Source organism: Carettochelys insculpta, chromosome 29, assembly GCF_033958435.1.
Source record: "Carettochelys insculpta isolate YL-2023 chromosome 29, ASM3395843v1, whole genome shotgun sequence".
Taxonomy (NCBI): Eukaryota; Metazoa; Chordata; order Testudines; family Carettochelyidae; genus Carettochelys; species Carettochelys insculpta.
In genome coordinates this window covers 15,655,485-15,790,222 of record NC_134165.1, presented here as the reverse complement: position 1 = coordinate 15,790,222, position 134,738 = coordinate 15,655,485, and the positions used below count along the sequence as shown (strand labels likewise).

The 134,738-nt window shown below is 66.0% G+C and overlaps 4 protein-coding genes across 18 annotated transcripts; 3 read left to right on the top strand and 1 right to left on the bottom strand.

The window, feature by feature from the left end:
• Nucleotides 1-245: 245 nt before the first annotated feature.
• On the top strand, nt 246-23,120 carry NR4A1 (nuclear receptor subfamily 4 group A member 1). 2 transcript variants are annotated; one of them, XM_074979733.1, is made up of 7 exons: nt 246-365; nt 16,816-17,591; nt 18,844-18,973; nt 19,470-19,621; nt 20,383-20,585; nt 21,257-21,435; nt 22,002-23,120. In XM_074979733.1, exons 2-7 carry the CDS (start codon nt 16,818-16,820, stop codon nt 22,256-22,258), a joined length of 1,695 nt encoding a protein of 564 aa, XP_074835834.1. In that variant the 5' UTR covers nt 246-365; nt 16,816-16,817; the 3' UTR covers nt 22,259-23,120. The 2 variants fall into 2 exon arrangements, with proteins under 2 accessions (XP_074835834.1, XP_074835833.1); XM_074979732.1 differs by lacking the exon at nt 246-365 and adding an exon at nt 10,602-10,740.
• An 18,209-nt stretch (nt 23,121-41,329) lies between these two features.
• On the top strand, nt 41,330-47,971 carry ATG101 (autophagy related 101). Of its 4 annotated transcripts, none has more exons than XM_074980205.1 (4): nt 41,330-41,368; nt 42,911-42,991; nt 43,826-44,144; nt 46,407-47,971. In XM_074980205.1, the coding sequence occupies exons 3-4, from the start codon at nt 43,893-43,895 to the stop codon at nt 46,809-46,811; spliced, it is 657 nt and encodes a 218-aa protein (XP_074836306.1). In that variant the 5' UTR covers nt 41,330-41,368; nt 42,911-42,991; nt 43,826-43,892; the 3' UTR covers nt 46,812-47,971. The 4 variants fall into 4 exon arrangements, with proteins under 4 accessions (XP_074836306.1, XP_074836307.1, XP_074836305.1 ...); XM_074980206.1 differs by lacking the exon at nt 41,330-41,368 and adding an exon at nt 41,764-42,276; XM_074980204.1 differs by lacking the exon at nt 41,330-41,368 and adding an exon at nt 41,764-42,334.
• A 10,400-nt stretch (nt 47,972-58,371) lies between these two features.
• On the top strand, nt 58,372-85,235 carry PRPF40B (pre-mRNA processing factor 40 homolog B). 4 transcript variants are annotated; one of them, XM_074979521.1, is made up of 26 exons: nt 58,372-59,173; nt 59,612-59,755; nt 63,161-63,235; nt 63,538-63,565; nt 67,149-67,174; nt 68,500-68,577; nt 69,165-69,275; nt 69,552-69,672; nt 70,477-70,501; nt 70,850-71,017; nt 71,431-71,551; nt 71,656-71,720; nt 71,859-72,023; nt 73,562-73,670; nt 75,577-75,727; nt 78,144-78,277; nt 81,007-81,121; nt 81,807-81,898; nt 82,430-82,546; nt 83,004-83,141; nt 83,447-83,542; nt 83,943-84,023; nt 84,108-84,210; nt 84,295-84,356; nt 84,492-84,600; nt 84,826-85,235. In XM_074979521.1, exons 1-25 carry the CDS (start codon nt 59,156-59,158, stop codon nt 84,555-84,557), a joined length of 2,409 nt encoding a protein of 802 aa, XP_074835622.1. In that variant the 5' UTR covers nt 58,372-59,155; the 3' UTR covers nt 84,558-84,600; nt 84,826-85,235. The 4 variants fall into 4 exon arrangements, with proteins under 4 accessions (XP_074835622.1, XP_074835620.1, XP_074835621.1 ...); XM_074979519.1 differs by having other exon boundaries at nt 58,373-59,173; nt 84,487-84,600; XM_074979520.1 differs by having other exon boundaries at nt 58,373-59,173; nt 84,108-84,356.
• A 424-nt stretch (nt 85,236-85,659) lies between these two features.
• On the bottom strand, nt 85,660-131,926 carry FMNL3 (formin like 3). Of its 8 annotated transcripts, XM_074979753.1 has the most exons (27): nt 131,743-131,926; nt 114,540-114,623; nt 113,887-113,967; nt 111,208-111,284; nt 106,049-106,132; nt 105,161-105,313; nt 103,760-103,868; nt 103,127-103,203; nt 102,040-102,133; nt 100,945-101,019; nt 100,654-100,764; nt 99,989-100,138; nt 98,813-98,914; nt 98,218-98,482; nt 98,068-98,136; nt 97,181-97,305; nt 96,544-96,746; nt 95,640-95,874; nt 94,065-94,133; nt 93,601-93,681; nt 90,390-90,519; nt 89,965-90,125; nt 89,185-89,286; nt 88,730-88,819; nt 87,863-87,974; nt 87,584-87,702; nt 86,530-86,666 (listed from the first exon to the last, which is right to left on the bottom strand). In XM_074979753.1, exons 1-26 carry the CDS (start codon nt 131,860-131,862, stop codon nt 87,611-87,613), a joined length of 3,051 nt encoding a protein of 1,016 aa, XP_074835854.1. In that variant the 5' UTR covers nt 131,863-131,926; the 3' UTR covers nt 86,530-86,666; nt 87,584-87,610. The 8 variants fall into 8 exon arrangements, with proteins under 8 accessions (XP_074835848.1, XP_074835846.1, XP_074835850.1 ...); XM_074979747.1 differs by lacking the exon at nt 87,584-87,702 and having other exon boundaries at nt 85,660-86,666; XM_074979746.1 differs by having other exon boundaries at nt 98,068-98,482.
• Between the last annotated feature and the right edge of the window lie 2,812 nt (nt 131,927-134,738).

The following is a 134,738-nucleotide window of genomic DNA, read 5'->3' as shown; positions in this document are numbered from 1 at the left end:
GGAGCCCCCAGTGGGCGCGGGGGGGGGCTGGCCCCCAACCCCCTGGCGGCGAAGGGGCGGCGGGCCGGGCCCTGCCGCGGGGCCCCCCAGGTCGGGGCTTCCCCGGGATCGGGCCCGGCGGGGCGGGGGCGGGCGCGCGCTGCGCCGCGGTTATTTCGGGCGCCGAGTCTATTTTTAGCCCCGACAGACGCGGGGATTCCGGCGACGTCAGCAGAGTCTGAGCTGACGTCACGGGGCCCCCGCTTCGCGCCGCCGGGCCGGGCCGGGCCCAGCAGCTGCAGCTGCGGCGGCGGCGGATGGAGCGCGCGGGGCGGGCGCCCGGGGGTCCCCCCACGCCAGGCCGGGCGCGCCGGAGGCGGGAGCAGGTGAGCGCGGGGGGCGGCCCCCCATGTGCGCCTGCAGGTGGAGGGAAGCCGGGGAGACCCGGGTCTGTAAGGGCGGGGCGGGATCTCTGCCCCCCGGGAGCGGCTGCTGGTGCCCCTGTGCCGGGGCAGATCCCGTAGGGCAGAAAGTCTCCCGCCCCGGGCCCTGCTGCCTGGGCTGCTCCCTCCCCTCCCCCGCGGCCCCGCTGGACTCGGTCTAAGGGCCCCGGGTTTGCCCGTGCAAAGTTCAGCTGCGGCGGGCGGGGCCGGAGCCGGAGCTTCCCCGCGTGGCACCTTGGCCTGCGCCCCCGGGGTGCAACGCTCCTGGCTTGTGCCGCCTGCATGGCATGAGCTCAGCCCGGTCCCTGCCTGGAGGGAGCCCCCGCAGAGCGGCCGGTGCAGCCCACCCCCCTCCTGCTGCTGAGCAGTGGGTCCCGGGAGGCTGAACTCCCCTGTCATCCCTTGGGGAGGGGCAGCGATCTGCGGGCGTTTCTAGTGCAGCTACCGCCTGCCCTGCCCGGGAATCCTGGGGACCCCCCTCTTCCGCTGCCAGCCAGCCCGCTCTGCCCAGCCTTGGGCTGTTTCTCCCTCTGGGTCACAGGCACTGAGTGCTGGGGGCTGCCCCGGCCCCAGGAATAGTCCCCACCCAGTGCTCTGCACCAGCAGGACTCTCGAAGCTGCGAAGGACCTGCAGGATCAGTGCCTGGGGCAGCAGGTGAACCCTGGCGTCTCTGCTGCTGTGCTGCAGGGGGGAGGAGGAGGGAGGGGGATGTGATGTGATTGGCAGCCCCCCAGGAGTGACAAGACAGGGGTCTTCTGCAGTGCCAGAGGAGGGGCTAGACCCTGCTGCCGGAGGTGGAGAGAGAGCCCAGTATGGGCCCGCGTTGTGAGCTCAGTCCCTGAGGGGGCTGTTTAGGGGCCTGGGGCAAAATAGGGACAAAAAACAAAAAAGGAGGGTGCTTGGCCCTGCCAAGAGGGCAGGTGCTGGACTCATGACCTCCGGAGGTCCCTTCCGGCTCTATGAGAGGTGCGTGTAGTGGGTGAACGCCTTGCCCAGGCTGCCCTTAGGGAGAATGGACCCTGGGCGTATTTTCATTCGGTGCCCCTAGCCCCCATAGCTCACTGCACCTCCCTCCCTGGACTATGCCTCCTGTGCTCCTTCCTCTGCACTCTGCCCCGTACTCCTACCTCCTGCACTCTCTGCAACCCCGTGGGGAGGCTGACCCATGAAGATGCCTCCACCCACAGCAGCTGGCATTGCTGCTCAGGCTGGTGCTGGATGGCAGCCCTGGGGTGCCCAGGGAAAGGGAGGAGAGACCTGAGTGTTGGGAGCCCTAGGCTTGTGCTGGGCAGGGGGAGGGGCTGTTCCAAGTCATGTTTATGTGGCTTTAAAATGACATCTCCACTTACAAGTCGGGCGGGGGCCTGGCCTGGCCTTGGAGTCATTCTGGGCACGACCAAAAGTTACACAAACCTGCCGGTGTCAGGTTGGCTGGGCAGACTAGCTGCGTCTACACGTGCACGCTACTTCGAAGTAGCGGCACCAACTTCGAAATAGCGCCCGTCGCGTCTACATGCGTTGGGCGCTATTTCGAAGTTGACTTCGACATTAGGCGGCGAGACGTCGAAGTCGCTAACCTCATGAGGAGATAGGAATAGCGCCCTACTTCGACGTTCAACGTCGAAGTAGGGACCGTGTAGACGATCCGCGTCCCGCAACGTCGAAATTGCTGGGTCCTCCATGGCGGCCATCAGCTGGGGGGTTGAGAGATGCTCTCTCTCCAGCCCGTGCGGGGCTCTATGGTCACCGTGTGCAGCAGCCCTTAGCCCAGGGCTTCTGGCTGCTTCTGCGGCAGCTGGGGATCTATGCTGCAGGCACAGGGTCTGCAACCAGTTGTCAGCTCTGTGTATCTTGTGTTGTTTAGTGCAACTGTGTCTGGGAGGGGCCCTTTAAGGGAGCGGCTTGCTGTTGAGTCCGCCCTGTGACCCTGTCTGCAGCTGTGCCTGGCATCCCTATTTCGATGTGTGCTACTTTGACGTGTAGACGTTCCCTCGCTGCGACTATTTCGATGTTGGGCTGAGCAACGTTGAAGTTGAACATCGACGTTGCCGGCCCTGGAGGACGTGTAGACGTTATTCATTGAAATAGACTATTTCGATGTCGCAACATCGAAATAAGCTATTTCGATGTTGGCTGCACGTGTAGACGTAGCCACTGTGTCCAGTGTCAAACCCAGCCTGCGCCGAATGGCCCTATGCAAGGTCTGCAGGTTGGTTCAGGTGCTTGCTCCACACCCCCCGCCCCCCCCAGCGCCCTACAGCCTGGTCCATCAAATGCCTCAGGTGGAACTGGCTACCGGTGAAATTCCCAGGCCCAGTCTGGGCACTGTCCAGAGACCACACCCTGGCATCAGGTTCCAGGTGGTGCACCGTTCAGGGGGCTGGCCCAGAGTTAGCGAGGGTCAGCCAGCGTGTCCTGAACCTGGCTGCAGAGGGAGGTTGTCCCTGCCTGGCTATCAGGTCAGTCTTTCCCAAGCACTGTGCCTGGCAGCTCACAGAATGCAAATGGCTGGGACCTAGTGGCCAGAGTGATGGGAAGCCAGGATTCCTGGGCTCTGTACTCCGCTCTGGGAGGCGAGTGGGGTCTAGTGGGTACAGCCGGGGCTTGCTGGGGCTAGAACTCCTGTGTTCCAGCCATGGCTATGGGAACAGGGGAAGGGAATGGAATTGGTATGGTTGGGGCTGGTAATCTCTCCTCTCTGCGGTCCGGGCATGAGACTTCCCAGAGGTAGGGGTGTGTGTGTGTGTGATGCCCCCTGCCCCCCTCCCCATCTCCTGAGCTAGGGAGAAGCACAAGGCCCCTGCCCCATTGTGCCTATATATGGCTGTTGGCTGGTTCCTGTAGGGCCGGCTGACGCAAGCACGCACCATCAGAGCGCTGACGTCCAGCGCCGGGAGGAACCCCCCCCACCCAATGTGCAGATGCCTGACAATGCCTCCGGGGCCCCGGCCCTGCCTGCCAAGCTCCCAGCTGTCTCCTGGCCCAGCCCTGTGTGATTGGAACCAGCTGTGCTGCTCGGCCCCAGAGCCGGGGTGGCAGCGTGCCAGGCAGCTCTCCGCTGCTCTCACTGCATCCAGCGTGCCAGGGGCCTCTCCAGGGGGACAGATGCTCCCACCCGCCCTGAGCCATGGCACGCTGCCCCTCAGCTGGCTGGCTCCTGCGTGCCCACCCAGCTGTGTTGCCAGGCTCACTCCTAGCCTGCTGGAGCTGCAGCAGGCTGGGCTCACCCGTGCCCTGGCCCTGGGCAATCGGCACAATCGCAGCACAGATGGGAGAGGGCAGATACCTCATAGCCTGTGCACCAAGCAGCCAGGGGCTCAGGCAGGGGATTGGTTCTGTTCTGGGCTCTGCCCCCACTGCGTTGCTGCCTCTGCCTCAGTTTCCCCATCTGTGAAATGGGGAGAATGAAGTGAGTTGCTGGGATTGCAGTTAGGGTTTGCCATGCCCCAGGCTGCCTTCTCTAGCCACTTGGCACTGCTCCCGTCCCAGAGCTGCAGCCAGGAGAACTAGTTCTTGCCAAGCCATTGGACACAGCTGGCACCACAGCAGGAGATGGAGCCTGGGCTGCTCCCTGCCTTCTACTGGGCTGGCCAGTGGGCACCCCCATAAGCTGCAGCCGCCTGCCGGTTGAAGCCAGTGGTGGCTTTTCCACTGATGTCGTGAGGGCCGGGAATGGGTCTCTGCTGTCGGTGCACAGAGGGGGTGATACTGCGAAGATGGGAGCTGGGTGGAACAGCTGCCTTGCTCACCACCCTTCTGCCCAGCGGATCCTGCTGTGTGTGGCCACCCCAGGAGGCACAGACCCCCACGATGGACAGAGTCTTCTCCCCGCGGCAAACTCGTTCAGGCCCACTTGCAGCCCAGGAAATGCAGGCTGGCTTCTTTTCTCCACTACCAGCCAAGCAGCCCCTCCTGCAGAAAGTGCCCTGGCCACGGGCATCTTCTCAGGATATGCAGCGAAGCAGGGCCTGAAATCTTCCTGTGCCTGTGGCCGGTGTTAGCGACGGGTTCTCGCTGGCTGTGGAGTCTGTCTCAGGTGTTCAAGATGCACCATTCTGCAGGAGCAGGCTGCGCTCTCATGCAGGCCCCGTCCTGAGACCTTGCAGCCTTGGCTTGTTCGGCGTGGGTGCTTCCCCCCCAGGCTCCTGGCGGTAAAAAAGGCTGGCAGCGGCACTCCGCTGCCTTCACCGTGAGCTCCTGGGCCTTGTTGGCATGCTGTAGCCATGCCGTGCCTGGCACCATAGGGCCCCAGTCTCCTCCAGCCACCCCTGGGTGTTACTCTGATGCAGCTGGCCCTATGGAACTTGGCCAAATGGCTTCTCAGGTGTGGAGTGGGTTCCCCACTCTCTCGTGCTGGTGAGTCCGTGGGCCCAGAGTAGGAACACGTGGCTGACCACAGCAGAGAGCTGGCAAGCGCTCCCCTTCAGCTGTCACTGGGGAGGTACCGGCTTGGAGGGAGCAGCTCCAGGTATGCAGCGGCAGAAGCACCTTTGTCTGATGGTGCCAATGGGAACTGCCCCTTTGGGCTCTGCAGGCCTGATTCTCGCAGGTGCTGAGCACCCTCATCTGCCGGTGGACTCCCCAGTGGGAGCTCAGCATTGCAGGGCTCTCCTGGTGGACTCCCCAGACCGGTGAGAGAGGCCGGACTAGAATGCAGAGATCCTCTGGGTCCCTTCTGCGTGCTTGCTGTGTCAGCTCCCCCGTCCTCCTCACTCATCAGCGCTAACGAGGATGGCGCAAAATGAACACGCGGCCGAGATCCTCTTTCCCTTTGTTTTTCTGGCGGAGGCGACGCAGCTCTGGGGTGGCTGCCAGCAGACACGAATGTTTCCATTTCCCCAGCCAGGGTCCTCCTTGCTCGGAGGAAGCTCTGTGGGGACCACCTGATGCATCATGCACAGATTATTCCTGCTTGAGCCGGAAGTAGGCTTGGCTCCTCCACTCACACTCCCCAGCTTGCTTGGAGGAGCTGTGACGCGACTGGACTCCCTGACCTGCTGCTGGCCAGGCACATGCTGGGTCGCATGTGAAGGGAGCAGGAAATCCGCTGTGATGTCACAGTGTGCCTGGTGTGGCATCCCTCCCATGCCTGCCTTCCCTGCTTGTGCAGAGGACTCGGACCCAGGCTGGCAGCTGCCCATTCTGCCTGAGTGGGTGCTTTCACGCCAGGAACCACGGGCTGAATGCAGCGTTGGTCGCAAGCAGGGGAGAGAAGCAGGGCCTGACACCCTCTTTTTCCCTGGCTCTTCCTGGGCTGCAGATGAGCTCCTGGCTATGCAGCTTTCCCTGGTGACTGATTATCCTCCCATGTACCTCATGCTGTGCAGTCATCAGTCCCAGAGACAGGATCCCCCTGGCTTGACCCTCAGAGACCATCCCTCTGGGCCATCCGTGTGCAGTTCCAGAAGCAATGGGCTTTGGGTTCCATGCGTCACTTTGTGCCTGGCATCTCTGAGCAGCAAGACACTCCCAGAGCGCGACTGCCCGTCGGGCTCGAGCCCTGACGTGCTTGCCTTCCCGTCCAGGGACTGCATCTCCAGACAAGTGAAATGACAGCCTCTTTCAAAAACCGGACCTGATCCCAGCTGCTCTGGGCACAGAACCTCACCTCCTTGCACTGCGCGGGCTGGGCACAGGGGTGTTCACCTCCTGGTGTTGCATGACTCTCATTCCACGGAACAGCCCTTCTTCCAGGAAGCCCCAGATGGCCATCGTCCTACCAGGCCGTGGGCCAGCTTGGAACTGGCACTTGGCAGTGACGAGTTTAGTCCTTGTCACTTCATCCCCTGGGCCACTTGGCTCTTAGCATCCGAATTTCCAACACACACACCGTAAATTAAAACCTGCTTTTGAGAACAGCACCTGACAGACAAACTCCCCAAGCACTTGGTTCCTGGCCGTAGGGTCTTTGGATACGTCGACTTTTTGCAGCACATTTGTCAACTGTCCATTGCAGAGCCAGTCGTGATTGGCTTCAAATCCCATATCCTCCCCAGTGAGATGGGTTAGTATTGACCCCCATTTTAGAGACAGGAACACTGCCGAGCAGAGAGGCAGAGGCAGTCACTCGGTTCAGTTTCCATGTGTTCTGTGCAGAGTCCTCAGAGATCCTGCCTGTTTAAATTCTCCCCTGGATTGGCATCTCCCTTTACTCAGCTGTTGTCCTCAGCAGAAGTGACAGCTGTAGCTGCTCAGTGGGTGTAGCTTCCCAACCCCTGTTCTCCAGGTGGGGGTGTGCGGCACAGGGGCCAAAGGTGATGAGGCCAAGAGGCTATGGCAGAACTGGGGTGGAAAGGCAGGTCTCCTGGGCCCCAGGGCCTACCCTCTCTCCCTGTCCCCTGCTCCACAGAAAAGGCTGAGTGGTCTGTTTGTGAGATGTCCCACGCATCAGGTGTGGGACAGTTCCTTGATGTTCAGAATAAGCACCATGACCTACGTACTTGCTGAGGGTTAAATTCTGCCCTCTTTAAAGCCACCCAACCTCTGGCCATGGGCGTGTATTTAGCAGCTGGTATTGGAAAGGCTTGTCCATGTAACAACACTGCCCCCCCACATGCAGTTCCTCCTTTTTGTCTTTTCCTTATTTATGGAGAACATGATTTATCTACCCAGCGTAAGGCATGCTCGAGCCAGTGGACTAGAACCGCTGGAAGGATCGCCCAGCGACCCAGCCTGTAGACATTCCCCAGCCCAGCCGCCCTGGGAGGCCTGCCAGGAACTCAGCACAACATGCAATAAAAACGCATCTCGTTACGCAGTTGCTTTTATAAACGTGAGCATTTAAACAAATCCAGAGCTTGTGCTAAAAATATTTTAACAATAGGAAAATGCATAAATCTTTCCAGCCGCTGACATACCAAGCTATGAAATCCCCTCTTCTGTCTGCTGGACTGGTGCTGCCTAGCAAAAGAGCAGTCGGCTGCACCAGGTGAGGTGCTTGGGCAGGGAGAAGTGACCCTATGGAGTTAGACTTCACAGGGATTGATCCTGCAAGGTGCTGTGTGGTTTCTGCTAGGGCAGTGGGAGCTGAGGGCTTTTGGTAACTCAAAGCCATCTCCTCCTAGACGTGATTCTGCTTTGTGGCCTTGTCTGTACATTGAGCTGCAAGCCATTGTGCGCATGCTCTTATCGTGCTTCAAAACTGGCTATTGTCAACTTCTGTCTACCAGTATGAACAGGGTTTGAACCGCATTAAGAACACCCACACTAGGGCTTGCACCCAGTCTCGCTAAACTGAAATTGAACACACCTTTCTTTGGTGGGGCAGGTTTGTGTGTGGAGTCAACGGGGGGGCTGGGATTCTCTGAGGGAGTCGAGGGGCCGGACCCCTGAAATGTCCAGGTGTGGGGGCTCCCAGAACTCCTGTGAAGAGGAAGCCAGGCTGGTCCCCATGGGGACTCGTATCGCCAGCTCACCCAGTGGTTGGGGAGTAAGGCCTGGGGGAATGTAGCTGCCGGGATTAGCATGAGCAAAACACTTTGGAACTGGAGACCTCGTATCTGTGGGCAGAGCTGGTTTGGATCAGGAGCAAAACATGAAGGGGGTGTCGGTGTTTGCACAGCTCACTGTCTGAGAAAGGCCCCACCGCTGCTAGCCAGAGCTGCTGGGTGCTCCCAGAGTACAAACCGGTGACAAGAAGTGCTGGGTTGGGGCCAGTGGGCTGGCCAAATCTGCTCCATGCTCTAGATTCGGAGGCCTGGAGCTGGTGTTCCGGTTCTCCCAACAATTGGCCGAAGTCTTGACTTGGGCAAAGGCGACTGCTCTGGTTCATTTGCCTTCCAGGGCTTTTACCGCCTGCCCTTCTGGGAGGAGGGAGCCTCTTTCTGCTGACTTGTGAGGTTGCTTTCTGCTCTCATTAGCTTGTCACTGGATTTAGCCCCTCCAGACAGGGGGGACCCAGACCCTGCTCTGTTTGGCTCTCACCAGCCAAGCTGGTTTTCTGTCCAGGCTTCCAGCTCTATGGGGCTGGATTAATGTTTTCTCTGGGCTGTGCTGAAGCAGCTAAAGTGCAGGAAACGGCTAGGGTCTGTTCACTTTTGCTGAGGCCTTCGCTTGGCTACATGTCCCAGCTTCTTGACCCTTCACAGCAGCAGCTGGCATAGAATTTGGCTCCTCCCATTCCACAAAACCTAGCCCCAGCCTCCTCTGCAAGAGGGAGACTCCCCCTTTGCAGTGTGGAGACAGTGACACCTGGAAGCGGTTTTTATTCCATCCAGCAGAGGACACTGACCAGTTGTCATTTGCCATCATTTGCATTGGACAGGCTGATTGTTTTGTCTCGTTGGAGAAGTGAGCTGCCACCCAAGCTAGCTGGAGGCAAGAGTAGGGCAGACCCTGGGCTCCTCCCTGCCCCATAAAACAGGGGCTGGGGTGGGGGAAGGGGAGAGGTCACAGGGACACCCTGAGGAGGGTGGTGACTTCAGGCACAGGCCAGCCTAGAAAGGAGGTGACAGCCAGCAGGATACTTGTGTGCTGAGACTCCTCCCGCTGCTCTTGGGTGTCCGGGGGCGTGGCTCCAGCCAGGGCACTATTTCCTGTGTGACTTCAAAAGGGAGAAAAGAATTGCCCATTAATTCTGGGCCACGACAGGTGCAGGAGGCCACATGCTCCGTGCTGACCTAGTTTTTCAGACTCCTCTGTAACCCACATCCCTAATTTCCCCCACTCCTTTGAGTGAGCTCGCAGGGCTTCCACTGCACAACACATCCCCAGAGTCTGATGCTTGGGTGGCTGGTGAGTTTTGCTGCTGTCTGTGCCCTGGGAAGTGCCAGCAGGTCAGAGCTACAGAGGGCACGTGGCCAAGAGGGAACAGGCAATTCTTTCTGCCCAGCAGGGCTGCCCCTTTCTCCTGGCCGGGGCCGAGAACTCGCTGTTTAATGCTGCTGGGCTACCTTGTCTGGGTGAGGACAGCCCCGTAGGCCCTCAACTGTTGTGCTAGGCAGGGTATGCATGTTTAACCAAACCTGGGCCCTGCCTCAAAGCTGGTCTGACAGCTCATGCACGCTGAGGGGCAGCTTTAGCAAACTACAGGCAGTTAGAAGCAAGTGCAGGTTTGCAGAATATCCCACGGGTGTTTCAGAGGGGCAGGAAAGTGGGAATTAACCCAGCTTTACAAATGTGCGGGGGGAGGATAGTAAATGAATATTTTGCACAATGGGAATCTCTCTTCAGTGACCCCATTCTGCAGCATGCTTGCATGTGAGTGAGTGCAAACCCACCTGAGCTTACAAAGCTGCTCTGTAATGATAAACCAGCTTAGGCCTAATCCTGCACTAATGCCAAGTCTCCCCTGTAAGAAATGGAATCCCTCTGCAGTTAATGCTCACAGGTGGCCATGTTTGCAGGACACATTTTGAATGAACCTTCCCTGTAAATCACAGCGTCAAAGGCCCCCAAGGGACGGTTGGAAGAACCAGGTGCCAGGTTTGTGCACCTGTCAGCAGTCCTAGAACATGTGTAGGGGCCACATCTGTCTGTGCACAGGTATCGTTTTGCAACCAATTCACCTCTAATCACCCTGGGCCCCTCTGCAGGGCAGGTAGGGAGCCCTGCTCACTGCCGAGCAGCAGGCCTTTGGGGGAGGGGGCTGATCCCCTGCATCCCTCTGCTCTGCCATGGCCCTTGGGAAGGTCAAACAATTGCTTGTGCCTCACGCCTCTCTCATTTGCCCTGATCCAAAGTAGCTGTTTAGCAGCCCCCGCCACCACCAGTGCTCTCCATTTACACCCCTTCCCCCTGCAGTCCCCCCTCCACACCGTTTACCCCTGCAGCCCCCCAACACTCTCCATGTACACCTGCAGCCCCACTGACACCCCTTCCCCCTGCAGCCCCCCCAGCTCTCTCCATTTACACCCCTTCCCCCTGCAGCGCCCCTCCTCTACTCCTGGCCCTGGCCCCCCCAGCCCCGCCCCGCGGGCTATTTTTAGCCGGGGGCAGCGCCGGCCTATTTATAGATCAAACAATTCCAGGGCCTGCGTCAATGGAACCCCGCGTGCGTCACCCGCCCCGCCGTTCCAGGCCGCCCGCCGCTCCGCCCCGCCCCGCCGGGACCGGAACACGCCGCCCCTTCGCGCCTTGTATGGCCCGGGCTGCGGCCGCCCTTGCGTCAGCGGGTCCCCCCCCTCGGGCCCCGCCCCCGGGCCGTGCGTCACAGAGGGCTTAAGAGGATCTCCGCGCGCAGCGCTGGGGAGCCCCAGTGCAACGGCGAGCCCCGGGCCGGCGGGGGGCGGCTCGGTTCGGTTCGGCTCGGCCCGGCTCGGCCCGGCCGGGCATGTGGATTACTGCGTCCCGGAGCGCTGCGGAGCGTGGCGGTGCCAGGTGGGGGTGCGGCGCGGGCTGGGTGCGGGGTGTTTCGCTGACAAGGGGGCGCACTGTGCGGACCGGACCGGACCGGGGTAGGGGGCTGCATCCCTACAGGGGGGTGTTACACTGCAGGTGGGGGCTGCACCCCTATGGGGGGGTGTTTCCCTGCCGGGGGGGCTGCACTGTACAGGTGGGGGGTGCTGCCTGGGTAGGAGGCTCACTATGCGGGCCAGGACTGGTAGGCAGGCAGGACTGTACAGGTGGGGGCTGCACCCCACGGTGGGGGTGTTCCCCTGCCGGGTGGGAGCTGCACTGTAAGGGGGGGGTTCTCTGCCGGGGGGGCCACACTGTACAGGTGTGGGGTGCTGGCTGCGTAGGGGGCTGCACTGTGCAGGCCAGGCTCAGAGATTCCAGAGCACCAGGGGCAAGTGGGTGCTTTGTTGCCTGGTGAGTTTTGCTGCTGTCTGTGCCCTGGGGTGTGCCAGTGGTGCAGGGCTGCAGCGGGCATGTGGCAAAGTCACAGGAGTGTCAGCAGCTCTGCAGATGCCCACCTGGCTGTGCCCAGAGGGGCCCTTTTCCCAGTCCTCTGGGTGTGCAAGGAGGTGCCGACCTGGCTCCATTAAAAAGTTTTACAGTGGACCCGAGTCCACTTCTAGTGTTGTTTTTGCACAGCTGCAGTGCCTGGATTAAGTTAACCCCTCTGTTCCCCGCTCTTTCAGGCCACTTTAAGTGTAGATTGTACCTGATTTTTCTAGGCTCGGGTGCTATTGCAGCAGAAGCTCCCAGCTCTGAAATCTCCTGTCTGTAACTCAGCACTTGGCAGGGGCGCGTTCAGCAGACAGGCAGTTAATCGGTTTGGCAAGCATTAGTTTGCATTGGCAATTCTGGGGTGCAAACAGGGACCCTCCCTTGACCTGTCTGAAGAGCTGCTGTGGAACTGCAAACAGAGTCACTTTCTGCTGTGGCTGGGCTGGGCTCAGCTCAGCTCAGCTCAGCACAGAATAGCTGTGTGGGGGTTTTAATAAAAGGAAAATCCCTCTGAACTTTGACTTGCAAAACAGCAGGGTGAAGGGGAGCAAATCCGGAAAGGCCTCTGCTTGTGCCCCCTAACACAGCTGCTGAGCCAGACCCTGCTATTTAGGGGCAGAGCAGGGGAATGTGGTTTCTACCTGGACTCAAGCAAGAGGCAGTGCATGGCCTTCAGACACCTGGCATCCAGATTCATCACCCAGACACTTCCCAGCTTGCTGCACCAGACCTGCAAGGCTGGCAAAGTCAGTCATTGCCACCAGGGTGGCTCTTGTGCTTTGGCTAAAGACTTGTGAACACATTGGTGCCTCCCCCTTGTACAAAAGTATCCAATCACATTTTTCAGGCTACCATGAGGAGAGGGGCACCTTACTGTTTCAAAAATTAACAGGCCTGGTTGTGAGCTGTTTTCAGCAGCACCTCCCTTGGTCAGACCACACACTAAAATCATAGCAGAGTGGTTAGAGAGAGGGAAACCGATTCTGCTCTCATTCACGCTGCTGGAAATCCAGAGTGGCTCCTGATTTAGAGCCTTGCAACAAGGTGCTCAAGTGGCTGGTGGTTTGAAGTGCTATCTGGCAGACTGCAGCAGGTGCACAGGAGGGATTTTTAATATTGCTTTAAAACAACCTTGTAGTCTCGCTACAGACTGTTTTGAAAGGAGGAAGGAAAGATACCCTGGAGTAAGCAGGCAGTGCCTGTGGAAGCCCACAGTGACCTTTGATCATCTCAGAAACCAGCTTTCCCTGTGGCCCAACCCCTTCGAAATGAGCACAACACCAGCTGTGAAAGGGAGAGAATATGGACAAACCCGGGAGGAGGTTCAATCAAAGCAGGCTGAAGTGCAACTGTTGGTCACTTTGCGTTTACAATTGCTCCCCTGGCCCCCCCAGCAAAGTTTCAGGGGTGTTTAGCGTTGTTGAGTTGCTATAGCAACCCACACTTACGCAGTTCTTTCTGGTGATGGCAGAGCAGACCTAGGGAACAGGTGTAGAAGGCGGTAAACTGTGTTTGGGGGGGGGGGAGTGTCCCTCTGCTGCTGAGAAATAGAATGACCCAACTGTGTGTCATAAACCCTATACTGAAAACAGAGGATGGAGCTGGAGCTTGGCGGTATGGAGTGCACGTACCTGAAGTTCTCACTTTGTTGCTGCCCATGAATCCCGAGCGGGTCTGTTACACAGCGTAGTGACTGCTGTGCGTGTGATGCATGTGTACGTGGTGTCTGTCCTCCATAATGGAGGAACATACGAGCCGGAAGGCTAGTGCGAGAGGGGCTGGCAGTGCCTGTTGTTACTGTGTGAGCACTCTGCATGCACACGTTCCCTGTGCTCTCAGCTGGCACAGCTCTGCTACCAGTGAGAAAAGACAGCTGAGCGCGCTGGGACTCCTGCCCCAGAGCTCCAGGCCTGGACACTCAGCTGGTGTAAACCAGCCTTACATGGACTTATTTCACTGGTGTTAGACTGATGTCCGTGGGTCCAGGACCTGGCCATGCGCACTTCAGAACTTAAGACCTTCTCTGGAGATGCTGCTAAGGATGGCCTGGGTGCATCTGTGACAGGCTTTGGCTATGCTAAATCCCATCTGAGAGCCAAGCATGAGTGGTCTGCACATCTAGGTGGGGATAGGAGATTGCACGGGAACTTGATGGTTCTTCTGCTTTGTTCCTTGCAGAATAAACTGACTTCCTCTCCTTTTGTATGGGAGGAGAAGTCTCCCATGAGCCCCCTCTTTCTTCATGTATATTCATTTGTATTCCACCAGCGGCTGTAGAACCCACCTGAGTTCTGGGCCCAGCTGGGCCCGGCTCACCACAAACACAGAAAGAGACATTCTCTGCCCCCAAAATCTTACACCCAGAATAGAATTGTTGTTCTCCCAATTCTGCACCTGGGGAAGCCAGGACCAGCGTGTCCCACTGGAGATGTGGGAACCAAGCAGGGATCTCCTGGGGGGTCAGGGATCTGACTTGCTAATGGGAGCCCAGGCTGAGCTTCTGAGCAGAGAATGTTGTTAAACCAGACAGGAGCAAATGGGTCTCCGTCGAGCCACGTGGGAAGGTGGCTTTGGCTTTCGCCTTGACTCGTGAGCGAGGACAGTGGGCCACTGATGCTGTTAGGTCTGTGGGAATCGGTCTTTTCAAAGAACCGGGCCAGGGTCTGAAGTCTGGGAGGTTTGCCAGAGTAAGGTGCAGCCGGCCCTGGGAGAGCCGTGTCACCTTGCTCAGATGGTGCAACCGTGTCAACGTTGCTCAGAATTCTTGTCTCAACATTCCACCCTCTTTGGCGGGCCGCTGAGGACGCTCCTTGGCTAGCCAGGGGATGACCTTTAAAGGTCTGTGATATGAATTACATTATCATCTTGCTGCACGGGTTACTTCGGTCTTGGCTGTCAACTCGCCCAAGGACTCTTGTTACGTCTCTCCTCTATATGGCCCTGTCGGCTGCTCCAGCCCTGCTGTTCCCTGGGCTGAGCTGGAGGCCAGCGTGCATCCGACAGGAAAGCGAGCTGGCCAAGCTGCACGGGCCAGTTACCAAACCCCTCTGCTGCCGGCCGCTGAGCTCTGCAGAGGAAGGTGGCTCTCCAGAGCTGGGGGCAGTGGGGAGGCTGTGTGGTTCTAATGCAAAACGCCGAGTGTTCAGCTGTAGTTTCCAGCCTTTGCTGCGGCCATTGGCTGGGTTATGGGCACGAAAGGGGCCGTGTGCTGAATGCGAAGGGGAGCCCAACCTGAGAAGCGGCGCCTGGGGGGAGTCGGGGGCGTGCCAGGCCAAAGGAGGGACAAGAGCAGGACATGGAACAGGCCTGCTGGGGCACCGCTCCTTGAGCCCAACAAGCCCCACGCTGGTCCTTCCAGCAGATCCCTCTGATGCCCTGTGATGGGCCCATGCCACTGCTCAGGTGGCCTTGTGAAGGGAGCAGGTCACTGGCTGCACTCAGACAGGCCTGGGGTATCAGGGTGATGAGCATGTGGGGACTCTGCAGGGTGTGTCTTGTGGCAGTGGGGCAGGGCCCAAACTGATGGGCCACCGGCCTGCAGCTGGGCCTGCTGGACTTCTGAAGGGCTTTGGACGCAGGGCTTGCTGGGCTGGGGGGCTGGATGCCCACGTAACCTGGCCTATGACGTGGCCCTGAGCAAACACCCTCTGCCTGCCCTGCACTTCCCCTCCATCTTGGCCTTGCTGACAGAGACTGGTGCACCTTTGGGGCAGGGGCAGGCTCTCGCTGTGCCCAGTGCCACCAGCAGGCACGATGCAGCGAGCTGCCTGTGGGCTGTGGGTTGGGGTGCCGCTGGGCGTTCTCGCTGGCCGTCCGATGGGAGCCCCTTGCTTCGCAGAGCTCCGTGGCCTGTTCCTGTCCGACAGGGCCCTGGCAGCGGTGGGAGGGGAGCCAGCAGAGATGCACCCCGCTCTGCAGTGTGGGCGCACACACTGTGCTGGGAACCTGGGCTGCACTTGGCTCTGAGCGCTCCTGAAGTCAGGCCCGGGCTCTGTATTCCCAGGATCGACCTTGCACCCGACACTCCCACCAGGAGGTTTGGAGCTCAGAGTTTCAGCCAAGCCTGGGGCTGCTGGGTCCCTGGGGCAGCTCTGAGAGTTCTTCCGTTTGTGGTGATGTGTTCTAGGCAATGGCCATTCTGCTGCTGGGGCCAGCTGGGGCCAACCCCCCCCCCCCCCCGACAGCCACAGGGCCACTGCCTGGACCGATGGCCCAGCCCCGTGGCTTTGCCTTCTGCCTGCCCAGCCCTGGCCGGTTCTCTAGGCTGGCTCAGCTCCTGGAGCGCCTCATTGACAGCCTTGGTTTACAGTGCTCCATGGCTGCAGAGGAGGTGGGGGTGATGGGCGATACCCCCGCGGCCCTGACCTGCGATTCCGTCTCAGGCCAAGGTCAGCCTTGGTCACTGGGGGCAGAGCAGGGACAGGCTTTGTACTGCAGTTCACGCCGCCTCTGCCACTGGCCTGAGTGGAGTTACCTCTGATTTACACCGCAGAGATCACCATCAATGAGCCCTGGGTTTAGTTCTTCCTGCCCCCTCCCCTGGGGCCAGGCCTTCAGAAGCCCCACGTGGTGCTCGGACCAGACGCTGACTTCGAGGGGCAGTGGGGACCTCTCTGCTCCAGCCAGCCCCTGGTTTGTTGGCCATGGCCCCCGAGGGCCGGGGCCGGGCCAGGGCCAGGGAACCAGCTAATGTCTAGCCAGGGTGGAATTCCCTTCTCCTCCTTGTGGCCTGGCCAGCCCAGAACTCCCCTGAGCCCCGGCCACCTCCTTTTGGGACCAGGGCCGGTTGGTATTGGCCAGCAGGGATGGTGATGGGTACTCAGCCCTATGATTTTAGGCCTATCACTCGGTTATCAGGCAGATTTCGGTAGCACCCATTGGCTTAGGGGCTGGGGAGACTGTTCCCCTCACCCCTGTAACTCTCCTGGTGTCAACACAGGTCTGGGAGGGGAGGGGAGGCGAGGCGGGGGCTCTCAGCCCAGGGAACGTGCATCCCTGAGGTGCACACAGGTCTCCCAGGAGCACCTCAGCTCATTTAGATATGTGCCTGCAGAAGCACTCGGGGCGTCCCTGCAAACTAACCCTTCCCACAGCCGATGACTCTCTAGCCCAGAGGCTGAGGCCTGAGGCCAGTGTTTACACTCCAGGTGACGGCCTTGCTAAAGACAGGGTAAAAATGAGCCTGGCTGAGCCCAGCAGCAGCCACCTGCTTTGTATTTGGGAGCTGGGCTTTTGTCGGTGAGCCGCTCTTCGGTGGGGTGCGGGGACAAGGCAGGCTACTGCAGGGGTACAGGATTCTGGAAGGGCGAGAGCCCTGGCTCAAGGCGCCTGAGCTGGAAATTGGAGGCAGGTCTCCTGGTTCCCAGTCCGCTGCCTGGTCATGGATTGCTCAGCACCCTTGATCAGAGGCAGCGCTGGGGCTCCCTGGAGCCCACGGCAAAGGCTGTGCCGGACTGGTGTGCTGTAGAGCCCTTCTTCCCCAGGGCCAGTGCCCCAGGTGAGCTGTCAGTCTCCTGCTGCTCGGGCTGATTCCTCTGCCCTTCCTTTTGTCCCCTCGGCCAGAGATGCCCTGTATCCGAATGCAGCATGGGACCGTGCCCCAGAGCGGAGGGCCCTGTGAGCGCACCCCGGCCGACTTCCTGACTCCCGAGCTCGGCAAGCTGGCCATGGACCTGGTGAGCCCCGAGGTGGCAGCCCCCGCCTGTCTGCCCAGCTTCAGCACCTTCATGGAGAACTACACCGGCGAGTTCGATGCCTTCCTCTGCCAGCTCCCGGCCTCCAGCCAGGCCGCCGCCTTCAAGCTGGAGGACTTCCAGGTGTACGGCTGCTACCCCGGCTCCTTCAGCAGCCAGCTGGACGAGACCATGTCCTCCAGTGGCTCGGACTATTACGGCAGCCCCTGCTCCATCCCATCCCCATCCACCCCGAGCTTCCAGCCCCCGCCAGCCCCAGCCTGGGAGAGCTCCTTCGGGGCCTACTCACCCCCTCCTGGCTACGAGGGCCTGAGGCCCTGGGCAGAGCAGAAGAGCAGCTCCTCTCAGCCGGCCTTCTTCTCCTTCAGCCCCTCGGCGCCCAGTCCCGGGGTCCCCCTGAGTCCCCACCGGCTGGACACCGAGGCCTTTGCACTGTCCCAGGGCTCCCCAGTGGGCTTCTCCAGCCTGCCTCTGGGCCAGGTCTCCCCGCTCCTGGAGAGCCCCACCCTGCTGGACGGCCCCCTCTCGCCAGCCAAGACACGCAGCCCCGGGGCCAGCGAGGGGCACTGCGCCGTGTGTGGGGACAACGCCTCCTGCCAGCACTACGGCGTCCGCACCTGCGAGGGCTGCAAGGGCTTCTTCAAGGTAGGGGACCATGGGAGCCCACAGCACCCAGCGCCTCCCTGCCCAGCAGGCCTGGCGCCCCCTCACCCCATCGCCATGGCACGACCAGCCTCGCTCCGAGGTGGGCCCCGGGGCTTTGCGACCAGTGCAGAGGATTCTGGGAGGGCGGGGGGGGGCCTGGCTGTGACTGAGGGGGGTCTCCTCTGGCCCCTGTGCGTGGGGAGAGCCCCAGCCAGGCTCTGCATGTGGGCAGTGCCCCCAGCTCCTTGGGGGAGGGCTGGGTGGAGCTGTCATGGGGGCTGCCTCTGTGCTAGCTCTGGGGGCCCAGGGCATGGCCGGTCACCCCCCGCCAGCTGTGCACGGGGTCTGGAGGTCCCTCAGGCAGCCCTGCTGGGCTGGGAGCTGGCACACTGGGGGTACCTGCAGATGATGCCCTGGGGACTGATGGGGCCATGCCCTGTGGCTGCCCGTGCTGCGCCCCCTTGTGGGGGAGTGAGGAGTGTCGCCTCTTCCCACCAGACCCCGAGATCCTAGTGGAGACAAGACTCTGGCGTCACGGGTGCCCGAGCCTTGGGAATTTCTGGCAGGGAGGGGAGGTGCTGCATTGAGAGCAGTTGCCAAGGGCCCCATTCCATGCCCAGCTCTGGGGGGGCGGGGAAGCCAGCCATGTAAAAAGATGGTGGTTTCCCTCCCTAGCCCGTTAGGCCTTGTAACCATGTGCTAAGGCGGGGGGCATGGGCTTGGCCCACTTCCATAGGGGGTGGAGCTGGGGAATGAGCCGTGTGGCCCAGCGTGTCCTAAGCAGCTAGTACCTCTGGCCCAGCTCAGGGGGACCTCAGGTTGTGCCAAGACCCAGGGGCTCCTACGGGGAGCAGCTGCTCAGTCCCCCGCCTTGTGCCTCTCCAGCCCCTCTGGCGTGCTGAGTTGCAGGGAAGGATGGTGCTGGGTCCCCAGGGAGGCGGCGGGGTAGGGAAACCCATGCCAGGGCCAGGACGGGGCGACCGCCCAGACCGAGAGCAGGCTGTAGTCTCCCCTGCTTCCTGCACGCATCTGTGTGTGGCTGGCTGTCCGGGCACCCCCCCTTGCTGGGAGAGCAACGTGTTCCCCTCCTCCTCTCGTGTCCTTGGAACACAAGCTGGGGGCCGGGGCGAGGCCACTGTTATGAAAATCCTGGGGGGGACAGAGGGGCTTTTGTTCTGCTCCGGACACCCGGATCTCGCGCTCCCTCTTTGCCGGAGGCTGATGTGCCGCCTCGTGTCCCTCCTCCCTGCAGCGCACGGTGCAGAAGAACGCCAAGTACATCTGCCTGGCCAACAAAGACTGCCCTGTGGACAAGAGGCGGCGGAACCGGTGCCAGTTCTGCCGTTTCCAGAAGTGCCTGGCGGTGGGCATGGTGAAGGAAGGTACTGCGTGGCTCAGTGGCGCTCCAGGGGCAGCAGGGCCTCCTGCACGGCCTGGGCGGCAGCCCCTTCCCGGGGGGCGCTAGCGGGACTAGGGCTGGGGATGCCCACAGTACAGGGCTGGGCCCTGCTGACGGCTGAGGCCCGACTCCTGCTTTCTGCACCGCAGAGCCTGCTGAGCGCACGGCTCGCTGGGCTCTGCTGGGCCAGCCGGCTCTCCAAAGGCGCTCGCCTCTGCGTGGCTTTGGCCCCGGGGAGACGGGCCGCAGCTGCCATTGCGAGGCTTGGACCCAAGTGGCTGGAGACTGCACCAGACCCGTGGGATCCTCCTGTCACGTGACTGGGGGGGGGTCAGGTTATCTGGGGGCTGCTTAGTGCCCCGACGCAGGGCCGGGCTCTGCCGTGAGGGTAACGTCCAGCCCCTGCTGCGCTGGGCCAGGCACGTGCCAGGACTCAGCACCACGTTCCCGCCTGAGCCGTGTTCTCGTTCTCTCCCCAGTGGTGCGAACGGACAGCCTGAAGGGGCGCCGAGGCCGGCTCCCATCCAAGCCCAAGCAGGCCCCGGATGCCTCCCCCGTCAGCCTCATGACATCGCTCGTCCGGGCGCACATCGATTCCGTACCCAGCGCCACCAAGCTGGACTATTCCAAGGTACCCGCTGCTGGCAGCCAGGACTCCCAGCGCTGGGGCTCTCGGAGCAATGCCCCCGAGGGCTGGCTACCGGCTGGGCCGCCGGGCACTGCTGCAGCCCATTTCTGCAGCAGCCCTAGGAACCGGGGGCAGCCAGACGAGATCCTGCAGCCCTTGCAAGCTGCACAAGAACACAAGCTCTAGCGCTGTACGAGCGCAGCAGCACAGATGGCTGGCTAGTGCCCGGGGCGTGCCAGGTGCGCTTCCAGCTCTGTGACAGCAGTGTCACCCAGTGGCTAGCACGCTGGGGTAGGAGCCTGCGCCGTGTGTGGGGCTTTTGCATGCCTGGTTCTGGGCTCGGCAGCGAAATGCCAGCTGCCCAGGAGGTGCTGGGCTGCAGTCGAGCTCTGGGACCTCCAGAAACACTGAACAGGAAACCCTCCCATTGCCCTAGTGAGTTAGGGGCTCTCCCCATTTTGCAGGGGAAACTGAGGCATGAATGGCCCACTGCCAAAGTCAGTCCGCAGCAGGCCACCTTGGAGCTCTGACTCCTTGTCCGTCCCCCTTTAACCTCGAGGCACACTCCTTCCTTTAGCTCAGACAGGAACCCAAGAGTCCTGCTGCCAGTGCAGGACACTGGCTGGTGCCCATGGCCGGGTTTTTAACCAGCAGGACGTACAATGGCTTTGAGAGGTGCAGCTCCGGGCGCGTGGACGGGACTGGCAATGTGCGGCCGCGCTGTGAAGTGCTGCTGGGACACTAACCCCACCCCTCCCCTGCAGTTCCAGGAGTCTGTCTGCTACCCGATGGAAAAGGAGGACTGCGTGGACGTGCAGCAGTTCTACGACCTGCTCACCGGCTCCATGGACGTGATCCGCAAGTGGGCAGAGAAGATCCAGGGCTTTCCTGAGCTCCCCAAGGAGGACCAGGACTTGCTGCTGGAATCTGCCTTCCTGGAGCTCTTCATCCTTCGCCTGGCCTACAGGTGATGCCCCCCTCTGCTTCATGGCCCCCCGGCCTGGCCAGAGCCGGGAGAGTTGCAAGCTCCTGGGGAGATGCAGGGTGGGGATGTGGCAGCCTGGGTGGGTGCCAGGGGCACGAGGATCAGGACCCCGGGTTCTGCCCTGGGCTCTGCCGGAGGCTGTTGCAGAGTCAGCCCCTTGTCCGTGTGTCTGGCGCACAGGACAGCCGCCCTGCTGGGGCGGAACCTGGGGCCCCAGAGAGTCTATGCACATGAGCTCTGCAGCTTGCTTCTTGGCACCCGCTTCGCATAGCGCCCTAGTGCCCGCGCGATGGGCCAGGAGCCCAGCTGTTCTCCCTGCTGCACCATTCATCTCCAGCTCCTCCTCTGGTCTTCTCTCTCATGCCCGCTCCTGAGCTCCCAGCCACTGTTCCCTGGAAGCTGAGCACTTGTCTCTCCGCTCAGGAGAAATCCCAATGCCGCCCAGCTGGTTAACAGAGCGCCTGCAGCTGGCAGCGCCTGTCCAGTGGTGGTCCACATCTGCACATGCTTTGCACTGAAGAAAATTTATTCTGCACATGGCTGGAAAAACTGAGCGGGAACGTCTCTCCTGGCTCCTTCCAGTCTACTGCTGACAGAGCTCTCGGCCGGCCTGCCTCGTGCTGACCGCCTGCTGCTCTGTCCGTCCCTCACAGGTCCAAGCCGGAGGAAGGCAAGCTGATCTTTTGTAACGGGGTGGTGCTGCATCGGATGCAGTGTGTGCGGGGCTTCGGGGAGTGGATCGACTCCATCCTCGAGTTCTCCCAGAGCCTGCACCGCATGAGCATCGACGTCCCCTCCTTCTCCTGTCTGGCCGCTCTTGTCATCATCACAGGTGGGGGCCAGGGGGAGGGGGTGGGGCAGGTCAGGCCCCTGGAGGGGAGCCAGAGGGTCTGATCCCAGCTCGGACGCTGGGGGAGCCTTCTGCAAGTGGTGGGTAGGCGCAGCTGCGGCAGAGGGCGCAGGAAGCGTCAGCAGGCTGGGTCCCCTGAGGGTGCTGTACCCCATGCTCCAAGAACCAGGCCTGGGAAGCTCTCTGGGCATGGGCACCCCAAATCTCTGGGCCTGTCTGGATCCCAGCAGCCCCCAGAGCAGACTGAGGCCATCAGGAGGTGCAGGTCTTTGTTAACCTGGCTCCGTCAGCAAGGGACACCCCCACCAGCCTGTACAGACCTTGGCCCTTTTCCCAGCATGCCTTGCCATAGCCTCGAATTCCCACGGGCCTGCTGAGAACTTCGGATCCCAGAATGCCTTGCGGCTCGGGCAGCAGCTCCCTGGGGCTGGGCAATCGGGTGGAGGAGACAAAGTGGGGCTGGGGCAGTTCAGGAAGCAGCAGCAGCAGGAGCATGCGCCCCTTGTGCATGCTGCGCTGGGAGTGACCTCTGCTCTCCTCCCTTGCAGACCGGCACGGGCTGAAGGACCCCAAGAGAGTGGAGGATCTCCAGAACCGCATCGTCGGCTGCCTTAAGGACCATGTGACGTCCACCACGAGCGAGCAGACCCGGCCCAACTGCCTGTCCAAGCTGCTGGGCAAGCTGCCGGAGCTGCGCACCCTCTGCACCCAGGGCCTGCAGCGCATCTTCTACCTGAAGCTGGAGGACCTGGTGCCACCTCCCCCCATTGTGGACAAAATCTTCATGGACACGTTGCCCTTCTGAGGGGAGCAGCCCCCAGGACCTGGAGCCTCTGCCTGGGGCTCACCCGCTTTACCAAAGGGGGCCTTGGACGGACACGTCCCCCAAGCCCAGAGAGGGGGCTGGCCATCCCCAGAGATGGGGCACGCAGGGACTCATGGGGACAGCCCTCTGCACCTCCTGCTCCCTGCAGCCCAGTGGCTCGGCCGCTGCCTACCGTCTCACCTACCAAACCCGAGGATCACGCTGCGTTGCTCTGCAGAGAGCCCCAATGTGCCTTGAAGGTGATGCACTCTGACGCACACTAGCCCTGGGCCCACGGCCCCCTGCCCAGCCCTGGCGCTCTGCTCCCTGCTTGCACCAGCTGTGTGTCACTGAGGGGGTAGGGGCACACGGGGGCTGCATTCCCACCCCTCGTCAGCTGGGGGCATTGGGCATTCCCTGGCCAGCTGCATCCTGCAGCCAGGCAGGGAGGGTCTCCATCCGCAGCCACCAGAACCAAGCCCTTTCCAGACCTTGCCTGTGGCTTCTGGGCTCGCTCGCGCCGCTGACCGCACCATGGCCATGTGGCCTGGGGGCTGCTTGGCGCCAGTCGCTGTACGTACCAGCTGTAAAGAGGGAGTTAGCGCGTGTACGTACAGAGGAGAGCCATGCAGGGAAGGCGGGGCGGGAGATATGCCTGTTTTGGTCCATTGGCTGACGACCCCTTGGCTGGCTGTGCCTGGGAAGGCTCTGCCTCCCGCGTGGGCCTTTCCCTGTGTATAAACTTGTATGTAAAACAAAAACAAAACATTTATATTTGTGTATGTGGGGGGATTCGCCATATGTGACTTTTCTGATTTAATATATATTTAATATATTGAAATAAACCCCCTGGTTGCTGTAACTCTTGCGCCGTAGCCCTCCGGCTGGCGGGGCGGGGTGGGGCGTGGCGGGGTGCAGCCCCCTTGCACTCGGCCCCCTACGAACGGCATCCAGGAGATGGAACCTCCTGTGACAGAGCCAAAGCTGGCCTCTCTTTGAGGGCAGGGTGAGACCTTGTGGGGAGTACCAAGGCAGGCACGTCTGCAGCTGGGGGGCGAGTCCCCCTTTCTCCGCAACCGCTTGGGGGTAAATGCGGTGGGGGCCTGGCCCCTTGTGCAGCTTGTTCAGCCTGGGCCTGGCAGGGCGGTGCCACCCCTAGCCAGGCTCGCCCATGTGCCTTGCACCTCCCCTGCTGGGGCCAGCTTAGGATTCAGCCCTCGCCCACACTGGGCCCCCTGCCGTGGAGGCCAAGACACCCCAGAGCAGTGACAGGCGAGCTGGCCCGGGTTTGCACTGGCTCCCAGCTCGCTGCCAGGTATGAAGCTGCCTCATCCACAGGCTGGGCTTGTCCTGGGCTGGGTAGGATCAGCAGCTCTCCCGCTGCCCTGGCTGGGGAGGCTGCAGCAATGGTGTGGCCTGGCTCCCCTGCAGCAGCTGAACCAGTGGCGTGCGGCTGTGTGCACCAGAACGGAGCTGTGCCAGGCCTCCCGGCAGGGCCGCTTCCATGCACTCCAGTGCTGTCCCTACCGCTCCCAGCCCGGCTCCTATTGCAGCTCTGGCCGTGCCACTGGGACAGCACAGACCGTGGGCGTTTTCCTCGGGCAGTAACGGAGCCCCTCACAGCTCGCACCTGTCTTGCTGCTGATTCATTTGCCCAGAAATAGACGGGAGCCGTGCTCTCCCCACTCGCTCTGGCAGGGGCTCAAAGGCTCCTGCTGGGCTGTGCCGGACCACTCCGCAGTGGGCAGACGCCAGCGCCCGGCGGCAGGCAAGGAGTGCGCTGGCTCTGTCCTGCAGCTGGGGGCACAGAGCGGTCCAGGCCCAAAGCAGGAGGTGCTGTGGCGCCTGCCCCCCAGCATTAGCTGCTGTAGGCACCCACTAGCCATGCCCAGGCTGCAGACAGGTGGAGCTCACCCAGCGGGGACCCTGGCCCAGAAATCGGAGCTCCAGCCCTTTCCAGGGATGATGGATGGGCACCGCGTGAGCGCAAGTCCCAGGGAGCAGCTGAGCCCAGGCTGAGGCCCCCCCCGACAGCCACTTCACCAGCAGGGGCCTTTGCAGGGCTTTTCTTCAGAAGCTGCTGGTGTGCGCTGTGATGGGGCTATAACATGTCCAGAGCCGGGCTGGGGGGTGCTCTGCTGGCAAGCTGACTGAGCCTTTGTGTGGTACCTGCCTGCTGCACCCCTAGCGTCACGCACAGGCCCCTTCTCACCCCACAGGTGTGGCTGCCCAGCCCCCTTGCTGCCCTGGACGTGCTGGGTTGTGGGGTACAGGGGCTGTTGAAGTTCCACCCTAGACGAGCGGGTCCCTTGTCCTGTTGCTGTGGGATGGTTGAACAGCTGCCATGCTCCACCCCAGAGGAGGTGTCTCGTGCCAGTAAAGGCTGCCCCCGCCCCACCCCCTGTGATGGGGTTCAGGGGTCCCCCTGCACTGCACCCCGTCTGCTGGCAGGATTGACTCTCACTCAGCAGGTACAACAGAAGGTTTATTAGGCAACAGATGTCCAGTTTCTCACAGAAGCGACAGTACAGCAGCCAGAGACAGTCCTTCCAACCTGTCCTGGGGAGAAGACCGCGAGGGGTGCCCCTCTGGGGTGTAGCTTTCCCCCTCCTCAGGCTGGCTGCCTTCCAGCTCCTCTTTCCCCAGCTTCCTAACTGCCACCCCCGATTCAAAAACCAGCTCGGCTCCTCCCCCCTCTTTGTTCAGGGCAGAGGTGTTACCTGCCAGTTGTAGCCCCAGGGTCATCCTTAGCCACTGGGAGCAGCTCTGCTTGTCTCTCACATCCAGCCTGACTCACACATGCACCCCCCCCACTCCATCACACCCCCACAAGTTGGTTGGGAGCCTTGGGCCTGCAGAGTGCTGAACCCACAGCCGCACATCGCTGGCGGCCCTGCAGCTCTCACAGGATAATGGCCCCCTTTGAGGGGAGGCCTGGGACGTGGGGCACACGCTGCTGCTCCTCAGTGCATGGAATTTTCCACCCGCAGCCCGGCCTGCTGACGCCACCGAGCCTTGAGCAGAGGGGCTGAGGTAACCCAGCCTCACCCTCCTCCCACCCATGCAGGCCTGTGGGCGGCTCCTTCCCTGGGTGCTGCTGGCCCTGGGCCCTGGCGTCCTTAGCGAGAAGCAGGCAGAGAGCGACAGCAGTGGCTGCAGCAGGCAGAGCAGGACACCTGGGCTCTCATCCCTGAGCTGAGACAGGAGCCGGGCTGGTGACCCAGCCAGGGCACTAGGAGTCCATGCTCTGTGGTCTAGGCCTGGCTCTGTGAGGGCAGTGGGGCGCAGTGGGTGGACTAGGGCTGGGTGCCAGGATGCCGGGGTTCTATTTTGAGCCTTACGATACATTTTTGCTGTCGCTTTGGTTCAGTCTCTGTGCCTCGGTTTCCCCAAGCGGCGGAGGCTGTACCCCTTCTGCCCCCCAGACTGGAAGTGCATTGAGGTCACTGGGTGAGAGTGGGGCAGCCCTGAGCCTCAGGGTGAAGCGGTGGTGGTGTGGCCTGTGGCAGCCCGGCAGGGCACTGGTGAGAGAAGAGCTGTGACGTTACCAGACTCCAGCGTGTGCTGTCTGTCCAACTGGGGGCCAGCCTGTGGGTGGGAGCGGGATTTACACCTGCGCTCAGAGGTCTGTCCCTGCCCCCACCCCCACCCCAGGCCAGGACCTTTTACCCTTCTTCCATGGGGATCTCAAAGCCCGAGCTGACCCCTGCTCTCACTACAGCAGGGGAAAGCCCGGATACTGGGCAGGCTGCAAGGGCCTTACTGCAGTGCACCACCAGTGCCCTGGGAGCAGCCGCAGGCCCATGTGGCCAGGGGCATCGTAACGAGCAGCGTTGTGCTCCATTCCAGGAGCTTTGCACCGAGGCCGCCGCATGTTGTGGGTTTGTGCAGCAGGCACCACGGTAGTGCCTAGGAGAGGGGGCCCTGGGCACCACCATCCCCCAGCTGGGAATGCACGCCTGTGTCGCACCTCCGCAGCGGTGCTGGGGGTGGAACTAGGAGTCTTGTCGTCCAGGCCCTGGGCCCTTTTGCTGGGTGGTGCTGAAGCAGCTCGCCAAGGGCCACGTGCTGGTCTCCAGCACACCAGCGTCAGTTCGGAGCAGCGCTTTTGGGCTCCGCAGGGGTGCTCTGACTTGGGAGCAGTCAGCAAGGGGCACAATGCCGCAGGGATGTTACCACGCCTCCATGTGGGCGTAAAACCCTGGAGCGCAGGCTGCAAGCACGAGGGGTGAACTACGCAGAGCTGCCACCCTCACCCCGCTGGAGAAACCGCAGAGAAAAGTGCTCCACAGCATAAATGCTGGCGCAGGGCCTGCTTGGTTCCCACTGGGTTCTGAGCCCCGGAAAGCCCATTTTCAAGATTCTCTTTGCAAGCCTGAGGCTGGAAATGTTCCCTCTGTAGGAATGAGCACGGAGACGGTCAGCTAATCCCCTGACTTCGGGCGCTAGGGCTGCAGGCGAAGAGCCAATCTTGCACAGCTCACAAGAGGGTGCCCAGGGAAATCAGCACAGTGGTATCATGCGTAGATGCACAGCTCAGAAAGGTGCACCTGTGAAAACAGCATGGCGGTATGGCACAAAGGACCCACACTCACAAGGGTGTGCCCTGGAAAATCAGCACAGTGGTATGGTGCGAAGGGCACATGGCTCACAAGGACATGCCCTGGGCGATCACTGTGGCGGTATGGTGCATGACTCACAAGGGCATGCCCTCAAAAATGAGTGCAGTGGTATGGTGCAAAGGGCACACAGCTCCATGGGCATGTCCTGGGAAATCAGCGTGGCGGTATGGTGCATAGGACACATGGCTCACATGGGCATGCCCTGGGAAATCAGCGTGGCGGTATGGTGCATAGGACACATGGCTCACATGGGCGTGCCCTGGGAAATCAGCATGGCGGTGTGGTGCATAGGACACAGCTCACACGGGCATGTCCTGGGAAATCAGCGTGGCGGTGTGGTGCAAAGGGCACACGGCTCACACAAGCATGCTCTGGAAAATCAGCGTGGCAGTATGGTGCGTAGGACACATGGCTCACACGGGCGTGCCCTGGGAAATCAGCATGGCGGTGTGGTGCAAAAGGCACACAGCTCACACGAGCATGTCCTGGGAAATCGGTGTGGCGGTGTGGTGCAAAGGGCACACAGCTCACACGAGCGTGCCCTGGGAAATCAGCATGGCGGTGTGGTGCAAAAGGCACACAGCTCACACGAGCGTGCCCTGGGAAATCAGCATGGCGGTGTGGTGCAAAGGGCACACAGCTCACACGAGCGTGCCCTGGGAAATCAGCATGGTGGTAGGTGCATAGGGTACATGACTTGGGTCCAAGTGTGGGGAATCTTTTTTCGTGCTGGGATTTTTATCCCGTGCCTGCCCCGCCCCCGGCCCCACCTCCCTGTCACGGGCTGACACCAGACACGTGGTGGTACCCGACTGACTCAGCTACAGTGTCATGTGGGCCGGTATTCCGAGGGGCTCCTCTCTGCCCCAACGAGGCCCCTATGCTGCTGGAGGAGAGAACAACCCTGATCCCTCACAGCCCGCCCGGGCCAGCCCCACACCAAGGCCCAGCCCACAGGCTGTGCAAGAGGGTGAATCCCTCCCTGGGCCTGGTAGTGGGGAGGGAGTCCCGGCCATGTCCAAAGGGTGAGTCTCAGTCCCCACAGCCGTGCTTGGCTGGCACAGCACAAAAGGGGTCTCAGTCATTTCTCTTCAGGTGTCTCAGCGCAGCCCGGGGAGCCCAGGCCAGGCCAGGGCCCTCGTGCAAAGTGCCATCCCAGCCCGGAGCAGCAAGCCCCACTTCCCAGCTGCGCTGAGGCCCAGGGGGACGGCCACGGCAGTGAGGCCAGGCTAGCTGACAGCCTTGGCCGGTGCTTGGAGGCCCAGGGCCCCGGAGAGGCGGCGTGTGAGCTGCGTGGCTGTCGGTGGGGCGCATGTGTGTCGCTGGCTGCAGGGAGGATGAGCCGGCTTGTGCCGAGCAGAGCACGTGTTGGGTGCCTGCTCCTGGCCCGTTGGCCTGAGGCCTCCACCCTGGGCCCCTTGCAGAGCTGCCCAAGCCCCTGGCGAGGTACAAAAGCCAGCTGCCCCCCCACCCCTCCATGTGGCGAGGGGAATAACTGGCCCATAGAACAAATGTTAATGAACCCGCCACAGCCTGGCACCAAACAACAGGGGCATTGAGCTGGCCTGGGATAAACAGCCGGCCTCTCACTGGCCCCGGGACAATGGCGGGTCTGTTGGGCCGCAAACGTTAACTTCCCAAGTGACAATAGTCAAAGGGGATGTGACGTAACCGCTGCGGCGGAATCCCAGTGTCTCCTCTCCAGCGCCGAATGCCGGGCGTGCTTGGCTGTGGGGGCTTCAGAAAACCTCGTTCGCCAGGAACACAAGGGCCCCTTGCTGGTGCTGCGCAGCCCGTCAGAGTTCCCATTGCGTCGGGGCTGCGGCCCCTCTGGCGCCGGCTCCCTGCTCCCGCCAGCAGCGCACTCTGCTCCGTGCCACGCACCCAGCGCCGCGCCAGCCGAGCCTCAGGGGACCACGCGCCCAGCCGCCCCCTGCTGGCAACTGGGGTGCAGCCGCCATGCCACTGTCACTGCCCCAGGCGCTGGGCTGCGGGGCGCTCGCTGGCCTTCCTCTAGCCCAGCCTGGCAGGCCCCCGAACCCCTGCGAGAGTGGGGCCAAGGGCTCAGCCAAAGGCTGCCAAGGAGGGGGAGGGCTTGCACAGGGCTGTGCGCACGGAAGGGTTGGGGGGCCCGAGGACTAAGGTTCACACGGGGCTGCAAGCACAGAAGGGCCGGGGGGAGCGGGGACTAAGGGCTCGCACGAGGCTGAGGGCACAGAAGGGCCGGGGGGAGCGGGGACTAAGGGCTCGCACGAGGCTGAGGGCACAGAAGGGCTGGGGGGAGCGGGGACTAAGGGCTCGCACGAGGCTGAGGGCACAGAAGGGCCGGGGAGAGGCGGGGACTAAGGCTCGCACGAGGCTGAGGGCACAGAAGGGCAGGGGGGAGCAGGGACTAGGGCTCGCACGAGGCTGAGGGCACAGAAGGTGGGGGGAACAGGGAGTAAGGCTCGCACAAGGCTGAGGGCACAGAAGGGCGGGGGGGAGCAGGGACTAGGGCTCGCACGAGGCTGAGGGCACAGAAGGGCGGGGGGAGCGGGGACTACAACTCGCACGAGGCTGAGGGCACAGAAGGGTGGGGGAAGCAGGGACTAGGGCTCGCACGAGGCTGAGGGCACAGAAGGGCGGGGGGAGCAGGGACTAGGGCTCGCACGAGGCTGAGGGCACAGAAGGGCCGGGGGAGCAGGGACTAGGGCTCGCACAAGGCTGAGGGCACAGAAGTGGGGGGGAGCAGGGACTAGGGCTCGCACAAGGCTGAGGGCACAGAAGGGCGGGGGGAGCGGGGGCTCGCACGAGGCTGAGGGCACAGAAGGGCAGGGGGAGCAGGGACTAGGGCTCGCACGAGGCTGAGGGCACAGAAGGGCCGGGGGAGCAGGGACTAGGGCTCGCACGAGGCTGAGGGCACAGAAAGGCTGGGGGAGCGGGGACTACAGCTCGCACGAGGCTGAGGGCACAGAAGGGCTGGGGGGGGAGCAAGGGCTTGCACGAGGCTGAGGGCACAGAAGTTGGGGGGAGCAGGGACTAGGGCTCGCACGAGGCTGAGGGCACAGAAGGGCAGGGGGAGCAGGGACTAAGGCTCGCACGAGGCTGAGGGCACAGAAGGGCGGAGGGGAGCAGGGACTAGGGCTCGCACGAGGCTGAGGGCACAGAAGGGTGGGGGGACCAGGGACTAGGGCTCACACGAGGCTGAGGGCACAGAAGTGGGGGGGAGCAGGGACTAGGGCTCGCACGAGGCTGAGGGCACAGAAGGGCTGGCGGGGGGAGCAAGGGCTCGCACGAGGCTGAGGGCACAGAAGGGCGGGGGGGAGCAGGGACTAGGGCTCGCACGAGGCTGAGGGCACAGAAAGGCTGGGGGAGCGGGGACTACAGCTCGCACGAGGCTGAGGGCACAGAAGGGCTGGGGGGGGGGAGCAAGGGCTCACACGAGGCTGAGGGCACAGAAGGGCGGGGGGGGAGCAGGGACTAGGGCTCGCACGAGGCTGAGGGCACAGAAGGGCGGGGGGAAGCAGGGACTAGGGCTCGCACGAGGCTGAGGGCACAGAAGGGCTGGGGGAGCAGGGACTAGGGCTCGCACGAGGCTGTGGGCACAGAAGGGCGGGGAGAGCAGGGACTAGGGCTCGCACGAGGCTGAGGGCACAGAAGGGCCGGGGGAGCGGGGACTAGGGCTCGCACGAGGCTGAGGGCACAGAAGGGCCGGGGGAGCGGGGACTAGAGCTCGCACGAGGCTGAGGGCACAGAAGGGCGGGGGGAGCGGGGACTACAGCTCGCACGAGGCTGAGGGCACAGAAGGGCTGGGGGGGGGAGCAAGGGCTCACACGAGGCTGAGGGCACAGAAGGGCGGGGAGAGCAGGGACTAGGGCTCGCACGAGGCTGAGGGCACAGAAGGGCCGGGGGAGCGGGGACTAGAGCTCGCACGAGGCTGAGGGCACAGAAAGGCTGGGGGAGCAGGGACTAGGGCTCGCACGAGGCTGAGGGCACAGAAGGGCGGGGAGAGCAGGGACTAGGGCTCGCACGAGGCTGAGGGCACAGAAGGGCCGGGGGAGCGGGGACTAGGGCTCGCACGAGGCTGAGGGCACAGAAGGGCCGGGGGAGCGGGGACTAGAGCTCGCACGAGGCTGTGGGCACAGAAGGGCAGGGGGAGCGGGGACTAGGGCTCACACGAGGCTGAGGGCACAGAAGGGCGGGGGGAGCAGGGACTAGGGCTCGCACGAGGCTGAGGGCACAGAAGGGCGGGGGGAAGCAGGGACTAGGGCTCGCACGAGGCTGAGGGCACAGAAGGGCTGGGGGAGCAGGGACTAGGGCTCGCACGAGGCTGTGGGCACAGAAGGGCGGGGAGAGCAGGGACTAGGGCTCGCACGAGGCTGAGGGCACAGAAGGGCCGGGGGAGCGGGGACTACAGCTCGCACGAGGCTGAGGGCACAGAAGGGCGGGGGGGAGCAGGGACTAGGGCTCGCACGAGGCTGAGGGCACAGAAGGGCCGGGGGAGCGGGGACTAGAGCTCGCACGAGGCTGAGGGCACAGAAGGGCGGGGGGAGCGGGGGCTCGCACGAGGCTGAGGGCACAGAAGGGCTGGGGGGGAGCAGGGACTAGGGCTTGCACGAGGCTGAGGGCACAGAAGGGCGGGGGGAGCAGGGACTAGGGCTCGCACGAGGCTGAGGGCACAGAAGGGCCGGGAGAGCGGGGACTACAGCTCGCACGAGGCTGAGGGCACAGAAGGGCAGGGGGAGCGGGGACTAGGGCTCGCACGAGGCTGAGGGCACAGAAGGGCCGGGGGAGCAGGGACTAGGGCTCGCACGAGGCTGAGGGCACAGAAGGGCCGGGGGAGCGGGGACTACAGCTCGCATGAGGCTGAGGGCACAGAAGGGCGGGGGGGCGGGGAGCAAGGGCTCGCATGAGGCTGAGGGCACAGAAGGGCGGGGGGGGGAGCAAGGGTTCGCACAAGGCTGAGGGCACAGAAGAGGGCGGGGGGGGCTCGCACGAGGCTGTGGGCACAGAAGAGTCACCCCCCCCCCCCCCGGCCAGGTGAGGTTGGACTCCACAGAGCAAGGGCCGCTCCTGCTCCAGTGCACCCCCGAGGGAATGGGGCCTGGGACGCGCCAGTGGGCGAATGCCAAGAAAAGGGCCTGGTCGGGTGACCTGCCCGTGTGACCCGCCACTGCGCCCACGTTCCCCATCCCAGGCAGGCAGGGACAGCGGAATTCCCTCCACATGGGCAAAGGGGTAAAGGGCCCTGAGGCGGCTCCGTTGGCTCTTCCGTCTCTATCTTCAGTGTGTCACAGTGAGCCCCGCTTGCCGCCGCGGGAGCATCTCCCCCCCGAGCCGAGCCCGGGAGCGGCCCAGCGAAGGACAGGCCCCAGAGCTGCTCGTCCATCTGCCGCAGCCTGTGCAAGGCTGTGATGGGGTTCAGGGGTCCCCCTGCACTGCACCCCGTCCGCTGGCAGGAGAGACTCTCACTCAGCAGGTACAACAGCAGGTTTATTAGGCAACAGATGTCCAGTTTCTCACAGAAGCAACAGCATAGCAGCCAGAGACAGTCCTTCCAACCTGTCCTGGGGGAAGACCCCGAGGGGGGCCCCTCTGGGGTGTAGCTTCCCCCTCCTCAGGCTGGCTGCCTTCCAGCTCTCCCTTTTCCTAGGCTCTAACTGCCGACCCTGATTCAAAACCCAGCTCAGCTCCTCCCTGCTCTTTGTTCAGGCAGAGGTGTTACCTGCCAGTTGTAGCCCCAGGGTCATCCTTAGCCACTGGGAGCTGCTGCTTGCCTCGGACATCCAGCCTGACTCACACATGCACTCCCCCCACTCCATCACACAGGCCTTTGTGACTGATGAGTGTCATTCGATTGCTTTAACCCGGCTCTTTCTTCCCTGTTATCAATAAGCCCAGGGCTCTTCTGTACAAAACCAGGAGCCGGAGCGCTGCTCACCTCCCGCTCGGGGTGCTGCGGGCTGGGGCTCCTGCTCCAGCGCTGTGCTGCTGCTGCTGGGCTCATGGGGGCTCTGGTTCCCAGCTCTGCTCTAACACACGGCTCGGGGGCTCCGGCTCCTGGCCCTGCTCTGCTGAAGGGGGTGGGGGCTCTGGCTCCCGGCCCCACACAGCTGTGGCGCCAGCGGGGGCTCCAGCAGCCCCGGTTGCTGGGAGCTGGCTGGGGGAAGCTTGGTGCAGAGGTGCCGGTAGGTGGTACCAGCACGTACTGCCACAAGCAAGCCCTGCAGGAACCTGTAGCTGTTAGGTGCTAAGGGACGGGCCCCACGCACTCTTGGGTAAGATCTACATAGACCCTGGCCTGGGCGACTGGTTTACATACGTCTCATCTGTGTAAGGAGGGGACCAGGGACGCTGGGGAACCTGTGGGATTCGCTTGTGTGGCTGGCTGGCCGGGGGGCCACTGGGATGGAGTCGGGGGGTGTGTGTGAGACTCAGGCTGGATGTGTGTGACAGGCAGAGCAGCTCCCAGCAGCTAAGGATGACCCTGGGGATGTACCCTGGGCTGGCAGGTAACACCTCTGCCCTGAGCACAGAGCAGGGAGGAGCTGAGCTGGGTTTGAATCAGGGTCCTCGGTTAGAAGCTGGGGGAGAGGGAGCTGGAAGGCGGCCAACCTGGCGACGGGGGGAGAACACCCCACCCACCCTTGGGCTCCTCTCCCCAGGACGCGCTGGAATGACTGTCTCTGCCGGCTGCACTGACCCCTCTGTGCTGAGCTGGGCTCTGTCGCCTCATAAACTCCCTGTTCTACCTGCTGGGTGAGTCGCTCCTGCCTGCGGCCAGGGGGCAGCGCTGGGGGACCCCTGAGCCCCATCGCAGCCACTGAGGTGGTTTAGTGCCTCACAGTGGAGGACCCCTGGGCTGGGCTGCAAGCGGCCGGTTTGAAGCAATCTGCCTGGGCGTGGCTCGCTCAGCTGTGCCCGGGAACCCTCCTATACTACAGGTGCTCCAAGCAGTTCCCAAGCAGGTAACTAAGCCCCCCCAGGGAGCAGAGGTGCCAGTCATTTACCCTGTCAACCAGCAGGGCAAGAGGAGCTGCAGGGTTTGCTCTGCGCAGGAAGGAGATAGGGGCGTTCAAAGCCCCAGTGGCCCTGCTGGTTCCTCAGGCTCCTGCCCTGGGCACTGGCCTGGGCCCCACTTCCCGGGGCTCCCTGGTAACTCACAACTGATTCCTCCCTGGGGCAGGAGCAGAGCTCAGTGCACGCTGGCACTAAAGCCCATCCCGGCCTTCCCACATCACAAGATCTGCAACAGCTGCAGGGCTTGAATTTCTGCAGCCATCTCAACATGCTGGGCACTGTGCAGCCCTGCCCCTGCCACTCTCATCCTCACACTCGCTCGCTTTCCTCGTGCACAGCTTGTCACTTACTTGTAGCTCACTAATGAGGGTTGTCTCATGAGTGCTGGGGGGCAGCTCTTCCATAGCCCACCCCTTGGCAGCCACTCACACCCGGACACGGTGGGTGTGAAATGCTGCCAAAGACGGGGGCGGGGGCGGGGGTGGGGGCGGGGGGGAGGGGAGTGCTCGGTGCTCGTGCAAATGTTTGCACCAAGCTGTGACCTGTGCCAGAGACAGTGGCTCAAGGCACCCAGCCCACAGAGGAAAGAAGCTGCCAAAGGTCAGGCATGGGGGATTCTATTCCTGCCACTGACCTGCTGGCTGACCTCAGTCAGTCACCAAGGGTCAGATTTTTAAAGGTATCAGTGCTTTCCTGGGGGTGGGGGGCTCTGTCCTTGCTGCCTGGCGAGACAGGCAGTGCGGGAGAGGCGCGTTTCATGCCCCAACACGTGGCAGGGATTTGAGGACACCAGCTAGGCAGCACTCAGGGCTCAGGGGGAATTAATGGGGGCCAGCGCCCCCCTCAAACCTTTGGGGGTGCTCGGCGGTGATGTTACTTCCAGCTTCCTGCACCTACATCAGGGACAAGCACATGCCAACAGCCATGCCCTGGCCTCAGCCTGGCACTACTCCTTAGCCAACAAGCTCCAAGAAGGGCCACTCAGCAGAGTCATGGTTGCTGCTGCTGAGGATATATTTAGCTCTGCCTCGGCTATAAATTAATTTGCAAACCGTGACTTTAACGAATAAAGCAGCTGCAGGGACAAGCGAGGGAGCGGAGTGAGGGAGCCCACTGCTCCTGGGCAGACGGGGCAGATGAGTGTCCTTTTTCTGTACATGCTGTCCTGGAAAAAATACCTGCTCCCAGCCTGAGCCAGCAAGGCTGGCATTACAGGGCTATGCCTGGAGATTTACTTACGCTCATGTACATCAGGAGCTGCTTGGACCTTCTGGAACCAGAAAACTACAGGCCTCCAGCTGAAGGAGACTCCCGATGTGCTGATAGCAGTACAGGGCTTATGACACACAGTAAGATAGCCCAACTGCACCCAGCAGGCAGCAGTCACCAGTTCATTGCACTGTTACCGCCGAAATGGGCGCTACGTCTACAGGCAAAGAGAGCGTGCACCTTCCCGCATTGTGCGAGGGTTCTGGGGCTCCGCCCTGCTGGGTCGGGCTGCTCAGCTCATGGAGGGCACCGGGGGCAGCCCTGCAGGAGGGGCTGGTGCTGGGTCTTGGGTGGCCCCGGGACAGGGCAGCGCCTGCCCCTCGCTGACCTCATCCTGCAGTGAAAAGAGCCGCCTGCTGGCAAGCTGTGTCAGATGCCCAGCCAGGCAGGACCACGCTCCAGCGCTAGGCAGCCTGGTGCCACGGGAGCAGCTGTGCGGGGTGGGGGGCACTTGCCGCCTTGGGCCAGAGCGGAACAGAGGGTTCAGGGACGTCTGCTGCGTTTAATTAAAATCACGTCTGTCCACGCATGTGCCCTGTGTCTGTCTGTCTGTCCATCCATGCACATGCCTTGTGTCTGTCTGTCCATCCGTACATCTGCGCACGTGCCCTGTGTCTGTCTGTCTGCGCACGTACCATGTCTGTCTGTCCGTCCGTCCGTCCGTGCACGTGCCCTGCGTCTGTCTGTCCGTCCATGCACGTACCGTGTCTGTCTGTCTGTCTGCCGCGTACACTGTGTCTCTGTCTGTCCGTGCATGTACCCTGTCTGTCTGTCTGTCTGCACACCTACCACGTGTCTGTGTACACACGTACCATGTCTCTGTCTGTCCCTCACACTTACCATGTGTCTCTCTGTCTGTCCGCGCACGTACCCTGTGTCTGTCTGTGCACAAACACTGTGTCTCTGTCTGTCCACATACATACCCTGTGTGTCTGTCTGTCCCATGTACCCGTGTCCATCCACCTCCCATACTCCATGTCCATCCGTCTGTCTCCCACATATACCCTGTTTGTCTCTCTCTGTCTTCCCCACATGCCCCATGTCTGTCTGTCCCCTGTGTGTGTGTGTCCATCTGTCCCGATGTCCGTCACTCCCATGTGTGCCCCTGCGTCTGTCTGTCTGGCCCAGTGTCTGTCTGTCCCCTATGTATTTCTCTGCCTGTCTGTCTGCCTGGCCTCACACGCCCATGTCCCCCTGTCTCTCCCCTGGAGCACCTCTCAGGCTCCACACGGCCCCTGGGCTGGTTGCCTGACACCCCAGGGCAGACTGGCCATGCACCGAGGTGGGTTCTGCAGCTCCTTGCCATCCAACCATTGAGAGCCGGGGCCAGGGGTGGCCCAGGGAGCCGGGGGGAGGCAGTGCAGCTGGGTGGGCAGGGCTGAGTCCTCGTCTGAGCTGCTGGATTGCCAGGCCTCACCCCTGCAGCATCTGGCCAGTGGCTCCCTGGCCCCCGAGGGATCGACCTCACCCAGCCCCAGGTGAGCTGAGGGGGTGGCGCCCGGCACAGGCAGTGCATGTCTGGCTGCTCACTGAAGGCCATGAGCCCCCACCCCTCTGGTTCCCCAGGGCTCGATTTATGGGAGATTGGCCCGTGTTCCCCCACGCCGGAGGCTGCAAGAGTTCAGGGTGCAGGCAGAGCCGTGGGCTGCAGACATGCCCGTGCACCTGCGCCTGCACCTTGCTGGGCCTGGCTCGCTCCAGCTGTGCCACAGCATGCCAATCACTATGGGCCAGCCCTCCCCCAAGGGCCTGATCCTGCACCCTCTGCAGCTCCTGGCCACCAAGGCAGTGCAGGGCCCTGGCTTGCAGTGGTAGCCACAGGCTGCCTGGCTCAGGGCTGCACTTCCAGTGTCCTCCCAGGGGCAGGTCATGTGAAAATGATGCAATCAGCAGGTTGGTATTTTGGTCTGTGCTCCTGCCGCTACAATCAATCACCGGGCTCTGGCTATGGCCGGCATGCGGGAGGCAGGACAGCTGTAGCCCAGGTCGGTACTGTTGGAAAATACTTTCAGAAGCAAACAGGAGCCATTTTTATCCCGCCCGGCTGCAGCGTGAGGGGCCTTTCCTGTCTGCCTCCAGAACGCTCCAGGAGCTGGGGAGCGACAGCTGTTCCGGGTCTCCTGGGAGCAGCACTGAGGCCACAGCAGGACTTGCACAGGGTAGCGAGGTGCGGGCCAGCGCCCCACTGTGTGCCCAGTCCTGCTGCAGGCCGCTCGGCCCCATGCGCTCACTAGCCAAGGGTCCCAGAAATGTGCTCAGGGCGGGCCCCAAACCCAGGGCGTGCAGGGTGTCCTGGCCCAGCTGAGACCTGGAAACACTGCCCTCTGGGAATGCCAGGCCTTCTCCAACCCAGTGCGGCACTGCAGGGAGGGTGCTGGTGCGTTGAGCCCCAGACCAGGATCAGGGCCCACTGTGCCAGGGACTGTACCAGCTGGTAACACAGTGAGGACGTTTGACATGTGGGCAATAGCTGTGTTATGCCCCAGGAGCATTCTAGTCCACCTCTGACAATGGCGTCTCATTCCGTACCCTTAGATGACCCCACAGACCTCAGTTTCCCCAACTGTAAAATGGGGCTAATAGTGATGCAGCTTGCAGGGAGTAACCGGCTATGCACTTGTGTGCGGGGCCTGGTGGTGGAACTGTGACCACCCGCCATGCCTAGATGGGGCGCGCCAACAGGCCAGCTGGGAAGTTTGCCCTGGGGCGTTGGGTGGCTACGGAGAGGCTTGCTCACTAGTAGCTCTGCACTGGGGGTGGGGGGCCCGGCCTGGCTGCTCTTTCACCCCAGCTCAGGGCCTGTCCCTATCGCAGCTGGGGCAGCTCTCCCTGTGATGACGGCGCTATGATTCCTTTGCCCTTGGCAGTGCCCCAGTGAAATCCATCCCCCGGCACTCTTGTTAGAGCTGGGCTCCCCTCACCCCCGGCTATTTATACGGGCCAGCATTCTTGCAGGGGCGCTTGGCTGCACACTGGCCGGGCCCTCCTGGCAGGCTGACCTCGGCTGTTAGAACTTCTCCTTCCAGAGACCGCAAAGAACCCAACAGCCTGGCAGGTTCCAAACCCGGCCCCACCGCTGCACTGCCAGGGCCAAGCCACCGCTGGCCCCCAGGCAGCAAGGGTGTGCCGGGGGCCGCTGAACAGGTGTCCGGGGCTGGGAGAGGTGGGGGTGACAGCTACGCACACAGCTGGCCTCCCCCTCGCCTGGCACGTACCCGAGTTCACTGGTGCCCGTGAGGGGCTGGCAGAGCAGACACCGGAGCATTGGCAGCGTCTGTGCAAGGCAGAGGAGACAGCTTTGCCATAGCGAACGCCAGCGGAGCCTGGGCTGAGGCTGCCGCATGCCGCACCCGGGGCTCTCGCCTGGGCACCAGTTCACAGCCTGTGTGGTTCCTTCAGTCCGATGGGCTCCCCAGCTTGACCCACAGGTGTCCCTCCCAGGCCGTGTCTACACGAGCCCCAAACTTCGAAATGGCCACGCAAATGGCCATTTCGAAGTTTACTAATGAAGCGCTGAAATGCACATTCAGCGCTTCATTAGCATGCGGGCAGCCGCGGCACTTCGAAATTGACGCGCCTCAGCGCCGCGCGGCTCGTCCAGCCGGAGCTCCTTTTCGAAAGGACCCCGCCTACTTCAAAGTCCCCTTATTGGGGGGACTTGGGAATAAGGGGACTTCGAAGTAGGCGGGGGCCTTTCGAAAAGGAGCTCCGGCTGGACGAGACGTGCGGCGGCACCGAGGCGCGTCAATTTCGAAGTGCCGCAGCCGCCCGCATGCTAATGAAGCGCTGAATGTGCATTTCAGCACTTCATTAGTAAACTTCGAAATGGCCATTTGCGTGGCCATTTCGAAGTTTGGGGCTCGTGTAGATGTAGCCCCAGGGACCCCACCTGTTCTCTGATCCACAGGTGTCCCTCCCAGGGACCCCACCTGTTCTCTGATCCACAGGTGTCCATCCCAGGGACCCCACCTGTTCTCTGATCCAAGGGTGTTCATCCCAGGGACTCCCACCTGTTATCTGATCTACAGGTGTCCCTTCCAGGTACCCCACCTGTTCTCTGATCCACAGATGTCCATCCCAGGGACCCCACCTGTTCTCTGACCCACAGGTGTCCATCCCAGGGACCCCCACCTGTTCTCTGACCCACAGGTGTCCATCCCATGGGGCCTTGGCTGCTCTGTGTCCCTGTGAGAGCTGTGTCTGAAGTGTGTTTATATGTACTCCAGCCAAGTTCTTCCTTGCTGCTGCAGCGCCGATGGCAGCATGCAGGAAGTGCTGGTGCTATAAGACCGGCCCCTGCACGTTGCCCCCTTTGAGACCAGCTCCTTCCACTGAATGATCTTCACACTCTTCAGAAATACCCCCACCATTATTTCCTGCCCTGGGGGCAGCTGAAGCATGGAGCCACAAAAGCATTTGCCAAAGGCCCTGCCAGCGGTGGGCAAGGCAGAACATGCACTGGGAGCGCTGTGATTGGAACCCAGGAGATTTGACTCCTGGGCTGCTCTTTATCCACAGGATCGACCTTTCTCCCCCACATATCTGAAAAGGGAAGGCGGGTGCAATGGTGCAGCAGCAGGGGAGGAAGAAGGACTGTGAGGCCTTCCTCCAATCACTCCCTCAGAAACAGACTCTGGGCAGCACCCACGGGAATGACATCATGGCTGGGCAGCCCAGGGCCTGGTGCTAGGAATAGCCCCTTCGGGCCCCACATATAAATAGCCCGGCAGGACAGGGATAGCATCAGCTCTGGCCAGTGTTATCTGCCCAGCCGAGCCAGCGAGAGCTAACACTCATTGTTAGGTGCTAGGCAGAATATTTGACACAATACCAGGGATGTCCTGGCTCAGATGCCTCCAGAAGCCCCGTGGCCAGGGGAGAGAGCTGGGCTCTCAGACAAAGCCCCTGCTGATTTTGGCAGGACTCTTGCTGGAACAAGGCCTCCACTGTGCAGCCCAGGCAGAAACTCGCTTTCCCCATTCTCCTGAGGGCTGCCTTTACAAAAGCCTGGCTTGGATGCAAACCTAGGAGTTTGCACCTCTTCTGTAGTGTGAGGGACCAGGACTATGCCCCTTTTAAGCTGTAGTGAACCTCTTGTGGCGTTGTGTTGTTGAAACCACCAAAAACCTAGCCAGAGCAGAAGTGCCGATGGGGCTGGGAGTGACAGGGCTTGGGATCCTGGTGCTTGGGAGGACGGTGGCAGTGTGCTTCCTTCACGGTGCTGGCTAGAGAGGGGACACAACTTCTCTCTCTGAAACGCAAGCTGCCCTGTATTTTTCAGTGGGTCTGTGCTCTCTGTGCTTGGAGCACGTGGCCTGAGGCCTGGACGATGGAAAGGGCTGTTCATCGGGGTGAGGTTTAGTGTGTTCCCTACAGTCCCTGGACTCAGGAGACTTTGGGACGACAGTGGCTGTTTCCCAAGCCCGTGTCTGGGCGGAGTGATGGCAGGACATGAGCCAGGCGGGCAGGAAACTGGGTGCTGGGAATAGGAGCCCCAGGAAAAGAAACCCAACATCGGTGTTCCCTGCAAGCTGGGCGCTTGGGCGGCCGCCCCGGGGAGACGGAGCTGCGCAGCTGTGGGCCTGCAGCCGCCGGGTGCGCTTCTACCGCTGGTGCATGCGCCTCCGGCACAGAGCAGATCTACTCTGCAGCGGGTGGAACTAACTAGGGGACACACGGCCTAAGCTCCTCGAGCGAAGCCACCTGAGGGCAGCCCTCTTCGTCTGCATCTGCAAAAACCACCAGCAGTCCTGGGGCACCCTGGAGACTACAGCTGCAGCACCACCTCCAGGGGAGTCCGCCAAGCTAGGGGGCAGCCGAGCGCAAGCACCGCCTCCAGCCCGCCCCCGGAAGTGGGACGGTCTCTGGCACACGCAGCGCTAGCTCGGTGGTTGCGCCCTGTTTGTTTTTTTCCAGAAAGAACCAAGTCAGAATCGGGGGGGGGTTCGGTAAAAAGTTTGTTTGTTTGAGGGGGTCCGAAAATCAGGAAAAAGAAGTAAAAATAAACCAAATTTCTGCGATCGTTGAAGGGATCGTGCGTGCAAATGAGGGCTCGGGGGGGTGTAGAGACTGGGGGATGGCCTACCCCCCGTCGCAGATGGTCTATTCCACTCTCCCTGTTCCCCGCGATGGGCTATTCCTCGGTCTCCACTTCCCCCCTGTGCCGGCGGGCGTGGTTCATTCCGGCGGGGGGCGGGGCTGCGGCTCTCTTCGGAAGCCGGTGAGTGCGGGGGGGCCTGGGGCTCCCTCGGTCCGGAGGAGGCGGGGGGGGGGGGGGCGGAGCGTGCGCTGGGGCCGGGCCCCCAAACCCCCCCGAGACCCCCCCGATCCGGCCGGTCCCCTCCGAGACCTCCCCCCCGCTCCGGCTGGGCCCCCCCGAGATTCCACTGCCCCCCGGTTCCGGCCGGCCCCGCCAAGACCCCCCCGATCCGGCCGGGCCCCCGAAACACCCCTGCTCCGGCCTGGCCCCCCGAGACCACCCCGCTGCCCCCCACCGCTCCATCCGGGCCCCCGAACCCCCCGCCGACTGTGTCCAGGCCCCCCCCAAGCCCCTGTCGTAGGGTCGCGTCGCTTTCCTTGCTGCGTAGGTGCTGAGCAGCCCCCCCCGCTCCCCCCCCGGAAAGGGGGCGCAGTTTCCTCTCCATGAGGGCGGCTGTAAACCGACTTTCCCAAGCCCGGCAGCCCCCTCCGCTCGCAGGCGGCAGGAACGAGTGATCTGCGTTTCCCACCCTGGGCTTTCTAGAGCCCCCCCAGATCTGAGCGGGGGGCGGGTGCCCCTTCCAGAGCACTCGCTGGGAAGACGTAGCTGTCGTTCAGGGAGTCCTGCTTTGACTGGCCCCAGCAGAAACAGGCTTCCTGTCCCAGTGCCCGGCTCCCCTGCAGAGCTGGCCTGGGCCGCCTGCGGAGCAACGTTGGGAAGGCTCGGAAGAGGCTCAGGCTGCGCGATCGAAGGACGGGGATGGCTATTCCTTATCCGGGTCCATTGTCATTCCCTTAGCCCCATGTCCTGCGAGATTACGATACGTTCTGCCCTTGATAGAAATGTGCTTTGCTGAGAATAACCACAGAAATACAGTCAGCGGCCGCCCTGGGGTGGTGTCATCACAGCTCGAGCAAGAGCGCTGCTCTGTGAGCCTGAGTGTACCGCTGCTCTGTGCCTCAGTTTCCCCATCTGAGAAATGGGGAGGTTGGTAATTGCCTAGTACGCTGCGGGGTGGGGAGGCGTACAGGTGTGCAGAGCCAGCCGAGGTGCTGGTGGCCTGCCGTTCAGGTGTGCAGAGCCAGCCGAGGTGCTGGTGGCCTGCCGTTCAGGTGTGCAGAGCCAGCCGAGGTGCTGGTGGCCTGCCGTTCAGGTGTGCAGAGCCAGCCGAGGTGCTGGTGGCCTGCCGTTCAGGTGTGCAGAGCCAGCCGAGGTGCTGGTGGCCTGCCGTTCAGGTGTGCAGAGCCAGCCGAGGTGCTGGTGGCCTGCCGTTCAGGTGTGCAGAGCCAGCCGAGGTGCTGTTGGCCTGCCGTTCAGGTGTGCAGAGCCAGCCGAGGTGCTGGTGGCCTGCCGTTCAGGTGTGCAGAGCCAGCCGAGGTGCTGGTGGCCTGCCGTTCAGGGCTTTATCAATAGGTTGTAACCAAAGGCGAAACGCTGCAGCACTTCCATCAAGTGGCGGCATGGGCATGCGCTGCCTGGCAGAGGGCAGGTGGGTGAGGGTCCGAGCAGGAGAGGTGCTGGAGTGGGGCTTAGCGGTACCTTCTGACACTTGCCTCCCCCCAGGGGTGCGTACTGCCAAGAGGCCCAGAGACCGATAATCGAACCAGGGCTGTCGAGGGCGTTCCGGAGTGCTGTGTGGAGAAGGTATTGGATTTGGAGCTGACGTGCGAGTGCGTGCGTGAGTTCACAAGGGTACGGATTAGCCTCCCCACCTCAGGGCAGCCGCTGACTTCCACTGAGGGTGGGCATGGCTTGAGCGCCCAGTCAGCCTGCTCAGCCAGCCACCTTGTGGGATGGCAAACTGGTCACTGGCCGTGGGGCACTGTCCCCCCATCCCCGCTGTACGGGGGCAGGGGAGGGAGCACAGCCCATGTATCTGGCATGCTCAGGCCAAGGAGTGGCCTGTGATGGTCCTGTGCCCAGCCCAACAGCTTCCTTTGTCCGTGCATCAGTGACTCAGTGGCATGGCGCAAGGCTGGCCTCACTGGAGCCCCTCGAGCGCTGGGCCCCCATAACAAGCTGAGGCTTCGCCTCCCTGAGCTCTGTACATGCTAAGGAGAGCTCCGGGCAGCCTGGGGGGTGCTGGTTCCCAGTGCAGTGCAGTGACCAGAGGAACCAGGAGGCCGGGCCGGGCTGGGCCAGTGGGCACCAGGAAGTCTGTGTCCGAGTCCTGGACTGTACCAGCAGTTGCCACACCCTCCTTGTGAGCAAACGACGGAGCCTGGCAGTTCTGCTCTGGGGACAGTCTGTGTCGTGGCGGTGCCCAGGCTGCCCCACGGAGACCTGCCAGTCTGTACATCAGCACACTGAGAACCCCCCCGCCTACGGGCGGGAAGACAGGCCGGCTCTCTCTCACAGCTGGGGCGGTGAGTGCGGGGTGGCGGAGTGACTTGGCCAAGGTCCCATAGTCAGTGGCGGAGCTGAGAACATGAGGCCAGTTCCGCTGACCGAGTGTGCTGCCTTCTGGCTCGGTTGCAGGGGGAGCTCCGCTTTGCCCTCCCCCGCTGGCAAGGCTGGCCGCGCGTGCCTGCAGGCACAGGCTGCCATGAACTGCCGCTCGGAGGTGCTGGAGGTGTCGGTGGAAGGCCGCCAGATCGAGGAGGCCATGCTTGCCGTGCTGCACACCATCCTCCTCCACCGCAGCACCGGCAAGTTCCACTACAAGAAGGAGGGGACCTACTCCATCGGGACGGTGGGGACGCAGGACGTGGACTGCGACTTCATCGACTTCACCTACGCCAGGGTCTCCTCCGAGGAGCTGGACCGAGCGCTGAGAAAGGCTGTCGGGGAGTTCAAGGTAGCGAGTCTGGCCCGGTGGCTGGCAGGCGGCAGGGGATGCCGGGCTCTCAGCCGAGCCTACAGGCCAAGGGTCCTGGTGCATGGCAGTCAGGCGCGAGCTGAGTCTGGCAACGCTGTTCTCTCCTGCCCAGTGGCCAGAGCACGGGTAGGGCCCTGCAGCCCCCAGGCTGGAGGATGGCCTCTGAATTCAGGTGTCCCACTGGGAGGCCCTGTGGGCCTGGCTCTCTCAGGATGTGAGGCCGAGAAATCCCAGCAGGGCTTGGTGGGAGCTGCAAGCTCTTAGCCCTGCTGTGAACTGGGCCCAAGGCATCAAACCGCAGGCACTCAGCATGAGAGGTCTTGGCCGTACCCTCCCAGGGTGCCTCTTCACCCCAGTTAATCCAGGCTCTCCCTGCCTTTAACCCAGCTGCCTGCCAGCCCCCAGGAGCGCCTCTGCCCCAGAGGTTTTAAGCCTGGGCCAGCAGCCCTGGCTGGAGCTGGAGTAAGGACACAGGCTGACTACTTCGGGGGCTGGTAATCCTCCAGCACCCATCCCACAGTTCCCGCCCAAAGGACGGCCAAGGCCTCACTCCCTTGGGCTGGAATGGAACCCGGCATCTCGGCACAGGGAGCCCTGAGACAGCCCCCAGCGGGGCCAAAACGCAAACAGGAGGTTGCGTGGGGCTGCTCGCGCCTGGACCAGGCAGCGCTAGAGTAAGAAAGGGCCTTGGGGTGCTGCACTTCTCTGTAAATCCACAAGGGCAGGAGCCTGAGCTCCCAGGAAGCTGCGCAGCCGCCTATTTACCGCCGTGCAGGTGCTGACAGAAGCTGCGCAGAGCCGCGATCTGTGGCAGCCATGGGAGGGCCACCCTAGCCCCAACCTACTCCTCCCTCCAGCCTGCTGGGCTCTGGCCCAGCCCCACCATGGTGGCCCCAGCTCCAGCACTCAGGGCAGCCCAGCCCTGGGCCCCCTCTAACCCCAGCAGCCCAACCCCAGTCGAAGCTGCCACAGTGGGGTGAGGTCCCCCCAGCCCAGGCGCTGCTTGCGGGGGAGCAAGCGAGGGAGGTCCTTTCTCATTGCAATAGCTCCAGAGCATTCTCCTTCCCCTCCCAGCCTTCCCTAACCCTGTCCCAGCCCACAGCCAGCACCTCCAGCTGGAGCCCTGACCCCACGTCCCTGATTCCAGCCTTCTGTCCCAGCTCTGAGCTGCTCACCCTGCCCCCAGAGCCCTCACAGACTCACATCCTAACCCTCCCCCCAGGCCTGAGCCCTCTCCTACATGCCGAACCCCTTGGCCCCGCCCCACCCCCACCACACCAGTCGCCTCCGTCTTGCACTTCACCTCCACACTGGTGCGCGTAGCAGGGTTCCTCACGCTCGGGGAGTCTCTGGGGGAGAGTCGTCGGGGAGCGCGGTGCTCCCTTGCAAAGGGCTGGGAATGAGCCCCCACACAGCCCCCTTCGTAGTGAGCAGCGCAGGAGTCGTCGCAGAGTGGACAGGAGAACGCGGTACTTAAATGGAGAGGCAGCAGCTCTGGGGCTGGATGAGCCCAGGGAGTTAGTGGCAGGAGACATGAGGACCAGGTAGGTCAGCACCAGGTGAGCTTAGAGCCGCACATCTCTGCACGTGGCAGTGCTCCCTGCCTGGGGCCGTGCCCTGCGCTCTCTGGGTGTACCACGAATAACGCACCCGGCTTAAAGCACACGCGCAGGGTGTAACGCAGCAGGGCTGAGGTCTGTCCCTGTCTCTCCTAACGCCCAGTCAGAGTGTTCTGTGCCCAGCTCGTTCTGCGGCCGCAACAGGCATGGTCAGATTGGGACAGTTTCTGGGGCATTAAGTCCCTGACATATGTTGCAGTGATGTTGCATCAGGGAGATTACGGGAACAAGCCCTCCCTTGGATTCCTGCGTTCTGACCCGGCGTGGCCTAGCTCCTGCTGGAAAGGCCAGGGGAAACCCTGCTTTCTGGGCTGTGGAAGACTGGGTTGCTGTGCACAGACTTCATCTGCTGTGTGGTGTGCAGAAGGGCAGCCCCAGAGCTGGGACCGTAACAGCCCTCCTTAATGAGGACTGGAGCAGGGTGCTTCCAGACTGCATGGTCCCCTGCCCTCTCTGCCTTACCCCGGCAGGGAGAGGCTGCCCAGGCCCGCTGGCTTGCGCTGCAGTGGCGTGACTGTTTGTCAGGGCCAGAGCTAGGTATGTCTGTCGCAGTCTGGCTGCTGCCCCTGTGCCAGTGTCCCTCTGCCCCGGCGCTCAGCTGTGCCGGCTGCTCTCTCCGCAGGACGCCCTCCGGAACTCTGGCAGCGAGGGCGTCGGGCAGATCTGCCTGGAGTTCTACCAGAAGAAGAAGTCACGCTGGCCCTTCTCAGACGAGTGCATCCCCTGGGAGGTGTGGACCATCAAGGTCAATGTGGTGAACCTGGCCAACGAGCAGGAGCGGCAGATCTGCCGGGAGAAGGTCGGCGAGAAGCTCTGCGAGAAGCTGATCAACATTGTGGAGGTGATGAACAGGCACGAGTACCTGCCCAAGATGCCCACCCAGTCGGAGGTGGACAACGTCTTCGACACGGGCCTGAAGGACGTGCAGCCCTACCTCTACAAGGTCTCCTACCAGATCACAGACTCCCTGGGCTCCTCTGTCACCACCACCATGCGGCGGCTTATCAAAGACACGCTGGCTCTGTAGGGCCGGGCGCTTCTCAGGGGTCCAGCACTTTTCTGCTCCCGTCAGACGGGCTGAGACAGGCGTCCTGGCAAGTGGTCGTCTCCGAGCGTTTGCCTGGGCAGGCCTCTGCTCAGACCCCTCTCTGCCATCTGGACTCCTCAGGTGGAAGCTTTCTGCGGGCGGGACTTGGTCCAGCCCCTAACCGTGCATCTCTCTGTGTGGGGCTCACCTGAGGCTGCATCTGAAATGACAGCAAAGCTGCACCTTCCGCCCCCTCGCCTGTGTCGCAGCTGGCTCCCTACCCCACTCTTCCTACCCTCCGCCAGCTCCCTCCTGGGGCTTCATCTGTGCACAGCCTAGCACAGCTGAGTGGGGCAGTGAATTTCTGCACGGGCCCCTCCCTCTAGTAGGGGAGGGGCCCACGCAGGCCCTGATGTCACACGGTAACCTCTGGCCAGCTGTCGAGACAGGGACTGTATTTCTCATCCTTTAATGCTGTCGTTTGGCAGCCATGGGGAAAAATGGCCCTCAGCAGAGCAGCGATTAGAACAGCAGAGGCGAGTCTCCATGGGTGCCCTTCTCTGCCTCTCCCTCCAGCCACCCAAAGGGCCATTACAGACATACTAGCTCATAGGGTTTCACAGCCCCTTCCGTAAAGTACGGGGGTGCAGCTGGGCACTGGCACAGCCACTTCACCCTATCTCCCTGGCCAAGCACCTGAACCCAGCTGTGTGGTCAGCAGGCACGTGTGGGGCTTCCTTCTGGCAGGGAGGCAGCGCAGCGACGGAGCCCCTGTTGCTTCTGGCCTCGCCTGCGTCCATCACAGGGGTCAGGATCTCCGTGTACTTGGGCCCAGCGGAGTTCCTGCCTGTGTGTGTGGCCAGTGACCGCCCAGTGGTGGCAGCGTTTCCCAGCAGGTGGGAATATCAGAAATCCGCTTGGTTCCCCCGGACCACCCGGGGAAAGGGAAGCGGCGGGAGTGAGCCCTCCAGCCTCTCTCTCTTCAGTGCCTACAGCCCATCCCATCCCTCTCGAGCGTGGGCTGGGCACCAGCGTGGGCCGGGCACCGGCGTGGGCTGGGTACCAGCGTGGGCCGGGCGCCAACGTGCTGCGCTAGGAGACCCACTGGCTGTAGATCTTCTGCTTGGGCGTAATAAACGCTGCTCTGGCCCTCCTGCTCACTCGGCCTCTTGTCCCTTGGGTTCCTCTCCCTGCCAGCCAGCTCCGGCTTTGCCGTCTGCCCAGCGCCTCCTGCTGGTCACTCAGGGAATTAGCTCCGTCCGGCCTCCAGGGCACCAGCTTCTGGCAGTGTCTCTGCTGCTCCTTTTAGGTTCTTTGGTTGTACAGACTGGCAGGCCACGGTGCCCTGCCTTCCAGGTACTGCCCCGTGGCAGTGGCAGTGCCCCACACTCTGGGGTCCTCCCCTCCTAGGGAACCCCATGCCCACTTGCCATCTACCCCTTACCTTGGGGGAAGCTGCAGTCTGAAACAGCCTCTTCCAACTGGCAGGGACTGTGGACTTGCTGTCCTCCCCTGCCCTGGCTGCTCCTCTGCAGCCCTAGGACTTCCCAGGGTCCCTGTCGCAGGGCCTCAGCCAGGGGTCTATTGAGGCCTGAGCTCCCCTGCCTCCCCCCAGCACTGCCTTGTCCAAGGTGCCCGGCTCACAGGCAGCCAGGTCCCCTCCCTCCACAGCTGGAGCCAGACTGACCTCCTCCTGCCCAGCCATCCTTCGTATACAGCCCTGCTGAGCCCTGATTGGTTGCCACCAGCCCTTTCCTCGGGCTCCTGGAGGCGAACCGCTGCACAGACAGGGTCAAGGGAGACCATAGAGCCAGTTATTACAGTGGGAATAACATGGACTTCAGCTACCCAGTCGTGGGTGAGGCAGATGCCCCAGGGCATTAGGAAGCAACTTCTTAGCACCGTAAGCAATTGCTTGTGGTTGGTGGTGGCTGAACCACGGAGCAGCCACGGTAGCAACAGATTTTTGCCACTGTTGCGAAAAAATCAAACATCGTTCTGGGGTGTATTTGCAGGAGTGTTGTAGGCAAGATACAGCGTGTAATTCTGCTCTGCTCAGAGCCCATTAGGCCTCAGTTGGAGTATTGGATCCAGTTCCAGGCGCCCCATGTCAGGAACAATGTGGACTAATTGGAGACGGTCCAGAGAAGAGCAACAAACATTAAAGGTTTAGAAAACGTGTCTTAAGAGGGAAGACAAAAAAACTGGGTTTGTTTAGTCTGGAAAAGAGACGACCGAGGTGGGACGTGATCTCGGCTTTCACGTACCCCCGAGGTTGTTATAAAAAGAAGGAAGAAAAATCGTTCTCTCGCTCTCTGAGGGTAGGACCAGGAGCGATGGGCTTGAACAGTGATGGGGGGTTGGCTGGACATTGGGAGAAGCTTCCTGGCAGGGTCATGAAACACTGGAATAAGTTGCCCAGGGCAGTTGTGGAGTCCATCGCTGGAGAGCTTGAAGAGAAGGTTAGACAAACGCCTGTCGGGGATGGTCTAGCTGGTGCTGGGTCCTGCTGGGAGGGCAGGGACTGGACTCAGTGATCTCTCGAGGTCCCTTCCCGTTCTCGTGTTGCATGAGTCCATAGGTGGGAGCTCAGCTGTGCAGAGCCTGGACGTGGTGGCCGTTGGGGAATTTCAGCCGAAGACCTGCCCGTTCAAGCCAACATGGAGGCTGCTTCTGCTGGCAGCAGGGCAGAGGAAAGAAAATCGCAGCCGCAGCAGCTGTTTGCAGAGCGCAGCTGTACTCATGGACACGTCAAGGCAGGAAGTGAAGGGTGCGACCCCAGCTGCTGCTGCAGAGCCTTGGGAGGCAGAGGGGATTTATTCCCGGGGGTTGGGTCAGGGGAGGAGGATTAACAGGCCGGCTGATGAGAAACACTCTGGCTCCTTAATGACCCACAGGGAGTTGTTGTGTGGCTGCAGGTCATGGTGCCAAGCTGCCCATGGGGGTCAGGCTGTGCCAGCGCTGCCACCAGCTGTATTGCCCGGGAATGTCCCATCAAAGCCAAACTTCAGTCACGACGGGACAGTTTTGAAACATTCCTGCTTGATGCCCCCTGGCCGGCCAAGTTCAACTCCACTTCAGCCACGTTTCTGCTACCTGCACTGAGACCCAGCTGTAATCCCTGGCCACAGGAAAGGGACCCCCACGCCCAGCCCCCGGCTCCACTCTCCTGCCTCAGGGCCCACAAGGACAAGGGCTGCTGTGAGGTGGCGAGAGGCCCGGGTGCAGCACAGGCAGCTGGGCCTGGGGCGCTGCAGGTGGTTACTGGAGTGCCTGGTGGCTGGGGTAGGGCACCGCAGGGCAGGGGTGGCCTACACAGAGTTCAGGAGTGGGAGCAGCTGGGCCTGGGGCGCTGCAGGTGGTTACTGGAGTGCCTGGTGGCTGGGGTAGGGCACCGCAGGGCAGGGGTGGCCTACGCAGACCAGGAGTCAGAGTTCAGGAGTGGGAGCAGCTGGGCCTGGGGCGCTGCAGGTGGTTACTGGAGTGCCTGGTGGCTGGGGTAGGGCACCGCAGGGCAGGGGTGGCCTACGCAGACCAGGAGTCAGAGTTCAGGAGTGGGAGCAGCTGCTGCGGGTGAGCCCTGGGCCCTCTGAAGTCAGGGAGCTTTGCTATGGACTCCTTGGAGTCTGGCTATCGTCCCCTGGTGCTGCAGGACCAAGGCCTCGGCCCTGCCCCCTCCAAAGAGCCAGCCTGAGAGCCCAGAGCAGAGCCAGTGGCCAGGCCTGGCTGAGGGTCCTGGGGTGGGTGTGTTCTGGCTGGGCTGGGGGACATCTGCCTCACACCTCAGCTGGGTGTAAAGGGGAACCAGCCCTGGCCCTCAATCTAGACAGCAGCTGCAGCTTCTCCGGGACTGGTGTCCAGTGCCTGCCCGCCTCTCGGGTGTGAGAAGGACCAGGGCCATCACCATCCTTAGGGCTAGTGGGCCCTACAGTACTGTCCATTGCTCTTTGGGGTGTAGGGTATTTGGTTTGGCTCATGGGAGAAAAGGGAGGCTGTTCCTGGAGAGAGGGGTCTCCCCAGGTTTATGGGGGTGCATTGCTCTTGGGGTGCAGGATGGAGGTTCACTGGAGAAGTGGAGAGAAGCTGTTTTCCCATGTTTATGGGGGTGCACTGCCCCCGGGGCACAGGGGGCCTGGTTCCCTGGAGGAGGGGAGGTGTGCCCCCAGGGGGAGGGATACCCCAGCTGTGGGGGTGCACTGGTGCGCAGGGGGCCTGGTTCCCCGGAGGAGGGGAGGTGTGCCCCCAGGGGGAGGGATACCCCAGCTGTGGGGGTGCACTGGTGCGCAGGGGGCCTGGTTCCCTGGAGGAGGTTGGGGGTGTGCCCCCAGGGGGAGGGATGCCCCAGCTGTGGGGGTGCACTGGTGCGCAGGGGGGCTGGTTCCCTGGAGGAGGGGGGCTGTGCCCCCAGGGGGAGGGATACCCCAGCTGTGGGGGTGCATTGGTGCGCAGGGGGGCTGGTTCCCTGGAGGAGGGGGGCTGTGCCCCCAGGGGGAGGGATGCCCCAGCTGTGGGGGTGCATTGGTGCGCAGGGGGGCTGGTTCCCTGGAGGAGGGTGGGGGTGTGCCCCCAGGGGGAGGGATACCCCAGCTGTGGGGGTGCAGGAGATCAGTCATTCAGAGCTGCGGGGCCGAAGGAGCCCGTCTGACATCACTCAAACACTCCCCATCTGTCACTGAGCTGCAGCCGCAGCGCGGGCGGCCCGGCCCGGCCCGACCCGGCCCGGCCCAGCCGCGGGGGGTGGGGGGGAGGGCGGCCGGCGGGGGATTTGCACAGGATCCCCGAGGAGCGGCCGAGCGGAGAGCGGGACGCGGCCCTGCGGAGCCCCACGTCCGGGGAGATGAACGGCACCTCCGCGAGCCCCACCGGGGCAGCCGCCCGCACCGCCGCCTCGGTGCTGAGCGTGCTCTGCCTCACCGTCGCCTTCGGCGTCTTCGCGCTGGGCTGCGACCTGCTGCTGCGCTCGGGCAGTTTGCTGCGCCTGCCGCGGAGGGAGCGCGGGCCCTCGCAGGAGGCGGAAGCCGGGCCCGCCGGCCCCTAGGGCCCCGCCGCCGGCCTGGAAGGGCGGCTCCCGCCGGCTGCAGCGCCCCAGGCCGCGCGCGGAGACAAGCGGATCCGCCACGACTAGGCCTCGCCGCGGGTGCCCGGCGGGCTGCGCCCCCGCTCCGCTCCCGGCCCGGGGAGGCAGCGCTGGCTCCGCTCCTGCTCCGATCCCGGGTCCGCCCCGTCGCTGTGCTCCGACCTGGACTTCGCGGGAGGGCGGGCGCGGTACCAGCTCGGACCTGCCGCCCCACAAGGCGCCCGGGTTCGGGGGCGGAGGCCCGTGACGCGATCGGCGCTGGCGTGGGGCAGGCGGCTGGAGACTGCCTGGGCCGGCTGCCCTTGGTCATGTCACTTCACCTGCCTGCCCGGGCGGCTGGGCTCGAACCACCCCCGCACTAGCACGTTCTTGTCTGCGGAGCAGAAACTCCTGGGCCGCGCCTCGCCTGGGGGCTGTAGCCGGCCGAGAATACACGTGGCCCCCCGTGGCGCAGACCCTGGCCCGGCTCTCTGCTCCTGGCGCGTCGCTCCCACGCGGAGAGCAAAGGCTCCCGCCGGGGCGCGGAGCATCTTCCATGGCTGCCCCGCCGGTGCAGGGAACACGCCTGTGCCCAGGACCTGATCCTGGCGCGCTGAAAGGCCCGATTCCGGCAGGGCTGCAGCCGAGGGCTTGGCACGGCACGGCGCGCGACTGGGCCCCAAAGGCGGAGGCGCTGGCCTCGGGGGAGTGAGGCGGCTGGTAGCTAAAGCAGTGACCGGGGGCAGGACTCCTGGGTTCCGTTTCTGGCGGGGAAGGAAGTGGTGCCTGGAGGTGACAGCAGGGAGCTGGGGCGCCTGGGTTGTTCCCAGCTTCAAGGGGAGAGAGGACTGAGCGAGGCGGCGGCGGGGTAGTAGCCAGGACACCTGGGTTCTCTCCCCTGCTCCGGGGGGGGGGGGGTGAGAGCAGGGGGGAGCCAGGACTCCCGGGGTGACGTTCCCTGCGGGCTGTCAGTAGGAGCACAGCCCCGAGCAGACGGGCTCTTTGCGCTGTGCGCGCCCGGGGGAGCAGCCCCGGAACAAGCCGGCCTCCTGGCGCTCTGTGCGGAGTGATCAGCCTCCTGCAGCGTCCTTCCCTGCCCGGGAGCCACGGGCCCCGGCCCCCGGCCTGCGCAGAGCAGGGAAGGAGCCAGGCCGGCAGAGACTCGTCCGTGTCCGCCCCGGCCCCTGCCCCTGCCCCGTGGCGCCGAGGGAGACCGGGCCCGGGGTCCTGCTGCCGCCGCGGGCGCTCTCGCTGTGCTGCCCTGCGGCTGCAGCTCGCCCGCTGCCGGAGAGGCGCACGCGTGAGGGGCCGCAGCTCCGGGTGCTGTGAGGGGGCGGCTGTGGGGCCAGCAGCCCCGGCCTGATTCAGCGCAGCTCTGGACTCCCCGCCCCGGGACCTCCCCTGCACCGCTCCAGGCCGCCTGCGGGTGCCAACCAGCCGCCCCCGAGCCGGAGCAGCGGCGCCCTGCGCAGCCCGAGGTGAGCTCCAGCCACGCGGGCCAGGGCCCCGAGCGGTCGGGCTGGAGCTCGGAGAGCCGGGGCTGCGCGGGGAGCAGGGCCCCGCTTTCAGCACGCAGGGGGGTAGCCCTGCCCCGCTCCCGCAGCCCCACCGCCCGGGCCCCTTCGGGCCAGCCTCTGCCAGCGCAGCGCCTGCCCCCTCGGGCCGCGGGGAGGCCGGGCGGAGCGCACCGGCCAGGCGTCCTCGGGGGGGGCTCGAGGCGGGGGAGAGCAGCGCCCGCGCCTTCCCAGCCAGCCTGTGGCAGGGTCCCGCCCCGGCGGCTCCCGAAGAGGGGAGCGAGAAAGGGCCGGGAGGCGCCCCCGGGGCGGGGCCGAGCGAGCGGGCAGGGCCGGAGAGCGCGCAGCGAGGCCGCCGGGCGCCGCTACCAAGCGGCTGGACGATATCCCGCTGCCTCTGCCCGGGGGGGGCTCGGGAAGGGCCGCGAACCGGGCGGCGCCCCCGAGCGCAGAGGAAAAGCCGGGCCCGGCCCGGCCCGTGAAACCCGCCTGGGGCGGAGAAAGTGACCGGTTCGCGCTGTTCTCCCCGTTCCCGAGGTCGGCGAGGCCAGAGCCCAGGAGTCCTGGCTCCAGGCGCCTCGGGGCACCGGGCTGGCGAGCTCCAACTCGAACGCCGAGAGACGGGGCGCGCCTGGCGCCCCAGGGACCTACCGCCGGGCGGGCGGCCTTTGCTCCCTGCGGGCTGCGGGCGGGCGGGGCGGCGGGATCAGGCCCTGAGCTGGCGGGGGTGGGGGGAGTGGGGTCGGTGGAGCCGGACGGGGCGGGGGACCCAGCTGCCCCCCATGAGCGTCACAGTCCGAGCCCCTGCCGCCCCGGGGTCCCCCCCGCCCCTGCCGCTCCGCCCGCCCCGGGATCCCCCGGGATCCCCCCCGCCTCTGCTGCCCCGCCCACCCCGGGGTCCCCCCGGGATCCCCCCCGCCCCTGCTGCCCCGCCCGCCCCGAGCCGGGGTACCCAGGAGTCCGGGCCGGCAGCGAAGGGGTGCAGCCTCGCCTCGCCTCGCCCCGCCCCCGCGCGGCCGCCAATAGCAGCGCCGCTTACTGCGAGGTGGGCGCACGGGCCCAGCTGACCGAGCCTCCGGCATGGTAACGTCCTGCGCTGTGGGGCCCGGCCCGGCCCCCCCCTCCCGGCTCGGCCCGGCCCCGCCCCACCCCCCCCGCCAGCGAGTCCCGCCAGCCCCCCCCCCCCCGGCCCGGCCCGGCCCCCCCCCGCCAGCCCCCCCACGAGCCCCCCCCCGGCCCGCGAGCTCTCTCGCGCACAACCTGAGCCCCCCCATCGCCACCTCCCCGCGCGTGGGCTGAGCCCCCCCAGAGCCCCCCCACCGGCTGCCTCCTCCCGCGCGTGGGCTGAGCCCCCCTATGCCGTGAGTTCCCCTCCCCCACTCCAGCATGGACTGAGCCCCGCTGCTGGGTGGGGGCGGGGGGGCCTGGATACAGACACCCCCCAGCACCCCCCAGGCAGCTCCTGCTCGCCCCAGCCGCGCCCAGACTGAGCCCCCGCCAGAGCCCCCCGGCTCCCCTCTGCTGCCCGTACGGGGGCGGTCAGCTCCAGGCACTGCTGTGTCAGAGCCCCGCCGGGCCCTGCCCCACGCGCCTCCCTCTGCCCTGGGAGCCCCCGGCTGCCCTGCCCGCTGCGGGCCGCCCACGTGTCCCTGTGCTGAGGCCGCCCACGGCGCGGGCGGGAGAGCTGCCCCGGTGGCCGGCGAGGGGGGGTCCGGGCGTGAGAGCTCAGGCCTCGGCTCGCCGCCCCCAGGCTCACAAGCGATCCGATCCGCGCCGCCGCTGCTGGCCTGGGTCCGCCTCGGGCCGGGCACCCGCGGGCCAGGGGTGCCGGCGAGTCGAAAACACGGAGCGACTGGTCGAGTCGCTGCCAGGCGGGCCCATTGCCCCTCCCCACCCGCGCCCTCGACCCAGCCGCCCGCCCGTCCGTCCCTCCCCACCCCCGCCTTCGACCCAGCCGCCCGCCCGTCCATCCCTCCCGTCCATCCCTCCCCACCCCCACCTTCGACCCAGCCGCCCGCCTGTCCGTCCGCCTGTCCGTCCGCCCCTCCCCACCCCCGCCCTCTACCCAGCCCCCCGCCCGTCCGTCCCTCCCCACCCCCACCCTCGACCCAGCCGCCCGCCCGTCCATCCCTCCCGTCCGTCCCTCCCCACCCCCACCTTCGACCCAGCCGCCCGCCCGTCCGTCCCTCCCCACCCCCACCTTCGACCCAGCCGCCCGCCCGTCCGTCCCTCCCCACCCCCGCCCTCGACCCAGCCGCCCGCCTGTCCGTCCGCCTGTCCGTCCGCCCCTCCCCACCCCCGCCCTCTACCCAGCCGCCCGCCCGTCCATCCCTCCCCACCCCCGCCCTCGACCCAGCCGCCGCCCGTCCATCCCTCCCCACCCCCACCTTCGACCCAGCCGCCCGCCCGTCCATCCCTCCCGTCCATCCCTCCCCACCCCCACCTTCGACCCAGCCGCCCGCCTGTCCGTCCATCCCGCCCTCTACCCAGCCGCCCGCCCGCCTGCCCATCCATCCCCCCTCAGCCGCCCGCCCGCCCGCCCATCTGTCTGTCCGTCCGTCCATCCATCCCTCCCCACCCGCGCCCTCGACCCAGCCGCCCGCCCGTCCATCCCTCCCCACCCCCACCCTCGACCCAGCCGCCCGCCCGTCCATCCCTCCCCACCCCCACCTTCGACCCAGCCGCCGCCCGTCCATCCCTCCCGTCCATCCCTCCCCACCCGCGCCCTCGACCCAGCCGCCCGCCCGTCCATCCCTCCCCACCCCCACCTTCGACCCAGCCGCCCGCCTGTCCGTCCGCCCCTCCCCACCCCCGCCCTCTACCCAGTCCCCCGCCCGTCCATCCCTCCCCACCCCCACCTTCGACCCAGCCGCCGCCCGTCCATCCCTCCTGTCCATCCCTCCCCACCCCCACCTTCGACCCAGCCGCCGCCCGTCCATCCCTCCCCACCCCCACCTTCGACCCAGCCGCCCGCCCGTCCATCCCTCCCGTCCATCCCTCCCCACCCCCACCTTCGACCCAGCCGCCCGCCTGTCCGTCCATCCCGCCCTCTACCCAGCCGCCCGCCCGCCTGCCCATCCATCCCCCCTCAGCCGCCCGCCCGCCCGCCCATCTGTCTGTCCGTCCGTCCGTCCGTCCATCCATCCCTCCCCACCCGCGCCCTCGACCCAGCCGCCCGCCCGTCCATCCCTCCCCACCCCCACCCTCGACCCAGCCGCCCGCCCGTCCGTCCCTCCCCACCCCCACCTTCGACCCAGCCGCCGCCCGTCCATCCCTCCCGTCCATCCCTCCCCACCCGCGCCCTCGACCCAGCCGCCCGCCCGTCCATCCCTCCCCACCCCCACCTTCGACCCAGCCGCCCGCCTGTCCGTCCGCCCCTCCCCACCCCCGCCCTCTACCCAGTCCCCCGCCCGTCCATCCCTCCCCACCCCCACCTTCGACCCAGCCGCCGCCCGTCCATCCCTCCCCACCCCCACCTTCGACCCAGCCGCCCGCCCGTCCATCCCTCCCCACCCCCACCTTCGACCCAGCCGCCCGCCTGTCCGTCCATCCCGCCCTCTACCCAGCCGCCCGCCCACCTGCCCATCCATCCCCCCTCAGCCGCCCGCCCGCCCGCCCATCTGTCTGTCCGTCCGTCCGTCCATCCATCCCTCCCCACCCCCGCCCTCGACCCAGCCGCCCGCCTGTCTATCAGCCTGTCCGTCCATCCCTCCCCACCCCCACCTTCGACCCAGCCGCCCACCTGTCCGTCCATCCCGCCCTCTACCCAGCCGCCCGCCCACCTGCCCATCCATCCCCCCTCAGCCGCCCGCCCATCTGTCTGTCCGTCCGTCCATCCCTCCCCACCCCCGCCCTCGACCCAGCCGCCCGCCCGCCCGCCTGTCCGTCCATCCCTCCCCACCCCCGCCCTCGACCCAGCCGCCCGCCTGTCCGTCCATCCTTCCCCACCCCCGCCCTTGACCCAGCCGCCCGCCCGCCCGCCTGTCCGTCCATCCCTCCCCACCCCCACCTTCGACCCAGCCGCCCGCCCGCCCGCCTGTCCGTCCATCCCTCCCCACCCCCGCTCTCGACCCAGCCGCCCGCCCGCCCGCCTGTCCGTCCATCCCTCCCCACCCCCGCCCTCGACCCAGCTGCCCGCCCGCCCGCCTGTCCGTCCATCCCTCCCCACCCCCGCCCTCGACCCAGCCGCCCGCCCGCCCGCCTGTCCGTCCATCCCTCTCCACCCCTGCCCTCGACCCAGCCGCCCGCCTGTCCGTCCATCCCGCCCTCTACCCAGCCGCCCGCCTGTCCGTCCGTCCTTCCCCACCCCCGCCCTTGACCCAGCCGCCCGCCCGCCCGCCTGTCCGTCCATCCCTCCCCACCCCCGCCCTCGACCCAGCCGCCTGCCCGCCCATCTGTCCGTCCATCCCGCCCTCTACCCAGCCGCCCGCCCGCCCGTCTGTCCGTCCATCCCGCCCTCTACCCAGCCGCCCGCCCGTCCATCCCTCCCCACCCCCACCTTCGACCCAGCCACCCGCCCGCCCGCCTGTCCGTCCATCCCGCCCTCTACCCAGCCACCCGCCCGCCCGTCCATCCCTCCCCACCCCTCAGCCGCCCGCCCACCCGTCTGTCCGTCCATCCCTCCCCACCCCCGCCCTCTACCCAGCCGCCCGCCCATCTGTCCGTCCATCCCGCCCTCTACCCAGCCGCCCGCCTGTCCGTCCATCCCTCCGCGCCTTCGACCCAGCCGCCCGCCCGCCCGTCTGTCCGTCCATCCCTCCCCACCCCTGCCCTCTACCCAGCCGCCTGCCTCTCTTTCTGTCCATCCATCCCTCCCCACCCCCGCCCGTCCGTCTGTCCATCCAACGCTCCCCACTGTCTACCCAGCTGCCCACCCGTCCGTCTGTCTGTCCATGCCCACCCCTGCCCTCTACCCAGCCGCCCGCCCATCCATCCATCTGTCCGTCCTTCCCTCCCCCACTCTCTATCCATTTATCCATCCACCAATCCCTACACCCATCCATCCCTGCACCCTCCCTCCCTCCAGCCTCCCCATTCGCACCCTGTAGCAATCCCCCCGCATGCACTCCAGCCCTCTCTCTGTCCATACACACCCTCCGTCCACTCTCCCTTCCATTCTGTGTGCGCCGGCTGTCCCCGGCCGGCTGGGCTGTCGCGAGCCCCAGGGGCTCTGTGCTGGAGCGTGGCCCACAGCTGCCCGTACTGGCCTGGGGGCCGCCGCTGCTCTGCACGCACTGCCTGCTGGAGCAGCGCAGGGGTTCCAGGCCCGAGGGCCCCCGGTGACCAGCTCGTCTCGCCTGCCCCGGCTGGCTCAGCCATTGGCTCCCGCCTGGCAGCTGGGGGATCCGACATCTGTTCCACACTCTGCACCCCCCACCTTACCTTACTGGGGCACCTCTCAGGGTCACGGGCGTCTGCAGCCTGCCAGGGTGGAGCACCAGCCCGGGGTCCTTGGCAGGGCTGCAGGCGGCTGGGGAAGGCACAGCTTCTCCTCGGCCCGCGGTTCCGGCCTTCGCTTGGCTTGTGTTCCCTTGTCTGCTTCAGTGTAAACCAGCTGTGGCTCAGCAACTGCGTGAGGCGGCTCTGGGCAGTGTGCTGCAGGGCTGGGCCCGGAACCCAGGAGTCCTGCGCCCGGCCCCCGCTCTCAGCGCAAGGCCGTCCCTTCCTACCGGCTGGCGCCTGCATTCCTCCTCTTCTCTTGCTGTTGACAGTCAGCTCCGGACTCCAGCAGTGGCCCCACGGGGCAGCCGGCCCCCTTTCCCACCGCCCCCCCGATGATGCCGCCACCCTTTGTAAGTTACCTGCCACGCCAGCCTGTCCCAGCGCACGGCAACCTGGCTGTGTGGGATAAATACACCCAGTGCAACATGCTGGTCATGTGTGCGTGTCCGTGTCTAAGGTCATGCGTGTGCGTGTCGATGTGTAGCGTGGGTGCAAGGCTGTGAGCATGCCAGGGTGTGTGTTCACGGGCAAGGGTGTGGGGTGTGCATGTTCACATGGAAGGGGAGACGTGTGCGCGTGTGCAACGCACGCTTGTTGCTTTCTGGTGCCCTGTTAGCAGGCAGGGCGGCTGTGGCCATGCAAAGCCCCTGTGCTGACTCGGGTGGTGCCACGGTGAAGAGGAGGAGCTGAGCCTGTGCCCGTCACTTGCTGCAGTAGCCAGGGCCAGTCCCTGCGGCAGGAGGCTGGGCTGGCAGCAAGGTGCAGCGCCTGTCTTTTCTTGCTCCTAGATGCCTCCTCCTGGAATCCCTCCCCCCTTCCCCCCAATGGGACTCCCGCCTATCGGGCAGAGACCACCAGCGATGCCCCCTCTGCCCCCTGGCATGATGCCACCTCTGCTCCCGCCCATGGCAGGCCCCCCACCCATAGGACAGGTAAAGCCGGTCCCTTCGCCTGCGTGGCATCTGTCTGACCCCGAGGGTGGAGTGTCAGTGCAGCAGCAGGACATCAAATACAGGGGAGCCGTTGGCTGGGCGGGAACTAGGGGCCAGGACTCCTGGGTTCTATCCCTGGCTCCAGGGTGGGAGCGGGGTGTCGGGTGATTCAGAGCAGGGGGGCTGGGAGCCAGGACTCCTGGGTTCCATCCTGGCTTGGGGAGGGGAGCCGGGCCTGGTGGTTCGGAGTGGGGGAGGCTGGGAGCCAAGACTCCTGGGTGCCATTCTGTCTTGGGGAGGGGAGCCAGGCCTGGCGGTTCAGAGTCGGGGGCTGGGAGCCAGGACTCCTGGGTTCCATCCTGGCTTGGGGAGGGGAGCCGGGCCTGGCAGTTCGGAGTGGGGGAGGCTGGGAGCCAGGACTCCTGGGTTCTCTCCCAGCACTGGTTCCCACGTGCCTGTGGCCACAGGCCACTGACTCCGTCCAGGCCGGGGGAAGCAGGGGACATGGTTGAGCAGCATAACGGGGGGGGCTGTGATGAGTGCTGGGCTGGGGCTCAGCCCCCCAAAGGCTCCTATTGAACATTGATACCAAAGAGGCTGGGAAAAGCCCAGCGCGATGCTGGTTCCGTGGCCAGTTTGCCCTGCTGGTGTGCTGGAGCTGGGCTCCCGCAGGCAGGGTCTGAGCGGGGGTCGCTGCTGTGCTGGAGCTGGGTTCCCGCAGGCAGGGTCTGAGCGGGGGTCGCTGCTGTGCTGGAGCTGGGCTCCCGCAGGCAGGGTCTGAGCGGGGGTCGCTGGCGTGCTGGAGCTGGGTTCCCGCAGGCAGGGTCTGAGCGGGGGTCGCTGCTGTGCTGGAGCTGGGCTCCCGCAGGCAGGGTCTGAGCGGGGGTCGCTGCTGTGCTGGAGCTGGGCTCCCGCAGGCAGGGTCTGAGCGGGGGTCGCTGGTGTGCTGGAGCTGGGTTCCCGCAGGCAGGGTCTGAGCGGGGGTCGCTGCTGTGCTGGAGCTGGGCTCCCGCAGGCAGGGTCTGAGCGGGGGTCGCTGCTGTGCTGGAGCTGGGCTCCCGCAGGCAGGGTCTGAGCGGGGGTCGCTGCTGTGCTGGAGCTGGGCTCCCGCAGGCAGGGTCTGAGCGGGGGTCGCTGCTGTGCTGGAGCTGGGCTCCCGCAGGCAGGGTCTGAGCGGGGGTCGCTGGCGTGCTGGAGCTGGGCTCCCGCAGGCAGGGTCTGAGCGGGGGTCGCTGCTGTGCTGGAGCTGGGCTCCCGCAGGCAGGGTCTGAGCGGGGGTCGCTGCTGTGCTGGAGCTGGGTTCCCGCAGGCAGGGTCTGAGCGGGGGTCGCTGCTGTGCTGGAGCTGGGCTCCCGCAGGCAGGGACTGAGCGGGGGTCGCTGCTGTGCTGGAGCTGGGCTCCCGCAGGCAGGGTCTGAGCGGGGGTCGCTGCTGTGCTGGAGCTGGGTTCCCGCAGGCAGGGACTGAGCGGGGGTCGCTGCTGTGCTGGAGCTGGGCTCCCGCAGGCAGGGTCTGAGCGGGGGTCGCTGCTGTGCTGGAGCTGGGCTCCCGCAGGCAGGGTCTGAGCGGGGGTCGCTGCTGTGCTGGAGCTGGGCTCCCGCAGGCAGGGTCTGAGCGGGGGTCGCTGGTGTGCTGGAGCTGGGCTCCCGCAGGCAGGGTCTGAGCGGGGGTCGCTGCTGTGCTGGAGCTGGGTTCCCGCAGGCAGGGTCTGAGCGGGGGTCGCTGCTGTGCTGGAGCTGGGCTCCCGCAGGCAGGGTCTGAGCGGGGGTCGCTGGCGTGCTGGAGCTGGGTTCCCGCAGGCAGGGTCTGAGCGGGGGTCGCTGGTGTGCTGGAGCTGGGTTCCCGCAGGCAGGGTCTGAGCGGGGGTCGCTGGCGTGCTGGAGCTGGGCTCCCGCAGGCAGGGTCTGAGCGGGGGTCGCTGGTGTGCTGGAGCTGGGCTCCCGCAGGCAGGGTCTGAGCGGGGGTCGCTGGCGTGCTGGAGCTGGGCTCCCGCAGGCAGGGTCTGAGCGGGGGTCGCTGCTGTGCTGGAGCTGGGCTCCCGCAGGCAGGGTCTGAGCGGGGGTCGCTGCTGTGCTGGAGCTGGGTTCCCGCAGGCAGGGTCTGAGCGGGGGTCGCTGGCGTGCTGGAGCTGGGCTCCCGCAGGCAGGGTCTGAGCGGGGGTCGCTGCTGTGCTGGAGCTGGGCTCCCGCAGGCAGGGTCTGAGCGGGGGTCGCTGCTGTGCTGGAGCTGGGCTCCCGCAGGCAGGGTCTGAGCGGGGGTCGCTGCTGTGCTGGAGCTGGGTTCCCGCAGGCAGGGTCTGAGCGGGGGTCGCTGCTGTGCTGGAGCTGGGCTCCCGCAGGCAGGGACTGAGCGGGGGTCGCTGGCGTGCTGGAGCTGGGCTCCCGCAGGCAGGGTCTGAGCGGGGGTCGCTGCTGTGCTGGAGCTGGGCTCCCGCAGGCAGGGACTGAGCGGGGGTCGCTGCTGTGCTGGAGCTGGGCTCCCGCAGGCAGGGTCTGAGCGGGGGTCGCTGCTGTGCTGGAGCTGGGTTCCCGCAGGCAGGGTCTGAGCGGGGGTCGCTGCTGTGCTGGAGCTGGGCTCCCGCAGGCAGGGTCTGAGCGGGGGTCGCTGCTGTGCTGGAGCTGGGCTCCCGCAGGCAGGGTCTGAGCGGGGGTCGCTGCTGTGCTGGAGCTGGGCTCCCGCAGGCAGGGTCTGAGCGGGGGTCGCTGCTGTGCTGGAGCTGGGCTCCCGCAGGCAGGGTCTGAGCGGGGGTCGCTGGCGTGCTGGAGCTGGGTTCCCGCAGGCAGGGTCTGAGCGGGGGTCGCTGCTGTGCTGGAGCTGGGCTCCCGCAGGCAGGGTCTGAGCGGGGGTCGCTGCTGTGCTGGAGCTGGGCTCCCGCAGGCAGGGTCTGAGCGGGGGTCGCTGGCGTGCTGGAGCTGGGTTCCCGCAGGCAGGGTCTGAGCGGGGGTCGCTGCTGTGCTGGAGCTGGGCTCCCGCAGGCAGGGTCTGAGCGGGGGTCGCTGCTGTGCTGGAGCTGGGTTCCCGCAGGCAGGGTCTGAGCGGGGGTCGCTGGCGTGCTGGAGCTGGGCTCCCGCAGGCAGGGTCTGAGCGGGGGTCGCTGCTGTGCTGGAGCTGGGTTCCCGCAGGCAGGGTCTGAGCGGGGGTCGCTGCTGTGCTGGAGCTGGGTTCCCGCAGGCAGGGACTGAGCGGGGGTCGCTGCTGTGCTGGAGCTGGGTTCCCGCAGGCAGGGTCTGAGCGGGGGTCGCTGGCGTGCTGGAGCTGGGCTCCCGCAGGCAGGGTCTGAGCGGGGGTCGCTGCTGTGCTGGAGCTGGGCTCCCGCAGGCAGGGTCTGAGCGGGAGTCGCTGGCCGGTTCTCTAGGTTGGTTGGCCCCTCTCTACCATCCGCCCTGCCACCTGTCTGTCCCCTAGATGCCGCCTATGGTGCCTCCCATGATGCCAGGCTTGCTGATGCCGGGGGTGCCAGCTGGTCCTGTCCCTGCAGTGGTGAGCATCCCTGCCCCCTCCCTTTTTCAGCCAGCCGTGCCTGATGGGGCCTGGCTTGGGGCAGAACGTAGTGGGGGCCTTCTGCCCCCTGTCCTGGGGCTCTGGTGTGGGCCAGGTGCCTGGACTCCTGGGTTCCTTTTCGAGCACCGCCACCGACATGCCAGCTGCGACATTGGCAGCACCTGACCTTGTGCCTCAGTTTCCTCCCTACAGGGGAGGCTGGCCCTGCAGGCCCACGGGCCCTTGGTGCAGGGTCTGGCTGGGTCCAAGCAGTACCTCATGGCCCATTTCTCTTTCGGCAGGCAGCTCCCGGGACAGACCCCATTGGCGGTGAGTGCCAGGGTCCAGGGCAGGGGTGCTCCATGGGGGAGCAGAGGAGAGGGGGCAGGTCCGGCATAGCAGGGAGAGGGAGTGTCTGGACTTTCTGCCACCCCCACCGGCTCAGAGAAGGACTAAAACCATTGCTGCACCTCAGGGGAGCACCTGAGGCCATGCCAGTCCCAAGGGGGGCCCTGCCCCGTCCTGCGCGAGAGGCCGGGTCCCAGCCCTGACCCCAAGGGGGCCCTGCCCCGTCCTGCGCGAGATGCCGGGTCCCAGCCCTGACCCCAAGGGGGCCCTGAGATGCCGGGTCCCAGCCCTGACCCCAAGGGGGCCCTGCCCCGTCCTGCGCGAGATGCCGGGTCCCAGCCCTGACCCCAAGGGGGCCCTGAGATGCCGGGTCCCAGCCCTGACCCCAAGGGGGCCCTGCCCTATCCTGCGTGAGATGCCGGGTCCCAGCCCTGACCCCAAGGGGGCCCTGCCCCGTCCTGCGCGAGATGCCGGGTCCCAGCCCTGACCCCAAGTGGGCCCTGCCCCATCCTGCGCGAGATGCCGGGACCCAGCCCTGACCCCAAGGGGGCCCTGCCCCGTCCTGCGCGAGATGCCGGGTCCCAGCCCTGACCCCAAGTGGGCCCTGCCCCGTCCTGCGCGAGATGCTGGGTCCCAGCCCTGACCCCAAGTGGGCCCTGCCCCATCCTGCACGAGATGCCGGGTCCCAGCCCTGACCCCAAGTGGGCCCTGCCCCGTCCTGCGCGAGATGCCGGGTCCCAGCCCTGACCCCAAGGGGGCCCTGCCCCATCCTGTGTGAGATGCCGGGTCCCAGCCCTGACCCCAAGGGGGCCCTGCCCCGTCCTGCGTGAGATGCCGGGTCCCAGCCCTGACCCCAAGGGGGCCCTGCCCCATCCTGCGCGAGATGCTGGGACCCAGCCCTGACCCCTAGGGGGGCCCTGCCCCATCCTGCGTGAGATGCCGGGTCCCAGCCCTGACCCCAAGGGGGCCCTGCCCCGTCCTGCGCGAGATGCCGGGACCCAGCCCTGACCCCAAGGGGGCCCTGCCCCGTCCTGCGCGAGATGCCGGGTCCCAGCCCTGACCCCAAGGGGGGCCCTGCCCCATCCTGCGCGAGAGGCCGGGTCCCAGCCCTGACCCCAAGTGGGCCCTGCCCCATCCTGCGCGAGATGCTGGGTCCCAGCCCTGACCCCAAGTGGGCCCTGCCCCATCCTGCGCGAGATGCTGGGACCCAGCCCTGACCCCAAGGGGGCCCTGCCCCCTCCTGCGCGAGAGGCCGGGACCCAGCCCTGACCCCAAGGGGGCCCTGCCCCGTCCTGCGCGAGATGCCGGGACCCAGCCCTGACCCCAAGGGGGCCCTGCCCCGTCCTGCGTGAGATGCCGGGACCCAGCCCTGACCCCAAGGTGGCCCTGCCCCGTCCTGCGCGAGATGCCGGCTCCCAGCCCTGACCCCAAGTGGGGCCCTGCTCCATCCTGCGTGAGATGCCGGGACCCAGCCCTGACCCCAAGTGGGGCCCTGCTCCATCCTGCGTGAGATGCCGGGACCCAGCCCTGACCCCAAGGGGGCCGTGCCCCATCCTGCGCGAGATGCCGGGTCCCAGCCCTGACCCCAAGTGGGGCCCTGCTCCATCCTGCGTGAGATGCCGGGACCCAGCCCTGACCCCAAGGTGGCCCTGCCCCGTCCTGCGCGAGATGCCGGCTCCCAGCCCTGACCCCAAGTGGGGCCCTGCTCCATCCTGCGCGAGATGCCGGGTCCCAGCCCTGACCCCAAGGGGGCCGTGCCCCATCCTGCGCGAGATGCCGGGTCCCAGCCCTGACCCCAAGGGGGCCCTTCCCCGTCCTGCGTGAGATGCCGGGACCCAGTCCTGACCCCAAGGGGGGCCCTGCCCCATCCTGCGCGAGATGCCGGGTCCCAGCCCTGACCCCAAGGGGGCCCTGCCCCATCCTGCGCGAGATGCCGGGTCCCAGCCCTGACCCCAAGTGGGCCCTGCCCCATCCTGCGCGAGATGCTGGGACCCAGCCCTGACCCCAAGGGGGCCCTGCCCCCTCCTGCGCGAGAGGCCGGGACCCAGCCCTGACCCCAAGGGGGCCCTGCCCCGTCCTGCGCGAGATGCTGGGACCCAGCCCTGACCCCAAGGGGGCCCTGCCCCGTCCTGCGTGAGATGCCGGGACCCAGCCCTGACCCCAAGGTGGCCCTGCCCCGTCCTGCGCGAGATGCCGGCTCCCAGCCCTGACCCCAAGTGGGGCCCTGCTCCATCCTGCATGAGATGCCGGGACCCAGCCCTGACCCCAAGGGGGCCGTGCCCCATCCTGCGCGAGATGCCGGGTCCCAGCCCTGACCCCAAGTGGGGCCCTGCTCCATCCTGCGTGAGATGCCGGGACCCAGCCCTGACCCCAAGGTGGCCCTGCCCCGTCCTGCGCGAGATGCCGGCTCCCAGCCCTGACCCCAAGTGGGGCCCTGCTCCATCCTGCGCGAGATGCCGGGTCCCAGCCCTGACCCCAAGGGGGCCCTTCCCCGTCCTGCGTGAGATGCCGGGTCCCAGCCCTGACCCCAAGGGGGGCCCTGCCCCATCCTGCGCGAGATGCCGGGTCCCAGCCCTGCCCCGTCCTGCACGAGATGCCGGGTCCCAGCCCTGACCCCAAGGGGGCCCTGTCCCATCCTGCACGAGATGCTGGGACCCAGCCCTGATCCCAAGGCGGGGCCCTGCCCCCTCCTGCGCGAGATGCCTGGACCCAGCCCTGACCTCAAGGGGGCCCTGCCCCGTCCTGCGTGAGATGCCGGGTCCCAGCCCTGACCCCAAGGGGGCCCTGCCCCGTCCTGCGCGAGATGCTGGGACCCAGCCCTGATCCCAAGGCGGGGCCCTGCCCCCTCCTGCGCGAGATGCCGGGACCCAGCCCTGACCTCAAGGGGGCCCTGCCCCGTCCTGCGCGAGATGCCGGGTCCCAGCCCTGACCCCAAGGGGGCCCTGCCCCATCCTGCGCGAGATGCTGGGACCCAGCCCTGACCCCAAGGGGGCCCTGCTCCGTCCTGCGTGAGATGCCGGGACCCAGCCCTAACCCCAAGGGGGGCCCTGCCCCATCCTGCGCGAGATGCCGGGTCCCAGCCCTGACCCCAAGGGGGCCCTGCCCCATCCTGCGCGAGATGCCGGGTCCCAGCCCTGACCCCAAGGGGGCCCTGCTCCATCCTGCACGAGATGCTGGGACCCAGCCCTGACCCTGAGGGGGCCCTGCCCCGTCCTGCGCGAGATGCCGGGACCCAGCCCTGACCCCAAGGTGGCCCTGCCCCGTCCTGCGCGAGATGCCGGGACCCAGCCCTGACCCCAAGGGGGCCCTGCCCCATCCTGCGCGAGATGCCGGGACCCAGCCCTGACCCCAAGGGGGCCCTGCCCCATCCTGCGCGAGATGCCGGGTCCCAGCCCTGACCCCAAGGCGGGGCCCTGCCCCATCCTGTGTGAGATGCCGGGACCCAGCCCCCCGTCCTGCGCGAGATGCCTGGACCCTGCCCTGCTGGGGTCTCTTGGGAACCTGCAGCTCCCAGAGTGATAGCAGCACCCAGCACCCCCAGTAACACACGGCTCTTGTTTTCTAGCTCCTCCAGTCCACCCAGCACCCACAGTGAGTAGCCCCCTCTTGCCCCAGAGCTCAGCTCGGAGGCAGTGCAGGCGCTCTCCCCTTTAAGGGATTCCTCCCAGCTCTTTGGCCTCAGAAATAGCAGGGGCTGAGGCTGGGCAGGCAGTGTTGTGGGCTGGGAGTGAGGGGCCCTGGCTGGGTGGGAAGGGCAGGGCTGGGCTGTTGGGAGCCGTGGGTCAGAAGTGGGGCACCAACAGGGCTGGGCTGTCGGGAGCCATGGGTGGGGTGTGAGGCACCGGCACAGCTGGGGGGCAGGGCAGGGCTGGGCCGTTGGGAGCTGTGGGTCGGGAGTGGGGCACCGGCAGGGCTGGGCTGTCGGGAGCTGTGGGTCGGGAGTGGGGCACCGGCAGGGCTGGGCTGTCGGGAGCTGTGGGTCGGGACTGGGGCACCGGCAGGGCTGGGCCGTTGGGAGCTGTGGGTCGGGACTGGGGCACCGGCAGGGCTGGGCTGTCGGGAGCTGTGGGTCGGGAGTGGGGCACCAGCAGGGCTGGGCTGTCGGGAGCCGTGGGTAGGGAGTGGGGCACCGGCACGGCTGGGGGGCAGGGCTGGGCTGTCGGGAGCCGTGGGTCGGGAGTGGGGCACCGGCACGGCTGGGGGGCAGGGCTGGGCTGTCGGGAGTGGGGCACCGGCAGGGCTGGGGGGCAGGGCTGGGCTGTCGGGAGTGGGGCACCGGCAGGGCTGGGCTGTCGGGAGCTGTGGGTCGGGAGTGGGGCACCGGCACGGCTGGGGGGCAGGGCTGGGCTGTCGGGAGTGGGGCACCGGCAGGGCTGGGCTGTCGGGAGCCGTGGGTCGGGAGTGGGGCACCGGCAGGGCTGGGCTGTTGGGAGCTGTGGGTCGGGAGTGGGGCACTGGCACAGCTGGGGGGCAGGGCTGGGCTGTCGGGAGCAATGGGAGGCGTGTGAGGCACCGGCACGGCTGGGGGGCAGGGCAGGGCTGTCGGGAGTGGGGCACCGGCAGGGCTGGGCTGTCGGGAGCAATGGGAGGGGTGTGAGGCACCGGCACGGCTGGGGGGCAGGGCTGGGCTGTCGGGAGCCTTGGGTTGGGACTGGGGCACCGGCAGGGCTGGGCTGTCGGGAGCTGTGGGTCGGGAGTGGGGCACCGGCAGGGCTGGGGGGCAGGGCTGGGCTGTCGGGAGCTGTGGGTCGGGAGTGGGGCACCGGCACAGCTGGGGGGCAGGGCTGGGCTGTCGGGAGCCGTGGGTTGGGACTGGGGCACCGGCAGGGCTGGGCTGTCGGGAGCTGTGGGTCGGGAGTGGGGCACCGGCGGAGTCTGCAGCAGGAAATGACTCTTGTCCCTCTCCTGCCCGTTAGCTCCCGTCCCCCTTGGTGGCCCCCGTCCGGCAGAGCCTGATGGGCAGCATCCCCCCTGCGCAGGACGCCCCCCGAAAGGTACCGTGTGGCGCCAGCCCCCCTTGCCTGTAGCTGTGGAGTGGTCGCTGGCTCGGCTCTGGTGGTCGGGGGGCATGTCCGGAGACAGAGAAATGCCCTGGAAGTGGGGAGCTTGGCCCCCCGTCCCGACACACCGGGGGTGCAGCCAGATCACGGGTGACCCCTTGCTGGGGGACTGGGGCCAAGAGCCAAGCTGCTGAGCGTGGGGAAGCTCCTCATGGGGGCTGCAAACTGCCCTCGTGCCAGCGAGCTGAGTCACGCCAGCGCTTCCGCCCCGCAGCCCGGCTGGAGCCATCTGGAGTTTGGCGGGTCGTCTGCTGTGGCAGGAGGATCGGGTCCTGCTCTAGAGGGAGGAGGTGGGGCTGGGTCCCTGCTGAGCGGTGCTGGGGGGCCGGGGGCTGTTTCCCTGCTGAGCAGCATGGGCCCTGGGGGGGTGAGCTGGTCCCTGCTGAGCGGTGGGGTCGGGGTGGGACTGTGCTGAGCAGTGTGGCCCAGGGGTGGCGGGGGGTCTCCCTGTTAAGCAGTGTGGTGGGGGCTGGGGGAGGCTGGTTGGCTGTTCCTGACCCCGCTCTGGCTTGTGGTGCCAGAAGCCCCCCTGGAGCGAGCACAGGGCCCCCGACGGGCGCACTTACTACTACAACTGCAACTCCAAGCAATCCACGTGGGAGAAGCCGGATGAGCTGAAGTCCAAAGCAGAGGTGAGTTCCTTCGGAGCCCTTCACCCAGCCCTGAGATGCAGCCACCTCTGGGAAGGGACCCCACAGCTCAGCGACAGCTGCGCAGCAGCCCTGGAGAGCGGCTGGAAGCAGGCACCTGTAGCCAGGCCGAACGGAACAGAACACGAGGGTTTAGGTCTCCGCTCTCGCCAGCCGCCCCTCAGGGCGGGATGGAGCCCAGGCGTCCTGCCTCCCGGCTCCCTGGTGCTAACCCCTCCTCCTGCGCGGCTCAAGGCTCCCTGCTCTGCCCCGTTGCAGCTGCTGCTGTCCCAGTGCCCCTGGCGAGAGTACAAGTCGGACACGGGCAAGTCGTACTACTACAACTCCCAGAGCAAGGAGTCGCGCTGGACCAAGCCGCGGGACCTGGACGAGCTGGAGGGTAAAGGGGCTGGGAGCCCAGGGAGCTGGGGGCCAGGGCAGCCACGCTGCTGGGAGCACAGGCGCAATCCCCGTGGGCCAGGCTGGCTCAGCCCTGTGGGTCTCAGTGTGCCCTGAGCACCGTGTCTCCCCTGAGTTCGACCCAGCGAGTGCCACCGCACCAGACTCCTGCCCTGAGCTCAGGGGCAGCTGCCACACCTGTCTTCCCTCTGCTTTTCCATCCATGTGCTGAATAACTGTTGTTCTGTGCACTGAGGCACCACCCATAGAAATGCACTGGCGGCTGGGGGCCTCTGCCAGTCACCTGGGCGGCCCCGGACCTCTCCTGGGCGGCCGCCCCAACGCTCAGCTGGCAGGGACCACCGCGTCCCGCCCCGCCCCAGCAGCCTGTTGGGAACAGAGGGTTGTTGGCGTGCGCATGGCCCTGGCATTCTGGGCGCGGCACAAGGAGCGGAGCACACGCCGGAGTGGAGGCCGGCCGGCGCCGCACACCACTGGCCAGATGCCGCGGACTGGCCCTTCTCCGTCAGCCTGGGTCTTGGAGCCCGGCCTCGGCACGTTCGGTCGGGCCCCTGTGGAGCTGGCGTTAGGCTGGACCCCAGGTCTCCCAGGGCCTTCCCGGAGCCTCGGTCGAACCTTGTCGGCTCAGCCAGTCCTTAGCCGACCAGTCGGCCCAGTGACGGGCCCCGCCCTGGGGCAGCCTTCACACTTGGCAGAGCCCCTCGAAATGACGCCCCCACGTTGGCCACCGGGCGCTGCCCCGGCCCCGAGTAACGGCCGGGCTCTCTGTTTTCCCCCTTTGCAGCGCTGATCGCCGAGGAGGAGGCAGGGTGAGTGGCTGGCGTCTGCCCCCGGGGCTCGGACCCAGGGCGGTAAGAGCAGGGTGACGCCGCTCCCAGGAGCCAGAGGGGCCAGACCCTCAGCAAGGCCCCCGGGGCAGGCGGGGGTGCTGGCAGGGACCCCGTCTGCTTGGCTTATGGGTTTCAAGGGCAGGTACCTCCCTTGCTGGGGTCATGGGGAGGGCAAAGCAGACACCCCTGGCGAGGGACCTAGGGGGCCAGGCAGCCCATGGGTGGTGGCCCCACTGCACTGCGAGCCCAGGGGTCTGGCACCCAGGAGCTGCGTGGGCTCCACTCCGTCCCACCAGACCCAGGCTCCAGCCTTCTCTGCTGTCCCAGGAAGCAGCCGGAGACACCCTCCGCCCCCTCCAGCCCCAGCCCGTCCTCAGCTGCCAGCGAGGCGGACCCAGATGTGCCAGGTGGGGAGGAGCAGGAGACGCCGGTGCTGGGGGACGCGGCCGAAGGCCCAGAGGAGGTGGCCCGGCAGCCGGAGGACCTGGCCAGCAGGTGATGGGGATGGCACCACAGCAGGGTCCCTCCAGGGACCGGGGGCATTGGCTCTGTGGGTCCAGCCCTTCCGCGGGTGCTGGGCATTGGCCAGCTCTCCCCAGCAAGTCTGGGATCCCTGGCCATGGGCCCTGGCCCCCAGCTCGCACAGGTGCCGGGCTCTGCTCCTGAGCATGTGAGCAGGAGATGTGGGAGGGAGAGAGCCCAGCTGTTCCCTGGGGGTGATTCCAGCCGATTCCGCCCCCCCGCCCCTTGGGGTTGCTCCCATGGCCTTCCCTCCCCCCGCCCCAGCTGTGGCTGAGCCGAGCAGGATGCCCCCAGCCTGTGGCCCTCTCCCGCTTCGCCTGGGCCCCCTGGGGCACGGCCCCACCCTTCCTGCCGTGACCCCATGTGTGCGTCCCGTCCCGGTGCAGCGCCGAGCCCAGCCGGCGGGAGGAGGAGGAGGAGGAGCCGGGGGCTGGGGAGCGGAGCGCCTGCCCCTGGAGCACCAAGGATGAGGCCAAGCTGGCCTTTAAGGAGCTGCTGAAGGACAAGGTACTGCGTGGGGCAGGGGCCGGGGGCTCTGCGTGTGTGGGGAGGAGGGCTGGCCAGGGCAGGGAGCCTGGCACCTCCAGCTGAGTCCTCGCATCTGGCTGCAGGGCGTCCCCTCCAACACGTCGTGGGAGCTGGCTATGAAGATGATCATGGATGACCCACGATACAGGTAGGGGCCAGGCCCACCCTGCTCCCCACAGTGCACCCCGCGGAAGAGGCTGGGGCTGGAGGAGCTGCGCTCCCACCCTGGAGCTGCAGCCTGCGAGGGAGCCCCTCACCCAGCCCTGCCCTGCCCTGCCCTGCCCAGCGCCCTGCCCAAGCTGAGTGAGAAGAAGCAGGCCTTCAACGCCTACAAGGCCCAGAGGGAGAAGGAAGAGAAGGAGGATGCTCGGCTGCGAGCCAAGGAGGCCAAAGAGGAGCTGCAGCGCTTCCTAGAGCAGCACGAGCGCATGAGTTCCATCACCCGCTACCGGTGGGTGGGGGCAGAGCCTGGTGGGGCCGAGCGGCCACGCTCGGGGGGGGGGGCAGAGCCTGGGGGGGGCGAGCGGCCGCGCTCGGCGGGGGGGGGAGCCTGGTGGGGCCGAGCGGCCGCGCTCGGGGGGGGCAGAGCCGGGGGGGGGCGAGCGGCCGCGCTCGGGGGGGGGGTGGGGGCAGAGCCTGGTGGGGGCGAGTGTTCGTGCTCGGGGGGGGGCAGAGCCTGGGGGGGGCGAGTGTTCGTGCTCGGGCGGGGGGGGAGAGCCTGGTGGGGACGAGCGGCCGCGCTCGGGGGGGGGCAGAGCTGGTGGGGGTGAGTGTTCGTGCTCGGGGGGGGGGCAGAGCCTGGGGGGGGCGAGCGGCCACGCTCGGGGGGGGCAGAGCCGGGGGGGGGCGAGCGGCCGCGCTCGGGGGGGGGTGGGGGCAGAGCCTGGTGGGGGCGAGTGTTCGTGCTCGGGGGGGGGCAGAGCCTGGGGGGGGCGAGTGTTCGTGCTCGGGCGGGGGGGGAGAGCCTGGTGGGGACGAGCGGCCGCGCTCGGGGGGGGGCAGAGCTGGTGGGGGTGAGTGTTCGTGCTCGGGGGGGGGGCAGAGCCTGGGGGGGGCGAGCGGCCACGCTCGGGGTGAGGGCAGAGCCTGGGGGGGGCCGAGCCTGGTGGGGGTGAGCGGCCGTGCTCGGGGGGGGCAGAGCCTGGTGGTGGCGAGTGGCCGCGCTCAGGGTGAGGGCAGAGCCTGGCGGGGGCAGAGCCTGGTGGGGCCGAGCGGCTGCGCTCGGGGGGGGGCAGAGCCTGGTGGGGCCGAGCGGCCGCGCTCGGGGGGTTAGTGGGGGCAGAGCCTGGGGGGGGCGAGCGGCCGCGCTCGGGGTGGGGGCAGAACCTGGGGGGGGCGAGCGGCCGCGCTCGGGGGGGGGCAGAGCCTGGGGGGGGCGAGCGGCCGCGCTCGGGGTAGGGGCAGAGCCTGGGGGAGGCAGAGCCGGGGGAGAGGAGCATCTGGGCTTGGGGGTTGTGTCCCGCTAGGGGAGGGGATCCAAGTGGTTTTGGGGCCCAGCCTTAGGGTGCTGGACGGAGGGTCCCTGAACGGGGCACTGCTTAGGGTGGTGCACACGGCTGTTAACAATCAGGATCCAACCGACCCTGAGTGCCTCCCACCCCCAGGCTGGAGAGAACCAAGGAGTCCTGGCGCCCTGCGCTGTAGCCCCAGGGCCCCCTTCCCTGGCAGAGGAGCTGTCAGTACATTGCGGGGGCTGTTCTGCGGGATCTGGGCAGGTTGGGGGCCCCCAGCCAGATGGCGCGAGGGGTTCGGCCTCACTGGGTGCAGTGGGGCTGAGCTGCTGAGGAAGCAATATGCGGGGAGGTGGTGAAGCCACGGCTAACACCAGGAATCCCTGACTGTGTCACCCCCTCCGGGCGCCCTGCTGGCCTCTGCCCCTGCCCTGTCAGAGCGCTCAGCCCGCTCTGGGTCTCTCTCTCTGGGAGACATGTCTCGCCGGGCCTGGGGCTCAGTGCTGAGCACGCCCCAGTAGCTGCCTCGTCCCTTCAGGAAAGCGGAGCAGATGTTCGGGGGGCAGGAGGTCTGGGCTGTGGTCCCGGAGCGCGACCGCAAGGAGCTTTACGACGATGTGCTCTTCTTCCTGGCCAAGAAAGAGAAGGTAAGGATGGGTCCCAGCTGCGGTGCTGGGCAGTGCTGGGCCCGGTGGGACCTGCCCGGTGTTGCAGCAGAGCTGGGCTGCCATAACAGTGCCGGAGCCAGTGGGACCTGCCCAGTGTCGCAGCAGAGCCGAGCTGTCCCATAATGGTGCCAGAGCCGGTGGGACCTGCCCAGTGTTGCGGCAGAGCCGAGCTGTCCCATAATGGGGCCAGTGGGACCTGCCCGGTGTCACGGCAGAGCCGAGCTGTCCCATAACAGTGCTCGGGCAGGTGTGACTCAGCCGGTGTCGTGGCAGAGCTGGGCTGTCCCATAATGGTGCTCGGGCAGGTGTGACTCAGCCGGTGTCATGGCAGAGCCGGGCTGTCCCATAACAGTGCTCGGGCAGGTGTGACTCAGCCGGTGTCGTGGCAGAGCCGGGCTGTCCCATAATGGTGCTCGGGCAGGTGTGACTCAGCCGGTGTCGTGGCAGAGCTGGGCTGTCCCATAATGGTGCTCGGGCAGGTGTGACTCAGCCGGTGTCATGGCAGAGCCGGGCCGTCCCATAACGGTGCTCGGGCAGGTGTGACTCAGCCGGTGTCGTGGCAGAGCCGGGCTGTCCCATAACAGTGCTCGGGCAGGTGTGACTCAGCCGGTGTCGTGGCAGAGCCGGGCCGTCCCATAATGGTGCTCGGGCAGGTGTGACTCAGGCGGTGTCGTGGCAGAGCCGGGCCGTCCCATAACGGTGCTCGGGCAGGTGTGACTCAGCCGGTGTCGTGGCAGAGCCGGGCAGTCCCATAACGGTGCTCGGGCAGGTGTGACTCAGCCGGTGTCGTGGCAGAGCCAGGCCATCCCATAACGGTGCTCGGGCAGGTGTGACTCAGGCGGTGTCCTGGCAGAGCCGGGCCGTCCCATAACGGTGCTCGGACAGGTGTGACTCAGGCGGTGTCGTGGCAGAGCCGGGCCGTCCCATAACGGTGCTCGGGCAGGTGTGACTCAGGCGGTGTCGTGGCAGAGCTGGGCTGTCCCATAATGGTGCTCGGGCAGGTGTGACTCAGCCGGTGTCATGGCAGAGCCGGGCCGTCCCATAACGGTGCTCGGGCAGGTGTGACTCAGCCGGTGTCGTGGCAGAGCCGGGCTGTCCCATAACAGTGCTCGGGCAGGTGTGACTCAGCCGGTGTCGTGGCAGAGCCGGGCCATCCCATAACGGTGCTCGGGCAGGTGTGACTCAGGCGGTGTCGTGGCAGAGCCGGGCCGTCCCATAACGGTGCTCGGGCAGGTGTGACTCAGCCGGTGTCGTGGCAGAGCCGGGCAGTCCCATAACGGTGCTCGGGCAGGTGTGACTCAGCCGGTGTCGTGGCAGAGCCAGGCCGTCCCATAACGGTGCTCGGGCAGGTGTGACTCAGGCGGTGTCCTGGCAGAGCCGGGCCGTCCCATAACGGTGCTCGGACAGGTGTGACTCAGGCGGTGTCCTGGCAGAGCCGGGCCGTCCCATAACGGTGCTCGGGCAGGTGTCACTCAGGCGGTGTCCTGGCAGAGCCGGGCCGTCCCATAACGGTGCTCGGGCAGGTGTCACTCAGGCGGTGTCCTGGCAGAGCCGGGCTGTCCCATAATGGTGCTCGGGCAGGTGTGACTCAGCCGGTGTCGCGGTGTTGAGGGGACAGAGCCCTGGAGGGGGAGGGGGGCTTTAGGCTGGAATCATGTTTTCAGCACCCGGGGCCTGTCGTGCCGCGGACCTGCAGAGCTACAGCTGCGGTGCCAGCTGGCTTAGGAGCATCACCTGTGGAGGGAGGGCGCCATGGCCACCGGTGCTGTTGGTTTGTACCACAGTAGCCACTGCCCTGGGAGAGCCCGTGGGTGGCTGCTGCAGCAGATGGGAGCCGGGGGTCCCTGGTGCCGTGGCGGGTCTGATGCGGCCCATCTCTGCACAGGAACATGCCAAACAGCTGCGCAAGCGGAACATCCAAGCCCTGAAGAACATCCTGGACAACATGAGTAACGTCAGCTTCCAGACCACCTGGTCCGAGGCCCAGCAGTACCTGATGGACAACCCCACCTTCGCCGAGGACGAGGACCTGCAGAGTGAGGGCAGCCCCGCCCCCGGCCCCTGGCCCCAAGATAAGTGGTACAGGCTAGCCACGCCCCCAAATAAACGGCAAGCAGTCCTGTGCCACCTCCGAGACTAGCGCATGTATTAGGTCGTGAGCTTGGTTGGTGAGACCCACTTCCTCAGCTGGCGATGGAGAGGAAAAGCGGAATCCAGGGTTATATCGCAGGGAGCAGGCGGGGGAGAGTGAATGGAAGTTACCTGTCCCGAGTACAAATCAAGAGGTGGCCGTGTTAGTCTGCAGTCCTGCCACCCTTTAAAGACTAACAAAATAGCTTATTAGGTGAAGAGCTCTTGTGGGCAGACCCACTTCCTCGGCTCTGGAGACAGAGCTGTCCTGGAAATAGTCACTAGTAGAGTTAATGGAGTCGATTAACTTGGCTGTGTCTCACTTCTGCGAACCTCCAAGGGGGAAATTGCCCTTGTAATGCACAAGCCAGTTGAGATTTCTGTTTGGGCATCAGATTTGCAGATGAATTCCAATGCAGATGCCTCCCTCTCTCTCCTTGTGGTAAAAACCCTCTGGGAGAAGGATGGCCCCTTTCCAGCCCTTCACTACGCGGCCAGGGAGGGTAAAGTGGCCCCTGCGGGTGAGTGTGATGCTGGGTTTGTGTCGCAGAGGCTGGCCCTGGCGAGGCACTGCCAGCCCTCCCTGGTGTAGATCACATTGGGGCTGTGCAGGTGGGGGAGCTGCAGATGGTGCGGCTGCTGTGCTTAGGCCGAGTGACAGTGTCTGTGCAGACAGAGCTGCTGACGGAGTTTGCTGCAGGGATAGGTCCCCGGGTCGGTGTTTCTGTGGGAGGTGTGTGGCTGCTGGGAGGGGGGTGTCTGCTTGAGGCTGTCACCCCAAGCCTGTGAGCATGGCAAAATAAAGGGATTCCCCCACCCCAGGATCACATGGAACTGGCCAGCAATTTTCCTCACCCCAAAATAAATGGCACAGACTAGCTGCACCCCTCCCCCCCCCAATAAATGGTGCAGGCCAAACCTCTCCTGCCGAGATACATGGTACAGGCCAGCCTGGCTTTAAATGGCACAGACCGCACCCCCCTCCACCCCCCAACCCTTTAACAGTGCTGTCCTGCCCCTGGGATGAGTGGAGCACATGTCCCAGGCCCTGCGCTTCTGGGGCCCCGCCGCAGCCATGCCAATGTCCTGTGGGCGGGACCTGTGGGATTGCTGGGGGCCTGGTGCACCAGCCGCAGGGGTCATGTGCCCCCCACACAGGTGGGGGGAGTGGCCCAGCCACCTGCTCTGCCCCTCCCAGCCCACTGCACTGAGTCCCAGCGCACTCCCCTTCCTTCTGCCCACGTGGAGAGCTGGCGGGGGGCAACCTCTGCTGCTGGGTGACGTGCCCCCACAATCCCCTGGGGCCACATTGCTTGGGGAGGAGGTCGGCTTGTGGCAAGAAGGGAAGGGTTGTCCTGGGCCCCACTCCTGTGGCACTGTGGGGAGGTGTAACACCCCCCCCCGCCCCGGGACCAGCCCTGGTTCCAAGCACACCGGCCTGGCTCCCCAAAACAGTACATGCCAAGGAGACTGAGAGTTGGGATTTCTGCACCCAGTGCTCTAATCATCCCCCTCCCAGCACTAGCCATAGACCCCAGGAGTCCTGGTGCCCCTCCCCCCAACCCCTTGCTCAAACCCACCAGGTCTCAGCCGCCTCCCAGAACTGGGGAGAGAACCCAGGAGCCCTGGCGCCCATCCCCCCTGCTCTGACCAACCAGATCTCACCCACGTCCCAGAGCTGGGGAGAGAACCCAGGAGTCCTGGAGCCCATCCCCCCTGCTCAAGCCCACCAGGTTTCAGCCACCTCCCGGAGCTGGGGAGAGAACCCAGGAGTCCTGGCGCCCATCCCTACTTTATAATCATGGGGCATCCCTCTAGATGAGGGGCAAACGGTTGTTATATGCCACCCATCCCCCCTGCTCTAAGCCACCAGGTCTTGCCCACCTGGCTGAGCTGGGGAGAGAACCCAGGAGTCCTGGCGCCCATCCCCCCTGCTCTAACCCACCAGATCTCACCCACCTCCTGGAGCTGGGGAGAGAACCCAGGAGTCCTGGCGCCCACCCCCGCTGCTCTAACCCACCAGATCTCACCCACCTCCCGGAGCTGGGGAGAGAACCCAGGAGTCCTGGCGCCCATCCCCCCTGCTCTAACCCACCAGATCTCACCCACCTCCCGGAGCTGGGGAGAGAACCCAGGAGTCCTGGCGCCCATCCCTACTTTATAATCATGGGGCATCCCTCAGACGACGGGCAAAGGGTTGTTATGTGCCACCAGCTCCCCCAGCCCAGGCCTCTGCTGGCCCAGCTCCTTCCTGCCCTGTTCTGCCCTGCCCCCTCCCCCCCGGTGTCGCCTGCCCCCAGCTCACCCCTGCGCCGCCTGCAGACATGGACAAGGAGGACGCACTGATCTGCTTCGAGGAGCACATCCGCACGCTGGAGAAGGAGGAGGAGGAGGAGAAGGAGAAGACGAGGCTGCGGGAGAGGCGCCAGCAGCGCAAGAATCGAGAGGCCTTCCAGGTAGCTGCGCACGGGGGCCCCAGCAAGGCAGAAGGCTCAGGGCCTGGGTTCAGTCAGGTAGGGCAGCCTGGTGCTCTAGTGTGAGGCTGCCCAGCCCTTTGGAGAGGCTTTGAGGGGGTCAGGGCTGGGCCCGGAGGAGGCTGTATCTGGAGGGAGCTCGTCACTATTAGGCATAATTCCCCCGGCCCTGGCAGTGCCCGTCAGGAGGGTTTAATGAGCCCAGCCCTGAGGCCTGGACTGCCTCCTCCTGGAGCTCTGGCCTGGGCCGTGTCTCCTCATGCTGCTGCACCCCCAGTTCTGCTGCCACAGCTGGGCGGGTCGCCCAGGGCTCAGTTCTGCAGCTTCGCCGTCAGGCAGTCGGCGGGTGGCTCAGTCTTTCCCTCCCTGGGCCCGAGCGAACGCCGCTGACCCTGCTCGCACGGTGATGCTCACACCCTGCCGACATCCGAGAGCCCTTCGCTCTCCTCCGCCGCGGGCACAACTGCTGCCGGCTCAGAGCAGGGGCTGTCGGCTGTGCTCCTGAGGGTGCTGTGGGGAACTTTGTCCTTGGGCATGGAGTGAAGGCTGGGATGTTGGCCCAGACGTGACCGAGCACCGAGTGGAGGAAAATGCCCCCTAGAGCCGGCATTAGGCCGACAGGAGCCTGGCTGTGGCAGTGCTAGGCCAGCTGGAGCACTCGTCCCTCAATTGTATTTCCACCTGCCACCTGGCCAGAGTCGCTGCAGCACCAGGCCCCTCTGCCCTGGCTGCAGCCAGAGTGGCAGCTGCAGCGCAGGGAGCCCCAGGGCGCCTGTCCTGAGGCAGCTGGAGGCAGAGCAGGACTTGACGTTGTCCGCTTGGCGGTTAGTTTCAAGTGCAGCACCCCAAGGATTGGTTCTGAGGCTGGTTTTATTAAGGACCTGGAGGAGGGGATGGGTTGCACCCTCTGCAAATATGCAGCTGACGCTAAGCTGTGGGGTCAGGGAGATGCATTGGAGAGCAGGGACAGGGTCCAGAGTGACCTAGGCAAATAGGAGGATTGCACCCAATGAAATCTGATGCAGTTCAACAAGGAGAAGTGCAGAGTCCTGCACTTGGAATGGAAGAATCCCAAGTGTTGTTACAGGCTGGGGACCGACTGGCTCAGTAGCAGTGCAGCAGGAAAGGACCTGGGGATTACAGTGGATGAGAGGCTGGATGTGAGTCAACAGCGTGCCCTTGTAGCCAAGAAGGCCAATGGCTTATTGGGGTGCATTGGCAGGAGCATTTCCAGCAACGCTAGAGAAGTTGTTATTCCCCTCTACTCGGCACTGGTGAGGCTACATCTGGAGTCTTGTGTCCAGTTCTGGGCCCCCCAGTGTAGAAAGGATGTGGATGCATTGGAGAGGGTTCAGTGGAGGGCAATAGAAATGACGAGGGGCTGGAGCACATGACCTATGAGGAGAGGCTGAGGGACTTGGGCCTGTTTAGTTTGCAGAAGAGCAGAAGGAGGGGCGACTTGATAGCAGCCTTCACCTTCCTGAAGGGGCCCTAAGGAGGACGGAGAGAGGCTGTTCTCAGCGGTGGCAGACGGCAGAACAAGAAGCCATGGGCGGAAGTGACAGAGGGGGAGGTGCAGGTTGGATATTAGGAAAGGCTCTTTCCCAGGCAGGTGGGGAAGCTCTGGAATGTGTTACCCAGAGAGGTGGTGGGATCTCCATCCCTGGAGGTTTTTAAGTCGCGGCTGGACCAAGCCCAGGCTCAGAGGATTTAGTCGGGGCCGGGGGGGGGGACATTCATCCTGCTTTGGGCAGGAGGTTGGACGCAATGACCTCCCAAGCTGCCGTCCAGCACTAGGAGTCTATGATTCGAACCCAGCCTCCCTCCTGGCTCCTGGCCTGTCTCACCAGCCTGGCAGCGACCTGGCCCTGCTGGCAGGCCGGCTGCCTGCCGATAACGGTCCCCCGAGAGCCCAGCAGGCGCCTAAGCCCACTGCCCCCCGCCCCAGCCTGTGCCGCCTGCACTGGCCAGCAGGGGGCAGCAGCTACTTGAGACCCACCTCAAGGCAAAGCCACCCAGCTGGTGCTGAGTGGGGCGCACGATCCAGTGTGGTGGTGAACACAGGATGGGGCCCGGGCCCACTCCCTGGGGCGGTGCGGACGGATGGGGCCCGGGGCCCAGGGCCCGCTCCCTGGGGCGGTGCTGACGGACGGGGCCCGGGGCTCAGCTCCCTGGGGTGGTGCTGACAGATGGGCCCAGGGCTCAGCTCCCAGGGGTGGTGCAGATGGATGGGGCCCGGGGCTCAGCTCCCAGGGGCGGTGCAGACGGACGGGGCCCGGGGCTCAGCTCCCAGGGGCGGTGCAGATGGATGGGCCCGGGGCTCAGCTCCCAGGGGTGGTGCAGACGGATGGGCCCGGGGCTCAGCTTCCAGGGGCGGTGCAGACGGACGGGGCCCGGGGCTCAGCTCCCAGGGGTGGTGCAGATGGATGGGGCCCGGGGTTCAGCTCCCAGGGGCGGTGCAGACGGACGGGGCCCGGGGCTCAGCTCCCAGGGGCGGTGCAGACGGATGGGGCCTGGGGCTCAGCTCGCTCTCCCCAGTGCACAGGGGGGCCTGAGGGCCCTGCTGCTCCTCCAAGCCGCCAGCTCTTGGGCGGGGCTGCCAGGAGCGGGGCGCTGGTGTCCCCTGGGCCATGCCGGCCTTCAGGGGAGGGGGCTGATCTCCGAGGTCTCTCTCGCTCTATCGTAGAATAACCAGGCTGCTTCTTGCCCAGGCCTTTCTCGATGAGCTGCACGACAAGGGGCAGCTGCACTCCATGTCCACCTGGATGGAGCTGTACCCGGCGCTCAGCGCCGACGCCCGCTTTGCCAACATGCTGGGCCAGCCCGGTAAGGAATGGCGGGGTGGGGGCGGGGTCTGTCCGTCCTGGCGGGGGGCCAGAAGCCGGCCTGGAGCCGGGGGCGCATTAAAGGGCCGGCCATGACTGCAGCAAGGGCCCGAAAGCCCAGGGCGCGGGCTCCGCTGGGGGCCTCCTGCTCCTGGTTGGAGCTGGGAGGGCCTAGTGAGGCAGGTTCCCACGGATGGACTGCATGGCCCCACCCCTCCATTACAGCACAGAGAGGCCCTAGGTTCCAATCCACCTCCCTGGCCAAGTCCCCTTCTGTGTCTTCCCTCCCACCAGGCCTTGGGCCTGGCGCTAGGGAGCAGGCGCTCGCCTTCAGGGCCTGGGTCTACAGCGCTGAGTGAGGCTCATCAAGTGCTCTGTGAGGGGCCTGGAGAACAGCCCAGGGCCGAGCAGTGGGCTGGGAGCCAGGACTCCTGCGCTCTGCTCTCAAGAGCTGTGTCGGCTCCGAGCAAAGCAGCAGCTTTGGAGCTGGGCCTCCTGGGTGCTGTGCCTGCCCCGGGAGGAGAGCCAGGACTCTGGGTTCTGTCACTCGCCTGCTGCAAGTGCCTGCCCATGGCAGGGTGCGAACAAGTATGGGGTGCCGGGGGGCTCTCGCGGAGCCCGACGCGCCCCCCCCCCACCCTGCCAGGTGTCCCGGCTGGGCCCGTAACGCCGCCCCCTCTGCTCAGGCTCCACCCCCTTGGACTTGTTTAAGTTCTACGTGGAAGATCTCAAGGCTCGTTTCCATGACGAGAAGAAGATCATCAAGGACATCTTAAAGGTGAGGGCATGCAGCTGCCTCTGCCCTTGGGGGTGGGGTCCTGTCTGACCAACCCCACGTGTCCTGCTGTGTGGAGGGGGCCTTGGACTGGCCCACTCCCTCTGCCCGGCCTCGTGAGCCCCAGCAGCCAGGCCCACGTTCTCTCTGCAGCTGCGTTCCCCTCGTGGCTGATGCCCGCTGCCAGCACCCCAGGTAGAGCTCACCCAGGTGTCCAGCCGCAGGCCAGCTCTGCTCTTTTCACGCCATCAGAAACTCCCATGCTCTGCCCTGGATGGGGGCTTGGTCTTTGCCTCCTGTCCTAGACAGCTGCCATGCTCCCCCCAGAGACAGCTGCATTACCAGGCTAGGGAGAGGCGAGCCCACCCTGTACTGCACTTTACGTGCAGGGCAGCGGGGCCTTCACCTCTGAGCTCCTGCCTCCACCTGACTGGCTGCCCCTGCCCGCTTCTGGACACGGCTGCTGGAGGGGGCACTGCTGGCCCTGGGGGACGGGGGGACACGACCTGGGTGACGCTGCCTGTGTCCTGGCAGGATCGCGGCTTCAGTGTGGAGGTGAAGACGACCTTCGAGGACTTTGCCCACGTCATCAGCTTCGACAAAAGGGCAGCCACGCTGGATGCTGGCAACATCAAGCTGACGTTCAACAGCGTAGGTCGTCGTCCTGTGTCCGGCTCCGGGCTCGCGTGTGGGGAGAGGGGCTGCGGGGGGGGGGACCTGAGCTGGGGGAGGGCGGCTGAGCAGGGACACCGCAGCGGCTTTCCCGCACTGCAGCGAGGGCAGGAGGAGGAGGGAGATGAACTGGCCCCTCGGCCTCCGGGCTGGGCAAGGCGCGACGGGCGCCAAGTGCCGCCAGGGAGAGCGCGGCTGGGACTGCCAGGGTGGCAGCGGGACAGGGGCAGGCCCGGGGCATTGGCGTCATCTCCATGGCTGGAGCGATTTGCAGGCCGGTCGGCCGGCGCCTCGCAGGGATGGGCTGGCTGGTGGGAGGGCTGGGACTGGAGCTGATGACCGCGAGGTCCCTCCCCGTTCTCGTGTGGTATAACTGTGTGGGGCAGGGGCTGCCCCCTCCCCCAGTGCCCTGACCCCCACCGCGTCTGCCCCCCAGCTGCTGGAGAAGGCCGAGGCGCGGGAGCGGGAGCGGGAGAAGGAGGAGGCGCGCAAGCTGCGCCGGCGCGAAGCTGCTTTCAAGAGCATGCTGAGGCAGGCGGCGCCACCCCTGGAGCCCGGCGCCTCCTGGGATGAGGTAGGGGAGCCCCTGCCCTGTGGCACCCGGCCCCTGGCAACGCCCCGGCGCCCCCTCCCTTGCTCCCCCTGGCCCCTGGCAATGCCCAGGGGCCCCCTCCCCTGCTCCTGGCAATGCCCATGTGCCCCCTTCCCTGCTCCCCGGCCCCCGGCAATGCCCCGGTGCCCAGGCACACCCCCCACCACCACCCCCAGGCTCCTGCCCAGCCCCAGCCACGCCCCAGTGCCTGTGCTGGGGGGCAGGCAGTGGAGGGGAGGGGCAGGGCGGGGAGCGGCCAGGCCATGCCCAGCCACCTGTCTGCACAGGTGCGGGAGCGCTTCCTGGGTGACCTGGCCTTTGAGCAGATCACACTGGAGTCCGAGCGGATCCGGCTCTTCCGGGAATTCCTCCAGGTGGTGGAGGTGAGGATGGGGAGGGGCCATGAGCCACGGTGGAGGGGGGGGGCGCAGGGGGCGGGGCTGTGGAGGGGAGGGCTGTGAGCCATGGGGGGGGTGCGTGGGCGGGGCTGTGGAGGGGAGGGGCTGTGAGCCATGGGGGGGGTGCAGGGGGCGGGGCTGTGGAGGGGAGGGCTGTGAGCCATGGGGGGGGTGCAGGGGGCGGGGCTGTGGAGGGGAGGGCTGTGAGCCATGGGGGGGGGGTGCGTGGGACGGGGCTGTGGAGGGGGAGGGGCTGTGAAACACGGGGTGGGGGGGCAGGGCTGCAGGGGTGGACCCTGGGTCCCATGTGGCATACCTGGGTTCTCCCTCCCATGGTGTGGGGCCAGGCCGGGCTGGGCCTGACAGCCCTGGGCTGTCCCCCCAGAACGAGTGCCAGCACTCCCACGCCAAGGCCAAGAAACACGCCAAGAGAAGTAGGAAGCACCACCGGAAGCACTCGCTGTCGGTGAGCCAGCCGTGGGAGCGGGCCGGGCGTGTGCCAGGGCGGGGGGACCAGTGGGGCCCTGCTAACCCCTCGCCTGCCCCCCAGGGCTCAGAGTCAGAGCTGGAGTCCCATCCCCAGCGGCCCCTGAAGCGGAAGAAGCGGAATCGCTCGGAGTCCGGCTCCGAACTCTCGTCCTCGCCCGACTCAGGTGGGAGCTGGGGCTGCCTGGGGCGGGGGCCTGGGCAGGGGCCAAGCCCCCGGCCGCGTCCGCCTGATGCTCCCTCTGCCGCAGACCTCGGCACTCGCAAGTCACGCAAGCAGAAGAAGAAAAGCAAGAAGAGGCGGCACAAATCGGTGAGTGCGCAGGACTGGGGCTGGGGTGGGACTAGCAGCCCCCCTCCCTCCCCCCCGCCCTATGGCTGGCACCCCCCACTTCCCCTCCCCCCCCCGGCCGGCGCCATGCTGAGCCCCGGCCCTCTTGCAGAGCAGCCCCCCAAGCGAGGCCGAGCGAGGAAAGGAGACAGGCCGGAAGGTGAAGGAGCCAGAACGGGCTGAGGGCCGGCGCCGCTCTCCCCCGCGCAGCCTTAAGAGGGAGAAGGTAAGCGGGGGGGGCACCGGCCAGCTGGGACGCTCCCTACCAAGTGACACAGCGAGCCCAGGGCAGCTGCGGGGCAGGAGGGGAGGGGGCAGCTCGCTAGCCAGAGGCTGGAGCGTCAGGATCTGGCTTGCACGAGGGGCAGCTGGAGCACCAGGACGCTGGCTGCAGGAGTGGGGTGGGGGCAGCCGCTCACTGCCCCCCCAATCTCTCCCTGTCCCCATGCAGAACGTCTGGGACACGTCGGAGAGTGAGCCCAGCGAGGGAGAGCTGGAGAAGCGGCGTCGGACGCTGCTGCAGCAGCTGGATGATGATCAGTAGCTGGGCTGGCTGGACTGTGGCTGCAGTGGGGGCCTGCTGGGCCAGCGGCTCAGGGAGCAGTGTCGGGGCACCCAGCCCTGTGGCCCCACAGTGCCCAAGGACTCGTCACTCCCGCCTGCTGCAGCCACCTGAGCTTTGTGGGGGCCGGGGCCCTGGACTGCAGAGGCGAGTTGGGCTGGGAGCCGTGGTGGCAGGGGGTTGCCTTATCCCCCAGCCCCAAGGAGCAGGGCAGGCAGGGCTCCCCAAGGGCGAGCGCTGCTGAGAGGCCGGGGCGCTGCTCAGCCACTGGGAATTAAAGGGGTTTTCTAAATAAGATTTCTAACGGGGGTCTGGCCCCACCGGCTCATGGTGCATTGCAGCCAAGGGGGCAGCAGGGGCTCTGCTGTGAGGCTGCCCCCACCCCACCCCACCCGCACACCCAAGCCAGGGCCTGTGGCCCAGCACAAGGTGCTGAGCCTGGTCTGCTCCCAGCAGCAGCCCAGGGCAGAGCACTGGGGGAGGAGGGGAGCTGCCCAGGGCTGGCACAGCCAAGCAGGGGCAGGAGGGAGGGGTCACTAGGTGTGGATGTGCAAGGGCTGGTGTGGCTCACCTGTGGGGCCCAGCCACTCCCCCCGTGTGCCAGAACTGGGCCAGGCCTGGGCGTGTGGCCCCCACGCCAGGGAGGGGAGGGGTAATGCACCCTAGTGGCGTCAGGCTGTGGCTGGGGAGAGAGGGAGGGGGCCAGGCACGGTGCACAGGAGCCGGGGTCCAACAGCGGTGTATTTCCCACGCACACACACACACCGCGCACCCACGGAGTGATGAGCTTGTAAACAATGGCGGCAGCGGCCCCCCGCCTGGGCCCTTTCCTGACACTAGTGTTAGTGGCCTGGGGGGGGGCGCGGGCGTGCAGTTGGGTGCAGGTCTGGGCCCAACGGCTGCTGGGGGGCTGGAGCACGGACACGTCGCCCAGCATGGAGCGGTGTGAGAGCCCTGCTGCACCTGCGGGTTTCGGTTTGTCCTCACCCCAGCAAGCGCCCGGTGGCAGGACCCCAGGCCAGGCCCTCCAGCAGCATTACAGCCCTGGGCCGGGACTGGCGGGGGGCCACTGGTACTGCTGCCTGGGCTGGGGGCAGGGGTAAGTCAGGCACAGGGTGACCTTGGCTTCCGCTCACCCCTGCAGCCCTGTGGCTCGAGCCCAGCCTGCGTGGAAGGGGCTGGAAGGGCCTAAGACTGCCTGGGGCTGGCCTCAGCAGGGCCCAGGCAGAACAGCACCCCCCAAACCGCCTGCCTGGGGGCACTGACCCCACTGGCAGGGGCAGGGGCAGCCGCAGGGGGCTGACTCAAGCTGTGGGGCCAGGGCCGGAGCAGGCCATGGCTGGGGGCTGATAACAGTGGGCCGGAGGATGGGAGCCATTGGCTCAGCCCCCCACACCCCAGGACACAGCCCCAGGGCCGCCGCTGCTGCTGCTGCACCCCCAGACTCCGAGGCCGGCCCTGCACATGGCCAGGCAGGGGAGGAGGGGGCAGACGCTGCTCCGGCTGGTCCTGTCCCCCGCAGGCACAGGCACTGGCTGGCACAGGCTACCCCTGGCGCTATAAGGCGCGTCTCAGAGCCCAGGGCTGGCCTCGCCCACGGTCCAGTTGGTCCTTCACTGCCGAGTCTGAGCCGGGGGCAGGGCAGAGGCCCCCGGGGAGAGTCCCAGATGCAGGCGGGTCCAGGCTGGGGCCAGTGACGTTGGGCCACCTGAGCGGCCGCGAGCGAAGGTCTGGCCGGGGAGAGAGGGCGTTAGGGGGCTGGGGCCAGGGCCAGGCCAGAGCCCTCAGGCAGAAGCTGCTGCTCGCAGGGGGGATGCTGCAGCTACTGGCCTCGCTCCCCGTGGCACCTGCCTGGTGAGCCCAGCACACTCCGGCTGGCACCAGCGAGGTGCTTCCTGAGCCCGGGGCACACCAGGCTGGGGCTGGCGCTCCCCTGCCGGTGGCTCACGGGGGGCCTAGCGGGAGAGCTGCAGGCAGCACGCAGGGCTGGTGGAACCGGGGCTGACAGGCAGGAGCGGGGGGGTCAGAGCGGAGGTGTGGGCGTCTCTCCCCCGCCTTGTGTAGGCGCTTGGGGTGCACGCCCCAGTCCAGAGCGGGGAGGCCCCCCAGGCCTGGCCCGGGCCGGCCACGGGGGATGCCAGTTTGGCTGCCTTGGGGGGGTGGGGTTTGCGATGCTGTTTTGCCCCCCGCAGAGCATGGCCCTTTCCCACACTCACGGAGGAGTGACGCGCTGCTGGCTGCAGCAGGCTGCCATGAACTGGACTGAGGCCCTGCAAACTCACCCCACCCGGGCAGGGAGAGCCGGGAGCAGCTGCTGAGCAGATTTCCAGCCACTGCTCTGCAGGCCTGCATCCCCATAGCGCCCGTATCAGCACCTGCCTGCACAACCCACGTGTCCCCTCCCTGCAGAGCAGCCAGTGCTGCCTGGAGCCCCTGTCCCACCCCCAGGCAGGCCCCAACCCCTGCGGGCAGCTTTAGCAAACTGTGCTACTGCATTGGCATGGAGGGGGCCTGCAGTGCCAGTGCGGCAGTCAGGGGACCCCTGCCAGCCCAGGGCGTGACGGTGCGTCTGCACACAGTGCCGGGGGCAGGGCCCGGAGCGCCCCGGGGACAGTGCATGCAGGACGGGGTGCGCCGGGAGCGATACCTTGGCAGGGCATTACAGTGCCCAGGGCTAACAGTTAGACTCATCGTGGTGGGCCGGGTCGCAGAAGAACCTCGAGCCCCGTTTGGCGGTTCGGGCCGTGAAGGGGACGCTCTTCAGCACTGCAGACGTTCGACAGAGACACACGTCAGCCCCTGCCCTGGCAGCGCCCCTGGCTGGGGCCCAGCCCTGCATGCACTGGCTCCTGCTCCGTGCCAGCTGCCTGCCAGCCAGCCCCCAGCAGGGCTACGGCCTGGGGCTCCCCAGCACTCGGGCACCTACCGGTGATGATGTCCTCGATGGTGCCGTCCTTGCCCTCGTAGACCGGCCGGTGCTCCTTGGCCTGGCGCCGGCGCAGCTCTGCGAGCAGCTCCTGCTGCTGCCACTTATTCCGCTGCAACCAGCACGGGCAGGGGGTGAAGGGGGGAAAGAGACCTACCCCCTGGGGCAGAGATACCAGCCAGTCCCCCGCCCCAGGGCACAGCCTACCCAGCTGGTCCCCCACCTCTCTGGGGCAGATCCCCCCCGGCCTGTCCCCCGTCCCAGGGCACAGCCCACCCAGCCAGTCCCCCACCTCTCTGGGGCAGAGACTCCAGCCTGTGCCCCGTCCCAGGGCACAGCCCACCCAGCCGGTCCCCTGCCTCTCTGGGGCAGATCCCCCCGGCCTGTCCCCCGCCCCAGGGCACAGCCCACCCAGCCAGTCCCCCACCTCTCTGGGCAGAGACTCCAGCCTGTCCCCCGGCCCCAGCCCACCCAGTCAGTCCCCTGCCTCTCTGGGGCAGACCCCACCTGGCCTGGCCTGCCACCCCAGGGCACAGCCCACCCAGCCAATCCCCCGCTCCAGGGCACAGCCCACCCAGCCAGTCCCCCACCTCTCTGGGGCAGAGACTCCAGCCTGTCCCCTGGCCCCAGGGCACAGCCCACCCAGCCAGTCCCCCGCCTCTCTGGGGCAGACCCCTCAGCCTGTCCACCCACCCCTAAGGCAGCACCCACATCCCCCCCTCACATCCTGCGGCTCACCCCGCCCCAGGCCTGCAGGCTGGAGCAGTGGCCCAAGGGAAGGGCGCAGTTCCCGGCTGGCCAAGCCCCCGCCCCCCCCACCCCCCTGCCCCAGTGCCGGGAGAGCTCACAGCTGCCCACTCCACCCACCTTTTCCAGCTTCTTGGCCTCCTGCGCCAGCATCTTCTCCCGCAGCACCTGCTCCTGCTTTTTGCACAGCTCGTTCTCCTGCTCCGCGTCCTGCAGGGCCGAGGGGTCAGGCACCCACGGGGCGCAGCGACCGAGGCGCAGAGCCCGGCCCGGCCCCGAGCTCGCAGCAGGGGGGCGGGCGCTTGAGGGCAGAGCAGAGCGGAGCGGACGGGGCGGAAACGGTCCGGTCCCAGCCCGTGTGGGAGGGGCCAGGCAGCGAGGGCTTTGGGTGCCCTGGTGCAGCCCACAGGAAGGGCAGGACCGCGCCCTGGGCAGCCGGGCCAGCACTCGCCCTGGAACAATGGCAGGAAGGGGCCTGGCGCTGCCGGCTGGGCCCAGCCCTGGGCATGGAGCTGGGGGGGCCCTGGGCACAGAGCGGGTCCCAGGTGCCAACGTGCCACTGGGCCCCCACTCACCTTGTAGGCGCGGATGAAGCGGACAAAGATGGGGAAGAACACGGAGGGGGGCGTCGTCTTGGGGCTCTCGCCAAAGTAGCGCACGACCGTGCTATAGGCGTCCTGCCAGCGGGAGACGGACAATGCTGGAGCCTGGCAAATGCCCCAGGCCTGCCACTGGCACCCAGCTCTCCAGCCAGCTGGCCAGGGCTGCACAGCACCCCCAGCCGCCCCCAGCACAGGGCGTGTGCTCAGCGCCTGCCTGGCCCCCCAGGGCTGCACCCAGCGCATGGGGTAGCGCCTGGTTTCTGGTCCCAGTGAGACCCACAGCTCTGCCCACAGGCTGTGGGGGAGAAGCCGTGTGCACTGGGCGCTGCTGACAAGGGCTGCCTGGGGCTCACCTCGCTTGCCAGCTGGAGGGTCCCTGCACCGGAGCCGTCTCGGTGCAGTCCCCTGCAAGGAGGCTCTGCTGTCTGTCCCCCCCCTCAAGAGAGAGAGCCCCAAGGGCCAGGGCCCCCCCAGCCCACAGAGAGAGCCCCAAGGGCCAGGAACCCCCCAACAGAGCACGCCCCAAGGGCAAGGGACCCCCCCAGCTGACAGAGAGCCCCAAGGGCCAGGGCCCCCCCAGCCCACAGAGAGAGCCCCAAGGGCAAGGGACCCCCCCAGCTGACAGAGAGCCCCAAGGGCCAGGGCCCCCCCAGCCCACAGAGAGAGCCCCAAGGGCCAGGAACCACCCCCAGCTGACAGAGCCCCAAGGGCCAGGGCCCCCCCGCAACAAAGCGTACCCCAAAGCCCCCCCACCTCGGCTGTCTTGGCGTCTTTCTGCAGCTTCTCCAGCCGGCCCTCGCTGGCGCCCAGGAAGCTGCGGAGGACGCTGCTGTCGTGCAGGGCGCACTCCCGGCGGATGAGCTCCATGCCACGCCCCAGCTCCTTCACGTCCAGCAGCACGTTCTCCAGGGACACTGCGAGGGATGGCAGGCCCCTCTGAGCTCCTGCCCCGCGGCCCCGCGGCCAGGGACCAGCCCCTCCCCCTTCCACGTGGCATCCAGCTAACCCAGCTAACCCACTGGAGCAGCTCCAGGGCTGGGGAGGGCTGCGATGACACGGGGCATGTGGGGATTCTACCCCCGGCTGGGTTACACGTGTTCCCTGCTGTCCTGTAGTAATGCCGGGTGGGTGCCTCAGTTTCCCAAGGCACAGCTGGGCCGGGGGTGCAGCTGCTCTACCTGCGGCAGCCTTCTCCACAAAGTGCAGCTCCTGCCAGAAGCTGGCCAAGTCCGGGTACTTCTCCCGCACGGTCAGCGCGATGAAGTGCAGCAGCGTGAGCTTCCGGTCCGTCGACTTGGTGTCCAGCAGCTGCAGTGGGGCAGAGAGGGGGAGTCAGGGCTGGGGGGTGGGGGCGCACCGGCACATGAACACTCACAGCTATGCACATGTGCAAGTAATTGTACACGTGGGTACCGTGTACAAAGCGTGTGCACCAGCATGCACAAATGTGTGTGCACCAGCGTGTGCCCAGATTGGAACGCACAAATGTGTGTGCAGCAGCATGTCAAGATTGGCACGCACAAACGTGTGCACACTTGGCCCTTTGTACAAAGCGTGTGCATCAACGTGAGTCCAGATTGGCACGCACAAATGTGTGTGCACCAGCATGTGTCCAGAATGGAACGCACAAACATATGCGCATGGGCACAGTATACAAAAGTGTGTGCAGCAGTGCGTCCAGATTAGCACGCGTAAATGTGCACGTGGGCAGTGTGTACAAGTGTGTACACCAGTGCGCAGATTGGCACACACAAACGTGGTGCACGATTGGCATCGTGTACAAGCATGTGCATCAACATGTGTCCAGAGTGGCACACACAAACGTTTGCACACGTGGCACCATGTACAAAAGTGTGTCCATCAGCGTGTCCAGACTGGCGCACACAAACGTGTGCAGGTGGCACTGTGTACAAAAGTGTGTACACCAGCGTGTCCAGATTGGTGCACACAAATGTGTGCATGTGGCACCGTGTACAAAAGTGTGTGCACCAGCATGTCTGGATTGGCCTGCACAAGTGTGTGCACCAGCACATCCGGATTGGCACGCACAAGAGCATGTGCGCACAGCCCAGAAGCCTCGACAAACTCACAAACAGGCAAGAACTAGTAGAAGAAATAGAAGTGGGAGGGAACCTGGGCTGCAGCGACCATGAGATTGTAGATTTCAGGATCCGGACGAAAGGAAGAAGGGTGAGCAGTAACATACAGACCCTTGATTTCAGAAGAACAGACTTTGACTCCCTAACAGACCAGATGAGCAGGATTCCTTGGGAAACGAAGATAAAGGGGAAAAGAGTTGAAGAGAACTGGAAGTATTTTAAAGAAGTCTTACTGAAGGCACAGGAACAAACAATCCCACTACGTAGTAAGAAATGCAAACATGGTAGGCAACCAGCTTGGCTTAACAGGGAAACCCTCAGTCAGCTTAAATTCAAAAAGGATGCATACAAGAAATGGAAACATGGACAGTTGACTAAGGAGGAGTATAAACATACGGCTGGAGAATGCCGGGCAGTAATCAGGAAAGCAAAAGCGCAATTGGAACTGCAGCTGGCAAGGGATGTGAAGAGTAACAAGAAGGGTTTCTACAGGCACGTGAACAATAAACAGGTTATCAGAGAAGGTATGGGGCCATTACTGGATGAGGGAGGTAACCTAGTGACAGATGATGCAGGAAAAGCTGAACTACTCAATGCTTTTTTTGCCTCAGTCTTCACGGACAAAGTCAACTTCCCCATGACGGTCATAGATGATGCAGTATGGGAAGGTGGAGGGCAGCCACCTGTGGAGAAGGAACAAGTTCTGAGCTATCTAGAAAAACTAGATGTGCACAAGTCCATGGGTCTGGATATAATGCACCCCAGGGTACTGAGGGAATTGGCAGAGGTCATTGCTGAACCTTTGGCCATCATCCTTGAAGACTCTTGGAGATCGGGGGAGATACCGGATGACTGGAAGAAGGCAAAGGTAGTGCCCATCTTTAAAAAAGGAAAGAAGGACAATCCAGGGAACTATAGACCTGTCAGCCTTACCTCAATCCCTGGGAAAATAATGGAGGGAATCCTCAAGGAATCCATTCTGAAGCACTTGGAAGACGGGAAAGTGATCAGAAGTAGCCAACATGGATTCACCAGGGGCAAGTCCTGCCTGACCAATCTGATTAGCTTCTATGATGAGGTAACAAGCTCTGTGGACATGGCGAAGTCAGTGGATGTGATATACCTTGACTTCAGCAAAGCTTTTGATACGGTCTCCCACAACATTCTTGTCCATAAGTTAAGGAAATATGGATTGGATCCCTGGACTATAAGATGTGTAGAAAGCTGGCTTGATAGTCAGGCCCAACGGTCGTGGTCAATGGCTCAATATCTGGATGGTGGTCTGTTTCAAGCGGAGTGCCGCAAGGCTCGGTTCTGGGGCCGGTGTTATTCGACATCTTTATTAATGACCTAGATGAGGGACTGGATTGCACCCTCAGTAAGTTTACGGATGACACAAAACTAGGGGGAGAGGTAGATACGTTGGAGGGTACAGAGAGAATCCAGAGGGACCTGGATAAACTGGAGGATTGCCCCAAAAGAAACCTGATGTGGTTCAACAAGGAGAAGTGCAGAGTCCTGCACCTGGCGTGGAAGAATTCTAAGCACTGTTATGGGCTGGGGACCGACTGGCTCAGCAGCTGTACAATGGAAACTGACCTAAGGGTTATGGTGGATGAAAGGCTGGATATGAGTAAACAGTGTACCTTGTAGCCAAGAAGGCTAACAGTGTACTGGGGTGCATTAGGAGGAGCATTTTGAGCAGATCTAGAGTAGTAGTTATTCCCCTCTATTCAGCACTGGTGAGGCCACATCTGGAATATTGTGTCCAGTTTTGGGCCCCCCAGTATAAAAAGGATGTGGATTTGCCGGAGCAGCTTCAATGGAGGGCAACAAAAATGATTAAGGGGCTGGAGCACAAGACCTATGAGGAGAGGCTGAGGGATTTGGGCTTGTTTAGTTTACAGAAGAGAAGACTTAGGGGTGATTTAATAGCAGCCTTCAACTTCCTGAAGGGGAGCTCTAAAAAGGAGGGTGAGAAGCTGTTCTCAGTGGTGTCAGATGGCAGAACAAGGAGCAATGGTCTGAAGTTGAAGAGGGAGAGGTGTAGGTTAGATATTAGGAAAAACAACTTCACCAGGCGGGCGGTGAAGCACTGGGATGCGTTGCCTAGAGAGGTGGCGGATTCTCCATCCCTTGAGGTTTTTAAGTCCCGGCTGGACAAGGTCCTGGCTGGGATGACTTAGTGGGGGTTGATCCTGCTTGAAGCAGGGGGCTGGACTACATGACCTCCTGAGGTCCCTTCCAGCCCTGTGATACTGTGACACACAAGTGACCCGAAGACCCTTACCAGATCCAGACTCTGCAGTTTGAAGCCATAGACGCAGCCACGTTTGCTGCTGTTCATGTAGTTGCCCAGGGCCAGGATGATCTGTCAACGGATCCACAGGGCAGGGTCAGATGTGAAACCACTGCCAGCCAGAGTCGCTGGGGCCACCACCCTCCCAGCCACCTCCTGCACCACAGCGGCCTTACAGCCACCCTAGATCTCTCCCCCACATGCCAAGGGAGTGGCCCAGTGATCCTCACTTGCCTCACGTGTAAAATGGGGCCAGCCCCGGCTGCCTCCCGCACCAGTCAGCCGGGCAGGCTCCCATGCTGCCCCAGTGGCCCCTAGCTCAGCTCACTGCCCAGGCCCTGCCAGCCCCCACCAGCCATGCCCCTTTGCAGGACAGCATCAGCCGAGGGGCACGGTTAGCCCTGTCTGTGCAGCGCAGCCCCACGCCCGGCCGCCCCTGCAGCGCCGGCACTCACCTCCAGCATGCGCTTCAGCTTCGGGGAGGCCTTGACGGAGGCCGAGGCAGCGATGATGGCGTTGAGTTGCTGGAGGGGCAAAGAGGGAGAAGTCAGTGCAGGCCTCCTCTACTGGAGCCCGGCCAGCGCCCACGGCCCCTGGGATGAGCCCGGGCAGTGCAGGACGTGTGCGTGTGCCCATGTGATGGGGGTGGGGGGCGCGCGAGAGACTCAGGCTGGATGTGTGTGTGACAGGCAGAGCAGCTCCCAGCGGCTAAGGATGAGCCCCGGGCTGTACCCCAGGCTGGCAGGTAACACCTCTGCCCTGAGCACAGAGCAGGGAGGAGCCGAGCTGGGTTTGAATCGGAGGCGGCAGTTGAGGCTGGAGGGGAGATCGAGCTGGAGGGCGCCAGCCTGGCGAGGGGGAAGCTACACCCCAGAGGGGCTCCCCTCATGCTCCTCTCCCCAGGATGGGTTGGAATGACTGTCTCTGCCGGCTGCACTGACACCTCTGTGCTGAGCTGGGCTCTGTTACCTCAAACTTCCTGTTCTTCCTGCTGGGTGAGAGTCGCTCCTGCCTGAGGGTGGGAGGCAGCGCTTGGGGACCCCTGAGCCCCATCACACTCCTGCCTGCGGGTGAGGGGCAGCGCTTGGGGACCCCTGAACCCCATCACAGTCCACCTGTCCATCCATCCCTGGGACTAGACGGCACAGCGTATGGGGTGTGTGTCTGTCCATGGAATGAGATGGGGCAACACATGGGATGAGTTCGTCCCACCCTAGGGCGAGGGGGCAGGGCCTGCGTGTGATGGAGTGGGGGATACCTGTGTGGGTGGGTGTGGCTCACAGAGGGTGTGGGGCTCCTGCTGAGGGTAACCCTGACAACCAGGTAACACCTTTGTACTGCAGACAAAGGAGGAGGTGGAGCCTGAGGGGTTTGAACTGGAACTGGGAGTTGGAAGCAGTTAGTCTGGGCTGAGGGAGAGAGAGACAAAGAAGGGGGCCAGGCCCCAGCTCTGGGGGCCCCTCGGGGCCTCCTCTCCTCAACATGGATGGGACCGGCTGTCTCTGCCGGCTGTACTGACTCCTCTGTACGATGCTGTGTCCTGTCGGCTAATAAACCCGCTGTTCTCCTGCTGAGTGAGAGACTCTCCTGCCTGCGGGCAGGGTGCAGAGCTTGGGGGACCCCAGAACCCCATCACACTGCGTACGGGGGTACGTCCCACCCCGGGGCGAGGGGTCGGGGCAGGTTGCATTTGAGTGTCTGTGCCCCCCCAAGGCTCTGTGCTGAAGGGCTCTGGGGGGTGCAGCTTCAGCCAGCCCCACCCACCTTCTCCAGACGTGGGTGGGCCAGGGCCATTAGGTGCATCCCAGGGGGCCAGAGCTCACTGAGGCATAAGTGGGCCCCAGAGCCCATGGGCCCGAAGCGGCATCACCCCACTGACATCGGGGTGTCAGCAGGGCCCCCGGGTCCTGGCCCTGGATCGCACGGCCCCACTCTGAGGCAGGGCCTGCAGCGTGTGCGGCTTGGCCTGCTCAGGTGAGCGCAGAGAGGGGCAGGGGCAGGGCCTGGGCTGCAGCTGGGTGGGGCCATACCGGGGTGAGCATCTGCAGGTTCTCCTGGAAGTTGCCTAGGAAGGCCATGATGGCCATGCGCTGCCCCAGCCGCTCCACCTTGCTGAAGTGCAGCATGAACCGGTCCTCATCCGCCAGCTCCTCCACCGGCTTGCGCTCCTTCTCGTACTGCCGCAGCAGCTTCACCTCAGCCTCCGTCGGCAGGAACCGCTGCAGGCACTCCACAAAGTCCACTGGCACCGCCTGCAGGTCAAACCTGCCGCCCGGCGGCCGTCACACACCCAGCCGGCCCGGCAGCCGTCACACACCCAGCCGGCCCGGCAGCCAGAGTCAGGCTGGGGGCCCGTCACACACCCAGCCGGCCCGGCAGCCAGAGTCAGGCCGGGGGCCCGTCACACACCCAGCCGGCCCGGCAGCCAGAGTCAGGCCGGGGGCCCGTCACACACCCAGCCGGCCCGGCAGCCAGAGTCAGGCCGGGGGCCCGTCACACACCCAGCCGGCCCGGCAGCCAGAGTCAGGCCGGGGGCCCGTCACACACCCAGCCGGCCCGGCAGCCAGAGTCAGGCCGGGGGCCCGTCACACACCCAGCCGGCCCGGCAGCCAGAGTCAGGCCGGGGGCCCGTCACACACCCAGCCGGCCCGGCAGCCAGAGTCAGGCTGGGGGCCCGTCACACACCCAGCCGGCCCGGCAGCCAGTCAGGCCGGGGGCCCTGCCACCCGGGGAGCTGGAGTCAGGCTGGGGACCCTGCTGCCTGGGAGAGGAGTCAGGCTGGGGGCTGAGCAGGTTCTCCCCGCCTGCTGGGGCTCCCTCTGAGCCCCTGACCCAGCCTGGGCAGACATACAAGCCGGGCTGGGGGAGGCTCCCGCTGGGGCCAGGCAGGGGCTTCCAGCTGCTTTCCCTGAGCGGCCGGCAAGGGGCACCTACGTGTGGATGGCCCTGCAGATCTCCTCGGGGCTGCGGCCCGCCTTGCGCAGCGTGATGGCCAGGTTCTTGGCCCGGTTGGCCTCCAGTAGCGTCACCCTGCTGGCAGCCTTGTGCGAGGCTTTGCCCTTAGTGCACAGCAGGTCCACAGCCGGGCCCTGAGCCTTGGTCTTAAAGAGCTCCTCGAACTTGTCCAGATCCAGGTCCTGGAGTGAGAGGAGACAGCATCACCCTGGGCCATCCCACAGCTTCCCACTAGCCTGGGGACGTGAACAGGGTCACCTCTACTGCACCGGCCATGGCAGGGACCCAGCACCGGGGGCAGCCAGGGCATCCCCACAGAACGGGGACACCCCATGAGGGGCTGGCCTCTGCTGTGCCTGTGGCCCTGGCAAGTGGGGGGCACCCCCTGAGATCCCCACATCACACTGCTGGCCCCAGCTGGCGGTTTAGACAGGGCAGGGCAGGAGAGGGCCGACCTCCAGTTCCTGCCAGTCCAGAGCCCAGCTGCCCCCCAGCCCCTGCTGGTCCAGAGCCCAACTGCCCACAACTTCCCCCCAGCTCCTGCCAGGCCAGAGCCCAGCCATCCCCAGCCCCGGCCAGGCCGGAGCCCAGCTGCTCCAGCCCCGGCCAGCCCCACCTCCAGAATCTTCTCGTCATCCAGCTCGCTGAAGACGGTGCCGCTGATCTGGTTGGGCTTCAGCGCAGCCCAGTTGAAGACGGGCAGGCGGAACTTGGTCTTGATGGGCTTCTTGATGCGGATGGCTGGGGACAAGGGCAGGGGTGAACCCAGCGCTGCCCACCAGCCTCACTTGCAGCCAGCTGCAGGAAGAGCCCCACCCCACCCTGGACCGCACCTGCCTGTGTTATACCCTCTCCCTTTCCCAGCATGCACTGCAGCCCAGCCTACAACCTCCCAGCCTACAAATCCCAGAATGCCACAGTGTGTTACACCCCCACCCCCACTAACAGGGGCAATTTGCTTCTCGCAACCCCCAGCTCTGCCCAGATCCCTGGGGACCCCTGCAGGGCGCAGTGGGGGGGCCGAATGATCGGCACAGCAGGGGCAGCCCCCTGGCCCCTCCAGGACTCTGTCCCGCGGGGGGAGCACCCCAGAGGCTCTAACTTGGGTTGTCAGCCATCGATATTCACCACAGCCCCTCCCCCAGAGCTGGGCACCCCCACCCCCTTCTAAACTGGAGCCAGGGACTCCCTGGGACGTCTGGGGCTGCCACCCACTTCTCCTGGCGGGGCGGGGCGGGGCGGGGCGGGGCACAGGAGTCAGCGGGTGGCCCTGGGGGGAGCCGGACTCGCGATGCCATGGCTCTACCCGCCCATGAGGAGCCCCAGGCCCAGCTGCCAAGCCCACGCCTGGACTGAACCGAGCCTGTGGGAACTTGGAGGGAAATTCTCCCACAAGCCCAAGCCCAGCCCAGCCCAGCCCTTGAACTCGAGGCGCAGTTCCAGGGAGACACCCCCCGCCAGGACAGCCTCCCAGGTCACTCTCCGGAACAGGGCACTTCCTACCTGACAAGCCCACAGTGAGCACGACAGAGGGTGAGGCCCCGGGCAGCGGAGGGGCAGGGGGGCACTTGCCTGTGGGAACAGAGGGCGGGATGAAGCACTGGCTCCTCCGGAGGCTCCTGCCAGCTGTGCCCGGGCTGGGGCTGAGCTCACCTGGCAGTGGGGGGGCCGGCGGGGGCAGGGGCGGCGGAGGGGGTGGGGGCGGGGGTGGGGGAGGGGGGGCAGCCTCCACGGGAGGCAAGGCTGGGAGGCGGATGTCGTCGTCCAGCACGTCCCCTTGGCCCTCCGGGGGCGGCGGCAGGTCTCCGCCCAGCTCCCCTGGCTGGCAGGAGCCCCAGTGGTGCCGGAAGGCCGCCTCCTTCTCCTTGATAATCCTGCGCAGCGTGTGCACCTGGTGCGTGGTGCTCTCGAAGGTCTCCTGTCCGGCAGACGGGGCGGTCAGCTCTGCTCCCCAGCGGAGACGCCCCCCACATCCATGGCCGCACTCGGAGCCCCGCTGCCCGGCACGTGGCGCGGCAGGGGAACGTGGCCCGGGGCACCCCTAGCAGAGCAGCTCCAGGAGACCCACGGCCACGTGCAGAGCCGGAGCAAGCTGGGAATGGGGCCGGGACCCCTCCTGGTGCACCTCTGGCTCACTGCAAAGGATAGGCTCAGGGTCCCATTGCCGAGGGGCTCTGTTCCCCACCCCTGCAGGGTTGCCAGCCGCCCAGGCCCTTAGCTGGGTCCTTGCCCGTGCCCTGCCCCATACCTTGACCAGCTCCAGCTCCTTCTCTCGCTGCAACAGCTGCTTCTCCAGCTCAGCCACTCGCATCACTGTCTCATTCTCCAGGTCCAGCAGCTTCTCTGTCAACTGCAGCAAGAGCAGGAGGCAGCTGTTACCCGAGGCACGGCCAGAACCTGCTGTACGCCCTGGCCACCGGCTCTGCCAACCAGGGGCAGCTGTTACCCAGGCCATGGCACAGCCAGAACCTGCCGTATGCCCTGGCCACCAGCTCTGCCAACCAGGGAGAGCTGTTACCCGAGGCACGGCAGGCCGGAACTTGCCGTACGCCCTGGCCACCGCCCCTGCCAACCAGGGGCAGCTGTTACCCAGGCCATGGCACGGCCAGAACCTGCCGTACGCCCTGGCCACCGCCGCTGCCAACCAGGGGCAGCTGTTACCCAGGCCATGGCACGGCCAGAACCTGCCGTACGCCCTGGCCACCGCCGCTGCCAACCAGGGGCAGCTGTTACCCAAGGCACGGCACGGCCGGAACCTGCCGTATGCCCTGGCCACCGCCCCTGCCAACCAGGGGCAGCTGTTACCCTGGCCATGGCATGGCCGGAACCTGCCGTACGCCCTGGCCACCGCCGCTGCCAACCAGGGGCAGCTGTTACCCAGGCCATGGCACGGCCAGAACCTGCCGTACGCCCTGGCCACCGCCGCTGCCAACCAGGGGCAGCTGTTACCCAGGCCATGGCACGGCCAGAACCTGCCGTACACCCTGGCCACCGCCGCTGCCAACCAGGGGCAGCTGTTACCCAGGCCATGGCACAGCCGGACCTGCCGTACGCCCCAACCACAGGCACCTGTTACAAGGGGCACGGCAAGGACCTTCTGTATGCCCTAGCTGCTGGCCACCAGTTTGGCAGGAACCTGGGCAGCAGGTTCAGACCCAGACCCCACCTTGGGCACAGACAGAACACAAAGCCCCCACCCGACCGCAGACAGGCCCATGACACGCCGGGGCAATGGGGTGTCCCCAGCGCCCAAGGAAGAATCTGGCGGACAAGGTACGAGCGAGCCCCGCACCCGACCCCGGTGCCAGCTCCAGCCAGACCCTCCAGCCCCCACAATTCTGCACACTCAGCAGGTGGGGGGCCGGCATCCCACTCGGCCTGAGGGGCCCCAGCTCCGTGGAGCAGCTGGGCCGCGGATCCCTACGTGGGACACGTGCTCTTCCAGCTCCTCCACCCTCTCCAGCGCCACGTTCTTGGTCTCTGCGTCCTCCAGCAGCCCCCCCACGTCGAAGACGTTGTCCAGGTAGGCCTGGACCTGCACCTGCAGCTTCTCGCTCTCCGTGTGCCGCGACTTCTGCGGGGAGGACCAGCGTCAGGGCAGGTGCCCAGCCTGGAACCCACCAGAGCCCTCGCCCACCCGTTGACCCCTCCTCTGCAGCTGCCTGCCAGCTCAGGGCACCCGCTGGCCAGCCCTGCTGCAGCTCTGCCCGGGCGCCGCACCTGCTGCACAGGGAGGGAAACTGAGGCACGGTGCAGCTAGGGCGGGGGGGCATCTTCCCTGCCAGAGCCTGGGGGAGCCAATCACCAGCTCGGCAGCCTAACGCCGCTTCCTCCGTCAGTCACATGGACGCGAAACCTCCTGTCCCAGGGCTTCCTTGAGCCCCAGCTCTGGGGCAGGGGAGGCGGCACACGCCCACGCTGGCCCTCAGAGCCTGTGGCGGGGCAGCAGGAGCAGACTGGGGGCAGATCCTCTCCCTATCGCAGGGTTCCTGGGGGGGCAGATGCAGCCCGGCCGCTGTCCGTCTCCTGTGCTGCCTGGGGGCCCTGGGACGCCCCAGCACAGAGCGGGGAGGCCAGGGCCGGCTCTACCTGCAGGAACTCCTCCAGGCCCAGCTTGGTGAACTCGTACTGCAGGTGAACCCGGAAGTTCATGTCCTCCACCGAGTGCACCACGATGTTGATGAACTGCATGCAGGCCACCTGTGGGGAGAGACGCCATGCAGGGAACCGCACGGGCGCAGGACACCCCCACTGCCTGGCCTCCAGCGGGGGGCGGGCCCCATCCCTGCCTGAGCTGGGCGCGACCGGGCAGGTCCCTGGGGGCAGCGCTGTCCCCTCTGCCGCTGACGGCTCCCCCCACCCAGCCCAGAGGATGCTCACCATGAAGTCGATGCTGCTCTCCTCACTGCGGAAATACTCCATGAGCTTCTCGAAGCGGTGCACCTCCTTACACACCTGCGAGGAGCCCGCGGGCGGGTTAACGGCCTCACCGGCAGCGCCAACGCCGCTCGCACGAGGAGCCCGCGGGCGGGTTAACGGCCTCACTGGCAGCGCCAACATCGCTCGCACGAGGAGCCCGCGGGCGGGTTAACGGCCTCACTGGCAGCGCCAACGCCGCTCGCACGAGGAGCCCGCGGGCGGGTTAATGGCCTCACCGGCAGCGCCAACACCGCTCGCACGAGGAGCCCAAGGGCGGGTTAAAGGCCGGCACTGGCAGCGCCAACGTCGCTCGCACGAGGAGCCCAAGGGCGGGTTAACGGCCTCACCGGCAGCGCCAACGCCGCTCGCACGAGGAGCCCAAGGGCGGGTTAACGGCCGGCACTGGCAGCGCCAACGTCACTTTCATGCGGACGGGTTAACGGCCTCACCGGCAGCACCAACACCGCTCTCATGAGGAGCCCGCGGGCGGGTTAACGGCCGGCACTGGCAGCGCCAACGCCGCTCGCACGAGGAGCCCAAGGGCGGGTTAACGGCCTCACCGGCAGCACCAACACCGCTCTCATGAGGAGCCCGCGGGCGGGTTAACGGCCTCACCGGCAGCACCAACACCGCTCGCACGAGGAGCCCAAGGGCGGGTTAACGGCCGGCACTGGCAGCGCCAACGTCGCTCGCACGAGGAGCCCACGGGCGGGTTAATGGCCTCACCGGCAGCACCAACACCGCTCTCATGAGGAGCCCGCGGGCGGGTTAACAGATGCCCCCCCATAGCACTGCTGCCAACTCTGCTGCTCGCACGAGGCGCCCTGACCCCAGGGCAGGCGCCTGCACCTGTGGGTGTGACTAGCTTCACTTGTCAATCTCCCTACGGCTTACGCCCATCACCCAGCACAAGGGCACGTTCCCTTTTGTTAATTAACTGCGGGATCCCTCCACCTGCAGCCCCTGGCCCCCCAGGCAGGGCCACCCAGCTGCGAGCTGCCCCCATGCGCCTCCCTGCCCTGGCATCTCCGGGACGCGTGTGGGAGCCGGGCTCACCTCTTTGAAGTTGTCGAAGGCAGCGAGGATGATCTCGTGACCCCCCCTCACCAGGCAGACGGCCGCCAGCAGCTCCAGCACCAGAGCCTTGGTCCTAGGGGACAACCAGCAGCACCATGAGCCCCACCCTCCAGCCAGCCCTGCCCTGCCCTGCCCGGGACTTGCTGTCTGCCTGGGCCCATTCCCAGCCTGGACTGGGCTGGGGCAAGTCCCCTCAGGCACACACGATGCCAGGTCCATCGGTGGGGATCTGGGCAGCCAGCGGCTGTGGGCAGTGACCCCCGGCCGGACTCAGACCCTCCTGTGCATTTCACACCTGCTGCCCAGAATGGCCGGTGGCTGCCGCAGCTCCCTCCTAGCTGGCAGCCACTCTCAGCGGGTGTGATGGAGTGGGGGGTGCATGTGTGAGACTCAGGCTGGAGGTGTGAGACAAGCAGAGCAGCTCTCAGCGGCTAAGGATGACCCTGGGGCTATAACCTAGGCTGGCAGATAACACCTCAGCCCTGAACAAAGAGGAGGGAGGAGCCAAAGGGGGTTTTGGAATCAGAGGGTGCAGTTAGAGGCTGGGGGGAGAGGGAGCTGGAAGGCAGCCAGCTGGGTGAGGGGGAAGCTACACCCCAGAGGGGCCCTCCTCGGGCTCCTCTCCCCAGGTTGGGTTGGAATGACTGTCTCTGACTGCTGCACTGACTCTTCTGTAAGAAACTGGGCCTCTGTCGCCTAATAAACTTCCTATTCTACCTGCTGAGTGAGAGTCACTCCTGCCTGCAGCCAGGGTGCAGTGCATGGGGACCCCCTGAACTCCATCACAGCGGGGTCCCAGGAAGCCTGGGAGCCCAAAGGGAACCGGGCTGTGATGCCCCCAACTCACTCGCTCACTGCACCGGGTCTGTGGCTGCCACCAGCCAAGCTCAGGGGTCTGCGGCATGTCCTGCGTGGCTCCGGCTGGCACCACAGTGCAGCCCCAACCCTGCCCTGCCCTGCCCTGCCTTCCTCCCCCAGAGCTAGGGTTGGGGCACAGGAGGGTCCCCCTCTGCTGCCGCCTGCGCTCCAAGCCTGGCACAGCCAGGGTGGGGTGCTGGCACCTCACCTGGGGTTCTTGTTGTTCAGGCTGAGTGCGATCTCATTGACGGCGTGGGGGTGGGACATCACCAGGTTGAATCCATACTGGGAGGGAGAGGCAGAGAGCAGGGCGTTAGCTCCAGCAGCGTGGCTAAGAACAGGGCTCCGACCAGCTCGGCTGCTCTGCTTCCCACCAGCCTGGGAGAGGGCAGCTGCTGGCCGGCAGGGCTTTGTCTGGAGCAGCCCACAGACTCTTGCCACTGGCCACGTGCCCACGCCGTCCCCCAAGGTTTGTGTCAGGGGAGGTGCCACATGCCCACACCGTCCCCCGGAGCCCATGGCCAGGAGGTGCCACGTGCCCACGCCGTCCCCCGGAGCCCATGGCCGGGAGGCGCCACGTGCCCACGCCGTTCCCCGGAGCCCATGGCCAGGAGGCGCCACGTGCCCACGCTGTCTCCCAAGACTTGTGTCAGGGGAGGTGCCACGTGCCCACACCGTCCCCCGGAGCCCATGGCCGGGAGGTGCCACGTGCCCACGCTGTCTCCCAAGACTTGTGTCAGGGGAGGTGCCACGTACCCATGCCGTCCCCCGGAGACCGTGGCCGGGAGGTGCCACGTGCCCACACCATCCCCCGCAGCCCACTGTGAGCAGGCGCTGGTACCTGGTAGTTCATGATGGCACGCAGACACATGATGCAGACATGCACGTCGTCCTTCTGGCTCACCAGCCGTGAGTTCTTCAGCGCCCTGCGGCTGGGCAAGGTGCTGCAGCTGCAACGACACGGGTGCCAGCAGTGAGTGACCCAGGAGGGCCCACGGGCTGGCCAGCGCCTCGGCCAGAGCAGGCCCCAGTGCCCCAGGGGAGCTCGCAGTCCCTCCAGCCAAAGAACCTGGAACTCTTCCGGCTCAGCGCCTCCCCCAGCCCTGGCACGCGCAGGCAGCCAGCACCGCAGCGCTCTGCCTCCCCGTCGGGCCATGGGGGAGGGCTCGGCTCGGCCCAGGCCCTGGAGGGCGCCCTGTCCCCTTCCCGATCGCACCAGGGGACCTGCGCCGCAGAAGGGAAACCCAGCCATGGAGCCAGCGAGGACTGCTGGGAACAGAACCCAGGAGTCCGGGCGCCACGTCCTGTCCATACGCTGCCCCGGCCCATCCTGCCCCCACCCCCGCTGCATGCACAGAGACATCCCTCCCCTGGCTCGGCTCCAAGCAGCGCTGACAGGGCAGCAAGGCCAAGGGTGGCACCACAGGGAGCAGGCAGGGCAGGGCAGGGCAGCGCACGTGGTGGGGTGGGGAGGAGGGCAGGGAGTCGCTGGTCACACTGGATCTGTGGAGGGGCCAGGCAGAGCAGGGGTGTGAGCACAGAGGGTGTGGGAGGAGGGAGAGGCACTCTGGACAGGGGAACCCTGCAGGAATTGGGGACACAGAGAGAGAGGGAGGCAGGTGGAAGGAGGAAAGGGCCAGAAAAGAAAGATGTACACGTACATGCACAAACGCCCACACGCATGGACGACTGCCCACGTGCACACTCACATGTGCATGCCACCCCCGCGCACACGGCAGAGCGGAGCGGAAAGGCACAGCGCAGCATGGGAGAGGGCCTTGGGCCCTGCAGGTACTTACCCAGCGCGAGGCGGGGCAGACCCAGCCAGAGGACAGAGAGAGAGAGCACAGGCCAGACAGACGGGCAGGCAGAGTGAGAGGGAGATGAGCCCTGGAAGCAGAGAGATGAGGGCGTGTTAGTGACCCCAGTGGAGGCAGGAGAAGATGGCACAGGCCACCTGGGAAGCGAGAAGGGAGAAGGACGTGAGGGTCCCAGGAGGGGAGCAGACGATGCACAGCGCAGAGCGGAGCAGGCAGACGCAGGGGGCACCGGGGGAGGGTGATGGACCGCAGGGCCCACAGTGTATACGCATGACAGGCGGGAGCGAGACGGGGCCGCAGAGCTGGGGAGGGGAACTGTCTGCAGGGGGGAGGAGGGGAACCTACCTCAGGGCAGGGGAGCTGAGAACCCACTGCAGGACAGGGGAGGGTGGGGGGCTGGTGGGGAGGAGGTGGGTACCTACCGCGGGGCGGGCGGGCGCGCGGAGCGGGCCAGGCTGTTGGCGAAGGGGGGCGGCAGGGCTGTGGGGCGCTGCAGATCCTCGATGGACCTGCTCCAGGATCGCAGCTTCTCCAGCGCACCGTCCTCGCCACCTTCCAGCCCCTCCAAGTCAAACCTGGGCGGGAGAGCGACACGGCACAGCGGCGTGGCCGGCGGCTGCCAAAGCGGGGGCGAGGGGGCTGCAAGCGCACAGACGCCGAGCAGCAGCAGGGCGGGCGGATGGAGCAGCAAAGACCCTGGTGCCAGGGCAGGAACCCCCGGAGCAGACAGCTGCCCCGGCTCACGGCAGGCAGCAGTCATCACAGCCTAGTGCTACGGGCTCGGACAACCCCGTCCCTGTTCCAAGCAGCGACCGCCCTGCCTGGCCACCCCGCAGCAAGGTGGGAAATCCGCCGCCCGGGCACAGACTTGGCCAGTGGCCGGGAGGCGAGAGATGCCCCAGGCAGCTGCCCGGCACTGCGGAAAGCCACCCACTGTACTGTGCCCGAGCCAGGGCTGGAGAGGGGAGCGTGGGAGTGCCACTGCCCGACCTCGAGCCCAGGCACGCGACGCAGCAGCAGCACGATGGCAGAGGAAATGCTCACGCCCGGCGAGGGCAGGAGTGCGGCGAGAGCCGAGGCACGGACCCAGCTCCGAGCTCTTCAGGGCAGGTGGCCGCCGGGTTCTCACACCCCCCACTTGGGGCTATGTGGGACATTGCCTCCACCCTGAGAGGCAGAAGAAGGGAGTCCTGTGGCGCCGGGCACGGCCAAGACCCGAGGGCAGAGCCTGCAAAGGGCCACCTCACCCACGCTGCCCACTGGACAAGATGTCGCAGCCGCCCCCAGAGCCACCTGGCCGTGGTACTTACATCACCGAGCACTGCGCAAAGGAGAGATACTCCACCAGCACGTCCAGGCCCTTGTTCTCGTCATTGAGGAACTCCCGGACCCACCTGCAGGGAGCAGCAGGGAAAGGGTGACCGCTGGGACGCAGGCGGCCTGCTCTGCGCCGGGACCGCCGGGACGCAGGCGGCCTGCTCTGCGCCGGGACCGCCGGGACGCAGGCGGCCTGCTCTGCGCCGGGACCGCCGGGAAGCAGGCGGCCTGCTCTGCGCCGGGACCGCCGGGACGCAGGCGGCCTGCTCTGCGCCGGGACCGCCGGGAAGCAGGCGGCCTGCACTGGGCCGGGACCGCCGGGATGCAGGCGGCCTGCTCTGCGCCGGGACCGCCGGGACGCAGGCGGCCTGCTCTGCGCCGGGACCGCCGGGAAGCAGGCGGCCTGCTCTGCGCCGGGACCGCCGGGACGCAGGCGGCCTGCTCTGCGCCGGGACCGCCGGGAAGCAGGCGGCCTGCACTGGGCCGGGACCGCTGGGACGCAGGCGGCCTGCTCTGCGCCGGGACCGCCGGGACGCAGGCGGCCTGCTCTGCGCCGGGACCGCCGGGAAGCAGGCGGCCTGCTCTGCGCCGGGACCGCCGGGACGCAGGCGGCCTGCTCTGCGCCGGGACCGCCGGGAAGCAGGCGGCCTGCTCTGCGCCGGGACCGCCGGGACGCAGGCGGCCTGCTCTGCGCCGGGACCGCCGGGACGCAGGCGGCCTGCACTGGGCCGGGACCGCCGGGATGCAGGCGGCCTGCTCTGCGCCGGGACCGCCGGGACGCAGGCGGCCTGCTCTGCTCCGGGACCGCCGGGACGCAGGCGGCCTGCTCTGGGCCGGGACCGCCGGGACGCAGGCGGCCTGCTCTGGGCCGGGACCGCCGGGACGCAGGCGGCCTGCTCTGCGCTGGGACCGCCGGGACGCAGGCGGCCTGCACTGGGCCGGGACCGCCGGGACGCAGGCGGCCTGCACTGGGCCGGGACCGCCGGGACGCAGGCGGCCTGCACTGGGCCGGGACCGCCGGGACGCAGGCGGCCTGCACTGGGCCGGGACCGCCGGGACGCAGGCGGCCTGCTCTGCTCCGGGACCGCCGGGACGCAGGCGGCCTGCACTGGGCCGGGACCGCCGGGACGCAGGCGGCCTGCTCTGCGCCGGGACCGCCGGGACGCAGGCGGCCTGCACTGGGCCGGGACCGCCGGGACGCAGGCGGCCTGCACTGGGCCGGGACCGCCGGGACGCAGGCGGCCTGCACTGGGCCGGGACTGCCGGGACGCAGGTGGCCTGCACTGGGCCGGGACCGCCGGGACGCAGGCGGCCTGCTCTGCGCCGGGACCGCCGGGACGCAGGCGGCCTGCACTGGGCCGGGACCGCCGGGACGCAGGCGGCCTGCACTGGGCCGGGACTGCCGGGACGCAGGTGGCCTGCGCTGCGCAGGTTTCACTGGGACACAGACCCTGCTGAGCACTGAAATGTGGGGCTGGGGCACCACACGGTGCCTGGAGGCAGGGGCCCAGGCTGGCCTCCTGCCTGGGGGCGACATTCAGCCAGCCACAGCCCCGAGACCCCACGAGGTGTGAAGCCAGCGGTGCAGGGCCAGACCGGGTGGCCTGAGCGGGAGATGTGGATGAGGCCTGGGGCAGGGACTGGAGGGGCCACGGGGGCAACTGAGGCTGCAGAGCTTGGTGTGATCACGGCCCAGAGCCAGGCGAGAGCGGCACTGTCACCATGACGACAGAGGGCCCATGGGTGCCGCTGAGGTGGGCGCCCGCTGCACCCCCATCCCTTCCGCCCCGGCCACGCCCTGCGGGTGCCACCGGCCCCAAGCCAGGTCCCCAGCTGACACCCGCAGCTGCACAGCCCAGGCCCACGGTGAGCTGCGTCCGGGGCCTTCGCCGAGGGCGAAGCTCCCATGGACCCACCCAGCCAGACGCCGCCTGCGCCCGGCAGATTGCAGCCCCAGCCGCCGGGCTGTTATCTGGCTCGGCGCGGCACGGCGGGTGCAGGAAAGCAGCTTCCCCACCCCCACGCTCCCCGACAGGCTCCAGGGCCAAGCCGGGGGCCCCAGGCCAGGGGTCCTGTCGGGCGCATCGGCCCGGCCGTGCCCACTGGCACGTTCCCTTGCGTGTTACTCCAGCGGGGGCACACGTCAGCCGGCGGGTGAGCCGGGGCAGGGCCCTGCCTGCGGGTGATGCGGGGTGTGTCCGAGGGGCGCCGGGCGCCGGCAGGGGAGTCTGCCTGAATGGGGGGGGAGGGGGAGGGGGAGGCGGCCAGGCCGCCCATTTCCTGCCTGCCTGCGCTCCGCGGCTCGCCCCGGCTCGCTTCCTGCCTGAGGCCGCGACGCTGCTTTCGGGCTCGTGGGGGCTGGGGCGTTGCAGGGCACCTGGGCGGGGGAAGCCGAAGTGAGCCGCTGCCGCAGGCGGGGGAAGGGACCCACGTGGCCCCCGTGTGGGCACGTGACCTGGCGGCGCACAAGTGCGCCCACGTGCCTGTGGGCGAGAGGCCACGTGTGTGAGCACGCTTGTGCACACGTGTAAACGCCCCCAGGCAGCTGGGCTGCCCACGTGCCCCAGGCCTCGGCAGGGATCCAGGTTCACCTGCAGGGGGCCCTCTGCCCTGGGCCACTGCCCCCCGTGCCGAGAGATGGCGCCCTGGGGGTCACTGCCCCCCAATGCCGAGGGATGGCGCCCTGGGGGTCACTGCCCCCCCATGCTGAGGGATGGCGCCCCGGGGGTCACTGCCCCCCAATGCCGAGGGATGGCATCCCAGGGGTCACTGCCCCCCAATGCCGAGGGATGGCGCCCCAGGGGGTCACTGCCCCCCCATGCTGAGGGATGGCGCCCCGGGGGTCACTGCCCCCCAGTGCCGAGAGATGGTGCCCCGGGGGTCACTGCCCCCCCATGCTGAGGGATGGCGCCCCGGGGGTCACTGCCCCCCAATGCCGAGGGATGGTGCCCCGGGGGTCACTGCCCCCCAATGCTGAGGGATGGCGCCCCGGGGGTCACTGCCCTCCATGCCGAGGGATGGCGCCCCGGGGGTCACTGCCCCCAATGACGAGAGATGGCGCCCCGGGGGTCACTGCCCCCCCCATGCCGAGGGATGGCGCCCCAGGGGTCACTGCCCTCCATGCCGAGGGATGGCGCCCCGGGGGTCACTGCCCTCCATGCCGAGGGATGGCGCCCCGGGGGTCACTGCCCCCCCATGCCGAGGGATGGCGCCCCGGGAGTCACTGCCCTCCATGCCGAGGGATGGCGCCCCGGGGGTCACTGCCCCCCCATGCCGAGGGATGGCGCCCCGGGGGTCACTGCCCCCCCATGCCGAGGGATGGCGCCCCGGGGGTCACTGCCCCCCCATGCCGAGGGATGGCGCCCTGGGGGTCACTGCCCTCCATGCCGAGGGATGGCGCCCCGGGGGTCACTGCCCCCCCATGCCGAGGGATGGCGCCCCGGGGGTCACTGCCCTCCATGCCGAGGGATGGCGCCCCGGGGGTCACTGTCCCCCCATGCCGAGGGATGGTGCCCCGGGGGTCACTGCCCTCCATGCCGAGGGATGGCGCCCCGGGGGTCACTGCCCTCCATGCCGAGGGATGGCGCCCCGGGGGTCACTGCCCCCCCATGCCGAGGGATGGCGCCCTGGGGGTCACTGCCCCTCCATGCCGAGGGATGGCGCCCTGGGGGTCACTGCCCCCCCATGCCGAGGGATGGCGCCCCGGGTCACAGCAGGGGCCTGCACAGCTGCGGCAGAGGGAGGGGGCAGCACCTGGCGGCGGGGAGCCCTGGCCACGCCACCAGCTGGCGTGCAGAGAGCAGAGGTTCCACAGCTGATGTCACGACCCTCCAGCCTGGGGGAATGGGGAACAAGGCCCAGGGGTGCTTCTCCGACCCCCCAGCTTCAGACCCCCCCCACCCACAGCAGTACAAAGCCCCAGGGGGCTGATGCCCGTAAGCCCTTGGGGAGGGTCAGGGAGCCCCCCGGGGCCAGGGGACGAGACGGGGGTCCTTTGAGGGGAGGGCCTGTTGGGGGCCTGTGCAAGTCGGGTGCATGTGGGCGCTGTGACCCCTCCCCAGCCCTGGTAATGCGAACGTGGGCCCAGGGCAGGGCATGTGCCTGCTCTGGGGGGCTGAGGGCTCAGCCGTCTCAGGGCCTGGGCAGTGGGAGCGGCCCCACACCGGGGCTCCCGTTAGAGTCCAGAGGGGGAAAACGCCCTGCCCCCCGGGGGAGGGGGAGCTCAGCTGGTGTTCAGAGGGACCCCACCGTGACCGTCCCCCAGCATCCCCTGCCCCCCCGCGCCAGGCTCTGCGCTGCGCCGCGCCCCACCCTCTCCCGGTGCAGGATGTCGGCCCCCGCCCTGGCATCCGCTGGCCGCTGCAGCCCACAGCCCCAGCCCAGGACAGGAACAAGCCCAGATCCGGGACCAGCTGCTATTTCCCTCCAGCTGCAGCTGGGCCCACACGGGGGAGAGGAGGGGGTCACCCAGCCTGGTGTGCAAGCAGGGGCCAGGGAGCCGTGGCGGTCACCCCCCAGCCCAGCACAGCCCCCCTGCTCCTTTTGCCAGCCACACATCCCATTCCAGTCCCCAGCCCCGTGGGGCAACTGCACGGCCCTCCTCTGCCTTGCCCCTCCCGCCAGCCAGGAGTGCTTGTCGCCCCGGGCACAGAGCCACTGGCACAGGAAGGGGAAGCAGATTTCTGCCCACCTGAGGGGGAAACTGAGGCACAGAGCGGGGCCGGGAGCTGGCCCCAAGCCCTGCCCTAGTGAGCCAGCAGCAGACACAGCAGCCGACCCCGGGTGCCCAGGCTGTACCCTCCGCTCCACCCGCATGCTTCACCCCCCTCCCGGCCTGCAGCACCTGCGCTGAGTGGTTCACCATGGAGCTGCCCCGCGTGGGACAAAAGGCATCCTGGGGGCAGCCCTCGGCTGGGGCGGCACAGGAGCGCCAAGCAGGGATCGCAGCAGCTGGTCACTGCAGCCAAGACAGGGCCTGGGCCCAATCAGCCCGGCCAGCGTTCCCTGTCAGCGGAGCGCCGGGTGCTGATCAGCCGAGTGCCCCCGCCGGCGGCGAGCGGCTGCAGGAGAGGGCGAGAGCAAGAGCCCCACAGGGCCTGAGGCGGAGCAGGCAGCAGCTGGAGTGGGGGCATCTCCCTGGCCAGGGACGTACCCGATGTGGTTGGTGCGAAGGGAGATCTCCAGGTCCCGCAGCACTTTGGTGGATTCTTGGAGCCTCCGTCGGAACTTCTGCCAAGACAGCCGCCAGCCGCCGTCAGGAGCAGCAACCGGCTCCTGGGCCCGGCTCTGCTCCCCGCTCGCAGCCGCCGCGCCGGCTCCGTACACGCCCCAGGCCCGAGCCCGGCTCTGCTCCCCACACCTGGGCCCAGCCCTCCAGCCCCTCGCAGCCACCGCGCCGGCACCGTACGGCTCCCGGGCCCAGGCCCGGCTCTCCAACCCCTTGCAGCCACCGCGCCGGCACCGTACGGCTCCCGGGCCCAGGCCCGGCTCTCCAGCCCCTCGCAGCCACCGCGCCGGCACCGTACGGCTCCCGGGCCCAGGCCCGGCTCTCCAGCCCCTCGCAGCCACCGTGCTGGCACCGTACGGCTCCCGGGCCCAGGCCCGGCTCTCCAGCCCCTCGCAGCCACCGTACGGCTCCCGGGCCCAGGCCCAGCTCTGCAGCCACAGCGCCAGCTCCATACGCGCCCCAGGACTGAGCCCGGCTCTGCTCCCCACACCTGGGCCCGGCCCTCCAGCCCCTCGCAGCCACTGCGCTGGCACCGTACGCGCCCCAGGCCCGGGCCCGGCTCTCAGTGTTGCACAGCATGGAGTGCCCTGGGGGTGCCTCAGTATCCCAAGGCACAGCACCAGTGCACAGCTGGTGAAGGGAGTTTGATGGCTTCTCCCATGTACACAATGGGCCTCCTGGGCGACCAGGTGACACCTTCCCCTCCCCCCAACTAGAGAAAGGCCGAGGAGGGGCCGAGCTGCTTTGAATGAGAATGGGGCTGCTGGGTGGAGTGGGCTGGTCAGGCTGGAGGAGGCAGGGCCCAGCTTGGGACTCCCCCCCGCCCCCTCCCCAAAACAGATGGTGCTGACGGCTTTTGGTCCCTGTGCCGGTAATTCTGTTCTACGCCAGGTCCCTGTCGCCCAGCGACCCTCCTGTTCTCCCTGCCCAGGGAGTTGCCTATGCCTGCGGCTGGGGGGTCGGGCCTGAGGACCCCCCCACACCGTGACAAGCTCACACCAGCCGACCGTGACGATTCAGCCAGCCCCACACGTTGGACGGTCACGACTCTGCCCCCAGCTTGTCACTTCCAAGGGGGTCTTAAAATTACAAACCCCTGAGGCTTTTCTGATTTGCTTCTGGTTCCAGGGGCTTCGGGTCTTGCTGACTGGTGGGCATCCGCAACCCCTGCCACTAGCAGCTTCCCGTTTTCCAGGGAAGCTGAGATTCCTCCTGGCATCACGGGACTCCAGGATCTGCAGCTTTGGGAAACGCGGGAGAGCCAGCAACCACCCTGGTAGAAGTTGAGCCCCTCAGAAAGTCTGCTGCGTGCTGGGATCGACCTGCGGGCTGTGGGAGAGGCCCGGCTCCCCCCCACACATGCACTTTGCTGGCAGTGAGGGCAGTGTCTGGGAATACGAAGATACGACTCACAGGGACAACCCCTGTTCTCAGTTTGCACCAAACCTTGTGCACAGTGGGCCAGAAGAGAGGTCTATGCACAGCTGACAACTGGCGGGCTCTGCTTAGGCCATCGGCACGTGGGTGTCGGGTACGCCGGATCTGGGCACACCCGGAGGGCCGGGACAGTGGACTGCGAGTCCAGTGCCTAGCAGCACTTGACTGTCGCTGGGCCAGGGGAGGGGCTGCTCCGCGTGGGGTGGGACGTCACGCCAGCAGGGGAGCAGCAGCAGCTGCCTAAAGCAGCCCGAGTCCTGGCGGGACAGGGGACTGGCCCACGGGGCAAGCACCACTCTGTAGCTGCGTTTTCCCATGGCAAAGCCGGGAGCCTGGCCACCGGGCCGAGGATGGAAAAAGGGCCCTGCCGGTTCCACCCAGCTCACTTGCTCTGGACTGAAGCTGGAACAAAGGACGGGCGACCTGTCCTAGCAGCTGGCGTGAGTCAAGCCAGCAGAGCACTTTGCCGCTGCGCCCGGCACTTGGCGACTGGTGCTGGCCGCTGAGTTCCTGTAATGACTAACTCTCACCCCACCCTGATTCTCGAGGGCGGGCCCGGCGGGCTCCCTTGGGTGACACCAGAGGCGTAATGCCCAGGGAATGTACCTGGTCCTTTGGGACAGGAGAACCTGCCTGGACGTGGTGCGATGGGTTTCAGAACCGCCCAGGAGCAGGGCTGGCAGCGGCCCAGGAGAACCGGCTGTCTGAGGGGGTTGCTGGGTGGTTTCTGCCAGCTGGCCTGGGGGACGGACCAGCGCGCTGGGACTGGCTGGGGGGAGGCCTCCAGGCTAGGGCTGTCGGTAGCCCTGGCTCTAAGCCACTGGCCCAGAGCAGACACTCTCAGGTATGCCCGCCCAGCCCCCGTAATGCACTGGGTTATTCCTGTGGGATGTGCTGGGCGAGGCACTGCTCGCCTCGCGCCCATGGCCAGCCCAACAAGCACAGCTGCAGTCAGCGCTGCGCGTCGGTGTGGCGGGCCCGGGGCACCACGACCTCGCTCGCAGCCGGCACTGCAGGCCACCGAGAAATGCCCCAAAGGGCCGCAGAGCCCCAGCTGGGAGCCCGCCCCGTGCCGGCGTATTTCGCACAAGCGGTTCGTGACACACGCCCAGTGTGGATTTGTAACAAGAGGGTCACCATGGCACAGCCACCGTGCGAGCCCCTTACCTTCCGAGTCACGCTGGGCTCCAGGAAAGTCTGCAGCTTCTGGATGTAGGTGTGGGGTGGGTTCTTCACCTGGAACCGCTCCTGGGGGGAAGGGGAGTACGACTGTGGGGGCAGCGGAGAGGGAGCCCAGCCGGGAGGGCGGAGGCACCACCAGCTGGGACCCATCTAGCGCTGCTGGGGTGCACATGGCTCTGACTTGCTGCCCCCCGTCAGCCGTAGCCCTGGGGACTCTGACGGCGTCTGGGGTGGGGCCGGCCCAGACCTCAGCGCGGTCCCGTGTCCCTGCACACCCAACTGTTCCCGGCCTCTCGCCCGCTCGGAGCCCAGCGCCAGGCTGCTCCCCCATGGCCCAACGCCCCCAGGCACCGCAGCCTGGACCACCTGGGAGCAGCATCCCCAGCCTGCCCACCCACCTGCCCGCCGGCCACAGCCCAGAGCTGGTGGGGAGGCTGATGGCTGGGTCCCACCTGCTGCTCGCCCCACGGGCACGTGGCACCAGGGTACTCCAGGACACCTCGTGGCTCCCTCGCCAGGAACGGGTGTCGGGGGCAAGAGCCAGTCTGGAGCAATGGGCTGGGGGCAGCCAGAGAGGCCCCCTGCTCCCGCCCCACAGCTGGGTTCTGGGACGCCCCCGCCCCCCAGCCCCCAGCTACCTGGTCGCAGATCAGGTCCCATTTCTTCTCATTGTCGTACTGCCGCAGGAGCCGGGCCTTGTCAGGGGGCAGGTTCATGGAGCTCTGCGGAGGGGAGAGATCACAGGTGACGTGAGGGGGGGATGCCAGCAGCAGGGCCGAAGCTGCACCCCCTCCCCATTGGTGGAGAAGGCGCCAGCCACGTGCCCGAGCCCTGGGCATGACGGCCAGGGCTAGCCTGGCCACTCGCAGATGCACTGCCAAGGGGAACGACGCGTGGGGGGGGCTGCAGACACACTGCTGATTTATGGGGCTAGCAGGAAAACATGGGGGGTCCCAGATACACTGCCCATCGGGGCGCTAACCCAGGGGGGGCCCCAGACACACTGCCCATGGGGACTGGGGGGCTAGCGTGCACTGGGGGACCCCACAGACACACTGATCGAGGAGCCAGCAGGAATGCACCCAACAGGTGCCGGTGCCCCCCGAGGCCCAGCGAAGGAGCCGGAGGTCTCAGAGAACCGGGGCCGGTGGCCCATGAGGGGCCCATCCAGAGAACAGGGACATGGTGCTGCTGCTCATCCAGAAGCCTCTGGGGCTTGAGCACCGGGGGTCACTGACCCCCTTCCCCATGCTAGCTCGAGCTGCCAGCACAGGTACCCGGGCCCCACTCCGGCTGCCCCAGGGAGATGGGGGCTGGCCCCTCTGCTGGGGCGAAGCAGCTCCTGCCACTTCCCCAGCGCGGGGTCTGCCCCAGCCACCAGCCCCTCCCAACAGGCACCTCACAACTCTGGGCCAGGCCCCGCCCCGCACGAGTCCAGATCTGGGGGCCTGGGTCCCCCCTGCAGCCCCCTTGGGTCACATAGCTGGAGAGCTGGGGGCAGGTCAGGGCCCCAGTTCCTGGGCCAGGAGGACCCAGGGTAAGGGCAGAGCCCAGCGCGGATCCCTCACAACTTCACCCCCGGCGGCTTTGATCCCAGCTCAGCTGGGCAGCGGGGGCAGAAGAGCCCAGCCCAGGGCCCCCACTGCACTGCCCCTTCCCCGCAGGGGTTCAGTGACCAGCCAGCTCCCACTGCCGGCAGCTTGGCCTCCCTGGACCGCCCGGGCAGCTGCAGATGCACAATGCGCCTTTGTTCCGGGGGCCAGCTCCCAGCCACTGCACTGGCAAGGCCGTGGGTCCCACGGCATTCCTGGACCACGCCCCGCCCCTCCGGCCATACATCCGCCAGCCTGCGGGGGCCGCAGGGGCATGGGGCTGCCACTCAGGAGCCCCAGCACCCCTGGACCTGTGTGTTTCAATACAAGCGAGGGTCCTCTCCCATCTCCATCCCCTCCAGCACGCCCGGGAGGTGGGGCAGCCACAGGAGTCAGGGCTACTTCCCATCCCTGCGCAGAATAACCGTTGTTCCATGCCCTGCAGCGGGTGTGACTTGCACCACCAGTAGCAGCTCACGCTGGCGGCTGGGGGCCTCCGCTATGCAGCTGGTGGCCCCTCAGCCTCTCTGGGGTGGCCACTCAGCACCCAGCTGACAGCGGCCACTGGCTGGGGCCCATCGGCCTGTGCTGTTATGCATTGCTGGGGGTGCACTCAGGCAAGCCAGTGCCGGCACGGGCTGCCCGGGGCATGTGCTGCCAGGCTGCCCACGTTACCAGGCGCAAAGGCTGCTGCCGGTGTGCAATAACCCCTGCTCCTGGGTGCCTGCCAGCTGCAGGGCACAGGCTGCCGGCGGGAGCACAGATCAGGGCCCAGCAGCCAGGCTGCACGCTGACAGCACCCAGCGCTTCCCGCCCCACAGCTGCCGGCGCTGAAATCTGACTGTCTCGCAGATTGTCATTTCCCGTCTGCGCCAGCTTCCTCGCAGCGCTAACCGCAGCCGGGCTCCTGCCGGCGAGCCGCGCTCAGCCGCTTCCTGAGAGGACGGGTGCCGGCAGCGCTGCGAGCGCCGGGCCGGGCGGGGGCCCAGGATTTGCACCACGGCCCAGCTCAGGAGTGAACCCGCAGCCGGAGGCCTTGGGCTCTCGGCACACGCCTGCTCCCCTGGCAGAGCGGGCTGGGAGGGCTCAAGCCCTGGAACCCAGCCTGACACCACCAAGAAATCCCGGCTCTGAGCCCAGTGCCCAGCACCCAGCATGAGTCCCCCGCCTGCCCCACCCCGCCCCGCCCCAGCCCCACAACAGGGCTCTTTGCCTGGCTGCCCTTCACCTTCTGCCGCCTCTGGGTTCCATTCCCGGCACGCAGCAGCCGGCTCCCTCTCGTTTGCAACATGCGGGGCAGAGCACCCCCCCCATGGAAACGCTGCTGGCTGGGGGAGCTGCTGAGCAGCCGGGTGACACTCAAATCCCTCCTGGGTAGCCACCCCAGTGCCCAGCTTCCAGGGAACACTAGGCAGCCGCCCAGCGGGGCAGGATCGCTGTCTAAGCAAGGGCCTGGAAATGCCCTTTGCAGGGGTCCCGAGGCGCCTGGAGGATCCTGGGAGCATTTGGCTCCCTTCCCTCCTAAGCCCACTTCCTCCGATCCGCCAGCCCTGCCCAACCAGTGCAAAGGACACACCCCAGGCTCTGGCACCGGGAGCACCTGGGCGTGGGGCGGACACCCTGCCTGGTGGGGAGGGGCTCCAAGCAGCAATCTCGGTTTGTTCCCTCTTGACACAAGCCTGCAGGAAACTCTGGGGTGGGAAGCGCCATCACGAGGCATCTGGGACCACGTCCTCCCCGAGGCAGTGTGCCAGCCCATCCTAGGAGCAAACCCTCACAGGTATCCCGCCTGGCAACCCCAGGGGGGCAGGGAACGCTCGCCTCCCACTGCAGATGGGGGACTGTGGCACAGGGCAGACTGAAGGACATGACCAAGCTCACATAGGGAGTCTGTGGCAGAGTGGGGCACTAAACCCAGGTTTTCCAACACCCATGACACTGCTTTAACCACTGGGCCATGCTTCCTCACAGGCCATCAGGACAGCCAGGGGCACCAGGCTGGGACCCAGGCCAGGGGCGCTTTGGCCCAGAGGTCAAGGGCAGCAGGATCCCCCTGGGCACCCGCTGACACAGGACCATGCCAGGCAGTGGCTGCACTGGCAGGAGCAGGGTCTTGCACCCTGCCTCTCGGCACTGGGCCTGAGCTCGAGGAGCGTGGGGCAGAGGGAGGGCAGAGCCCGTCTGGGCCAGTGTACAGCGCCAAGACTGAGTGCCGGCTGCGGGCACAGAAACCGCATTGTGTGAAACTGCTGCCGCCAGCGGCGAGTGGGGAGGAAAAGCTCAAAACAGCAGCTGATTCCCAGGCCCGGCGCCGGGGCTCTACTTCCAGCCCAGAGGGCCAAAGCGGTTTCCCTGGCCCCACAGCCTGCCGACTCGGCACGTCCCCGCCTCTGCCCAGCTGGCCAAGGGTACGTTGCAGCCCCTCTCCCGCACCCATCCCGGTGTGATGGGGTTCAGGGGTCCCCCTGCACTGCACCCCGTCCGCTGGCAGGAGTGACTCTCACTCAGCAGGTATAACAGGAGGTTTATTAGGCAACAGATGCCCAGTTTCTCACAGAAGCGACAGTACAGCAGTCAGAGACAGTCCTTCCAACCCGTCCTGGGGAGAAGACCCCGAGGGGTGCCCCTCTGGGGTGTAGCTTTCCCCCTCCTCAGGCTGGTGCCTTCCAGCTCTCTCTTCCCCTAGCCTCCAACTGCCACCCCCGATTCAAAAACCAGCTCGGCTCCTCCCCCCTCTTTGTTCAGGGCAGAGGTGTTACCTGCCAGTTGTAGCCCCAGGGTCATCCTTAGCCACTGGGAGCTGCTCTGCTTGTCTCTCACATCCAGCCTGAGTCTCACATTTGCACTCCCCCGCACTCCATCACACCTGGGCCCACAGCCCCTGCAGTGGGCGGAGGAACTGGGGGGTGAGGGGAACACGTGGCCACATGAACCAGGCTCCTAACTCAACCCCTCCCCATGCCGCAGCCGGAACGGGCCGTTCCCAGGGGGCCCTGGAGACAGCAAAGCTCAGCTGGAGGTGTGCCCATGGGCCCCGACTCTGGCAACGGCCCCACAGCTCCGGGGCAGGTGCAGGGGCGCCTGACAGCCCCAGCTCCAGGAGTCAGGTGCTGGCGATGGACTCGTGGCCCCTCTGAGCCCCTGCTGGGAATTTCAGCCAGGGGGTTGGCTCCCGTGCAAGGCTCCCCCAGTGCACTGAACCAGGGTCTCTCCCCTGGGCAGCCCGGCCTGGGGGTGGAGAAGGGCTGGCAGCTGATGCCCCCCCGCCCCGAGCCCCACCCTGACACTGGCTGGTTTTTAACCAGCTCCTGATTCCCCAGCACAGGGCAAGGGGAGACCCACCATCCTCCCACCCCCAGCTGTCCCCCACAGCATCCAGCAGCCCCAGTGCACAGTTCCTCCTTCGGGCCCAGTCTGCCATCAGGCCCAGCCCCAGCTGGTCTCCCTGGCACAGACCCTCCGAAGCTGCCACCAATCTGGGCTCCAGCCAAGCTCAGAAGCTAAACTTATCCTCAGCCAGAGTCCCAGCCTCTGGCAGGGGAACAGCAGCAGGAAGGAGAAAGCAGCTTATCTCACCACCCAGCCTGCTCCTGACACGGCTGCCACCCAGCTGCGGGTTCCAGGCTCCTTGGCTGCCCCCGTGGAGCAGAGGAGCCTGGGATGGGTGAGCAGGTGCCCCCAGGAGTGCAGCTTTGCCCTGGGCCCGGGCCTCATTGCTCCGGTCCCCACTTGCTGCTCACGCCCATCTCCGGGCTGGGAGAGGACGCAGGCTGGGCAGCCCAGTATCCCAGCACCAGCTGCTCCGAAGGCTGGTGGAAGAAACCCAGCAGCAGGCAGCCAGGGGCAGCCAGCCCCCAAAAGGCCCTGCTAATGCCTGCGGCTGGAGGTGGCCTTGGCTGCTCCTACACAGCCGTCCACAGCGCCGGCTGCTCTGCCATCCCCTGGCCGTTCTCAGCAGCTGAAGAGACGTCTCGTCCCGCCTGCCGTGCACCCCATGCAAATGCCACGGCTCCAGAGCTGCACCACGGCGCTGGTCAGTGCCAGGAAGGAGCAGGGGGACTAGAAAAGCAAGGGTGGCTTGGGCGCGTGGGACGGGGCAGGTGAGGGCAACGGCGGCTGGGTCCAGGAGTCCCGTGACAATCACACCCTGCTGGCGGTACACCCGCATGCGCACCCAGCACCGGGTGCGGGGGGTTACTGAACGGGGTGTGGACTGGGAGAAATAGGGAGACCGGGGCAGTCAGGCCTCCCTCGTGCGAGGGTATCCCCAGGCAGCTGTGCACCGCCCATAGGCACATGCCGCCAGCAGCACCTGAATCTCTCCTGGGCGGCCGTCCACACGCCCGGCTTCCAGGGACCACTGCTCCCAAACCACCCTGCAGGTCCTTAACACCTCCGAGCGTTCGCTGCCCTGGAGCACTCGGCAGGGGAGACGTCTCCGCCCAGACGTCATGGCAAAAGGAGCCACCCTCCAGCCATGCAGCTGGGGGCAGCCAACAGGCAGAGGGAAAGAGTCGTCCTGCAGCCTGAGCTCGGTGGAGGAAGGAATGGAGGCCAAGGACGCACACGAGCTGCAGGAGGACCGGACCGGACCGCGGGGAGTCAGCAGGGCCGGCTGGCATGGCACGGCCAGCCAAGGAGACACAGACCCTTCCCCACCCAGGGCCAGGCCCTGCCTCGGACAAGAGCCGGCGTCTTGCTCCCGCTCAGATCACTCACACCAGGGCGTGGCTCTGGGTGTGCATCGGTCACTTCCCCCCGGCTGACGTGCAGCTGCCTCTGGGGTGACACACTGTGTCCCCACTATGAGAACCCACTGGGTCGTCGCAGACTCAGGCCAGACAGGCCCATGTGGTGCCCATCATCAGCTCGCTGGTACAGCCTCAGCCCAATCTTCACCCCACAGCCCAGCCCCTCTGCAGAGCGAGGGGGTCGGCTCCAAACCGGCGCCCGTCCTGGGGAGGCCATCGCCCGCGTCCCTCGCTCCTGGCACCCTTCCTTCCAGCCTGAATTGCCAACCACGGGCTCTTGCTACCCCTTTTCCAGCTGTGCACGGCCAGCGGTCCCGTCCCTGCGTGGGCCCTGGCTTCTCAGGCAGGAGCTGTGCACAAGGGGGCCTTGGGGAGACAGGACAATCCCCAGGTGATGGAATCGACACCCGGCTCCCAAGAAAGGTGCTGGGAGACCCTGACCAGCCCTGAGGAGTCAGGAACTCTGCTTTGTGTCTGATCCAAAGCAGGTTGGCACCTCTCTCCCCGCCATGCTGTCAGCACGGGGTCACTCTGCCTAGCCTGGCATGCAAAGCACGGCTGCTGCACCAGAGCTGCCCCCCCGCACGCTGACATGAGGGGAGCAGAGAGTGCCAGCGGCAGCCGGCACCAGCATTACTCGCCCTGCACTCGGATCAGCCGCACCGGCATTCCAGGAGTGAGCACTGAACCGACTGGGGCAGGTTTGCACAAGCACCTCCTGCAGCAGGGAGTTCCTCAGCTGAGTTCCGGTGCACACAGAAGCGCTCCCTGCTGGGCTGCGGTGCCAAAGGCCAACGAGAGCCGAGTGCATTGCGCTAAAGGCCTCTCTCCTGGCTCCAGCTCCTGTGTCTGCTGCAGAGCTCAGGCCAGAACGCAGGCCCCTGACTCACGCCCTCATGCTCTAGCCACAGCTATCTTTGCACGCTGCACTAGTGAAAACCCCCAACAAGGGCCAACGTCCTGCCTCAGCTCTGGCTGATCCTGGAATGGCTTTGTCACCCCCACACGCCCTCCCACCAGCCCTTCCCTCCTGCGCCCAGGCAGCTGCTGGCCCACAGCCACGCGTTACACCGCCGCCAGCCTGGGAGATGAACCTGCCAGTCTCTGCTCTGGGCAGGGCAGCTCATTCGCTGGGCTCCACTCCCGCCTCCCTTGTCCCAGGTCAACTCCTATTTCTGTAACAGGCCTGACCACAAATTACAGCATCCAGCAACCCTACAACTAAGGAGGCCGGGGGAGCCTTGTGCCTGCCTCTCCCTGGCTGGGCTGATGCCAGGAGCCAGGCTGGGCTGGGCAGGCTGGCAGGACCTGGAGTAAGATGCCTCCTCCCAAGCCTGGGCCCTTCTTCCAAAGTCAGGCCAAGGAGCCGAACCTGCCTGCAGCCTGCTTGGGATGGGCCTACTTCTCTGGGAGCGCAGGAAACAGCCGGCCGATTCTCTGCAGCAAGCTTCAAAGCCCCCAGCGGAGGAAGGCGCCTCTGGAGCCTTCCCCTCTGGCAACGGCCACATCCTCACGGCTTTCGCCTTAACGCCAGCCAGGCTGGCAGCCCCAGCCGCTCCCTCAGCCCCGACAGCTGGGTGCAGCTGGGCTCCATTTGGATCGGGGGCAGGAGCTGGCTGGTTTGCTCCCACCTGCGACTGAGCACAGGAACAGCCTCCCCCATCAGTGGGCTTGAGAGCCAGACCAGGAGCAACTTGGGTGCCGCCTGCTGCTGGGTCTGTGGGTGGTGCACGTGCGCACCCGCCTTGGCGCACAGAACAAATTCATGCCGCACGGGGTGGAAACAAATGAGAGGGCGCCCGCCAGGGCTGGGCGCTCTGCAGCCGGCAGCGCCCACGTTGCTTGGCAGGGCAGCGCGTCACTGAAAGAGGGAAGTGAGCTGGGCTTTCGAGAGAGGCCAGGGCCAGGGCCAGGGAGCTGCGGGACTCCTGGGGCCCATCCTGTCAGGGATGCTCTGGGGCCCAAGCACTGGCCACACCCCAGCCCAAAGGCAGCGTCCAGCCGTGTGTCGCTAGCAGGAGGCGCAGCTGCCTGGACCCGGGAGAAGCAGGCTCCTGCCTTAGACACGAGGGCAGAGCTCCAGGCACCTCGCCTGCGGGTGGGGGGTGTTGGGTGCTTGGAGAGGAAGAGCACAGGGGTGGTGTCAGGAGAACCTCAGTCCCCAGCAGTGTGACTCTCAGGCTCTCCTGCCTCACGCGCCTGCTGCAGCTCCCAGAGGGTCCCCCCGCCAGAGGCCTGGTTCATGTTCTTCCAGGGAGCGGAGGAGGTGCTTAGAAAGGGCACCAGAGACACGGGTCTGGATTCTGCCCCCGCCGAGCACCCCCCAGCTCCTGGGAGCAACCCTGGATCCGCCGCGATGCCCACAAGAGCTGCGGCACAGGCGAGGAGCCGGCTGGGCGGCTCTGCATGCTGCCCTCCAGCCAGGCACCGGCTGCAAACTCCGGCTCCTTCCCAAGGCTTACGCCTGCCGTGTGCAAACCCACTCAGAAGGGCACACGGCCCCCCAGGGACCCGCGGATAACACAAGGGCTGTCTCTCCAGCAGCCATTCTGAGCCAGGGTCCGCCGGCAGCAGGCGGCTCTGAGGTGGGCCGCTCTGGAGACCGGGGCAGCAACGCATCACTGGGGCTTGCCACTGCAGCTGTCAGGGTGCTGTTGTGCTTGGGGGGGTTGCCCCTAATGCAGCCATTTACACCACTTTGCAGGGGTGTGAAAGCCTGCGCATGGTGCGAGTTCACCACCTCCCCTGGGATCTGCACAGTGCTGGGAGCAGAGACGGCGTAGCACTCGCTTCTGCCTGCCTTGAGCTGGAGAGACAGGACAGTGCCCACGGGCCTCAAAATAGGACGCGAATTCTGTGCCAGGTACAAACAAAGCACATCCCTTTGTTCCCGGCCCGGCTGCAAACCGGAAAAGCCTCCAAGGATCAAAGCTGAGGCCAAGCCGGCAGCCTGCGTGGAATGGAGTCCTGCTGGCCTATCATTACTCCACAGCAGCTTCTGATTGCTCCATTCCCTGGCTAATTACACACGCCAGGGAGGGGGCGGCAGCTCCAAGCCATTAATGACAGGATGCCTGTTGCTCTAGAGGCAGGAGGGGCAAGGCCAGCGGCTGCCCGCAGCACATGCTGGGACCCTGCCAAGCCCTGGCGAAGCAGGAGCAGAGCAGACAAAGGACTTGGATGGGAGCTGGAGAGTGGCCTTTGGTCGCTGTCTGTCCCCAGCGGGTTGTGCTGTGTTGCTGTGGGCTGTGAAACACACCCAGAGGTGGCTGCATTTCAGGGGCCAGCGAAGCCCCTGCAGGTCAACACGTTTACCATGAGGGGCCTTGGAGTCATTCTGGCCACTGCTCCTGAACTCTGACAACTTGCAAGGCCCACTGCCTCTGGCACCCCAGGGTGAAGGCAACTCTAGAAAGCTGCTGGCAGAAGCTGAGAACGTGCGTTTTAGCACCTTCCAGAGGGAGGCCTGGCCAACGGTTTCAGCCGCAGCAATAATTCCACCCTTTCCTTTGTGTCAAAGGCACCCAAAGTGCCAGTGCACTGGTGCGGAAACTGAGGCACCAAGCAGGGAAGAGACTCACCCACGGTCAGGCCCTGGTATCCTGCCTGCCAGTCCTGTAGTCTAGCCCCCAGTTCAGGGGCAGTTTTAGAGCAAAGACCAAGGCAGTTAAAGGTGGGTGACAGCTGTAGATGGGAACAACAAGCAGTCCTGAGGCACCTGAGAGACCAACGTTGATTAGGTCATGAGGTTTGTGGCAAAACCCACTCAGGAACCACTGAAGAACATATTATTAGAAGCTCACCAAGCCACAGCACCACAAATCCAGAGAGAAAATGACATTGCTGACTAAGCCCCCAACCAGCTAAGAGGGGAAGAGACAGCAGCAGCTCGAACAAAGACACACCCATTAGGTAACAAATGGCAAAAAGCAGGAGTCGATCGCAACGAGTCTCAATGAGCAGCTAGGAAGCGTACAAAATGAATAAAGGACGCCAGGAGAACTCTGCGGTCAGCCGAGTTAAGGAGAATGAGGAGGTTTTTAAAGCGCATTAGGAACAAAAGGAACCCTAACAACGACCCGGTCCGTTACTGGACGGCAGCAGTAAAACTGTCAATAGCAATGCAAAAGAAGCAAAATAGTTCTATAAATATCTCTCCCCTCAGTCTGGGGAACACGCCAGGCGATGGAGTCACATCCTACAATGATGATGACAGCACTCTTTCCATTCCAACCGTAACTCGGGATTATGTGAAACAGCAGCTACTAACGTGAAACATTGTCAAAACAACAGAACCAAAACAGTTGCATCCAAGAATTTTAAAAGAGCTGGCCAAGAGCACTCTGACCCATTAACATTCCTCTTCAATAATGCCTGGGGACATTACGCTGGGGAAGCCCCGGACAACTGGAAGAAAGTTTTATTTTAAGAAGGTAAATGGGATGAGTTGAGTGAGTATAGACCCATCAGCCTGGCATCAATGCCAGGCAAAATAGTGGAGCAGCCAATACTGAACTCAGTTAGTAAAGAATTAAAGGAGGTGCAAACCCACAGTGATCAGCTCTGCGGATGGCACAAGGACAGGAGGAATGAAGAGGAAATGGAGTGATCTGCTTGGCTTGGAGAACTGGGCACAGGCCCACACCGAAGTGTCCCAATACAACCAACACACAGGCCGGCCAGCAGCCACTCTGAAAACATCTGGCAGTTAGTGGAGAGAATCGACTGAAGCAGAGCCCTGCGACGCTGGGGCCAAAGGAACCCACGTCCTCCAGGGACGCCTGGGCAAGGGCATCCCACGCAGGAGTTGGGGAGGTTACGTGGTCTCTGAACTTGACCTGGGGTGACCACAAATGGAATTTTGTGCCCCTCAACTCAAGAAGGAGGCACTTAAATGGGAGACTGAGTCGAGCCAGGAGAAGGTTAGAAAAGGAGGTGAGAAACGCTCAGTGCTCCAATGTGCCAACAGTCCCAGGAGAAGGTGAGGGGCGTGATGGGGTCCCCAGCTGGAGGCACTCGGAGGGGAAGAGGGCTGGTCCGGCCAGCAGACAAAGGAAGAAGATCCCAGAGCTGAAAGCCATGGCTGGCTGGTGATATGGAGCTGATTTGGCGAGTGTGGCGGGGGCAATTAACCTCTGGAGCAATTTACCAAGGATGGGGGTTGGGGGAATCCTCCATCTCTGGAGGCTTTTAAATCCAGACTGGCTGTTTCTCTAGCAGCTCTGGCCTGGGAATCAACCCAGGGCCCTGCTCTGGTCCTTTCACCCAGCAGCTCAGACCAGACGGTCACAGAGGTCCCTACAGGACTAAGGATGAATAATCATTGGGTGCGCCAAGAAACCATTAACCCAGCAGCAGTGGGAGCCCCGCACTGCCTCGGGAGAGGCTGCCCTGGGGTGAGGGACCAAGGGAACACTACCCCAAAAGCAGGGGGTGCTGGTGCACTTTGTCGCCTAATCCCTGCCAGCCCTCAGCTCTGCCGCGCGCACACAGGGCCAAACTCTGGCGTCACCTGACACCAGTGAAAGTCGGAGCACCAGCTCTGGAGCGACCGGAGTCACGCTGGACACACACCAGTCTCCCAAGATCAGAAACTGGCCCAATGCCACTGAAGTGGGGGAGTGAGTCTGGATCTACCCTGCAGCCCTGAGCCCAAGCGGGTGGAGATACCCAGCAGCAGAACGGCCAGGCGGGCTCAGCCCAAAGGCCCGTCCAGCCCAGCCGCCCGGCTGCCGACAGCGGACAGTGCCAGGAGCCGGCGGGAAGGGAACAGCACACGTCGATCCCTCTCCTGACACCCATTCCCAGCCCAACAAGCAGAGGCCAGGGACTCCATTCCTGCCCAGCCTGGCTAACAGCCACCGACGGACCCACCCGCCCTGAATCCATCTGGTTCTCGTCCGAACCCCAACACAGTCCTGCTCTGCCAACCCCCTCTGGCGAGAGTTCCACAGGTGCCCGACCGCGCCCCGCGCGAAGGGAAACTCCCTTTGCTTTGTTTTAACCCGGCTGCCGTCCGTGTCATTGGTGACCCTCCTTCTTAGGCCCTGGGAGCACGTACGTAACGGTCCCGTTTGCTTCCTCCACACCTGTCATGACTTTACAGGCCTCTGTCGCCCCCCGAGCCTCCTCTTTTCTAAGCCGAACAGTCCCCGTCCTTGCACTCTCTCTCCTGCAGCAAGCTGCGGGTGCCAGTGGGTGGCCAGGCAGGGCTGTGACCCAGCTCACCCCTCACTGCACTACCCGGGAACTGCCCCCGGGGACACCCAGCTGATGTGTTCTCCCTCTTCAGGGCAGCCCCTGCAGTGTGGTTTGCCCTCTCTGGCCCTTTTGCAGGAGCTGCCCCCCAGGACTAATCCCCCACCCCGGCTGGTGACGTACAGGGAGCTCCTTGGGGCGGGAGGGGGTGTGACCCGGCCAGGGCTACTCGCTGGGCTGGTGGCAAATGCCCTGCACAGGTGAGGCAGCAGGGCTTGTTTTACCTGTCCCGGGTAAGGCGGAACGACAGTGGAAGAATGTGCTCCTGGGGGAAGGGGTGAAAACATGGGTGGAAGCAGCCTGGCTGCCCTGGCCAGGGAGTGGCCCACCAGCCTGCGTCACTGGGGAAACTGAGGCAGGGCCTGCTGCTGGCTTTGGGGGAGAACTTCCAACACCTCCAGCCCTGCTGCCCTGGGGGGGGGGGCCTCCCTCGGGGGAAATGAGGCACAATCGGGCCAGCACAGCAAAGCCTGAGACCAATCGCCCCCAACCCTGCTTGTGATCAGCTCCCTTCCTGGGGTCTCCCCGCGCCGCGAGGAACAGAACAAACTGAGGGGCACCTCAGCACCTCCCCTACTGCCGCCCGTCCAGCCTGGATCCACCTACTGCCTTGTGCCCGTCCTCAGCGCCCCCACCCAGCACCGCCTGGCCTGGCTGGGCCGCTGCTGACAGTGCTCAGCACAAAGAGACAGCCTGGGCACTGACGTAACACACCTAATGCTCCCGACCTGTGTTTGTGGGGCCTAGGCTGGGCACCTCGCACCTCCCCCCTGGCATGGGGCAGCCTGGGAGCCAGAAGCCCTTTCCTGCTTCTCCCCTCGAGCCAGGCCTCAGTGAGAGCAGCCAGGACGTGCCAGTGGAACCTCTTCCCCTCATGGTATCCGCACTGCACCGGACTCGCACCTGGCACTGGCAGGCAAAGTCTGTTACGCACCCCGGGACCCAGTGCACCCAGAGGGCTCCATGACCACGCACCCTCCTCCGCGTCGCGCTGACGGAAACCAAGGCAGAGCGAGAGACAGGGCCTGGCCCAGAGTCACGGCCAACCTGGGGCAGAGCTCGGGGGATGGAACCCAGGAGTCCTGGCTGCCAGCCAGCTCTGCTCTCCTCTAACCGCTTGGCACACAGAAGGGGTACGTCTTTGTCCCGGCCACAGAAAGGAGCAGGAGCAGAGCTCCCAGTCAGCGAAGCACTTGGGTGACCGCCCAGGAGGAATTCAAATGCTGCCCCGCTGATTAGCAGAGGTCCCCCAGCCACTCACAGCAGGGTCCCTCTAATTTCTTCCATCCGCAGGAGGAATAAGTTTTGTTCTGTGTGCCGAGGTATGGGCAGATGTGCCCCACCCATGGAAACGCGCAGCCGCCTGTGGGCCTCTGCTCATCCGCTGGGCAGCCCCCAGATCTCTGCTGGGCAGCTGCCCACGCGCTCAGCTGACGGGGAACGCTGGCCAGCAGCGCGTGTCTGTGGTGGTGCACAGGCCTCAGCGCATAGAACAAAACTTATTCCACGCATGGATAGAAAAATTAGCGGGAACCCTGAACGGGAGTCCCCATTTCCCCACTCCCCTTAAGGACCTGGGCGTCCGGGCTCCAAGCCCCTTTCATTGCAAGCCAGGGAAGGGGGTGAGAAATATGCAGAAAGCCCCTCCCCCGCCGCAGCCCAGCCCCCCCCCCCCCCCCCGAGATCCCCCGGCTTCTGTGAAATACGTCTCCTGAGCACAGTCGTGTCCCTGCATGAGGCTTCCCCGCAAGCAGCGCCGGACGCGACGCCCGTAGCGCCAGCCCTGCGCCGGCAGAGCCCACTGGAGCGACACCGCTGGGGTCTCTGGCCCGTTGGGGGGAGGGGAGCAGAGCTGCGTCTATCGCTGCCGCTCCCAGCTGCTCAGGGAGTCTCAGGCTCTCGTTTCCTCCCGACGTCAGCTTCCGTTCGCCGAGACGGGAAGAATTCAAGTCTCCCTGTCTCTCCCCCAGACGGGCCCTTTCACAAAGGCCTCTCCCGCCAGGCGAGCCCAGCGCAGGGCCAGCCCCGGTGCAGAGACGCCCCTGCCCCCCGCCCCGAGCGCAGCCTGTCCAGTGCAACCGCATCTCCGAGCGCTGGGGCCGCGTGGGAAACGGGCGCGCCTGCCTAGGCCGGGCCAGGCAAGTGGAGCTCTGCACCCGGCCTGCCTGCCGCTCCCAGCCACAGCCGGCAGCACGGAACCGGCGGGTCTGCGGAGGGAGGGGGCCCAGTTCTCCGGTTCGCGGGCACCATCTTGGGCCATTTCCGCTTACGTGCGATAGCGAGAGGTCAGCGCCTCGGGGGTGTAAATTGGCACCACTGGGCGATCTGGCCCTTTGCAGCGATTAAAACTTCCCCAGCTCTGTGGCAACTCCTGCTCGCTGGGTCGTGGCTGGGAACAGCCCACCCCGCTGCCAGGCTGGGGAGTCCCCCGCCTTTTACAGGGCAGAACTGGGGAGCTCCAGCGAAGGAGTCTGGCTCTGAGCTGGACACTGCAACCCCGTTTCCTGTGCCCCCACATGGCGCCTGTCTGCCCTGCGCTGGGGGCTGCGAAAGGCCACAGGGAACAAGTCCCCAGCTGAGCTGAGCTAACGTTCAAAACTGCAGAAAGTGCCGCCACCCAGCAATCTCCCTGTTCTTTCTGCTCTTCTGGCTGCAGCGCCGACACAGCCCGGGGCTGGGGGCCGTCTGCAGAAGACGCTTTTTACAAGCGCCCCCTCCACCGGGAAACAAGCCCCTCGGTTCCCAGTGACGACTGGCAGGCCCCACCACTGCTGCGCTGGCAGCTGCTCCCCAGGGACAGGCTCTCACCAGTGCCCAAGAGGCCTGCCCGGTGCACACAGCGTGTCCTGGAACAAGCCCCAAGCAGGCCCCTGCTCCGCTCTGCACAAGACTGCGCCGGAGCAGAGACGACGGCTGGGACCCCCAGCACAGAGACAAAGGTCGGGGGAGTTCACGGCATCTTTGTACGTGTGACGACGTCAGTGCTGGGAACCTCCCCGGGCTGCCACAGGGGCAGTGGTGATGGTCTGACCTCCCTCAGGGCCCTTCGCTGCAGACACAGGGTGCCAGGCCGGGCCCCAAGCAACGCGAACAACACCTCAGCGGTTCCCACCCGCCCCCGGCCCAGATACCTGCATGCAGGGGCGCACCCAACCCCACAAACCCTCTGCTGCTTCCTGCCTTCGCTCCTTCCAAGGCCTCTTCCCAGGGGCAGCTGGGACCTGAGCAGCAACTCAGAGGGGAGTGACAAGCCCAGCCCCTCGGGCCGGCTGTCTCCTTGGGGTGCGCTGGTGGCACAGGTACCCAGAGAGGGAGAGGAACCAGAAGGGATGTCCACAGGGAGCACAGGGCAGTGGGCTCCCCAGCCTGTGCCCCCAACCCTGAGAGGACCTGGGGAGAGGCCCAGAGAACTCCCCAAGCACCCCAGAGAGAGCCCCCAGCCTGGTGCTAAGCTTTGGGACCCACACCTCTACAACTGATGGAAGCTCGGTCCCACTGAGAACAAGGGAGAACACCGCAAACACCAGGAACCCTCAGCTCCATGAGGGGAGGCGAGGGACACTGCAGAGCCAGTCCAATTCCCCACTCAGCCACAGCTCTCCGGGGATCTTGGGCAGCCCCCGACCTCTGCCAGCCTCAGCCTCCCCCACTGCAAGTAGGACCAGCCCGGCTGCACTGCTCTGGGGAAGGGAGCTGGTGCCCAGTCAAGGCTGCAGGATGCTCAGAAGCTGCAGCCAGAGGCTCAAGTCCCTGGCACAGGCAGGTGAGAACCTGGCCCCAAAGACGGGTATGACCAGCTGGCCCCGGGCAGCCCCATGCACCAGCCACACCATCACTTCCCCCCTTGGGGCCGGCCTGCAGGGGGAAGTGTGATGCCCCATCCCTGGGGGCTGGCTGGCTTGCCCCCTGGCAGCTAGGCCCATGGAACATGCATGCCGGGGAGGGGTGCCCCAGCTGGAAAGCCAAGGCCTGGGCCCTTCCCAGCTCCAGCCCAACAGCACCAGGTGGGCACTGGGGCACCAACAGAGCCCGTGGGAGGCCCTGGAGAGAGGGGGAGCTGCGCCTCCCCCCACCCGGGCACTGCCCCAGCCCCTGGGGCCGCACTGCCTTGTGCAGGGAACTGTGTCACTCACAGTCCTGGCCTCGGCTTCCTGTGGCGCAGCGCAGGCCCCAGCCAGCAGAGCTGGCGACGAGGTAGTTTCCCGGCTCAAAAACCCCCAACCAAAACTCTGTGCAGTGAACCGGGCGCAAGAGCCAGTGAGCAGGGCACGCTGGGAGCGCCATCCTCTGCCCTGAGCGCACAGGCTGCAGGGGAGAAGCGGGGATCCCCCTCCCGGTGGGAAAAGCCCAGAACGGCAGCACCAGCCCCCCGTCACTCGCTCAGCCTGCGGCCCGAGCCAGCGGGGTTACACCACTGCCTTTACACCAGCGTCACCATGAGCAGGACCTGGCCCTTTGTTTTGGGGCACGGACGCCCCCCGCAGGGCGCAGGGCCAGGTACACAGGCTGCACCGCACACAGGAGTTCCCACGCTCCAGGAGAGCCATTTCCTCTTGCTTCCAGGCTCTCATCAGCCGCCACCTCTGGGCGTCACCCACTGCCATACAGCCTGCGCCCAGCTTCCCCAGGGAGCGTGGCAGGGCACTGTCCCACCGGAGCCACAGGCCTGGGCCAGGCACTTGGAGCAGAGGAATGCCACCCTACGGTACCACCAGGGCCCAGGCCAGCCACACCTGGGGCACCGACCCCCCAGGGTGCCCGAGCGAGGTCCTGGACCCCCTGGAGAGCAGCCCCAGGACGACCCCAGCCCAGTCCATGCATCCTGGGAGGTGCTGAGGGCACCAGGCTTGGCTCAGCACCGACCCCAAATGCCTGCTCCACTCAAAAGAGCAATGTGGGGTCCCGACCTCTGGGGGCCCCTGGACACCCCCACAGCCCAGCCCAGGGCAGGCCCCAACAACGCACCCAGCTCCCCCCCCCCTTTTCCTGAGTGAGCTGGAAACTCCACCCCGCCCCCCCGACCGGCAAAGCCGAGACCCCCCAATGCCCAGTGGGTTCGGTGCCCCCCAAGCTGTCACTGGGACCCCCCGTCTCCGGGGCGGGAGCGCTGCCTCCCAACGGCTCAGACAAAACACGGGCGGAGGCGGGTCCCGGGACACGTGGAGGGTCCAGGCTGGGGGCTGCGCTCGGGAGGCGGGGCCGGGGGGCAGACATGGGCCCGGGGGGCGCGGGGGTCTTACCAGCACCAGGGCGAACCGCTCCTCCAGCTCGCAGGGCTCCGGCATCGGCGACTTCCCCGGCGGCGGCAGCCCGGGGCCGCCGGACAGCGGCTCCCCGTCCGCGCTCTCCACGTTCCCCATCCCCGGCCCAGGCGCGGGGGGCGGCGGGGCAGCCTCAGCCCTGCGCGTCCGGCCGCCGCGGCAGCCTCCCGGCCCGGCCCCCGGCGCCGCCCCGCGCCCGCCCCCCAGCGGCCGGCGCCGCCCTGGCCAGATGTGCCCCCGGCCCCCTCCGCCCCCCGCAGCACCCTCGGCCCAGCTGGGCCCGGGACCCCGCCTCCCTCTACCCAGATGTGCCCCCCCCCTGCCGGGCCTGCCCCACCGCACCCCTCTCTGCTCCCTCCCCCCAGGCCAGCTCTACCGCACCCTTCTCTGCCCCCCAGCCGGGCCTGCCCCACCACACCCCTCTCCGCCCCCTCCCCCCGGGCCTGCCCCACCGCACCCCTGTCCGTCCCCCCAAGGCCAGCCCCACTGCACCCCTCTCTGCCCCCCGTGCTCCCTATATCCCCCTGTGCCCCCTCTCACCCGGGCCAGCCCCACCGCACTCCTCTCCGCGCCCTCCCCTCGGGCCAGCCCCACCGTACCCCTCTCCGCCCCCCCAGCCGGGCCTGCCCCACTGCCCCCCTCTCTGCCCCCTTGTGCCCTTAGCCTGGATGCCTCCGCCGCCCCGCCCAACCTCAGCAACGCCGCGTCCCCGCCGGGCTACCCTCGGCCCCCGCCCAGCCCCTAAGTCCCCCGATCTCCAAGCGCGTTACGAGCATCAGCCCGCGGCGGGGGAGTGGCGCGGGTCTGGGCACCCCGGGCTTGAACCCAGGCGTCCTGGCTCCCGGCCTCCCGCTGAACGCCGCGGGGGGGACCACGGCCCCGGCTCCCGCCTGGGGAGGGAAAGGCCGCCCTCTGCCGGCGGCTGCGGGGCTCCCGGGCAGGCAGCGGGGTGCGTAGAGCTCCGGGCTGGGACCAAAGGCCCCTGCGGTCCCGCCCGCGGGATTTCTCCGCCTTAACCTCCGGGCCTCAGTTCCCCCTGCTGTGCAATGGGCCAATAGCACGGGCGCCGCCAGCTGGGCTGACATCTGCAGGTCAGCAACAGCGCTCAGCCCCGGGCTGTGTCCCCAGGCGCCTGCGCAGGCCAGTCCCTTCCTCCCCGGGTGAGCCCCGCACCCCGGGCTCCAGCCCTGCTCCTCACGGGCGCCGGCAAAGGACCGTACCGGGGGAGGCTCCGCAGCTGGGAATGCGCCTGGCAGGAGCAGCCAATACTGCACGGCGTGCGCCATCGGGTGGTGGCGGGGGTGGAAATGCACCGAGTGCTCCGTACCAGCGTGCCCGGCCGGCACTGCACAGGGCGCTCCGTACCAGCGTGCCCGGCCGGCACTGCACAGGGCGCTCCGTACCAGGGCTGCCCGGCCGGCACTGCACAGGGCGCTCCGTACCAGGGCTGCCCGGCTGGCACTGCACAGGGCGCTCCGTACCAGCGTGCCCGGCCGGCACTGCACAGGGCGCTCTGTACCAGCGTGCCCGGCCGGCACTGCACAGGGCGCTCTGTACCAGGGCTGCCCGGCTGGCACTGCACAGGGCGCTCTGTACCAGCGTGCCCGGCCGGCACTGCACAGGGCGCTCCGTACCAGGGCTGCCCGGCTGGCACTGCACAGGGCGCTCCGTACCAGCGTGCTCGGCCGGCACTGCACAGGGTGCTCCGTACCAGGGCTGCCCGGCCGGCACTGCACAGGGCGCTCTGTACCAGGGCTGCCCGGCTGGCACTGCACAGGGCGCTCTGTACCAGCGTGCCTGGCCGGCACTCCACAGGGCGCTCTGTACCAGGGCTGCCCGGCTGGCACTGCACAGGGCGCTCTGTACCAGCGTGCCCGGCCGGCACTGCACAGGGCGCTCTGTACCAGGGCTGCCCGGCTGGCACTGCACAGGGCGCTCCGTACCAGCGTGCTCGGCCGGCACTGCACAGGGTGCTCCGTACCAGGGCTGCCCAGCCGGCACTGCATAGGGCGTTCTGTACCAGGGCTACCCAGCCAGCACTGCACAGGGTGCTCCGTACCAGCGTGCCCAGCCAGCACTGCACAGGGCGCGCCGTACCAGGGCTGCCCGGCCGGCACTGCACAGGGCGCTCTGTACCAGGGCTGCCCAGCCAGCACTGCACAGGGCGCTCTGTACCAGCGTGCCCGGCCGGCACTGCACAGGGCGCTCTGTACCAGGGCTGCCCGGCCGGCACTGCACAGGGCGCTCTGTACCAGCGTGCCCGGCCGGCACTGCACAGGGCGCTCTGTACCAGGGCTGCCCGGCCGGCACTGCACAGGGCGCTCCGTACCAGGGCTGCCTGGCTGGCACTGCATCGGGTGCATCATTCCAGGGGCACCCAGCAGGCAATGCACTAAGTGCTCCATACCAGGGATGCATGGCGGGCAATGTGCTGGGTGCTCTTGTCCAGCGTTGCCCAGCCGGCCATGCACCAGGCACTCCAAACCAGGGCACCCAGCCAGCAATGCACAGGACCATACTAGGGTTCCGAGCCGGCAATGCCTGAGGTGCTCCGTTCCAGGGGTGCCCGGCTGGCAATGCGGGGGGCAGATGGCGATGCCTCGGAGGTGTCCTGCCAGTGGAGCTGACCATTGGGGATCACAGCCAGCAATGCACAGGGGCCCTGTACCGGGCGCAGCCAGCTGGGAATTGGCTCCCACATGTCCGTCCCGGGGGGCCACAGCTGGCAATGCCCCGGGAGCTTTGAGCTGGGGAGAAGGGGACACAGCTGGCAGCGCACCAGGCTCTGTGTGCCAGGGGCAGGGCCCGGACGGCAATGCGCCGGGCGCTGCGTACCGGAAAGCTGCAGTGTCCGGTCCTGCCGCAGGGGCGCTGTGCTGTGCCGCTGGCTCCCCCCGCCGCTGGAGCCTGCAGCGCCAGATCTGGCCCCTGGGGGGCGCCTGAGGTCCGGGCCGAAGGGGTGGCGTGGGTGGGAC

Bases quoted from the DNA above. Each gene is read 5' to 3' on its own strand.
- PRPF40B (XM_074979518.1), top strand. The intron at 71,552-71,655 runs GTACTGCGTGGG...ATCTGGCTGCAG, and splicing joins AGGAGCTGCTGAAGGACAAG to GGCGTCCCCTCCAACACGTC. The intron at 72,024-73,561 runs GTGGGTGGGGGC...TCGTCCCTTCAG, and splicing joins AGTTCCATCACCCGCTACCG to GAAAGCGGAGCAGATGTTCG.
- NR4A1 (XM_074979733.1), top strand. From the start codon at position 16,818: ATGCCCTGTATCCGAATGCAGCATGGGACCGTGCCCCAGAGCGGAGGG. The intron at 17,592-18,843 runs GTAGGGGACCAT...TCCTCCCTGCAG, and splicing joins GCTGCAAGGGCTTCTTCAAG to CGCACGGTGCAGAAGAACGC. The intron at 19,622-20,382 runs GTACCCGCTGCT...CCTCCCCTGCAG, and splicing joins CCAAGCTGGACTATTCCAAG to TTCCAGGAGTCTGTCTGCTA.
- FMNL3 (XM_074979745.1), bottom strand. From the start codon at position 131,862: ATGGGGAACGTGGAGAGCGCGGACGGGGAGCCGCTGTCCGGCGGCCCC. The intron at 95,875-96,543 runs GTAGGTGCCCCT...GCCGGGCGGCAG, and splicing joins ATCTGCAGGGCCATCCACAC to GTTTGACCTGCAGGCGGTGC. The intron at 89,287-89,964 runs GTGGGGGGGCTT...TCCCGCTGGCAG, and splicing joins AAGACGCCAAGACAGCCGAG to GACGCCTATAGCACGGTCGT.
- ATG101 (XM_074980203.1), top strand. From the start codon at position 42,808: ATGGGCATGCGCTGCCTGGCAGAGGGCAG. The intron at 42,992-43,825 runs GTATTGGATTTG...GCTCGGTTGCAG, and splicing joins CGGAGTGCTGTGTGGAGAAG to GGGGAGCTCCGCTTTGCCCT. The intron at 44,145-46,406 runs GTAGCGAGTCTG...CTCTCTCCGCAG, and splicing joins AGGCTGTCGGGGAGTTCAAG to GACGCCCTCCGGAACTCTGG.